The following is a 144179-nucleotide window of genomic DNA, read 5'->3' as shown; positions in this document are numbered from 1 at the left end:
CATGTCCAATTGCAGTTTCTACAGAAAGAGTGTTTCAGAACGGCTCAATCAAAAGTAAGGTTCAACTCTTTTAGTTGAACAAACAGAACAGAAAGAAGTTTCACACAATTCTTCTGTGTAGTTTTTATTTGTAGACATTCTTTTTCCCAATATAGGCCTCTTTGCGCTCAGAATGTCCAATTGCAGTTTCTACAGAAAGAGTGTTTCAGAACGGCTCAATCAAAAGTAAGGTTCAACTCTGTTAGTTGAATGCACAGAACAGAAAGAAGTTTCATACAATGCTTCTGTGTAGTTTATATTTGAACATATTCTTTTTTCCACTATTACCCACTTAGCGCTACGAATGTCCAGTTGCATTTTCTACAGACAGAGTGTTTCAAAACTGCTCAATCAAAAGTATGGTTTAACTCTGTTAGCTGAATGCTCAGATCAGAAAGAAGTTTCACAGAATGCTTCTGTGTAGTTTATATTTGAATATATTCCTTTTTCCACTACTACTCTCTTAGCGCTCCAAATGTCCAGTTGCATTTTCTACAGAAAGAGTGTTCAGATCTGCTCAATCAAAAGTATGGTTTAACTCTGTTAGCTGAATGCACAGATCAGAAAGAAGTTTCACAGAATGATTCTGTGTAGTTTATATTTGGAGACATTCCTTTTTCCACTATTACCCTCTAAGCGCTCCGAATCTCCACTTGCATTTTCTACAGAAAGAGTGTTTCAGAACGGCTCAATCAAAACTAAGGTTCAACTCTTTTAGTTGAACAAACAGAACAGAAAGAAGTTTCACACAATTCTTCTGTGTAGTTTTTATTTGTAGACATTCTTTTTCCCAATATAGGCCTCTTAGCGCTCAGAATGTCCAATTGCAGTTTCTACAGAAAGAGTGTTTCAGAACGGCTCAATCAAAAGTAAGGTTCAACTCTCTTAGTTGAATGCACAGAACAGAAAGAAGTTTCATACAATGCTTCTGTGTAGTTCATATTTGAACATATTCTTTTTTCCACTATTACACACTTAGCGCTACGAATGTCCAGCTGCATTTTCTACAGACAGAGTGTTTCAAAACTGCTCAATCCAAAGTATGGTTTAACTCTGTTAGCTGAATGCTCAGATCAGAAAGAAGTTTCACAGAATGCTTCTGTGTAGTTTATATTTGAATATATTCCTTTTTCCACTACTACGCTCCTAGCGCTCCAAATGTCCAGTTGCATTTTCTACAGAAAGAGTGTTCAGATCTGCTCAATCAAAAGTATGGTTTAACTCTGTTAGCTTAATGCACAGATCAGAAATAAGTTTCACCGAATGATTCTGTGTAGTTTATATTTGAAGACATTACTTTGTCCACTATTACCCTCTTAGCGCTCCGAACCTCCACTTGCATTTTCTACAAAAAGAGTGTTTCATAACTGCTCAATCAAAAATATGTTTTATCTCTGTTAACTGAATTTACAGATCAGAAATAAGTTTCACAGAATGCATCTGTGTAGTTTTTATTTGAAGATATTCTTTTTCCCAATGTAGGCCTGTTAGCGCTTAGCATGTCCAATTGCAGTTTCTACAGAAAGAGTGTTTCAGAACGGCTCAATCAAAAGTAAGGTTCAACTCTGTTAGTTGAATGCACAGAACAGAAAGAATTTTCACAGAATTCTACTGTGTAGTTTATATTTGAATATATTCCTTTTTCCACTATTACCCTCTTAGCGCTCCGAATGTCCACTTGCATTTTCTACAGAAAGAGTGTTCAGAACTGCGCAATCAAAAGTATGGTTTAACTCTGTTAGCTTAATGAACATATCAGAAATAAATTTCACACAATGCTTCTGTGTAGTTTTTATTTGAAGATATTATTTTTCCCAATATAGGCCTCTTAGCGCTCAGAATGTCCAATTGCAGTTTCTACAGAAAGAGTGTTTCAGAAAGGCTCAATCAAAAGTAAGGTTCAACTCTGTGAGTTGAATGCACAGAACAGAAAGAAGTTTCATACAATGCTTCTGTGTAGTTTATATTTGAACATATTCTTTTTTCCACTATTACCCACTTAGCGCTACGAATGTCCAGTTGCATTTTCTACAGACAGAGTGTTTCAAAACTGCTCAATCAAAAGTATGGTTTAACTCTGTTAGCTGAATGCTCAGATCAGAAAGAAGTTTCACAGAATGCTTCTGTGTAGTTTATATCTGAATATATTCCTTTTTCCACTACTACGCTCTTAGCGCTCCAAATGTCCAGTTGCATTTTCTACAGAAAGAGTGTTCAGATCTGCTCAATCAAAAGTATGGTTTAAATCTGTTAGCTGAATGCACAGATCAGAAAGAAGTTTCACAGAATGATTCTGTGTAGTTTATATTTGGAGACATTCCTTTTTCCACTATTACCCTCTTAGCGCTCCGAATCTCCACTTGCATTTTCTACAGAAAGAGTGTTTCAGAACGGCTCAATCAAAACTAAGGTTCAACTCTTTTAGTTGAACAAACAGAACAGAAAGAAGTTTCACACAATTCTTCTGTGTAGTTTTTATTTGTAGACATTCTTTTTCCCAATATAGGCCTCTTAGCGCTCAGAATGTCCAATTGCAGTTTCTACAGAAAGAGTGTTTCAGAACGGCTCAATCAAAAGTAAGGTTCAACTCTGTGAGTTGAATGCACAGAACAGAAAGAAGTTTCATACAATGCTTCTGTGTAGTTTATATTTGAACATATTTTTTTTCCACTATTACCCACTTAGCGCTACGAATGTCCAGTTGCATTTTCTACAGACAGAGTGTTTCAAAACTGCTCAATCCAAAGTATGGTTTAACTCTGTTAGCTGAATGCTCAGATCAGAAAGAAGTTTCACAGAATGCTTCTGTGTAGTTTATATTTGAATATATTCCTTTTTCCACTACTACGCTCTTAGCGCTCCAAATGTCCAGTTGCATTTTCTACAGAAAGAGTGTTCAGATCTGCTCAATCAAAAGTATGGTTTAACTCTGTTAGCTGAATGCACAGATCAGAAAGAAGTTTCACCGAATGATTCTGTGTAGTTTACATTTGAAGACATTCCTTTTTCCACTATTACCCTCTTAGCGCTCCGAATCTCCACTTGCATTTTCTACAAAAAGAGTGTTTCATAACTGCTCAATCAAAAATATGTTTTATCTCTGTTAACTGAATTTACAGATCAGAAATAAGTTTCACAGAATGCATCTGTGTAGTTTTTATTTGAAGATATTCTTTTTCCCAATGTAGGCCTCTTAGCGCTTAGCATGTCCAATTGCAGTTTCTACAGAAAGAGTGTTTCAGAACGGCTCAATCAAAAGTAAGGTTCAACTCTGTTAGTTGAATGCACAGAACAGAAGGAATTTTCACAGAATGCTACTGTGTAGTTTTTATTTGAATATATTCCTTTTTCCACTATTACCCTCTTAGCGCTCCGAATGTCCACTTGCATTTTCTACAGAAAGAGTGTTCAGAACTGCGCAATCAAAAGTATGGTTTAACTCTGTTAGCTTAATGAATATATCAGAAATAAGTTTCACACAATGCTTCTGTGTAGTTTTTATTTGAAGATATTATATTTCCCAATATAGGCCTCTTAGCGCTCAGAATGTCCAATTGCGGTTTCTACAGAAAGAGTGTTTCAGAAAGGCACAATCAAAAGTCAGGTTCAACTCTGTTAGTTGAATGCACAGAACAGAAAGAAGTTTCATACAATGCTTCTGTGTAGTTTATATTTGAACATATTCTTTTTTCCACTATTACCCACTTAGCCCTACGAATGTCCAGTTGCATTTTCTACAGACAGAGTGTTTCAAAACTGCTCAATCAAAAGTATGGTTTAACTCTGTTAGCTGAATGCTCAGATCAGAAAGAAGTTTCACAGAATGCTTCCGTGTAGTTTATATTTGAATATATTCCTTTTTCCACTACTACTCTCTTAGCGCTCCAAATGTCCAGTTGCATTTTCTACAGAAAGAGTGTTCAGATCTGCTCAATCAAAAGTATGGTTTAACTCTGTTAGCTGAATGCACAGATCAGAAAGAAGTTTCACAGAATGATTCTGTGTAGTTTATATTTGGAGACATTCCTTTTTCCACTATTACCCTCTTAGCGCTCCGAATCTCCACTTGCATTTTCTGCAGAAAGAGTGTTTCAGAACGGCTCAATCAAAACTAAGTTTCAACTCTTTTAGTTGAACAAACAGAACAGAAAGAAGTTTCACACAATTCTTCTGTGTAGTTTTTATTTGTAGACATTCTTTTTCCCAATATAGCCCTCTTAGCGCTCAGAATGTCCAATTGCAGTTTCTACAGAAAGAGTGTTTCAGAACGGCTCAATCAAAAGTAAGGTTCAACTCTGTTAGTTGAATGCACAGAACAGAAAGAAGTTTCATACAATGCTTCTGTGTAGTTTATATTTGAACATATTCTTTTTTCCACTATTACCCACTTAGCGCTACGAATGTCCAGTTGCATTTTCTACAGACAGAGTGTTTCAAAACTGCTCAATCCAAAGTAAGGCTTAACTCTGTTAGCTGCATGCTCAGATCAGAAAGAAGTTTCACAGAATGCTTCTGTGTAGTTTATATTTGAATATATTCCTTTTTCCACTACTACGCTCTTAGCGCTCCAAATGTCCAGTTGCATTTTCTACAGAAAGAGTGTTCAGATCTGCTCAATCAAAAGTATGGTTTATCTCTGTTAGCTGAATGCACAGATCAGAAAGAAGTTTCACCGAATGATTCTGTGTAGTTTACATTTGAAGACATTCCTTTTTCCACTATTACCCTCTTAGCGCTCCGAATCTCCACTTGCATTTTCTACAAAAAGAGTGTTTCATAACTGCTCAATCAAAAATATGTTTTATCTCTGTTAACTGAATTTACAGATCAGAAATAAGTTTCACAGAATGCATCTGTGTACTTTTTATTTGAAGATATTCTTTTTCCCAATGTAGGCCTCTTAGCGCTTAGCATGTCCAATTGCAGTTTCTACAGAAAGAGTGTTTCAGAACGGCTCAATCAAAAGTAAGGTTCAACCCTGTTATTTGAATGCACAGAAAAGAAGGAATTTTCACAGAATGCTACTGTGTAGTTTATATTTGAATATATTCCTTTTTCCACTATTACCCACTTAGCGCTCCGAATGTCCACTTGCATTTTCTACAGAAAGAGTGTTCAGAACTGCGCAATCAAAAGTATGGTTTAACTCTGTTAGCTTAATGAACATATCAGAAATAAGTTTCACACAATGCTTCTGTGTAGTTTTTATTTGAAGATATTATTTTTCACAATATAGGCCTCTTAGCGCTCAGAATGTCCAATTGCGGTTTCTACAGAAAGAGTGTTTCAGAAAGGCTCAATCAAAAGTCAGCTTCAACTCTGTTAGTTGAATGCACAGAACAGAAAGAAGTTTCATACAATGCTTCTGTGTAGTTTATATTTGAACATATTCTTTTTTCCACTATTACCCACTTAGCGCTACGAATGTCCAGTTGCATTTTCTACAGACAGAGTGTTTCAAGACTGCTCAATCAAAAGCATGGTTTAACTCTGTTAGCTGAATGCTCAGATCAGAAAGAAGTTTCACAGAATGCTTCTGTGTAGTTTATATTTGAATATATTCCTTTTTCCACTACTACTCTCTTAGCGCTCCAAATGTCCAGTTGCATTTTCTACAGAAAGAGTGTTCAGATCTTCTCAATCAAAAGTATGGTTTAACTCTGTTAGCTGAATGCACAGATCAGAAAGAAGTTTCACAGAATGATTCTGTGTAGTTTATATTTGGAGACATTCCTTTTTCCACTATTACCCTCTTAGCGCTCCGAATCTCCACGTGCATTTTCTACAGAAAGAGTGTTTCAGAACGGCTCAATCAAAACTAAGGTTCAACTCTTTTAGTTGAACAAACAGTACAGAAAGAAGTTTCACACAATTCTTCTGTGTAGTTTTTATTTGTAGACATTCTTTTTCCCAAAATAGGCCTCTTAGCGCTCAGAATGTCCAATTGCAGTTTCTACAGAAAGAGTGTTTCAGAACGGCTCAATCAAAAGTAAGGTTCAACTCTGTTACTTGAATGCACAGAACAGAAAGAAGTTTCATACAATGCTTCTGTGTAGTTTATATTTGAACATATTCTTTTTTCCACTATTACCCACTTAGCTCTACGAATGTCCAGTTGCATTTTCTACAGACAGAGTGTTTCAAAACTGCTCAATCAAAAGTATGGTTTAACTCTGTTAGCTGAATGCTCAGATCAGAAAGAAGTCTCACAGAATGCTTCTGTGTAGTTTATATTTGAATATATTCCTTTTTCCACTACTACGCTCTTAGCGCTCCAAATGTCCAGTTGCATTTTCTACAGAAAGAGTGTTCAGATCTGCTCAATCAAAAGTATGGTTTAACTCTGTTAGCTGAATGCACAGATCAGAAAGAAGTTTCACCAAATGATTCTGTGTAGTTTATATTTGAAGACATTCCTTTTTCCACTATTACCCACTAAGCGCTCCGAATCTACACTTGCATTTTCTACAAAAAGAGTGTTTCATAACTGCTCAATCAAAAATATGTTTTATCTCTGTTAACTGAATTTACAGATCAGAAATAAGTTTCACAGAATGCATCTGTGTAGTTTTTATTTGAAGATATTCTTTTTCCCAATGTAGGCCTCTTAGCGCTTAGCATGTCCAATTGCAGTTTCTACAGAAAGAGTGTTTCAGAACGGCTCAATCAAAAGTAAGGTTCAACTCTGTTAGTTGAATGCACAGAACAGAAAGAATTTTCACAGAATGCTACTGTGTAGTTTATATTTGAATATATTCCTTTTTCCACTATTACCCTCTTAGCGCTCCGAATGTCCACTTGCATTTTCTACAGAAAGAGTGTTCAGAACTGCGCAATCAAAAGTATGGTTTAACTCTGTTAGCTTAATGAACATATCAGAAATAAGTTTCACACAATGCTTCTGTGTAGTTTTTATTTGAAGATATTATTTTTCCCAATATAGGCCTCTTAGCGCTCAGAATGTCCAATTGCAGTTTCTACAGAAAGAGTGTTTCAGAAAGGCTCAATCAAAAGTCAGGTTCAACTCTGTTAGTTGAATGCAAAGAACAGAAAGAAGTTTCATACAATGCTTCTGTGTAGTTTATATTTGAACATATTCTTTTTTCCACTATTACCCACTTAGCGCTACGAATGTCCAGTTGCATTTTCTACAGACAGAGTGTTTCAAAACTGCTCAATCAAAAGTATGGTTTCACTCTGTTAGCTGAATGCTCAGATCAGAAAGAAGTTTCACAGAATGCTTCTGCGTAGTTTATATTTGAATATATTCCTTTTTCCACTACTACTCTCTTAGCGCTCCAAATGTCCAGTTGCATTTTCTACAGAAAGAGTGTTCAGATCTGCTCAATCAAAAGTATGGTTTAACTCTGTTAGCTGAATGCACAGATCAGAAAGAAGTTTCACAGAATGAGTCTGTGTTGTTTATATTTGCAGACATTCCTTTTTCCACTATAACCCTCTTAGCGCTCCGAATCTCCACTTGCATTTTCTACAGAAAGTGTGTTTCAGAACGGCTCAATCAAAAGTAAGGTTCAACTCTTTTAGTTGAACAAACAGAACAGAAAGAAGTTTCACACAATTCTTCTGTGTAGTTTTTATTTGTAGACATTCTTTTTCCCAATATTGGCCTCTTAGCGCTCAGAATGTCCAATTGCAGTTTCTACAGAAAGAGTGTTTCAGAAAGGCTCAATCAAAAGTAAGGTTCAACTCTGTTAGTTGAATGCACAGAACAGAAAGAAGTTTCATACAATGCTTCTGTGTAGTTTATATTTGAACATATTCTTTTTTCCACTATTACCCACTTAGCGCTACGAATGTCCAGTTGCATTTTCTACAGACAGTTTCAAAACTGCTCAATCAAAAGTATGGTTTAACTCTGTTAGCTGAATGCTCAGATCAGAAAGAAGTTTCACAGAATGCTTCTGTGTAGTTTATATTTGAATATATTCCTTTTTCCACTACTACTCTCTTAGCGCTCCAAATGTCCAGTTGCATTTTCTACAGAAAGAGTGTTCAGATCTGCTCAATCAAAAGTATGGTTTAACTCTGTTAGCTGAATGCACAGATCAGAAAGAAGTTTCACAGAATGATTCTGTGTAGTTTATATTTGGAGACATTCCTTTTTCCACTATTACCCTCTTAGCGCTCCGAATCTCCACTTGCATTTTCTACAGAAAGAGTGTTTCAGAACGGCTCAATCAAAACTAAGGTTCAACTCTTTTAGTTCAACAAACAGAACAGAAAGAAGTTTCACACAATTCTTCTGTGTACTTTTTATTTGTAGACATTCTTTTTCCCAATATAGGCCTCTTAGCGCTCAGAATGTCCAATTGCAGTTTCTACAGAAAGAGTGTTTCAGAACGGCTCAATCAAAAGTAAGGTTCAACTCTCTTAGTTGAATGCACAGAACAGAAAGAAGTTTCATACAATGCTTCTGTGTAGTTTATATTTGAACATATTCTTTTTTCCACTATTACCCACTTAGCGCTACGAATGTCCAGTTGCATTTTCTACAGACAGAGTGTTTCAAAACTGCTCAATCAAAAGTATGGTTTAACTCTGTTAGCTGAATGCTCAGATCAGAAAGAAGTTTCACAGAATGCTTCTGTGTAGTTTATATTTGAATATATTCCTTTTTCCACTACTACTCTCTTAGCGCTCCAAATGTCCAGTTGCATTTTCTACAGAAAGAGTGTTCAGATCTGCTCAATCAAAAGTATGGTTTAACTCTGTTAGCTGAATGCACAGATCAGAAAGAAGTTTCACAGAATGATTCTGTGTAGTTTATATTTGGAGACATTCCTTTTTCCACTATTACCCTCTTAGCGCTCCGAATCTCCACGTGCATTTTCTACAGAAAGAGTGTTTCAGAACGGCTCAATCAAAACTAAGGTTCAACTCTTTTAGTTGAACAAACAGTACAGAAAGAAGTTTCACACAATTCTTCTGTGTAGTTTTTATTTGTAGACATTCTTTTTCCCAAAATAGGCCTCTTAGCGCTCAGAATGTCCAATTGCAGTTTCTACAGAAAGAGTGTTTCAGAACGGCTCAATCAAAAGTAAGGTTCAACTCTGTTACTTGAATGCACAGAACAGAAAGAAGTTTCATACAATGCTTCTGTGTAGTTTATATTTGAACATATTCTTTTTTCCACTATTACCCACTTAGCTCTACGAATGTCCAGTTGCATTTTCTACAGACAGAGTGTTTCAAAACTGCTCAATCAAAAGTATGGTTTAACTCTGTTAGCTGAATGCTCAGATCAGAAAGAAGTCTCACAGAATGCTTCTGTGTAGTTTATATTTGAATATATTCCTTTTTCCACTACTACGCTCTTAGCGCTCCAAATGTCCAGTTGCATTTTCTACAGAAAGAGTGTTCAGATCTGCTCAATCAAAAGTATGGTTTAACTCTGTTAGCTGAATGCACAGATCAGAAAGAAGTTTCACCAAATGATTCTGTGTAGTTTATATTTGAAGACATTCCTTTTTCCACTATTACCCACTAAGCGCTCCGAATCTACACTTGCATTTTCTACAAAAAGAGTGTTTCATAACTGCTCAATCAAAAATATGTTTTATCTCTGTTAACTGAATTTACAGATCAGAAATAAGTTTCACAGAATGCATCTGTGTAGTTTTTATTTGAAGATATTCTTTTTCCCAATGTAGGCCTCTTAGCGCTTAGCATGTCCAATTGCAGTTTCTACAGAAAGAGTGTTTCAGAACGGCTCAATCAAAAGTAAGGTTCAACTCTGTTAGTTGAATGCACAGAACAGAAAGAATTTTCACAGAATGCTACTGTGTAGTTTATATTTGAATATATTCCTTTTTCCACTATTACCCTCTTAGCGCTCCGAATGTCCACTTGCATTTTCTACAGAAAGAGTGTTCAGAACTGCGCAATCAAAAGTATGGTTTAACTCTGTTAGCTTAATGAACATATCAGAAATAAGTTTCACACAATGCTTCTGTGTAGTTTTTATTTGAAGATATTATTTTTCCCAATATAGGCCTCTTAGCGCTCAGAATGTCCAATTGCAGTTTCTACAGAAAGAGTGTTTCAGAAAGGCTCAATCAAAAGTCAGGTTCAACTCTGTTAGTTGAATGCAAAGAACAGAAAGAAGTTTCATACAATGCTTCTGTGTAGTTTATATTTGAACATATTCTTTTTTCCACTATTACCCACTTAGCGCTACGAATGTCCAGTTGCATTTTCTACAGACAGAGTGTTTCAAAACTGCTCAATCAAAAGTATGGTTTAACTCTGTTAGCTGAATGCTCAGATCAGAAAGAAGTTTCACAGAATGCTTCTGCGTAGTTTATATTTGAATATATTCCTTTTTCCACTACTACTCTCTTAGCGATCCAAATGTCCAGTTGCATTTTCTACAGAAAGAGTGTTCAGATCTGCTCAATCAAAAGTATGGTTTAACTCTGTTAGCTGAATGCACAGATCAGAAAGAAGTTTCACAGAATGAGTCTGTGTTGTTTATATTTGCAGACATTCCTTTTTCCACTATAACCCTCTTAGCGCTCCGAATCTCCACTTGCATTTTCTACAGAAAGTGTGTTTCAGAACGGCTCAATCAAAAGTAAGGTTCAACTCTTTTAGTTGAACAAACAGAACAGAAAGAAGTTTCACACAATTCTTCTGTGTAGTTTTTATTTGTAGACATTCTTTTTCCCAATATTGGCCTCTTAGCGCTCAGAATGTCCAATTGCAGTTTCTACAGAAAGAGTGTTTCAGAAAGGCTCAATCAAAAGTAAGGTTCAACTCTGTTAGTTGAATGCACAGAACAGAAAGAAGTTTCACAGAATGCTTCTGTGTAGTTTATATTTGAACATATTCTTTTTTCCACTATTACCCACTTAGTGCTACGAATGTCCAGTTGCATTTTCTACAGACAGAGTGTTTCAAAACTGCTCAATCCAAAGTATGGTTTAACTCTGTTAGCTGAATGCTCAGATCAGAAAGAAGTTTCACAGAATGCTTCTGTGTAGTTTATATTTGAATATATTCCTTTTTCCACTACTACGCTCTTAGCGCTCCAAATGTCCAGTTGCATTTTCTACAGAAAGAGTGTTCAGATCTGCTTAATCAAAAGTATGGTTTAACTCTGTTAGCTGAATGCACAGATCAGAAAGAAGTTTCACCGAATGATTCTGTGTAGTTTACATTTGAAGACATTCCTTTTTCCACTATTACCCTCTTAGCGCTCCGAATCTCCACTTGCATTTTCTACAAAAAGAGTGTTTCATAACTGCTCAATCAAAAATATGTTTTATCTCTGTTAACTGAATTTACAGATCAGAAATAAGTTTCACAGAATGCATCTGTGTAGTTTTTATTTGAAGATATTCTTTTTCCCAATGTAGGCCTCTTAGCGCTTAGCATGTCCAATTGCAGTTTCTACAGAAAGAGTGTTTCAGAACGGCTCAATCAAAAGTAAGGTTCAACTCTGTTAGTTGAATGCACAGAACAGAAGGAATTTTCACAGAATGCTACTGTGTAGTTTTTATTTGAATATATTCCTTTTTCCACTATTACCCTCTTAGCGCTCCGAATGTCCACTTGCATTTTCTACAGAAAGAGTGTTCAGAACTGCGCAATCAAAAGTATGGTTTAACTCTGTTAGCTTAATGAATATATCAGAAATAAGTTTCACACAATGCTTCTGTGTAGTTTTTATTTGAAGATATTATATTTCCCAATATAGGCCTCTTAGCGCTCAGAATGTCCAATTGCGGTTTCTACAGAAAGAGTGTTTCAGAAAGGCACAATCAAAAGTCAGGTTCAACTCTGTTAGTTGAATGCACAGAACAGAAAGAAGTTTCATACAATGCTTCTGTGTAGTTTATATTTGAACATATTCTTTTTTCCACTATTACCCACTTAGCCCTACGAATGTCCAGTTGCATTTTCTACAGACAGAGTGTTTCAAAACTGCTCAATCAAAAGTATGGTTTAACTCTGTTAGCTGAATGCTCAGATCAGAAAGAAGTTTCACAGAATGCTTCCGTGTAGTTTATATTTGAATATATTCCTTTTTCCACTACTACTCTCTTAGCGCTCCAAATGTCCAGTTGCATTTTCTACAGAAAGAGTGTTCAGATCTGCTCAATCAAAAGTATGGTTTAACTCTGTTAGCTGAATGCACAGATCAGAAAGAAGTTTCACAGAATGATTCTGTGTAGTTTATATTTGGAGACATTCCTTTTTCCACTATTACCCTCTTAGCGCTCCGAATCTCCACTTGCATTTTCTGCAGAAAGAGTGTTTCAGAACGGCTCAATCAAAACTAAGTTTCAACTCTTTTAGTTGAACAAACAGAACAGAAAGAAGTTTCACACAATTCTTCTGTGTAGTTTTTATTTGTAGACATTCTTTTTCCCAATATAGCCCTCTTAGCGCTCAGAATGTCCAATTGCAGTTTCTACAGAAAGAGTGTTTCAGAACGGCTCAATCAAAAGTAAGGTTCAACTCTGTTAGTTGAATGCACAGAACAGAAAGAAGTTTCATACAATGCTTCTGTGTAGTTTATATTTGAACATATTCTTTTTTCCACTATTACCCACTTAGCGCTACGAATGTCCAGTTGCATTTTCTACAGACAGAGTGTTTCAAAACTGCTCAATCCAAAGTAAGGCTTAACTCTGTTAGCTGCATGCTCAGATCAGAAAGAAGTTTCACAGAATGCTTCTGTGTAGTTTATATTTGAATATATTCCTTTTTCCACTACTACGCTCTTAGCGCTCCAAATGTCCAGTTGCATTTTCTACAGAAAGAGTGTTCAGATCTGCTCAATCAAAAGTATGGTTTATCTCTGTTAGCTGAATGCACAGATCAGAAAGAAGTTTCACCGAATGATTCTGTGTAGTTTACATTTGAAGACATTCCTTTTTCCACTATTACCCTCTTAGCGCTCCGAATCTCCACTTGCATTTTCTACAAAAAGAGTGTTTCATAACTGCTCAATCAAAAATATGTTTTATCTCTGTTAACTGAATTTACAGATCAGAAATAAGTTTCACAGAATGCATCTGTGTACTTTTTATTTGAAGATATTCTTTTTCCCAATGTAGGCCTCTTAGCGCTTAGCATGTCCAATTGCAGTTTCTACAGAAAGAGTGTTTCAGAACGGCTCAATCAAAAGTAAGGTTCAACCCTGTTATTTGAATGCACAGAAAAGAAGGAATTTTCACAGAATGCTACTGTGTAGTTTATATTTGAATATATTCCTTTTTCCACTATTACCCACTTAGCGCTCCGAATGTCCACTTGCATTTTCTACAGAAAGAGTGTTCAGAACTGCGCAATCAAAAGTATGGTTTAACTCTGTTAGCTTAATGAACATATCAGAAATAAGTTTCACACAATGCTTCTGTGTAGTTTTTATTTGAAGATATTATTTTTCACAATATAGGCCTCTTAGCGCTCAGAATGTCCAATTGCGGTTTCTACAGAAAGAGTGTTTCAGAAAGGCTCAATCAAAAGTCAGCTTCAACTCTGTTAGTTGAATGCACAGAACAGAAAGAAGTTTCATACAATGCTTCTGTGTAGTTTATATTTGAACATATTCTTTTTTCCACTATTACCCACTTAGCGCTACGAATGTCCAGTTGCATTTTCTACAGACAGAGTGTTTCAAGACTGCTCAATCAAAAGCATGGTTTAACTCTGTTAGCTGAATGCTCAGATCAGAAAGAAGTTTCACAGAATGCTTCTGTGTAGTTTATATTTGAATATATTCCTTTTTCCACTACTACTCTCTTAGCGCTCCAAATGTCCAGTTGCATTTTCTACAGAAAGAGTGTTCAGATCTTCTCAATCAAAAGTATGGTTTAACTCTGTTAGCTGAATGCACAGATCAGAAAGAAGTTTCACAGAATGATTCTGTGTAGTTTATATTTGGAGACATTCCTTTTTCCACTATTACCCTCTTAGCGCTCCGAATCTCCACGTGCATTTTCTACAGAAAGAGTGTTTCAGAACGGCTCAATCAAAACTAAGGTTCAACTCTTTTAGTTGAACAAACAGTACAGAAAGAAGTTTCACACAATTCTTCTGTGTAGTTTTTATTTGTAGACATTCTTTTTCCCAAAATAGGCCTCTTAGCGCTCAGAATGTCCAATTGCAGTTTCTACAGAAAGAGTGTTTCAGAACGGCTCAATCAAAAGTAAGGTTCAACTCTGTTACTTGAATGCACAGAACAGAAAGAAGTTTCATACAATGCTTCTGTGTAGTTTATATTTGAACATATTCTTTTTTCCACTATTACCCACTTAGCTCTACGAATGTCCAGTTGCATTTTCTACAGACAGAGTGTTTCAAAACTGCTCAATCAAAAGTATGGTTTAACTCTGTTAGCTGAATGCTCAGATCAGAAAGAAGTCTCACAGAATGCTTCTGTGTAGTTTATATTTGAATATATTCCTTTTTCCACTACTACGCTCTTAGCGCTCCAAATGTCCAGTTGCATTTTCTACAGAAAGAGTGTTCAGATCTGCTCAATCAAAAGTATGGTTTAACTCTGTTAGCTGAATGCACAGATCAGAAAGAAGTTTCACCAAATGATTCTGTGTAGTTTATATTTGAAGACATTCCTTTTTCCACTATTACCCACTAAGCGCTCCGAATCTACACTTGCATTTTCTACAAAAAGAGTGTTTCATAACTGCTCAATCAAAAATATGTTTTATCTCTGTTAACTGAATTTACAGATCAGAAATAAGTTTCACAGAATGCATCTGTGTAGTTTTTATTTGAAGATATTCTTTTTCCCAATGTAGGCCTCTTAGCGCTTAGCATGTCCAATTGCAGTTTCTACAGAAAGAGTGTTTCAGAACGGCTCAATCAAAAGTAAGGTTCAACTCTGTTAGTTGAATGCACAGAACAGAAAGAATTTTCACAGAATGCTACTGTGTAGTTTATATTTGAATATATTCCTTTTTCCACTATTACCCTCTTAGCGCTCCGAATGTCCACTTGCATTTTCTACAGAAAGAGTGTTCAGAACTGCGCAATCAAAAGTATGGTTTAACTCTGTTAGCTTAATGAACATATCAGAAATAAGTTTCACACAATGCTTCTGTGTAGTTTTTATTTGAAGATATTATTTTTCCCAATATAGGCCTCTTAGCGCTCAGAATGTCCAATTGCAGTTTCTACAGAAAGAGTGTTTCAGAAAGGCTCAATCAAAAGTCAGGTTCAACTCTGTTAGTTGAATGCAAAGAACAGAAAGAAGTTTCATACAATGCTTCTGTGTAGTTTATATTTGAACATATTCTTTTTTCCACTATTACCCACTTAGCGCTACGAATGTCCAGTTGCATTTTCTACAGACAGAGTGTTTCAAAACTGCTCAATCAAAAGTATGGTTTCACTCTGTTAGCTGAATGCTCAGATCAGAAAGAAGTTTCACAGAATGCTTCTGCGTAGTTTATATTTGAATATATTCCTTTTTCCACTACTACTCTCTTAGCGCTCCAAATGTCCAGTTGCATTTTCTACAGAAAGAGTGTTCAGATCTGCTCAATCAAAAGTATGGTTTAACTCTGTTAGCTGAATGCACAGATCAGAAAGAAGTTTCACAGAATGAGTCTGTGTTGTTTATATTTGCAGACATTCCTTTTTCCACTATAACCCTCTTAGCGCTCCGAATCTCCACTTGCATTTTCTACAGAAAGTGTGTTTCAGAACGGCTCAATCAAAAGTAAGGTTCAACTCTTTTAGTTGAACAAACAGAACAGAAAGAAGTTTCACACAATTCTTCTGTGTAGTTTTTATTTGTAGACATTCTTTTTCCCAATATTGGCCTCTTAGCGCTCAGAATGTCCAATTGCAGTTTCTACAGAAAGAGTGTTTCAGAAAGGCTCAATCAAAAGTAAGGTTCAACTCTGTTAGTTGAATGCACAGAACAGAAAGAAGTTTCATACAATGCTTCTGTGTAGTTTATATTTGAACATATTCTTTTTTCCACTATTACCCACTTAGCGCTACGAATGTCCAGTTGCATTTTCTACAGACAGTTTCAAAACTGCTCAATCAAAAGTATGGTTTAACTCTGTTAGCTGAATGCTCAGATCAGAAAGAAGTTTCACAGAATGCTTCTGTGTAGTTTATATTTGAATATATTCCTTTTTCCACTACTACTCTCTTAGCGCTCCAAATGTCCAGTTGCATTTTCTACAGAAAGAGTGTTCAGATCTGCTCAATCAAAAGTATGGTTTAACTCTGTTAGCTGAATGCACAGATCAGAAAGAAGTTTCACAGAATGATTCTGTGTAGTTTATATTTGGAGACATTCCTTTTTCCACTATTACCCTCTTAGCGCTCCGAATCTCCACTTGCATTTTCTACAGAAAGAGTGTTTCAGAACGGCTCAATCAAAACTAAGGTTCAACTCTTTTAGTTCAACAAACAGAACAGAAAGAAGTTTCACACAATTCTTCTGTGTACTTTTTATTTGTAGACATTCTTTTTCCCAATATAGGCCTCTTAGCGCTCAGAATGTCCAATTGCAGTTTCTACAGAAAGAGTGTTTCAGAACGGCTCAATCAAAAGTAAGGTTCAACTCTCTTAGTTGAATGCACAGAACAGAAAGAAGTTTCATACAATGCTTCTGTGTAGTTTATATTTGAACATATTCTTTTTTCCACTATTACCCACTTAGCGCTACGAATGTCCAGTTGCATTTTCTACAGACAGAGTGTTTCAAAACTGCTCAATCAAAAGTATGGTTTAACTCTGTTAGCTGAATGCTCAGATCAGAAAGAAGTTTCACAGAATGCTTCTGTGTAGTTTATATTTGAATATATTCCTTTTTCCACTACTACTCTCTTAGCGCTCCAAATGTCCAGTTGCATTTTCTACAGAAAGAGTGTTCAGATCTGCTCAATCAAAAGTATGGTTTAACTCTGTTAGCTGAATGCACAGATCAGAAAGAAGTTTCACAGAATGATTCTGTGTAGTTTATATTTGGAGACATTCCTTTTTCCACTATTACCCTCTTAGCGCTCCGAATCTCCACGTGCATTTTCTACAGAAAGAGTGTTTCAGAACGGCTCAATCAAAACTAAGGTTCAACTCTTTTAGTTGAACAAACAGTACAGAAAGAAGTTTCACACAATTCTTCTGTGTAGTTTTTATTTGTAGACATTCTTTTTCCCAAAATAGGCCTCTTAGCGCTCAGAATGTCCAATTGCAGTTTCTACAGAAAGAGTGTTTCAGAACGGCTCAATCAAAAGTAAGGTTCAACTCTGTTACTTGAATGCACAGAACAGAAAGAAGTTTCATACAATGCTTCTGTGTAGTTTATATTTGAACATATTCTTTTTTCCACTATTACCCACTTAGCTCTACGAATGTCCAGTTGCATTTTCTACAGACAGAGTGTTTCAAAACTGCTCAATCAAAAGTATGGTTTAACTCTGTTAGCTGAATGCTCAGATCAGAAAGAAGTCTCACAGAATGCTTCTGTGTAGTTTATATTTGAATATATTCCTTTTTCCACTACTACGCTCTTAGCGCTCCAAATGTCCAGTTGCATTTTCTACAGAAAGAGTGTTCAGATCTGCTCAATCAAAAGTATGGTTTAACTCTGTTAGCTGAATGCACAGATCAGAAAGAAGTTTCACCAAATGATTCTGTGTAGTTTATATTTGAAGACATTCCTTTTTCCACTATTACCCACTAAGCGCTCCGAATCTACACTTGCATTTTCTACAAAAAGAGTGTTTCATAACTGCTCAATCAAAAATATGTTTTATCTCTGTTAACTGAATTTACAGATCAGAAATAAGTTTCACAGAATGCATCTGTGTAGTTTTTATTTGAAGATATTCTTTTTCCCAATGTAGGCCTCTTAGCGCTTAGCATGTCCAATTGCAGTTTCTACAGAAAGAGTGTTTCAGAACGGCTCAATCAAAAGTAAGGTTCAACTCTGTTAGTTGAATGCACAGAACAGAAAGAATTTTCACAGAATGCTACTGTGTAGTTTATATTTGAATATATTCCTTTTTCCACTATTACCCTCTTAGCGCTCCGAATGTCCACTTGCATTTTCTACAGAAAGAGTGTTCAGAACTGCGCAATCAAAAGTATGGTTTAACTCTGTTAGCTTAATGAACATATCAGAAATAAGTTTCACACAATGCTTCTGTGTAGTTTTTATTTGAAGATATTATTTTTCCCAATATAGGCCTCTTAGCGCTCAGAATGTCCAATTGCAGTTTCTACAGAAAGAGTGTTTCAGAAAGGCTCAATCAAAAGTCAGGTTCAACTCTGTTAGTTGAATGCAAAGAACAGAAAGAAGTTTCATACAATGCTTCTGTGTAGTTTATATTTGAACATATTCTTTTTTCCACTATTACCCACTTAGCGCTACGAATGTCCAGTTGCATTTTCTACAGACAGAGTGTTTCAAAACTGCTCAATCAAAAGTATGGTTTAACTCTGTTAGCTGAATGCTCAGATCAGAAAGAAGTTTCACAGAATGCTTCTGCGTAGTTTATATTTGAATATATTCCTTTTTCCACTACTACTCTCTTAGCGATCCAAATGTCCAGTTGCATTTTCTACAGAAAGAGTGTTCAGATCTGCTCAATCAAAAGTATGGTTTAACTCTGTTAGCTGAATGCACAGATCAGAAAGAAGTTTCACAGAATGAGTCTGTGTTGTTTATATTTGCAGACATTCCTTTTTCCACTATAACCCTCTTAGCGCTCCGAATCTCCACTTGCATTTTCTACAGAAAGTGTGTTTCAGAACGGCTCAATCAAAAGTAAGGTTCAACTCTTTTAGTTGAACAAACAGAACAGAAAGAAGTTTCACACAATTCTTCTGTGTAGTTTTTATTTGTAGACATTCTTTTTCCCAATATTGGCCTCTTAGCGCTCAGAATGTCCAATTGCAGTTTCTACAGAAAGAGTGTTTCAGAAAGGCTCAATCAAAAGTAAGGTTCAACTCTGTTAGTTGAATGCACAGAACAGAAAGAAGTTTCACAGAATGCTTCTGTGTAGTTTATATTTGAACATATTCTTTTTTCCACTATTACCCACTTAGTGCTACGAATGTCCAGTTGCATTTTCTACAGACAGAGTGTTTCAAAACTGCTCAATCCAAAGTATGGTTTAACTCTGTTAGCTGAATGCTCAGATCAGAAAGAAGTTTCACAGAATGCTTCTGTGTAGTTTATATTTGAATATATTCCTTTTTCCACTACTACGCTCTTAGCGCTCCAAATGTCCAGTTGCATTTTCTACAGAAAGAGTGTTCAGATCTGCTTAATCAAAAGTATGGTTTAACTCTGTTAGCTGAATGCACAGATCAGAAAGAAGTTTCACCGAATGATTCTGTGTAGTTTACATTTGAAGACATTCCTTTTTCCACTATTACCCTCTTAGCGCTCCGAATCTCCACTTGCATTTTCTACAAAAAGAGTGTTTCATAACTGCTCAATCAAAAATATGTTTTATCTCTGTTAACTGAATTTACAGATCAGAAATAAGTTTCACAGAATGCATCTGTGTAGTTTTTATTTGAAGATATTCTTTTTCCCAATGTAGGCCTCTTAGCGCTTAGCATGTCCAATTGCAGTTTCTACAGAAAGAGTGTTTCAGAACGGCTCAATCAAAAGTAAGGTTCAACTCTGTTAGTTGAATGCACAGAACAGAAGGAATTTTCACAGAATGCTACTGTGTAGTTTTTATTTGAATATATTCCTTTTTCCACTATTACCCTCATAGCGCTCCGAATGTCCACTTGCATTTTCTACAGAAAGAGTGTTCAGAACTGCGCAATCAAAAGTATGGTTTAACTCTGTTAGCTTAATGAATATATCAGAAATAAGTTTCACACAATGCTTCTGTGTAGTTTTTATTTGAAGATATTATATTTCCCAATATAGGCCTCTTAGCGCTCAGAATGTCCAATTGCGGTTTCTACAGAAAGAGTGTTTCAGAAAGGCACAATCAAAAGTCAGGTTCAACTCTGTTAGTTGAATGCACAGAACAGAAAGAAGTTTCATACAATGCTTCTGTGTAGTTTATATTTGAACATATTCTTTTTTCCACTATTACCCACTTAGCCCTACGAATGTCCAGTTGCATTTTCTACAGACAGAGTGTTTCAAAACTGCTCAATCAAAAGTATGGTTTAACTCTGTTAGCTGAATGCTCAGATCAGAAAGAAGTTTCACAGAATGCTTCCGTGTAGTTTATATTTGAATATATTCCTTTTTCCACTACTACTCTCTTAGCGCTCCAAATGTCCAGTTGCATTTTCTACAGAAAGAGTGTTCAGATCTGCTCAATCAAAAGTATGGTTTAACTCTGTTAGCTGAATGCACAGATCAGAAAGAAGTTTCACAGAATGATTCTGTGTAGTTTATATTTGGAGACATTCCTTTTTCCACTATTACCCTCTTAGCGCTCCGAATCTCCACTTGCATTTTCTGCAGAAAGAGTGTTTCAGAACGGCTCAATCAAAACTAAGTTTCAACTCTTTTAGTTGAACAAACAGAACAGAAAGAAGTTTCACACAATTCTTCTGTGTAGTTTTTATTTGTAGACATTCTTTTTCCCAATATAGCCCTCTTAGCGCTCAGAATGTCCAATTGCAGTTTCTACAGAAAGAGTGTTTCAGAACGGCTCAATCAAAAGTAAGGTTCAACTCTGTTAGTTGAATGCACAGAACAGAAAGAAGTTTCATACAATGCTTCTGTGTAGTTTATATTTGAACATATTCTTTTTTCCACTATTACCCACTTAGCGCTACGAATGTCCAGTTGCATTTTCTACAGACAGAGTGTTTCAAAACTGCTCAATCCAAAGTAAGGCTTAACTCTGTTAGCTGCATGCTCAGATCAGAAAGAAGTTTCACAGAATGCTTCTGTGTAGTTTATATTTGAATATATTCCTTTTTCCACTACTACGCTCTTAGCGCTCCAAATGTCCAGTTGCATTTTCTACAGAAAGAGTGTTCAGATCTGCTCAATCAAAAGTATGGTTTATCTCTGTTAGCTGAATGCACAGATCAGAAAGAAGTTTCACCGAATGATTCTGTGTAGTTTACATTTGAAGACATTCCTTTTTCCACTATTACCCTCTTAGCGCTCCGAATCTCCACTTGCATTTTCTACAAAAAGAGTGTTTCATAACTGCTCAATCAAAAATATGTTTTATCTCTGTTAACTGAATTTACAGATCAGAAATAAGTTTCACAGAATGCATCTGTGTACTTTTTATTTGAAGATATTCTTTTTCCCAATGTAGGCCTCTTAGCGCTTAGCATGTCCAATTGCAGTTTCTACAGAAAGAGTGTTTCAGAACGGCTCAATCAAAAGTAAGGTTCAACCCTGTTATTTGAATGCACAGAAAAGAAGGAATTTTCACAGAATGCTACTGTGTAGTTTATATTTGAATATATTCCTTTTTCCACTATTACCCACTTAGCGCTCCGAATGTCCACTTGCATTTTCTACAGAAAGAGTGTTCAGAACTGCGCAATCAAAAGTATGGTTTAACTCTGTTAGCTTAATGAACATATCAGAAATAAGTTTCACACAATGCTTCTGTGTAGTTTTTATTTGAAGATATTATTTTTCACAATATAGGCCTCTTAGCGCTCAGAATGTCCAATTGCGGTTTCTACAGAAAGAGTGTTTCAGAAAGGCTCAATCAAAAGTCAGCTTCAACTCTGTTAGTTGAATGCACAGAACAGAAAGAAGTTTCATACAATGCTTCTGTGTAGTTTATATTTGAACATATTCTTTTTTCCACTATTACCCACTTAGCGCTACGAATGTCCAGTTGCATTTTCTACAGACAGAGTGTTTCAAGACTGCTCAATCAAAAGCATGGTTTAACTCTGTTAGCTGAATGCTCAGATCAGAAAGAAGTTTCACAGAATGCTTCTGTGTAGTTTATATTTGAATATATTCCTTTTTCCACTACTACTCTCTTAGCGCTCCAAATGTCCAGTTGCATTTTCTACAGAAAGAGTGTTCAGATCTTCTCAATCAAAAGTATGGTTTAACTCTGTTAGCTGAATGCACAGATCAGAAAGAAGTTTCACAGAATGATTCTGTGTAGTTTATATTTGGAGACATTCCTTTTTCCACTATTACCCTCTTAGCGCTCCGAATCTCCACGTGCATTTTCTACAGAAAGAGTGTTTCAGAACGGCTCAATCAAAACTAAGGTTCAACTCTTTTAGTTGAACAAACAGTACAGAAAGAAGTTTCACACAATTCTTCTGTGTAGTTTTTATTTGTAGACATTCTTTTTCCCAAAATAGGCCTCTTAGCGCTCAGAATGTCCAATTGCAGTTTCTACAGAAAGAGTGTTTCAGAACGGCTCAATCAAAAGTAAGGTTCAACTCTGTTACTTGAATGCACAGAACAGAAAGAAGTTTCATACAATGCTTCTGTGTAGTTTATATTTGAACATATTCTTTTTTCCACTATTACCCACTTAGCTCTACGAATGTCCAGTTGCATTTTCTACAGACAGAGTGTTTCAAAACTGCTCAATCAAAAGTATGGTTTAACTCTGTTAGCTGAATGCTCAGATCAGAAAGAAGTCTCACAGAATGCTTCTGTGTAGTTTATATTTGAATATATTCCTTTTTCCACTACTACGCTCTTAGCGCTCCAAATGTCCAGTTGCATTTTCTACAGAAAGAGTGTTCAGATCTGCTCAATCAAAAGTATGGTTTAACTCTGTTAGCTGAATGCACAGATCAGAAAGAAGTTTCACCAAATGATTCTGTGTAGTTTATATTTGAAGACATTCCTTTTTCCACTATTACCCACTAAGCGCTCCGAATCTACACTTGCATTTTCTACAAAAAGAGTGTTTCATAACTGCTCAATCAAAAATATGTTTTATCTCTGTTAACTGAATTTACAGATCAGAAATAAGTTTCACAGAATGCATCTGTGTAGTTTTTATTTGAAGATATTCTTTTTCCCAATGTAGGCCTCTTAGCGCTTAGCATGTCCAATTGCAGTTTCTACAGAAAGAGTGTTTCAGAACGGCTCAATCAAAAGTAAGGTTCAACTCTGTTAGTTGAATGCACAGAACAGAAAGAATTTTCACAGAATGCTACTGTGTAGTTTATATTTGAATATATTCCTTTTTCCACTATTACCCTCTTAGCGCTCCGAATGTCCACTTGCATTTTCTACAGAAAGAGTGTTCAGAACTGCGCAATCAAAAGTATGGTTTAACTCTGTTAGCTTAATGAACATATCAGAAATAAGTTTCACACAATGCTTCTGTGTAGTTTTTATTTGAAGATATTATTTTTCCCAATATAGGCCTCTTAGCGCTCAGAATGTCCAATTGCAGTTTCTACAGAAAGAGTGTTTCAGAAAGGCTCAATCAAAAGTCAGGTTCAACTCTGTTAGTTGAATGCAAAGAACAGAAAGAAGTTTCATACAATGCTTCTGTGTAGTTTATATTTGAACATATTCTTTTTTCCACTATTACCCACTTAGCGCTACGAATGTCCAGTTGCATTTTCTACAGACAGAGTGTTTCAAAACTGCTCAATCAAAAGTATGGTTTCACTCTGTTAGCTGAATGCTCAGATCAGAAAGAAGTTTCACAGAATGCTTCTGCGTAGTTTATATTTGAATATATTCCTTTTTCCACTACTACTCTCTTAGCGCTCCAAATGTCCAGTTGCATTTTCTACAGAAAGAGTGTTCAGATCTGCTCAATCAAAAGTATGGTTTAACTCTGTTAGCTGAATGCACAGATCAGAAAGAAGTTTCACAGAATGAGTCTGTGTTGTTTATATTTGCAGACATTCCTTTTTCCACTATAACCCTCTTAGCGCTCCGAATCTCCACTTGCATTTTCTACAGAAAGTGTGTTTCAGAACGGCTCAATCAAAAGTAAGGTTCAACTATTTTAGTTGAACAAACAGAACAGAAAGAAGTTTCACACAATTCTTCTGTGTAGTTTTTATTTGTAGACATTCTTTTTCCCAATATTGGCCTCTTAGCGCTCAGAATGTCCAATTGCAGTTTCTACAGAAAGAGTGTTTCAGAAAGGCTCAATCAAAAGTAAGGTTCAACTCTGTTAGTTGAATGCACAGAACAGAAAGAAGTTTCATACAATGCTTCTGTGTAGTTTATATTTGAACATATTCTTTTTTCCACTATTACCCACTTAGCGCTACGAATGTCCAGTTGCATTTTCTACAGACAGTTTCAAAACTGCTCAATCAAAAGTATGGTTTAACTCTGTTAGCTGAATGCTCAGATCAGAAAGAAGTTTCACAGAATGCTTCTGTGTAGTTTATATTTGAATATATTCCTTTTTCCACTACTAATCTCTTAGCGCTCCAAATGTCCAGTTGCATTTTCTACAGAAAGAGTGTTCAGATCTGCTCAATCAAAAGTATGGTTTAACTCTGTTAGCTGAATGCACAGATCAGAAAGAAGTTTCACAGAATGATTCTGTGTAGTTTATATTTGGAGACATTCCTTTTTCCACTATTACCCTCTTAGCGCTCCGAATCTCCACTTGCATTTTCTACAGAAAGAGTGTTTCAGAACGGCTCAATCAAAACTAAGGTTCAACTCTTTTAGTTCAACAAACAGAACAGAAAGAAGTTTCACACAATTCTTCTGTGTAGTTTTTATTTGTAGACATTCTTTTTCCCAATATAGGCCTCTTAGCGCTCAGAATGTCCAATTGCAGTTTCTACAGAAAGAGTGTTTCAGAACGGCTCAATCAAAAGTAAGGTTCAACTCTCTTAGTTGAATGCACAGAACAGAAAGAAGTTTCATACAATGCTTCTGTGTAGTTTATATTTGAACATATTCTTTTTTCCACTATTACCCACTTAGCGCTACGAATGTCCAGTTGCATTTTCTACAGACAGAGTGTTTCAAAACTGCTCAATCAAAAGTATGGTTTAACTCTGTTAGCTGAATGCTCAGATCAGAAAGAAGTTTCACAGAATGCTTCTGTGTAGTTTATATTTGAATATATTCCTTTTTCCACTACTACTCTCTTAGCGCTCCAAATGTCCAGTTGCATTTTCTACAGAAAGAGTGTTCAGATCTGCTCAATCAAAAGTATGGTTTAACTCTGTTAGCTGAATGCACAGATCAGAAAGAAGTTTCACAGAATGATTCTGTGTAGTTTATATTTGGAGACATTCCTTTTTCCACTATTACCCTCTTAGCGCTCCGAATCTCCACGTGCATTTTCTACAGAAAGAGTGTTTCAGAACGGCTCAATCAAAACTAAGGTTCAACTCTTTTAGTTGAACAAACAGTACAGAAAGAAGTTTCACACAATTCTTCTGTGTAGTTTTTATTTGTAGACATTCTTTTTCCCAAAATAGGCCTCTTAGCGCTCAGAATGTCCAATTGCAGTTTCCACAGAAAGAGTGTTTCAGAACGGCTCAATCAAAAGTAAGGTTCAACTCTGTTACTTGAATGCACAGAACAGAAAGAAGTTTCATACAATGCTTCTGTGTAGTTTATATTTGAACATATTCTTTTTTCCACTATTACCCACTTAGCTCTACGAATGTCCAGTTGCATTTTCTACAGACAGAGTGTTTCAAAACTGCTCAATCAAAAGTATCGTTTAACTCTGTTAGCTGAATGCTCAGATCAGAAAGAAGTCTCACAGAATGCTTCTGTGTAGTTTATATTTGAATATATTCCTTTTTCCACTACTACGCTCTTAGCGCTCCAAATGTCCAGTTGCATTTTCTACAGAAAGAGTGTTCAGATCTGCTCAATCAAAAGTATGGTTTAACTCTGTTAGCTGAATGCACAGATCAGAAAGAAGTTTCACCAAATGATTCTGTGTAGTTTATATTTGAAGACATTCCTTTTTCCACTATTACCCACTAAGCGCTCCGAATCTACACTTGCATTTTCTACAAAAAGAGTGTTTCATAACTGCTCAATCAAAAATATGTTTTATCTCTGTTAACTGAATTTACAGATCAGAAATAAGTTTCACAGAATGCATCTGTGTAGTTTTTATTTGAAGATATTCTTTTTCCCAATGTAGGCCTCTTAGCGCTTAGCATGTCCAATTGCAGTTTCTACAGAAAGAGTGTTTCAGAACGGCTCAATCAAAAGTAAGGTTCAACTCTCTTAGTTGAATGCACAGAACAGAAAGAATTTTCACAGAATGCTACTGTGTAGTTTATATTTGAATATATTCCTTTTTCCACTATTACCCTCTTAGCGCTCCGAATGTCCACTTGCATTTTCTACAGAAAGAGTGTTCAGAACTGCGCAATCAAAAGTATGGTTTAACTCTGTTAGCTTAATGAACATATCAGAAATAAGTTTCACACAATGCTTCTGTGTAGTTTTTATTTGAAGATATTATTTTTCCCAATATAGGCCTCTTAGCGCTCAGAATGTCCAATTGCAGTTTCTACAGAAAGAGTGTTTCAGAAAGGCTCAATCAAAAGTCAGGTTCAACTCTGTTAGTTGAATGCAAAGAACAGAAAGAAGTTTCATACAATGCTTCTGTGTAGTTTATATTTGAACATATTCTTTTTTCCACTATTACCCACTTAGCGCTACGAATGTCCAGTTGCATTTTCTACAGACAGAGTGTTTCAAAACTGCTCAATCAAAAGTATGGTTTAACTCTGTTAGCTGAATGCTCAGATCAGAAAGAAGTTTCACAGAATGCTTCTGCGTAGTTTATATTTGAATATATTCCTTTTTCCACTACTACTCTCTTAGCGCTCCAAATGTCCAGTTGCATTTTCTACAGAAAGAGTGTTCAGATCTGCTCAATCAAAAGTATGGTTTAACTCTGTTAGCTGAATGCACAGATCAGAAAGAAGTTTCACAGAATGAGTCTGTGTTGTTTATATTTGCAGACATTCCTTTTTCCACTATAACCCTCTTAGCGCTCCGAATCTCCACTTGCATTTTCTACAGAAAGTGTGTTTCAGAACGGCTCAATCAAAAGTAAGGTTCAACTCTTTTAGTTGAACAAACAGAACAGAAAGAAGTTTCACACAATTCTTCTGTGTAGTTTTTATTTGTAGACATTCTTTTTCCCAATATTGGCCTCTTAGCGCTCAGAATGTCCAATTGCAGTTTCTACAGAAAGAGTGTTTCAGAAAGGCTCAATCAAAAGTAAGGTTCAACTCTGTTAGTTGAATGCACAGAACAGAAAGAAGTTTCATACAATGCTTCTGTGTAGTTTATATTTGAACATATTCTTTTTTCCACTATTACCCACTTAGCGCTACGAATGTCCAGTTGCATTTTCTACAGACAGTTTCAAAACTGCTCAATCAAAAGTATGGTTTAACTCTGTTAGCTGAATGCTCAGATCAGAAAGAAGTTTCACAGAATGCTTCTGTGTAGTTTATATTTGAATATATTCCTTTTTCCACTACTACTCTCTTAGCGCTCCAAATGTCCAGTTGCATTTTCTACAGAAAGAGTGTTCAGATCTGCTCAATCAAAAGTATGGTTTAACTCTGTTAGCTGAATGCACAGATCAGAAAGAAGTTTCACAGAATGATTCTGTGTAGTTTATATTTGGAGACATTCCTTTTTCCACTATTACCCTCTTAGCGCTCCGAATCTCCACTTGCATTTTCTACAGAAAGAGTGTTTCAGAACGGCTCAATCAAAACTAAGGTTCAACTCTTTTAGTTCAACAAACAGAACAGAAAGAAGTTTCACACAATTCTTCTGTGTAGTTTTTATTTGTAGACATTCTTTTTCCCAATATAGGCCTCTTAGCGCTCAGAATGTCCAATTGCAGTTTCTACAGAAAGAGTGTTTCAGAACGGCTCAATCAAAAGTAAGGTTCAACTCTCTTAGTTGAATGCACAGAACAGAAAGAAGTTTCATACAATGCTTCTGTGTAGTTTATATTTGAACATATTCTTTTTTCCACTATTACCCACTTAGCGCTACGAATGTCCAGTTGCATTTTCTACAGACAGAGTGTTTCAAAACTGCTCAATAAAGAGTATGGTTTAACTCTGTTAGCTGAATGCTCAGATCAGAAAGAAGTTTCACAGAATGCTTCTGCGTAGTTTATATTTGAATATATTCCTTTTTCCACTACTACTCTCTTAGCGCTCCAAATGTCCAGTTGCATTTTCTACAGAAAGAGTGTTCAGATCTGCTCAATCAAAAGTATGGTTTAACTCTGTTAGCTGAATGCACAGATCAGAAAGAAGTTTCACAGAATGATTCTGTGTAGTTTATATTTGGAGACATTCCTTTTTCCACTATAACCCTCTTAGCGCTCCGAATCTCCACTTGCATTTTCTACAGAAAGTGTGTTTCAGAACGGCTCAATCAAAAGTAAGGTTCAACTCTTTTAGTTGAACAAACAGAACAGAAAGAAGTTTCACACAATTCTTCTGTGTAGTTTTTATTTGTAGACATTTTTTTTCCCAATATAGGCCTCTTAGCGCTCAGAATGTCCAATTGCAGTTTCTACAGAAAGAGTGTTTCAGAACGGCTCAATCAAAAGTAAGGTTCAACTCTGTTAGTTGAATGCACAGAACAGAAAGAAGTTTCATACAATGCTTCTGTGTAGTTTATATTTGAACATATTCTTTTTTCCACTATTACCCACTTAGCGCTACGAATGTCCAGTTGCATTTTCTACAGACAGAGTGTTTCAAAACTGCTCAATCAAAAGTATGGTTTAACTCTGTTAGCTGAATGCTCAGATCAGAAAGAAGTTTCACAGAATGCTTCTGTGTAGTTTATATTTGAATATATTCCTTTTTCCACTACTACTCTCTTAGCGCTCCAAATGTCCAGTTGCATTTTCTACAGAAAGAGTGTTCAGATCTGCTCAATCAAAAGTATGGTTTAACTCTGTTAGCTGAATGCACAGATCAGAAAGAAGTTTCACAGAATGATTCTGTGTAGTTTATATTTGGAGACATTCCTTTTTCCACTATTACCCTCTTAGCGCTCCGAATCTCCACTTGCATTTTCTACAGAAACAGTGTTTCAGAACGGCTCAATCAAAACTAAGGTTCAACTCTTTTAGTTGAACAAACAGAACAGAAAGAAGTTTCACACAATTCTTCTGTGTAGTTTTTATTTGTAGACATTCTTTTTCCCAATATAGGCCTCTTAGCGCTCAGAATGTCCAATTGCAGTTTCTACACAAAGAGTGTTTCAGAAAGCTCAATCAAAAGTAAGGTTCAACTCTCTTAGTTGAATGCACAGAACAGAAAGAAGTTTCATACAATGCTTCTGTGTAGTTCATATTTGAACATATTCTTTTTTCCACTATTACCCACTTAGCGCTACGAATGTCCAGTTGCATTTTCTACAGACAGAGTGTTTCAAAACTGCTCAATCCAAAGTATGGTTTAACTCTGTTAGCTGAATGCTCAGATCAGAAAGAAGTTTCACAGAATGCTTCTGTGTAGTTTATATTTGAATATATTCCTTTTTCCACTACTACGCTCCTAGCGCTCCAAATGTCCAGTTGCATTTTCTACAGAAAGAGTGTTCAGATCTGCTCAATCAAAAGTATGGTTTAACTCCGTTAGCTTAATGCACAGATCAGAAAGAAGTTTCACCGAATGATTCTGTGTAGTTTATATTTGAAGACATTACTTTGTCCACTATTACCCTCTTAGCGCTCCGAACCTCCACTTGCATTTTCTACAAAAAGAGTGTTTCATAACTGCTCAATCAAAAATATGTTTTATCTCTGTTAACTGAATTTACAGATCAGAAATAAGTTTCACAGAATGCATCTGTGTAGTTTTTATTTGAAGATATTCTTTTTCCCAATGTAGGCCTCTTAGCGCTTAGCATGTCCAATTGCAGTTTCTACAGAAAGAGTGTTTCAGAACGGCTCAATCAAAAGTAAGGTTCAACTCTGTTAGTTGAATGCACAGAACAGAAAGAATTTTCACAGAATGCTACTGTGTAGTTTATATTTGAATATATTCCTTTTTCCACTATTACCCTCTTAGCGCTCCGAATGTCCACTTGCATTTTCTACAGAAAGAGTGTTCAGAACTGCGCAATCAAAAGTATGGTTTAACTCTGTTAGCTTAATGAACATATCAGAAATAAGTTTCACACAATGCTTCTGTGTAGTTTTTATTTGAAGATATTATTTTTCCCAATATAGGCCTCTTAGCGCTCAGAATGTCCAATTGCGGTTTCTACAGAAAGAGTGTTTCAGAAAGGCTCAATCAAAAGTCAGCTTCAACTCTGTTAGTTGAATGCACAGAACAGAAAGAAGTTTCATACAATGCTTCTGTGTAGTTTATATTTGAACATATTCTTTTTTCCACTATTACCCACTTAGCGCTACGAATGTCCAGTTGCATTTTCTACAGACAGAGTGTTTCAAGACTGCTCAATCAAAAGCATGGTTTAACTCTGTTAGCTGAATGCTCAGATCAGAAAGAAGTTTCACAGAATGCTTCTGGGTAGTTTATATTTGAATATATTCCTTTTATCACTACTAGTCTCTTAGCGCTCCAAATGTCCAGTTGCATTTTCTACAGAAAGAGTGTTCAGATCTGCTCAATCAAAAGTATGGTTTAACTCTGTTAGCTGAATGCACAGATCAGAAAGAAGTTTCACAGAATGATTCTGTGTAGTTTATATTTGGAGACATTCCTTTTTCCACTATTACCCTCTTAGCGCTCCGAATCTCCACTTGCATTTTCTACAGAAAGAGTGTTTCAGAACGGCTCAATCAAAACTAAGGTTCAACTCTTTTAGTTGAACAAACAGTACAGAAAGAAGTTTCACACAATTCTTCTGTGTAGTTTTTATTTGTAGACATTCTTTTTCCCAAAATAGGCCTCTTAGCGCTCAGAATGTCCAATTGCAGTTTCTACAGAAAGAGTGTTTCAGAACGGCTCAATCAGAAGTAAGGTTCAACTCTGTTAGTTGAATGCACAGAACAGAAAAAGTTTCATACAATGCTTCTGTGTAGTTTATATTTGAACATATTCTTTTTTCCACTATTACCCACTTAGCTCTACGAATGTCCAGTTGCATTTTCTACAGACAGAGTGTTTCAAAACTGCTCAATCAAAAGTATGTTTTAACTCTGTTAGCTGAATGCTCAGATCAGAAAGAAGTTTCACAGAATGCTTCGGTGTAGTTTATATTTGAATATATTCCTTTTTCCACTACTACGCTCTTAGCGCTCCAAATGTTCACTTGCATTTTCTACAGAAAGAGTGTTCAGATCTGCTCAATCAAAAGTATGGTTTAACTCTGTTAGCTGAATGCACAGATCAGAAAGAAGTTTCACCAAATGATTCTGTGTAGTTTATATTTGAAGACATTCCTTTTTCCACTATTACCCACTAAGCGCTCCGAATCTACACTTGCATTTTCTACAAAAAGAGTGTTTCATAACTGCTCAATCAAAAATATGTTTTATCTCTGTTAACTGAATTTACAGATCAGAAATAAGTTTCACAGAATGCATCTGTGTAGTTTTTATTTGAAGATATTATTTTTCCCAATGTATGCCTCTTAGCGCTTAGCATGTCCAATTGCAGTTTCTACAGAAAGAGTGTTTCAGAACGGCTCAATCAAAAGTAAGGTTCAACTCTGTTAGTTGAATGCACAGAACAGAAAGAATTTTCACAGAATGCTACTGTGTAGTTTATATTTGAATATATTCCTTTTTCCACTATTACCCTCTTAGCGCTCCGAATGTCCACTTGCATTTTCTACAGAAAGAGTGTTCAGAACTGCGCAATCAAAAGTATGGTTTAACTCTGTTAGCTTAATGAACATATCAGAAATAAGTTTCACACAATGCTTCTGTGTAGTTTTTATTTGAAGATATTATTTTCCCCAATATAGGCCTCTTAGCGCTCAGAATGTCCAATTGCAGTTTCTACAGAAAGAGTGTTTCAGAAAGGCTCAATCAAAAGTCAGGTTCAACTCTGTTAGTTGAATGCAAAGAACAGAAAGAAGTTTCATACAATGCTTCTGTGTAGTTTATATTTGAACATATTCTTTTTTCCACTATTACCCACTTAGCGCTACGAATGTCCAGTTGCATTTTCTACAGACAGAGTGTTTCAAATCTGCTCAATCAAAAGTATGGTTTAACTCTGTTAGCTGAATGCTCAGATCAGAAAGAAGTTTCACAGAATGCTTCTGTGTAGTTTATATCTGAATATATTCCTTTTTCCACTACTACTCTCTTAGCGCTCCAAATGTCCAGTTGCATTTTCTACAGAAAGAGTGTTCAGATCTGCTCAATCAAAAGTATGGTTTAACTCTGTTAGCTGAATGCACAGATCAGAAAGAAGTTTCACAGAATGATTCTGTGTAGTTTATATTTGGAGACATTCCTTTTTCCACTATTACCCTCTTAGCGCTCCGAATCTCCACTTGCATTTTCTACAGAAACAGTGTTTCAGAACGGCTCAATCAAAACTAAGGTTCAACTCTTTTAGTTGAACAAACAGAACAGAAAGAAGTTTCACACAATTCTTCTGTGTAGTTTTTATTTGTAGACATTCTTTTTCCCAATATAGGCCTCTTAGCGCTCAGAATGTCCAATTGCAGTTTCTACACAAAGAGTGTTTCAGAACGGCTCAATCAAAAGTAAGGTTCAACACTCTTAGTTGAATGCACAGAACAGAAAGAAGTTTCATACAATGCTTCTGTGTAGTTTATATTTGAACATATTCTTTTTTCCACTATTACCCACTTAGCGCTACGAATGTCCAGTTGCATTTTCTACAGACAGAGTGTTTCAAAACTGCTCAATCAAAAGTAAGGTTTAACTCTGTTAGCTGAATGCTCAGATCAGAAAGAAGTTTCACAGAATGCTTCTGTGTAGTTTATATTTGAATATATTCCTTTTTCCACTACTACGCTCTTAGCGTTCCAAATGTCCAGTTGCATTTTCTACAGAAAGAGTGTTCAGATCTGCTCAATCAAAAGTATGGTTTAACTCTGTTAGCTGAATGCACAGATCAGAAAGAAGTTTCACCAAATGATTCTGTGTAGTTTATATTTGAAGACATTACTTTTTCCACTATTACCCACTTAGCGCTCCGAATCTACACTTGCATTTTCTACAAAAAGAGTGTTTCATAACTGCTCAATCAAAAATATGTTTTATCTCTGTTAACTGAATTTACAGATCAGAAATAAGTTTCACAGAATGCATCTGTGTAGTTTTTATTTGAAGATATTCTTTTTCCCAATGTATGCCTCTTAGCGCTTAGCATGTCCAATTGCAGTTTCTACAGAAAGAGTGTTTCAGAACGGCTCAATCAAAAGTAAGGTTCAACTCTGTTAGTTGAATGCACAGAACAGAAAGAATTTTCACAGAATGCTACTGTGTAGTTTATATTTGAATATATTCCTTTTTCCCCTATTACCTTCTTAGCGCTCCGAATGTCCACTTGCATTTTCTACAGAAAGAGTGTTCAGAACTGCGCAATCAAAAGTATGGTTTAAATCTGTTAGCTTAAGGAACATATCAGAAATAAGTTTCACACAATGCTTCTGTGTAGTTTTTATTTGAAGATATTATTTTTCCCCATATAGGCCTCTTAGCGCTCAGAATGTCCAATTGCAGTTTCTACAGAAAGAGTGTTTCAGAAAGGCTCAATCAAAAGTAAGGTTCAACTCTGTTAGTTGAATGCACAGAACAGAAAAAGTTTCATACAATGCTTCTGTGTAGTTTATATTTGAACATATTCTTTTTTCCACTATTACCCAATTAGCGCTACGAATGTCCAGTTGCATTTTCTACAGAGTGTTTCAAAACTGCTCAATCAAAAGTATGGTTTAACTCTGTTAGCTGAATGCTCAGATCAGAAAGAAGTTTCACAGAATGCTTCTGTGTAGTTTATATTTGAATATATTCCTTTTTCCACTACTACGCTCTTAGCGCTCCAATTGACCAGTTGCATTTTCTACAGAAAGAGTGTTCAGATCTGCTCAATCAAAAGTATGGTTTAACTCTGTTAGCTGAATGCACAGATCAGAAAGAAGTTTCACCGAATGATTCTGTGTAGTTTATATTTGAAGACATTCCTTTTTCCACTATTACCCTCTTAGCGCTCCGAATCTCCACTTGCATTTTCTACAAAAAGAGTGTTTCATAACTGCTCAATCAAAAATATGTTTTATCTCCGTTAACTGAATTTACAGATCAGAAATAAGTTTCACAGAATGCATCTGTGTAGTTTTTATTTGAAGATATTCTTTTTCCCAATGTAGGCCTCTTAGCGCTTAGCATGTCCAATTGCAGTTTCTACAGAAAGAGTGTTTCAGAACGGCTCAATCAAAAGTAAGGTTCAACTCTGTTAGTTGAATGCACAGAACAGAAAGAATTTTCACAGAATGCTACTGTGTAGTTTATATTTGAATATATTCCTTTTTCCACTATTACCCTCTTAGCGCTCCGAATGTCCACTTGCATTTTCTACAGAAAGAGTGTTCAGAACTGCGCAATCAAAAGTATGGTTTAACTCTGTTAGCTTAATGAACATATCAGAAATAAGTTTCACACAATGCTTCTGTGTAGTTTTTATTTGAAGATATTATTTTTCAAAATAGAGGCCTCTTAGCGCTCAGAATGTCCAATTGCAGTTTCTACATAAAGAGTGTTTCAGAAAGGCTCAATCAAAAGTAAGGTTCGACTCTGTTAGTTGAATGCACAGAACAGAAAGAAGTTTCATACAATGCTTCTGTGTAGTTTATATTTGAACATATTCTTTTTTCCACTATTACCCACTTAGCGCTACGAATGTCCAGTTGCATTTTCTACAGACAGAGTGTTTCAAAACTGCTCAATCAAAAGTAAGGTTTAACTCTGTTAGCTGAATGCTCAGATCAGAAAGAAGTTTCACAGAATGCTTCTGTGTAGTTTATATTTGAATATATTCCTTTTTCCACTACTACGCTCTTAGCGTTCCAAATGTCCAGTTGCATTTTCTACAGAAAGAGTGTTCAGATCTGCTCAATCAAAAGTATGGTTTAACTCTGTTAGCTGAATGCACAGATCAGAAAGAAGTTTCACCAAATGATTCTGTGTAGTTTATATTTGAAGACATTACTTTTTCCACTATTACCCACTTAGCGCTCCGAATCTACACTTGCATTTTCTACAAAAAGAGTGTTTCATAACTGCTCAATCAAAAATATGTTTTATCTCTGTTAACTGAATTTACAGATCAGAAATAAGTTTCACAGAATGCATCTGTGTAGTTTTTATTTGAAGATATTCTTTTTCCCAATGTATGCCTCTTAGCGCTTAGCATGTCCAATTGCAGTTTCTACAGAAAGAGTGTTTCAGAACGGCTCAATCAAAAGTAAGGTTCAACTCTGTTAGTTGAATGCACAGAACAGAAAGAATTTTCACAGAATGCTACTGTGTAGTTTATATTTGAATATATTCCTTTTTCCACTATTACCTTCTTAGCGCTCCGAATGTCCACTTGCATTTTCTACAGAAAGAGTGTTCAGAACTGCGCAATCAAAAGTATGGTTTAAATCTGTTAGCTTAAGGAACATATCAGAAATAAGTTTCACACAATGCTTCTGTGTAGTTTTTATTTGAAGATATTATTTTTCCCCATATAGGCCTCTTAGCGCTCAGAATGTCCAATTGCAGTTTCTACAGAAAGAGTGTTTCAGAAAGGCTCAATCAAAAGTAAGGTTCAACTCTGTTAGTTGAATGCACAGAACAGAAAAAGTTTCATACAATGCTTCTGTGTAGTTTATATTTGAACATATTCTTTTTTCCACTATTACCCAATTAGCGCTACGAATGTCCAGTTGCATTTTCTACAGAGTGTTTCAAAACTGCTCAATCAAAAGTATGGTTTAACTCTGTTAGCTGAATGCTCAGATCAGAAAGAAGTTTCACAGAATGCTTCTGTGTAGTTTATATTTGAATATATTCCTTTTTCCACTACTACGCTCTTAGCGCTCCAATTGACCAGTTGCATTTTCTACAGAAAGAGTGTTCAGATCTGCTCAATCAAAAGTATGGTTTAACTCTGTTAGCTGAATGCACAGATCAGAAAGAAGTTTCACCGAATGATTCTGTGTAGTTTATATTTGAAGACATTCCTTTTTCCACTATTACCCTCTTAGCGCTCCGAATCTCCACTTGCATTTTCTACAAAAAGAGTGTTTCATAACTGCTCAATCAAAAATATGTTTTATCTCTGTTAACTGAATTTACAGATCAGAAAAAAGTTTCACAGAATGCATCTGTGTAGTTTTTATTTGAAGATATTCTTTTTCCCAATGTAGGCCTCTTAGCGCTTAGCATGTCCAATTGCAGTTTCTACAGAAAGAGTGTTTCAGAACGGCTCAATCAAAAGTAAGGTTCAACTCTGTTAGTTGAATGCACAGAACAGAAGGAATTTTCACAGAATGCTACTGTGTAGTTTATATTTGAATATATTCCTTTTTCCACTATTACCCTCTTAGCGCTCCGAATGTCCACTTGCATATTCTACAGAAAGAGTGTTCAGAACTGCGCAATCAAAAGTATGGTTTAACTCTGTTAGCTTAATGAACATATCAGAAATAAGTTTCACACAATGCTTCTGTGTAGTTTTTATTTGAAGATATTATTTTTCCCAATATAGGCCTCTTAGCGCTCAGAATGTCCAATTGCGGTTTCTACAGAAAGAGTGTTCCAGAAAGGCTCAATCAAAAGTCAGGTTAAACTCTGTTAGTTGAATGCACAGAACAGAAGGAAGTTTCATACAATGCTTCTGTGTAGTTTATATTTGAACATATTATTTTTTCCACTATTACCCACCTAGCGCTACGAATGTCCAGTTGCATTTTCTACAGACAGAGTGTTTCAAGACTGCTCAATCAAAAGCATGGTTTAACTCTGTTAGCTGAATGCTCAGATCAGAAAGAAGTTTCACAGAATGCTTCTGTGTAGTTTATATTTGAATATATTCCTTTTTCCACTACTACTCTCTTAGCGCTCCAAATGTCCAGTTGCATTTTCTACAGAAAGAGTGTTCAGATCTGCTCAATCAAAAGTATGGTTTAACTCTGTTAGCTGAATGCACAGATCAGAAAGAAGTTTCACAGAATGATTCTGTGTAGTTTATATTTGGAGACATTCCTTTTTCCACTATTACCCTCTTAGCGCTCCGAATCTCCACTTGCATTTTCTACAGAAAGAGTGTTTCAGAACGGCTCAATCAAAACTAAGGTTCAAATCTTTTAGTTGAACAAACAGAACAGAAAGAAGTTTCACACAATTCTTCTGTGTAGTTTTTATTTGTAGACATTCTTTTTCCCAATATAGGCCTCTTAGCGCTCAGAATGTCCAATTGCAGTTTCTACAGAAAGAGTGTTTCAGAACGGCTCAATCAAAAGTAAGGTTCAACTCTGTTAGTTGAATGCACAGAACAGAAAGAAGTTTCATACAATGCTTCTGTGTAGTTTATATTTGAACATATTCTTTTTTCCACTATTACCCACTTAGCTCTACGAATGTCCAGTTGCATTTTCTACAGACAGAGTGTTTCAAAACTGCTCAATCAAAAGTATGGTTTAACTCTGTTAGCTGAATGCTCAGATCAGAAAGAAGTTTCACAGAATGCTTCTGTGTAGTTTATATTTGAATATATTCCTTTTTCCACTACTACGCTCCTAGCGCTCCAAATGTCCAGTTGCATTTTCTACAGAAAGAGTGTTCAGATCTGCTCAATCAAAAGTATGGTTTAACTCTGTTAGCTGAATGCACAGATCAGAAAGAAGTTTCACCAAATGATTCTGTGTAGTTTATATTTGAAGACATTCCTTTTTCCACTATTACCCACTTAGCGCTCCGAATCTACACTTGCATTTTCTACAAAAAGAGTGTTTCATAACTGCTCAATCAAAAATATGTTTTATCTCTGTTAACTGAATTTACAGATCAGAAATAAGTTTCACAGAATGCATCTGTGTAGTTTTTATTTGAAGATATTCTTTTTCCCAATGTATGCCTCTTAGCGCTTAGCATGTCCAATTGCAGTTTCTACAGAAAGAGTGTTTCAGAACGGCTCAATCAAAAGTAAGGTTCAACTCTGTTAGTTGAATGCACAGAACAGAAAGAATTTTCACAGAATGCTACTGTGTAGTTTATATTTGAATATATTCCTTTTTCCACTATTAACTTCTTAGCGCTCTGAATGTCCACTTGCATTTTCTACAGAAAGAGTGTTCAGAACTGCGCAATCAAAAGTATGGTTTAACTCTGTTAGCTTAATGAACATATCAGAAATAAGTTTCACACAATGCTTCTGTGTAGTTTTTATTTGAAGATATTATTTTTCCCAATATAGGCCTCTTAGCGCTCAGAATGTCCAATTGCAGTTTCTACAGAAAGAGTGTTTCAGAAAGGCTCAATCAAAAGTAAGGTTCAACTCTGTTAGTTGAATGCACAGAACAGAAAAAGTTTCATACAATGCTTCTGTGTAGTTTATATTTGAACATATTCTTTTTTCCACTATTACCCACTTAGCGCTACGAATGTCCAGTTGCATTTTCTACAGACAGAGTGTTTCAAAACTGCTCAATCAAAAGTATGGTTTAACTCTGTTAGCTGAATGCTCAGATCAGAAAGAAGTTTCACAGAATGCTTCTGTGTAGTTTATATTTGAATATATTCCTTTTTCCACTACTACTCTCTTAGCGCTCCAAATGTCCAGTTGCATTTTCTACAGAAAGAGTGTTCAGATCTGCTCAATCAAAAGTATGGTTTAACTCTGTTAGCTGAATGCACAGATCAGAAAGAAGTTTCACAGAATGATTCTGTGTAGTTTATATTTGGAGTCATTCCTTTTTCCACTATTACCCTCTTAGCGCTCCGAATCTCCACTTACATTTTCTACAGAAAGAGTGTTTCAGAACGGCTCAATCAAAACTAAGGTTCAACTCTTTCAGTTGAACAAACAGAACAGAAAGAAGTTTCACACAATTCTTCTGTGTAGTTTTTATTTGTAGACATTCTTTTTCCCAATATAGGCCTCTTAGCGCTCAGAATGTCCAATTGCAGTTTCTACAGAAAGAGTGTTTCAGAACGGCTCAATCAAAACTAAGGTTCAACTCTGTTAGTTGAATGCACAGAATAGAAAGAAGTTTCATACAATGCTTCTGTGTAGTTTATATTTGAACATAATCTTTTTCCCACTATTACCCACTTAGCGCTACGAATGTCCAGTTGCATTTTCTACAGACAGAGTGTTTCAAAACTGCTCAATCAAAAGTATGGTTTAACTCTGTTAGCTGAATGCTCAGATCAGAAAGGAGTTTCACAGAACGCTTCTGTGTAGTTTATATTTGAATATATTCCTTTTTCCACTACTACGCTCTTAGCGCTCCAAATGTCCAGTTGCATTTTCTACAGAAAGGGTGTTCAGATCTGCTCAATCAAAAGTATGGTTTAACTCTGTTAGCTGAATGCACAGATCAGAAAGAAGTTTCACCGAATGATTCTGTGTAGTTTACATTTGAAGACATTCCTTTTTCCACTATTACCCTCTTAGCGCTCCGAATCTCCACTTGCATTTTCTACAAAAAGAGTGTTTCATAACTGCTCAATCAAAAATATGTTTTATCTCTGTTAACTGAATTTACAGATCAGAAATAAGTTTCACAGAATGCATCTGTGTAGTTTTTATTTGAAGATATTCTTTTTCCCAATGTAGGCCTCTTAGCGCTTAGCATGTCCAATTGCAGTTTCTACAGAAAGAGTGTTTCAGAACGGCTCAATCAAAAGTAAGGTTCAACTCTGTTAGTTGAATGCACAGAACAGAAGGAATTTTCACAGAATGCTACTGTGTAGTTTATATTTGAATATATTCCTTTTTCCACTATTACCCTCTTAGCGCTCCGAATGTCCACTTGCATATTCTACAGAAAGAGTGTTCAGAACTGCGCAATCAAAAGTATGGTTTAACTCTGTTAGCTTAATGAACATATCAGAAATAAGTTTCACACAATGCTTCTGTGTAGTTTTTATTTGAAGATATTATTTTTCCCAATATAGGCCTCTTAGCGCTCAGAATGTCCAATTGCGGTTTCTACAGAAAGAGTGTTCCAGAAAGGCTCAATCAAAAGTCAGGTTCAACTCTGTTAGTTGAATGCACAGAACAGAAGGAAGTTTCATACAATGCTTCTGTGTAGTTTATATTTGAACATATTATTTTTTCCACTATTACCCACCTAGCGCTACGAATGTCCAGTTGCATTTTCTACAGACAGAGTGTTTCAAGACTGCTCAATCAAAAGCATGGTTTAACTCTGTTAGCTGAATGCTCAGATCAGAAAGAAGTTTCACAGAATGCTTCTGTGTAGTTTATATTTGTATATATTCCTTTTTCCACTACTACTCTCTTAGCGCTCCAAATGTCCAGTTGCATTTTCTACAGAAAGAGTGTTCAGATCTGCTCAATCAAAAGTATGGTTTAACTCTGTTAGCTGAATGCACAGATCAGAAAGAAGTTTCACAGAATGATTCTGTGTAGTTTATATTTGGAGACATTCCTTTTTCCACTATTACCCTCTTAGCGCTCCGAATCTCCACTTGCATTTTCTACAGAAAGAGTGTTTCAGAACGGCTCAATCAAAACTAAGGTTCAAATCTTTTAGTTGAACAAACAGAACAGAAAGAAGTTTCACACAATTCTTCTGTGTAGTTTTTATTTGTAGACATTCTTTTTCCCAATATAGGCCTCTTAGCGCTCAGAATGTCCAATTGCAGTTTCTACAGAAAGAGTGTTTCAGAACGGCTCAATCAAAAGTAAGGTTCAACTCTGTTAGTTGAATGCACAGAACAGAAAGAAGTTTCATACAATGCTTCTGTGTAGTTTATATTTGAACATATTCTTTTTTCCACTATTACCCACTTAGCTCTACGAATGTCCAGTTGCATTTTCTACAGACAGAGTGTTTCAAAACTGCTCAATCAAAAGTATGGTTTAACTCTGTTAGCTGAATGCTCAGATCAGAAAGAAGTTTCACAGAATGCTTCTGTGTAGTTTATATTTGAATATATTCCTTTTTCCACTACTACGCTCCTAGCGCTCCAAATGTCCAGTTGCATTTTCTACAGAAAGAGTGTTCAGATCTGCTCAATCAATAGTATGGTTTAACTCTGTTAGCTGAATGCACAGATCAGAAAGAAGTTTCACCAAATGATTCTGTGTAGTTTATATTTGAAGACATTCCTTTTTCCACTATTACCCACTTAGCGCTCCGAATCTACACTTGCATTTTCTACAAAAAGAGTGTTTCATAACTGCTCAATCAAAAATATGTTTTATCTCTGTTAACTGAATTTACAGATCAGAAATAAGTTTCACAGAATGCATCTGTGTAGTTTTTATTTGAAGATATTCTTTTTCCCAATGTATGCCTCTTAGCGCTTAGCATGTCCAATTGCAGTTTCTACAGAAAGAGTGTTTCAGAACGGCTCAATCAAAAGTAAGGTTCAACTCTGTTAGTTGAATGCACAGAACAGAAAGAATTTTCACAGAATGCTACTGTGTAGTTTATATTTGAATATATTCCTTTTTCCACTATTAACTTTTTAGCGCTCCGAATGTCCACTTGCATTTTCTACAGAAAGAGTGTTCAGAACTGCGCAATCAAAAGTATGGTTTAACTCTGTTAGCTTAAGGAACATATCAGAAATAAGTTTCACACAATGCTTCTGTGTAGTTTTTATTTGAAGATATTATTTTTCCCAATATAGGCCTCTTAGCGCTCAGAATGTCCAATTGCAGTTTCTACAGAAAGAGTGTTTCAGAAAGGCTCAATCAAAAGTAAGGTTCAACTCTGCTAGTTGAATGCACAGAACAGAAAAAGTTTCATACAATGCTTCTGTGTAGTTTATATTTGAACATATTCTTTTTTCCACTATTACCCACTTAGCGCTACGAATGTCCAGTTGCATTTTCTACAGACAGAGTGTTTCAAAACTGCTCAATCAAAAGTATGGTTTAACTCTGTTAGCTGAATGCTCAGATCAGAAAGTAGTTTCACAGAATGCTTCTGTGTATTTTATATTTGAACATATTCCTTTTTCCACTACTACTCTCTTAGCGCTCCAAATGTCCAGTTGCATTTTCTACAGAAAGAGTGTTCAGATCTGCTCAATCAAAAGTATGGTTTAACTCTGTTAGCTGAATGCACAGATCAGAAAGAAGTTTCACAGAATGATTCTGTGTAGTTTATATTTGGAGACATTCCTTTTTCCACTATTACCCTCTTAGCGCTCCGAATCTCCACTTGCATTTTCTACAGAAAGAGTGTTTCAGAACGGCTCAATCAAAACTAAGGTTCAACTCTTTTAGTTGAACAAACAGAACAGAAAGTAGTTTCACACAATTCTTCTGTGTAGTTTTTATTTGTAGACATTCTTTTTCCCAATATAGGCCTCTTAGCGCTCAGAATGTCCAATTGCAGTTTCTACAGAAAGAGTGTTTCAGAACGGCTCAATCAAAACTAAGTTTCAACTCTGTTAGTTGAATGCACAGAACAGAAAGAAGTTTTATACAATGCTTCTGTGTAGTTTATATTTGACCATATTCTTTTTTCCGCTATTACCCACTTAGCGCTACGAATGTCCAGTTGCATTTTCTACAGACAGAGTGTTTCAAAACTGCTCAATCAAAAGTATGGTTTAACTCTGTTAGCTGAATGCTCAGATCAGAAAGAAGTTTCACAGAATGCTTCTGTGTAGTTTATATTTGAATATATCCCTTTTTCCACCACTACGCTCTTAGCGCTCCAAATGTCCAGTTGCATTTTCTACAGAAAGGGTGTTCAGATCTGCTCAATCAAAAGTATGGTTTAACTCTGTTAGCTGAATGCACAGATCAGAAAGAAGTTTCACCGAATGATTCTGTGTAGTTTACATTTGAAGACATTCCTTTTTCCACTATTACCCCCTTAGCGCTCCGAATCTCCACTTGCATTTTCTACAAAAAGAGTGTTTCATAACTGCTCAATCAAAAATATATTTTATCTCTGTTAACTGAATTTACAGATCAGAAATAAGTTTCACAGAATGCATCTGTGTAGTTTTTATTTGAAGATATTCTTTTTCCCAATGTAGGCCTCTTAGCGCTTAGCATGTCCAATTGCAGTTTCTACAGAAAGAGTGTTTCAGAACGGCTCAATCAAAAGTAAGGTTCAACTCTGTTAGTTGAATGCACAGAACAGAAGGAATTTTCACAGAATGCTACTGTGTAGTTTATATTTGAATATATTCCTTTTTCCACTATTACCCTCTTAGCGCTCCGAATGTCCACTTGCATATTCTACAGAAAGAGTGTTCAGAACTGCGCAATCAAAAGTATGGTTTAACTCTGTTAGCTTAATGAACATATCAGAAATAAGTTTCACACAATGCTTCTGTGTAGTTTTTATTTGAAGATATTATTTTTCCCAATATAGGCCTCTTAGCGCTCAGAATGTCCAATTGCGGTTTCTACAGAAAGAGTGTTCCAGAAAGGCTCAATCAAAAGTCAGGTTCAACTCTGTTAGTTGAATGCACAGAACAGAAGGAAGTTTCATACAATGCTTCTGTGTAGTTTATATTTGAACATATTATTTTTTCCACTATTACCCACCTAGCGCTACGAATGTCCAGTTGCATTTTCTACAGACAGAGTGTTTCAAGACTGCTCAATCAAAAGCATGGTTTAACTCTGTTAGCTGAATGCTCAGATCAGAAAGAAGTTTCACAGAATGCTTCTGTGTAGTTTATATTTGAATATATTCCTTTTTCCACTACTACTCTCTTAGCGCTCCAAATGTCCAGTTGCATTTTCTACAGAAAGAGTGTTCAGATCTGCTCAATCAAAAGTATGGTTTAACTCTGTTAGCTGAATGCACAGATCAGAAAGAAGTTTCACAGAATGATTCTGTGTAGTTTATATTTGGAGACATTCCTTTTTCCACTATTACCCTCTTAGCGCTCCGAATCTCCACTTGCATTTTCTACAGAAAGAGTGTTTCAGAACGGCTCAATCAAAACTAAGGTTCAAATCTTTTAGTTGAACAAACAGAACAGAAAGAAGTTTCACACAATTCTTCTGTGTAGTTTTTATTTGTAGACATTCTTTTTCCCAATATAGGCCTCTTAGCGCTCAGAATGTCCAATTGCAGTTTCTACAGAAAGAGTGTTTCAGAACGGCTCAATCAAAAGTAAGGTTCAACTCTGTTAGTTGAATGCACAGAACAGAAAGAAGTTTCATACAATGCTTCTGTGTAGTTTATATTTGAACATATTCTTTTTTCCACTATTACCCACTTAGCTCTACGAATGTCCAGTTGCATTTTCTACAGACAGAGTGTTTCAAAACTGCTCAATCAAAAGTATGGTTTAACTCTGTTAGCTGAATGCTCAGATCAGAAAGAAGTTTCACAGAATGCTTCTGTGTAGTTTATATTTGAATATATTCCTTTTTCCACTACTACGCTCCTAGCGCTCCAAATGTCCAGTTGCATTTTCTACAGAAAGAGTGTTCAGATCTGCTCAATCAAAAGTATGGTTTAACTCTGTTAGCTGAATGCACAGATCAGAAAGAAGTTTCACCAAATGATTCTGTGTAGTTTATATTTGAAGACATTCCTTTTTCCACTATTACCCACTTAGCGCTCCGAATCTACACTTGCATTTTCTACAAAAAGAGTGTTTCATAACTGCTCAATCAAAAATATGTTTTATCTCTGTTAACTGAATTTACAGATCAGAAATAAGTTTCACAGAATGCATCTGTGTAGTTTTTATTTGAAGATATTCTTTTTCCCAATGTATGCCTCTTAGCGCTTAGCATGTCCAATTGCAGTTTCTACAGAAAGAGTGTTTCAGAACGGCTCAATCAAAAGTAAGGTTCAACTCTGTTAGTTGAATGCACAGAACAGAAAGAATTTTCACAGAATGCTACTGTGTAGTTTATATTTGAATATATTCCTTTTTCCACTATTACCTTCTTAGCGCTCCGAATGTCCACTTGCATTTTCTACAGAAAGAGTGTTCAGAACTGCGCAATCAAAAGTATGGTTTAACTCTGTTAGCTTAAGGAACATATCAGAAATAAGTTTCACACAATGCTTCTGTGTAGTTTTTATTTGAAGATATTATTTTTCCCAATATAGGCCTCTTAGCGCTCAGAATGTCCAATTGCAGTTTCTACAGAAAGAGTGTTTCAGAAAGGCTCAATCAAAAGTAAGGTTCAACTCTGTTAGTTGAATGCACAGAACAGAAAAAGTTTCATACAATGCTTCTGTGTAGTTTATATTTGAACATATTCTTTTTTCCACTATTACCCACTTAGCGCTACGAATGTCCAGTTGCATTTTCTACAGACAGAGTGTTTCAAAACTGCTCAATCAAAAGTATGGTTTAACTCTGTTAGCTGAATGCTCAGATCAGAAAGTAGTTTCACAGAATGCTTCTGTGTATTTTATATTTGAACATATTCCTTTTTCCACTACTACTCTCTTAGCGCTCCAAATGTCCAGTTGCATTTTCTACAGAAAGAGTGTTCAGATCTGCTCAATCAAAAGTATGGTTTAACTCTGTTAGCTGAATGCACAGATCAGAAAGAAGTTTCACAGAATGATTCTGTGTAGTTTATATTTGGAGACATTCCTTTTTCCACTATTACCCTCTTAGCGCTCCGAATCTCCACTTGCATTTTCTACAGAAAGAGTGTTTCAGAACGGCTCAATCAAAACTAAGGTTCAACTCTTTTAGTTGAACAAACAGAACAGAAAGTAGTTTCACACAATTCTTCTGTGTAGTTTTTATTTGTAGACATTCTTTTTCCCAATATAGGCCTCTTAGCGCTCAGAATGTCCAATTGCAGTTTCTACAGAAAAGAGTGTTTCAGAACGGCTCAATCAAAACTAAGTTTCAACTCTGTTAGTTGAATGCACAGAACAGAAAGAAGTTTTATACAATGCTTCTGTGTAGTTTATATTTGACCATATTCTTTTTTCCACTATTACCCACTTAGCGCTACGAATGTCCAGTTGCATTTTCTACAGACAGAGTGTTTCAAAACTGCTCAATCAAAAGTATGGTTTAACTCTGTTAGCTGAATGCTGAGATCAGAAAGAAGTTTCACAGAATGCTTCTGTGTAGTTTATATTTGAATATATCCCTTTTTCCACTACTACGCTCTTAGCGCTCCAAATGTCCAGTTGCATTTTCTACAGAAAGAGTGTTCAGATCTGCTCAATCAAAAGTATGGTTTAACTCTGTTAGCTGAATGCACAGATCAGAAAGAAGTTTCACCGAATGATTCTGTGTAGTTTATATTTGAAGACATTCCTTTTTCCACTATTACCCTCTTAGCGCTCCGAATCTCCACTTGCATTTTCTACAAAAAGAGTGTTTCATAACTGCTCAATCAAAAATATGTTTTATCTCTGTTAACTGAATTTACAGATCAGAAATAAGTTTCACAGAATGCATCTGTGTAGTTTTTATTTGAAGATATTCTTTTTCCCAATGTAAGCCTCTTAGCGCTTAGCATGTCCAATTGCAGTTTCTACAGAAAGAGTGTTTCAGAACGGCTCAATCAAAAGTAAGGTTCAACTCTGTTAGTTGAATGCACAGAACAGAAAGAATTTTCACAGAATGCTACTGTGTAGTTTATATTTGAATATATTCCTTTTTCCACTATTACCCTCTTAGCGATCCGAATGTCCACTTGCATTTTCTACAGAAAGAGTGTTCAGAACTGCGCAATCAAAAGTATGGTTTAACTCTGTTAGCTTAATGAACATATCAGAAATAAGTTTCACACAATGCTTCTGTGTAGTTTTTATTTGAAGATATTATTTTTCCCAATATAGGCCGCTTAGCGCTCAGAATGTCCAATTGCAGTTTCTACAGAAAGAGTGTTTCAGAAAGGCTCAATCAAAAGTAAGGTTCAACTCTGTCAGTTGAATGCACAGAACAGAAAGAAGTTTCATACAATGCTTCTGTGTAGTTTGTATTTCAACATATTCTTTTTTCCACTATTACCCACTTAGCGCTACGAATGTCCAGTTGCATTTTCTACAGACAGAGTGTTTCAAAACTGCTCAATCAAAAGTATGGTTTAACTCTGTTAGCTGAATGCTCAGATCAGAAAGAAGTTTCACAGAATGCTTCTGTGTAGTTTATATTTGAATATATTCCTTTTTCCACTACTACTCTCTTAGCGCTCCAAATGTCCAGTTGCATTTTCTACAGAAAGAGTGTTCAGATCTGCTCAATCAAAAGTATGGTTTAACTCTGTTAGCTGAATGCACAGATCAGAAAGAAGTTTCACAGAATGATTCTGTGTAGTTTATATTTGGAGTCATTCCTTTTTCCACTATTACCCTCTTAGCGCTCCGAATCTCCACTTACATTTTCTACAGAAAGAGTGTTTCAGAACGGCTCAATCAAAACTAAGGTTCAACTCTTTCAGTTGAACAAACAGAACAGAAAGAAGTTTCACACAATTCTTCTGTGTAGTTTTTATTTGTAGACATTCTTTTTCCCAATATAGGCCTCTTAGCGCTCAGAATGTCCAATTGCAGTTTCTACAGAAAGAGTGTTTCAGAACGGCTCAATCAAAAGTAAGGTTCAACTCTGTTAGTTGAATGCACAGAATAGAAAGAAGTTTCATACAATGCTTCTGTGTAGTTTATATTTGAACATAATCTTTTTCCCACTATTACCCACTTAGCGCTACGAATGTCCAGTTGCATTTTCTACAGACAGAGTGTTTCAAAACTGCTCAATCAAAAGTATGGTTTAACTCTGTTAGCTGAATGCTCAGATCAGAAAGGAGTTTCACAGAACGCTTCTGTGTAGTTTATATTTGAATATATTCCTTTTTCCACTACTACGCTCTTAGCGCTCCAAATGTCCAGTTGCATTTTCTACAGAAAGGGTGTTCAGATCTGCTCAATCAAAAGTATGGTTTAACTCTGTTAGCTGAATGCACAGATCAGAAAGAAGTTTCACCGAATGATTCTGTGTAGTTTACATTTGAAGACATTCCTTTTTCCACTATTACCCTCTTAGCGCTCCGAATCTCCACTTGCATTTTCTACAAAAAGAGTGTTTCATAACTGCTCAATCAAAAATATGTTTTATCTCTGTTAACTGAATTTACAGATCTGAAATAAGTTTCACAGAATGCATCTGTGTAGTTTTTATTTGAAGATATTCTTTTTCCCAATGTAGGCCTCTTAGCGCTTAGCATGTCCAATTGCAGTTTCTACAGAAAGAGTGTTTCAGAACGGCTCAATCAAAAGTAAGGTTCAACTCTGTTAGTTGAATGCACAGAACAGAAGGAATTTTCACAGAATGCTACTGTGTAGTTTATATTTGAATATATTCCTTTTTCCACTATTACCCTCTTAGCGCTCCGAATGTCCACTTGCATATTCTACAGAAAGAGTGTTCAGAACTGCGCAATCAAAAGTATGGTTTAACTCTGTTAGCTTAATGAACATATCAGAAATAAGTTTCACACAATGCTTCTGTGTAGTTTTTATTTGAAGATATTATTTTTCCCAATATAGGCCTCTTAGCGCTCAGAATGTCCAATTGCGGTTTCTACAGAAAGAGTGTTCCAGAAAGGCTCAATCAAAAGTCAGGTTCAACTCTGTTAGTTGAATGCACAGAACAGAAGGAAGTTTCATACAATGCTTCTGTGTAGTTTATATTTGAACATATTATTTTTTCCACTATTACCCACCTAGCGCTACGAATGTCCAGTTGCATTTTCTACAGACAGAGTGTTTCAAGACTGCTCAATCAAAAGCATGGTTTAACTCTGTTAGCTGAATGCTCAGATCAGAAAGAAGTTTCACAGAATGCTTCTGTGTAGTTTATATTTGAATATATTCCTTTTTCCACTACTACTCTCTTAGCGCTCCAAATGTCCAGTTGCATTTTCTACAGAAAGAGTGTTCAGATCTGCTCAATCAAAAGTATGGTTTAACTCTGTTAGCTGAATGCACAGATCAGAAAGAAGTTTCACAGAATGATTCTGTGTAGTTTATATTTGGAGACATTCCTTTTTCCACTATTACCCTCTTAGCGCTCCGAATCTCCACTTGCATTTTCTACAGAAAGAGTGTTTCAGAACGGCTCAATCAAAACTAAGGTTCAAATCTTTTAGTTGAACAAACAGAACAGAAAGAAGTTTCACACAATTCTTCTGTGTAGTTTTTATTTGTAGACATTCTTTTTCCCAATATAGGCCTCTTAGCGCTCAGAATGTCCAATTGCAGTTTCTACAGAAAGAGTGTTTCAGAACGGCTCAATCAAAAGTAAGGTTCAACTCTGTTAGTTGAATGCACAGAACAGAAAGAAGTTTCATACAATGCTTCTGTGTAGTTTATATTTGAACATATTCTTTTTTCCACTATTACCCACTTAGCTCTACGAATGTCCAGTTGCATTTTCTACAGACAGAGTGTTTCAAAACTGCTCAATCAAAAGTATGGTTTAACTCTGTTAGCTGAATGCTCAGATCAGAAAGAAGTTTCACAGAATGCTTCTGTGTAGTTTATATTTGAATATATTCCTTTTTCCACTACTACGCTCCTAGCGCTCCAAATGTCCAGTTGCATTTTCTACAGAAAGAGTGTTCAGATCTGCTCAATCAAAAGTATGGTTTAACTCTGTTAGCTGAATGCACAGATCAGAAAGAAGTTTCACCAAATGATTCTGTGTAGTTTATATTTGAAGACATTCCTTTTTCCACTATTACCCACTTAGCGCTCCGAATCTACACTTGCATTTTCTACAAAAAGAGTGTTTCATAACTGCTCAATCAAAAATATGTTTTATCTCTGTTAACTGAATTTACAGATCAGAAATAAGTTTCACAGAATGCATCTGTGTAGTTTTTATTTGAAGATATTCTTTTTCCCAATGTATGCCTCTTAGCGCTTAGCATGTCCAATTGCAGTTTCTACAGAAAGAGTGTTTCAGAACGGCTCAATCAAAAGTAAGGTTCAACTCTGTTAGTTGAATGCACAGAACAGAAAGAATTTTCACAGAATGCTACTGTGTAGTTTATATTTGAATATATTCCTTTTTCCACTATTAACTTCTTAGCGCTCTGAATGTCCACTTGCATTTTCTACAGAAAGAGTGTTCAGAACTGCGCAATCAAAAGTATGGTTTAACTCTGTTAGCTTAAGGAACATATCAGAAATAAGTTTCACACAATGCTTCTGTGTAGTTTTTATTTGAAGATATTATTTTTCCCAATATAGGCCTCTTAGCGCTCAGAATGTCCAATTGCAGTTTCTACAGAAAGAGTGTTTCAGAAAGGCTCAATCAAAAGTAAGGTTCAACTCTGTTAGTTGAATGCACAGAACAGAAAAAGTTTCATACAATGCTTCTGTGTAGTTTATATTTGAACATATTCTTTTTTCCACTATTACCCACTTAGCGCTACGAATGTCCAGTTGCATTTTCTACAGACAGAGTGTTTCAAAACTGCTCAATCAAAAGTATGGTTTAACTCTGTTAGCTGAATGCTCAGATCAGAAAGTAGTTTCACAGAATGCTTCTGTGTATTTTATATTTGAACATATTCCTTTTTCCACTACTACTCTCTTAGCGCTCCAAATGTCCAGTTGCATTTTCTACAGAAAGAGTGTTCAGATCTGCTCAATCAAAAGTATGGTTTAACTCTGTTAGCTGAATGCACAGATCAGAAAGAAGTTTCACAGAATGATTCTGTGTAGTTTATATTTGGAGACATTCCTTTTTCCACTATTACCCTCTTAGCGCTCCGAATCTCCACTTGCATTTTCTACAGAAAGAGTGTTTCAGAACGGCTCAATCAAAACTAAGGTTCAACTCTTTTAGTTGAACAAACAGAACAGAAAGTAGTTTCACACAATTCTTCTGTGTAGTTTTTATTTGTAGACATTCTTTTTCCCAATATAGGGCTCTTAGCGCTCAGAATGTCCAATTGCAGTTTCTACAGAAAGAGTGTTTCAGAACGGCTCAATCAAAACTAAGTTTCAACTCTGTTAGTTGAATGCACAGAACAGAAAGAAGTTTTATACAATGCTTCTGTGTAGTTTATATTTGACCATATTCTTTTTTCCACTATTACCCACTTAGCGCTACGAATGTCCAGTTGCATTTTCTACAGACAGAGTGTTTCAAAACTGCTCAATCAAAAGTATGGTTTAACTCTGTTAGCTGAATGCTCAGATCAGAAAGAAGTTTCACAGAATGCTTCTGTGTAGTTTATATTTGAATATATCCCTTTTTCCACTACTACGCTCTTAGCGCTCCAAATGTCCAGTTGCATTTTCTACAGAAAGGGTGTTCAGATCTGCTCAATCAAAAGTATGGTTTAACTCTGTTAGCTGAATGCACAGATCAGAAAGAAGTTTCACCGAATGATTCTGTGTAGTTTACATTTGAAGACATTCCTTTTTCCACTATTACCCTCTTAGCGCTCCGAATCTCCACTTGCATTTTCTACAAAAAGAGTGTTTCATAACTGCTCAATCAAAAATATATTTTATCTCTGTTAACTGAATTTACAGATCAGAAATAAGTTTCACAGAATGCATCTGTGTAGTTTTTATTTGAAGATATTCTTTTTCCCAATGTAGGCCTCTTAGCGCTTAGCATGTCCAATTGCAGTTTCTACAGAAAGAGTGTTTCAGAACGGCTCAATCAAAAGTAAGGTTCAACTCTGTTAGTTGAATGCACAGAACAGAAGGAATTTTCACAGAATGCTACTGTGTAGTTTATATTTGAATATATTCCTTTTTCCACTATTACCCTCTTAGCGCTCCGAATGTCCACTTGCATATTCTACAGAAAGAGTGTTCAGAACTGCGCAATCAAAAGTATGGTTTAACTCTGTTAGCTTAATGAACATATCAGAAATAAGTTTCACACAATGCTTCTGTGTAGTTTTTATTTGAAGATATTATTTTTCCCAATATAGGCCTCTTAGCGCTCAGAATGTCCAATTGCGGTTTCTACAGAAAGAGTGTTCCAGAAAGGCTCAATCAAAAGTCAGGTTCAACTCTGTTAGTTGAATGCACAGAACAGAAGGAAGTTTCATACAATGCTTCTGTGTAGTTTATATTTGAACATATTATTTTTTCCACTATTACCCACCTAGCGCTACGAATGTCCAGTTGCATTTTCTACAGACAGAGTGTTTCAAGACTGCTCAATCAAAAGCATGGTTTAACTCTGTTAGCTGAATGCTCAGATCAGAAAGAAGTTTCACAGAATGCTTCTGTGTAGTTTATATTTGAATATATTCCTTTTTCCACTACTACTCTCTTAGCGCTCCAAATGTCCAGTTGCATTTTCTACAGAAAGAGTGTTCAGATCTGCTCAATCAAAAGTATGGTTTAACTCTGTTAGCTGAATGCACAGATCAGAAAGAAGTTTCACAGAATGATTCTGTGTAGTTTATATTTGGAGACATTCCTTTTTCCACTATTACCCTCTTAGCGCTCCGAATCTCCACTTGCATTTTCTACAGAAAGAGTGTTTCAGAACGGCTCAATCAAAACTAAGGTTCAAATCTTTTAGTTGAACAAACAGAACAGAAAGAAGTTTCACACAATTCTTCTGTGTAGTTTTTATTTGTAGACATTCTTTTTCCCAATATAGGCCTCTTAGCGCTCAGAATGTCCAATTGCAGTTTCTACAGAAAGAGTGTTTCAGAACGGCTCAATCAAAAGTAAGGTTCAACTCTGTTAGTTGAATGCACAGAACAGAAAGAAGTTTCATACAATGCTTCTGTGTAGTTTATATTTGAACATATTCTTTTTTCCACTATTACCCACTCAGCTCTACGAATGTCCAGTTGCATTTTCTACAGACAGAGTGTTTCAAAACTGCTCAATCAAAAGTATGGTTTAACTCTGTTAGCTGAATGCTCAGATCAGAAAGAAGTTTCACAGAATGCTTCTGTGTAGTTTATATTTGAATATATTCCTTTTTCCACTACTACGCTCCTAGCGCTCCAAATGTCCAGTTGCATTTTCTACAGAAAGAGTGTTCAGATCTGCTCAATCAAAAGTATGGTTTAACTCTGTTAGCTGAATGCACAGATCAGAAAGAAGTTTCACCAAATGATTCTGTGTAGTTTATATTTGAAGACATTCCTTTTTCCACTATTACCCACTTAGCGCTCCGAATCTACACTTGCATTTTCTACAAAAAGAGTGTATCATAACTGCTCAATCAAAAATATGTTTTATCTCTGTTAACTGAATTTACAGATCAGAAATAAGTTTCACAGAATGCATCTGTGTAGTTTTTATTTGAAGATATTCTTTTTCCCAATGTATGCCTCTTAGCGCTTAGCATGTCCAATTGCAGTTTCTACAGAAAGAGTGTTTCAGAACGGCTCAATCAAAAGTAAGGTTCAACTCTGTTAGTTGAATGCACAGAACAGAAAGAATTTTCACAGAATGCTACTGTGTAGTTTATATTTGAATATATTCCTTTTTCCACTATTACCTTCTTAGCGCTCCGAATGTCCACTTGCATTTTCTACAGAAAGAGTGTTCAGAACTGCGCAATCAAAAGTATGGTTTAACTCTGTTAGCTTAAGGAACATATCAGAAATAAGTTTCACACAATGCTTCTGTGTAGTTTTTATTTGAAGATATTATTTTTCCCAATATAGGCCTCTTAGCGCTCAGAATGTCCAATTGCAGTTTCTACAGAAAGAGTGTTTCAGAAAGGCTCAATCAAAAGTAAGGTTCAACTCTGTTAGTTGAATGCACAGAACAGAAAAAGTTTCATACAATGCTTCTGTGTAGTTTATATTTGAACATATTCTTTTTTCCACTATTACCCACTTAGCGCTACGAATGTCCAGTTGCATTTTCTACAGACAGAGTGTTTCAAAACTGCTCAATCAAAAGTATGGTTTAACTCTGTTAGCTGAATGCTCAGATCAGAAAGTAGTTTCACAGAATGCTTCTGTGTATTTTATATTTGAACATATTCCTTTTTCCACTACTACTCTCTTAGCGCTCCAAATGTCCAGTTGCATTTTCTACAGAAAGAGTGTTCAGATCTGCTCAATCAAAAGTATGGTTTAACTCTGTTAGCTGAATGCACAGATCAGAAAGAAGTTTCACAGAATGATTCTGTGTAGTTTATATTTGGAGACATTCCTTTTTCCACTATTACCCTCTTAGCGCTCCGAATCTCCACTTGCATTTTCTACAGAAAGAGTGTTTCAGAACGGCTCAATCAAAACTAAGGTTCAACTCTTTTAGTTGAACAAACAGAACAGAAAGTAGTTTCACACAATTCTTCTGTGTAGTTTTTATTTGTAGACATTCTTTTTCCCAATATAGGCCTCTTAGCGCTCAGAATGTCCAATTGCAGTTTCTACAGAAAGAGTGTTTCAGAACGGCTCAATCAAAACTAAGTTTCAACTCTGTTAGTTGAATGCACAGAACAGAAAGAAGTTTTATACAATGCTTCTGTGTAGTTTATATTTGACCATATTCTTTTTTCCACTATTACCCACTTAGCGCTACGAATGTCCAGTTGCATTTTCTACAGACAGAGTGTTTCAAAACTGCTCAATCAAAAGTATGGTTTAACTCTGTTAGCTGAATGCTCAGATCAGAAAGAAGTTTCACAGAATGCTTCTGTGTAGTTTATATTTGAATATATCCCCTTTTCCACTACTACGCTCTTAGCGCTCCAAATGTCCAGTTGCATTTTCTACAGAAAGAGTGTTCAGATCTGCTCAATCAAAAGTATGGTTTAACTCTGTTAGCTGAATGCACAGATCAGAAAGAAGTTTCACAGAATGATTCTGTGTAGTTTATATTTGGAGACATTACTTTTTCCACTATTACCCTCTTAGCGCTCCGAATCTCCACTTGCATTTTCTACAGAAAGAGTGTTTCAGAACGGCTCAATCAAAACTAAGGTTCAAATCTTTTAGTTGAACAAACAGAACAGAAAGAAGTTTCACACAATTCTTCTGTGTAGTTTTTATTTGTAGACATTCTTTTTCCCAATATAGGCCTCTTAGCGCTCAGAATGTCCAATTGCAGTTTCTACAGAAAGAGTGTTTCAGAACGGCTCAATCAAAAGTAAGGTTCAACTCTGTTAGTTGAATGCACAGAACAGAAAGAAGTTTCATACAATGCTTCTGTGTAGTTTATATTTGAACATATTCTTTTTTCCACTATTACCCACTCAGCTCTACGAATGTCCAGTTGCATTTTCTACAGACAGAGTGTTTCAAAACTGCTCAATCAAAAGTATGGTTTAACTCTGTTAGCTGAATGCTCAGATCAGAAAGAAGTTTCACAGAATGCTTCTGTGTAGTTTATATTTGAATATATTCCTTTTTCCACTACTACGCTCCTAGCGCTCCAAATGTCCAGTTGCATTTTCTACAGAAAGAGTGTTCTGATCTGCTCAATCAAAAGTATGGTTTAACTCTGTTAGCTGAATGCACAGATCAGAAAGAAGTTTCACCAAATGATTCTGTGTAGTTTATATTTGAAGACATTCCTTTTTCCACTATTACCCACTTAGCGCTCCGAATCTACACTTGCATTTTCTACAAAAAGAGTGTATCATAACTGCTCAATCAAAAATATGTTTTATCTCTGTTAACTGAATTTACAGATCAGAAATAAGTTTCACAGAATGCATCTGTGTAGTTTTTATTTGAAGATATTCTTTTTCCCAATGTATGCCTCTTAGCGCTTAGCATGTCCAATTGCAGTTTCTACAGAAAGAGTGTTTCAGAACGGCTCAATCAAAAGTAAGGTTCAACTCTGTTAGTTGAATGCACAGAACAGAAAGAATTTTCACAGAATGCTACTGTGTAGTTTATATTTGAATATATTCCTTTTTCCACTATTACCTTCTTAGCGCTCCGAATGTCCACTTGCATTTTCTACAGAAAGAGTGTTCAGAACTGCGCAATCAAAAGTATGGTTTAACTCTGTTAGCTTAAGGAACATATCAGAAATAAGTTTCACACAATGCTTCTGTGTAGTTTTTATTTGAAGATATTATTTTTCCCAATATAGGCCTCTTAGCGCTCAGAATGTCCAATTGCAGTTTCTACAGAAAGAGTGTTTCAGAAAGGCTCAATCAAAAGTAAGGTTCAACTCTGTTAGTTGAATGCACAGAACAGAAAAAGTTTCATACAATGCTTCTGTGTAGTTTATATTTGAACATATTCTTTTTTCCACTATTACCCACTTAGAGCTACGAATGTCCAGTTGCATTTTCTACAGACAGAGTGTTTCAAAACTGCTCAATCAAAAGTATGGTTTAACTCTGTTAGCTGAATGCTCAGATCAGAAAGTAGTTTCACAGAATGCTTCTGTGTATTTTATATTTGAACATATTCCTTTTTCCACTACTACTCTCTTAGCGCTCCAAATGTCCAGTTGCATTTTCTACAGAAAGAGTGTTCAGATCTGCTCAATCAAAAGTATGGTTTAACTCTGTTAGCTGAATGCACAGATCAGAAAGAAGTTTCACAGAATGATTCTGTGTAGTTTATATTTGGAGACATTCCTTTTTCCACTATTACCCTCTTAGCGCTCCGAATCTCCACTTGCATTTTCTACAGAAAGAGTGTTTCAGAACGGCTCAATCAAAACTAAGGTTCAACTCTTTTAGTTGAACAAACAGAACAGAAAGTAGTTTCACACAATTCTTCTGTGTAGTTTTTATTTGTAGACATTCTTTTTCCCAATATAGGCCTCTTAGCGCTCAGAATGTCCAATTGCAGTTTCTACAGAAAGAGTGTTTCAGCACGGCTCAATCAAAACTAAGTTTCAACTCTGTTAGTTGAATGCACAGAACAGAAAGAAGTTTTATACAATGCTTCTGTGTAGTTTATATTTGACCATATTCTTTTTTCCACTATTACCCACTTAGCGCTACGAATGTCCAGTTGCATTTTCTACAGACAGAGTGTTTCAAAACTGCTCAATCAAAAGTATGGTTTAACTCTGTTAGCTGAATGCTCAGATCAGAAAGAAGTTTCACAGAATGCTTCTGTGTAGTTTATATTTGAATATATCCCTTTTTCCACTACTACGCTCTTAGCGCTCCAAATGTCCAGTTGCATTTTCTACAGAAAGAGTGTTCAGATCTGCTCAATCAAAAGTATGGTTTAACTCTGTTAGCTGAATGCACAGATCAGAAAGAAGTTTCACCGAATGATTCTGTGTAGTTTATATTTGAAGACATTCCTTTTTCCACTATTACCCACTTAAGGCTCCGAATCTCCACTTGCATTTTCTACAAAAAGAGTGTTTCATAACTGCTCAATCAAAATATGTTTTATCTCTGTTAACTGAATTTACAGATCAGAAATAAATTTCACAGAATGCATCTGTGTAGTTTTTATTTGAAGATAATCTTTTTCTCAATGTAGGCCTCTTAGCGCTTAGCATGTCCAATTGCAGTTTCTATAGAAAGAGTGTTTCAGAACGGCTCAATCAAAAGTAAGGTTCAACTCTGTTAGTTGAATGCACAGAACAGAAAGAATTTTCACAGAATGCTACTGTGTAGTTTATATTTGAATATATTCCTTTTTCCACTATTACCCTCTTAGCGCTCCGAATGTCCACTTGCATTTTCTACAGAAAGAGTGTTCAGACCTGCGCAATCAAAAGTATGGTTTAACTCTGTTAGCTTAATGAGCATATCAGAAATAAGTTTCACACAATGCTTCTGTGTAGTTTTTATTTGAAGATATTATTTTTCCCAATATAGGCCTCTTAGCGCTCAGAATGTCCAATTGCAGTTTCTACAGAAAGAGTGTTTCAGAAAGGCTCAATCAAAAGTAAGTTTCAACTCTGTCAGTTGAATGCAAAGAACAGAAAGAAGTTTCATACAATGCTTCTGTGTAGTTTATATTTGAACATATTCTTTTTTCCACTATTACCCACTTAGCGCTACGAATGTCCAGTTGCATTTTCTACAGACAGAGTGTTTCAAAACTGCTCAATCAAAAGTAAGGTTTAACTCTGTTAGCTGAATGCTCAGATCAGAAAGAAGTTTCACAGAATGCTTCTGTGTAGTTTATATTTGAATATATTCCTTTTTCAACTACTACGCTCTTAGCGTTCCAAATGTCCAGTTGCATTTTCTACAGAAAGAGTGTTCAGATCTGCTCAATCAAAAGTATGGTTTAACTCTGTTAGCTGAATGCACAGATCAGAAAGAAGTTTCACCGAATGATTCTGTGTAGTTTATATTTGAAGACATTCCTTTTTCCACTATTACCCTCTTAGCGCTCCGAATCTCCACTTGCATTTTCTACAAAAAGAGTGTTTCATAACTGCTCAATCAAAAATATGTATTATCTCTGTTAACTGAATTTACAGATCAGAAATAAGTTTCACAGAATGCATCTGTGTTGTTTTTATTTGAAGATATTCTTTTTCCCAATGTAAGCCTCTTAGCGCTTAGCATGTCCAATTGCAGTTTCTACAGAAAGAGTGTTTCAGAACGGCTCAATCAAAAGTAAGGTTCAACTCTGTTAGTTGAATGCACAGAACAGAAAGAATTTTCACAGAATGCTACTGTGTAGTTTATATTTGAATATATTCCTTTTTCCACTATTACCCTCTTAGCGATCCGAATGTCCACTTGCATTTTCTACAGAAAGAGTGTTCAGAACTGCGCAATCAAAAGTATGGTTTAACTCTGTTAGCTTAATGAACATATCAGAAATAAGTTTCACACAATGCTTCTGTGTAGTTTTTATTTGAAGATATTATTTTTCCCAATATAGGCCGCTTAGCGCTCAGAATGTCCAATTGCAGTTTCTACAGAAAGAGTGTTTCAGAAAGGCTCAATCAAAAGTAAGGTTCAACTCTGTCAGTTGAATGCACAGAACAGAAAGAAGTTTCATACAATGCTTCTGTGTAGTTTATATTTGAACATATTCTTTTTTCCACTATTACCCACTTAGCGCTACGAATGTCCAGTTGCATTTTCTACAGACAGAGTGTTTCAAAACTGCTCAATCAAAAGTATGGTTTAACTCTGTTAGCTGAATGCTCAGATCAGAAAGAAGTTTCACAGAATGCTTCTGTGTAGTTTATATTTGAATATATTCCTTTTTCCACTACTACTCTCTTAGCGCTCCAAATGTCCAGTTGCATTTTCTACAGAAAGAGTGTTCAGATCTGCTCAATCAAAAGTATGGTTTAACTCTGTTAGCTGAATGCATAGATCAGAAAGAAGTTTCACAGAATGATTCTGTGTAGTTTATATTTGGAGACATTCCTTTTTCCACTATTACCCTCTTAGCGCTCCGAAACTCCACTTGCGTTTTCTACAGAAAGAGTGTTTCAGAACGGCTCAATCAAAACTAAGGTTCAACTCTTTTAGTTGAAAAAACAGAACAGAAAGAAGTTTCACACAATTCTTCTGTGTAGTTTTTATTTGTAGACATTCTTTTTCCCAATATAGGCCTCTTAGCGCTCAGAATGTCCAATTGCAGTTTCTACAGAAAGAGTGTTTCAGAACGGCTCAATCAAAAGTAAGGTTCAACTCTGTTAGTTGAATGCACAGAACAGAAAGAAGTTTCATACAATGCTTCTGTGTAGTTTATATTTGAACATATTCTTTTTTCCACTATTACCCACTTAGCGCTACGAATGTCCAGTTGCATTTTCTACAGACAGAGTGTTTCAAAACTGCTCAATCAAAAGTATGGTTTAACTCTGTTAGCTGAATGCTCAGATCAGAAAGAAGTTTCACAGAATGCTTCTGTGTAGTTTATATTTGAATATATTCCTTTTTCCACTACTACGCTCTTAGCGCTCCAAATGTCCAGTTGCATTTTCTACAGAAAGAGTGTTCAGATCTGCTCAATCAAAAGTATGGTTTAACTCTGTTAGCTGAATGCACAGATCAGAAAAAAGTTTCACAGAATGATTCTGTGTAGTTTATGTTTGAAGACATTCCTTTTTCCACTATTACCCAATTAGCGCTCCGAATCTCCACTTGCATTTTCTACAAAAAGAGTGTTTCATAACTGCTCAATCAAAAATATATTTTATCTCTGTTAACTGAATTTACAGATCAGAAATAAGTTTCACAGAATGCATCTGTGTAGTTTTTATTTGAAGATATTATTTTTCCCAATGTAGGCCTCTTAGCGCTTAGCATGTCCAATTGCAGTTTCTACAGAAAGAGTGTTTCAGAACGGCTCAATCAAAAGTAAGGTTCAACTCTGTTAGTTGAATGCACAGAACAGAAAGAAGTTTCATACAATGCTTCTGTGTAGTTTTTATTTGAACATATTCTTTTTTCCACTATTACCCACTTAGCGCTACGAATGTCCAGTTGCATTTTCTACAGACAGAGTGTTTCAAAACTGCTCAATCAAAAGTATGGTTTAACTCTGTTAGCTGAATGCTCAGATCAGAAAGAAGTTTCACAGAATGCTTCTGTGTAGTTTATATTTGAATATATTACTTTTTCCACTACTACTCTCTTAGCGCTCCAAATGTCCAGTTGCATTTTCTACAGAAAGAGTGTTCAGATCTGCTCAATCATGAGTATGGTTTAACTCTGTTAGCTGAATGCACAGATCAGAAAGAAGTTTCACAGAATGATTCTGTGTAGTTTATATTTGGAGACATTCCTTTTTCCACTATTACCCTCTTAGCGCTCCGAATCTCCACTTGCATTTTCTACAGAAAGAGTGTTTCAGAACGGCTCAATCAAAACTAAGGTTCAACTCTTTTAGTTGAACAAACAGAACAGAAAGAAGTTTCACACAATTCTTATGTGTAGTTTTTATTTGTAGACATTCTTTTTCCCAAAATAGGCCTCCTAGCGCTCAGAATGTCCAATTGCAGTTTCTACAGAAAGAGTGTTTCAGAAAGGCTCAATCAAAAGTAAGGTTCAACTCTGTCAGTTGAATGCACAGAACAGAAAGAAGTTTCATACAATGCTTCTGTGTAGTTTATATTTGAACATATTCTTTTTTCCACTATTACCCACTTAGCGCTACGAATGTCCAGTTGCATTTTCTACAGACAGAGTGTTTCAAAACTGCTCAATCAAAAGTATGGTTTAACTCTGTTAGCTGAATGCTCAGATCAGAAAGAAGTTTCACAGAATGCTTCTGTGTAGTTTATATTTGAATATATTCCTTTTTCCACTACTACTCCCTTAGCGCTCCAAATGTCCAGTTGCATTTTCTACAGAAAGAGTGTTCAGATCTGCTCAATCAAAAGTATGGTTTAACTCTGTTAGCTGAATGCATAGATCAGAAAGAAGTTTCACAGAATGATTCTGTGTAGTTTATATTTGGAGACATTCCTTTTTCCACTATTACCCTCTTAGCGCTCCGAATCTCCACTTGCGTTTTCTACAGAAAGAGTGTTTCAGAACGGCTCAATCAAAACTAATGTTCAACTCTTTTAGTTGAAAAAACAGAACAGAAAGAAGTTTCACACAATTCTTCTGTGTAGTTTTTATTTGTAGACATTCTTTTTCCCAATATAGGCCTCTTAGCGCTCAGAATGTCCAATTGCAGTTTCTACAGAAAGAGTGTTTCAGAACGGCTCAATCAAAAGTAAGGTTCAACTCTGTTAGTTGAATGCACAGAACAGAAAGAAGTTTCATACAATGCTTCTGTGTAGTTTATATTTGAACATATTCTTTTTTCCACTATTACCCACTTAGCGCTACGAATGTCCAGTTGCATTTTCTACAGACAGAGTGTTTCAAAACTGCTCAATCAAAAGTATGGTTTAACTCTGTTAGCTGAATGCTCAGATCAGAAAGAAGTTTCACAGAATGCTTCTGTGTAGTTTATATTTGAATATATTCCTTTTTCCACTACTACGCTCTTAGCGCTCCAAATGTCCAGTTGCATTTTCTACAGAAAGAGTGTTCCGATCTGCTCAATCAAAAGTATGGTTTAACTCTGTTAGCTGAATGCACAGATCAGAAAGAAGTTTCACAGAATGATTCTGTGTAGTTTATGTTTGAAGACATTCCTTTTTCCACTATTACCCAATTAGCGCTCCGAATCTCCACTTGCATTTTCTACAAAAAGAGTGTTTCATAACTGCTCAATCAAAAATATATTTTATCTCTGTTAACTGAATTTACAGATCAGAAATAAGTTTCACAGAATGCATCTGTGTAGTTTTTATTTGAAGATATTATTTTTCCCAATGTAGGCCTCTTAGCGCTTAGCATGTCCAATTGCAGTTTCTACAGAAAGAGTGTTTCAGAACGGCTCAATCAAAAGTAAGGTTCAACTCTGTTAGTTGAATGCACAGAACAGAAAGAAGTTTCATACAATGCTTCTGTGTAGTTTTTATTTGAACATATTCTTTTTTCCACTATTACCCACTTAGCGCTACGAATGTCCAGTTGCATTTTCTACAGACAGAGTGTTTCAAAACTGCTCAATCAAAAGTATGGTTTAACTCTGTTAGCTGAATGCTCAGATCAGAAAGAAGTTTCACAGAATGCTTCTGTGTAGTTTATATTTGAATATATTACTTTTTCCACTACTACTCTCTTAGCGCTCCAAATGTCCAGTTGCATTTTCTACAGAAAGAGTGTTCAGATCTGCTCAATCATAAGTATGGTTTAACTCTGTTAGCTGAATGCACAGATCAGAAAGAAGTTTCACAGAATGATTCTGTGTAGTTTATATTTGGAGACATTCCTTTTTCCACTATTACCCTCTTAGCGCTCCGAATCTCCACTTGCATTTTCTACAGAAAGAGTGTTTCAGAACGGCTCAATCAAAACTAAGGTTCAACTCTTTTAGTTGAACAAACAGAACAGAAAGAAGTTTCACACAATTCTTATGTGTAGTTTTTATTTGTAGACATTCTTTTTCCCAAAATAGGCCTCCTAGCGCTCAGAATGTCCAATTGCAGTTTCTACAGAAAGAGTGTTTCAGAAAGGCTCAATCAAAAGTAAGGTTCAACTCTGTCAGTTGAATGCACAGAACAGAAAGAAGTTTCATACAATGCTTCTGTGTAGTTTATATTTGAACATATTCTTTTTTCCACTATTACCCACTTAGCGCTACGAATGTCAAGTTGCATTTTCTACAGACAGAGTGTTTCAAAACTGCTCAATCAAAAGTATGGTTTAACTCTGTTAGCTGAATGCTCAGATCAGAAAGAAGTTTCACAGAATGCTTCTGTGTAGTTTATATTTGAATATATTCCTTTTTCCACTACTACTCCCTTAGCGCTCCAAATGTCCAGTTGCATTTTCTACAGAAAGAGTGTTCAGATCTGCTCAATCAAAAGTATGGTTTAACTCTGTTAGCTGAATGCATAGATCAGAAAGAAGTTTCACAGAATGATTCTGTGTAGTTTATATTTGGAGACATTCCTTTTTCCACTATTACCCTCTTAGCGCTCCGAATCTCCACTTGCGTTTTCTACAGAAAGAGTGTTTCAGAACGGCTCAATCAAAACTAATGTTCAACGCTTTTAGTTGAAAAAACAGAACAGAAAGAAGTTTCACACAATTCTTCTGTGTAGTTTTTATTTGTAGACATTCTTTTTCCCAATATAGGCCTCTTAGCGCTCAGAATGTCCAATTGCAGTTTCTACAGAAAGAGTGTTTCAGAACGGCTCAATCAAAAGTAAGGTTCAACTCTGTTAGTTGAATGCACAGAACAGAAAGAAGTTTCATACAATGCTTCTGTGTAGTTTATATTTGAACATATTCTTTCTTCCACTATTACCCACTTAGCGCTACGAATGTCCAGTTGCATTTTCTACAGACAGAGTGTTTCAAAACTGCTCAATCAAAAGTATGGTTTAACTCTGTTAGCTGAATGCTCAGATCAGAAAGAAGTTTCACAGAATGCTTCTGTGTAGTTTATATTTGAATATATTCCTTTTTCCACTACTACTCTCTTAGCGCTCCAAATGTCCAGTTGCATTTTCTACAGAAAGAGTGTTCAGATCTGCTCAATCAAAAGTATGGTTTAACTCTGTTAGCTGAATGCATAGATCAGAAAGAAGTTTCACAGAATGATTCTGTGTAGTTTATATTTGGAGACATTCCTTTTTCCACTATTACCCTCTTAGCGCTCCGAATCTCCACTTGCGTTTTCTACAGAAAGAGTGTTTCAGAACGGCTCAATCAAAACTAAGGTTCAACTCTTTTAGTTGAAAAAACAGAACAGAAAGGAGTTTCACACAATTCTTCTGTGTAGTTTTTATTTGTAGACATTCTTTTTCCCAATATAGGCCTCTTAGCGCTCAGAATGTCCAATTGCAGTTTCTACAGAAAGAGTGTTTCAGAACGGCTCAATCAAAAGTAAGGTTCAACTCTGTTAGTTGAATGCACAGAACAGAAAGAAGTTTCATACAATGCTTCTGTGTAGTTTATATTTGAACATATTCTTTTTTCCACTATTACCCACTTAGCGCTACGAATGTCCAGTTGCATTTTCTACAGACAGAGTGTTTCAAAACTGCTCAATCAAAAGTATGGTTTAACTCTGTTAGCTAAATGCTCAGATCAGAAAGAAGTTTCACAGAATGCTTCTGTGTAATTTATATTTGAATATATTCCTTTTTCCACTACTACGCTCTTAGCGCTCCAAATGTCCAGTTGCATTTTCTACAGAAAGAGTGTTCAGATCTGCTCAATCAAAAGTATGGTTTAACTCTGTTAGCTGAATGCACAGATCAGAAAAAAGTTTCACAGAATGATTCTGTGTAGTTTATGTTTGAAGACATTCGTTTTTCCACTATTACCCAATTAGCGCTCCGAATCTCCACTTGCATTTTCTACAAAAAGAGTGTTTCATAACTGCTCAATCAAAAATATATTTTATCTCTGTTAACTGAATTTACAGATCAGAAATAAGTTTCACAGAATGCATCTGTGTAGTTTTTATTTGAAGATATTATTTTTCCCAATGTCGGACTCTTAGCGCTTAGCATGTCCAATTGCAGTTTCTACAGAAAGAGTGTTTCAGAACGGCTCAATCAAAAGTAAGGTTCAACTCTGTTAGTTGAATGCACAGAACAGAAAGAAGTTTCATACAATGCTTCTGTGTAGTTTATATTTGAACATATTCTTTCTTCCACTATTACCCACCTAGCGCTACGAATGTCCAGTTGCATTTTCTACAGACAGAGTGTTTCAAGACTGCTCAATCAAAAGCATGGTTTAACTCTGTTAGCTGAATGCTCAGATCAGAAAGAAGTTTCACAGAATGCTTCTGTGTAGTTTATATTTGAATATATTACTTTTTCCACTACTACTCTCTTAGCGCTCCAAATGTCCAGTTGCATTTTCTACAGAAAGAGTGTTCAGATCTGCTCAATCATAAGTATGGTTTAACTCTGTTAGCTGAATGCACAGATCAGAAAGAAGTTTCACAGAATGATTCTGTGTAGTTTATATTTGGAGACATTCCTTTTTCCACTATTACCCTCTTAGCGCTCCGAATCTCCACTTGCATTTTCTACAGAAAGAGTGTTTCAGAACGGCTCAATCAAAACTAAGGTTCAACTCTTTTAGTTGAACAAACAGAACAGAAAGAAGTTTCACACAATTCTTATGTGTAGTTTTTATTTGTAGACATTCTTTTTCCCAAAATAGGCCTCCTAGCGCTCAGAATGTCCAATTGCAGTTTCTACAGAAAGAGTGTTTCAGAAAGGCTCAATCAAAAGTAAGGTTCAACTCTGTCAGTTGAATGCACAGAACAGAAAGAAGTTTCATACAATGCTTCTGTGTAGTTTATATTTGAACATATTCTTTTTTCCACTATTACCCACTTAGCGCTACGAATGTCCAGTTGCATTTTCTACAGACAGAGTGTTTCAAAACTGCTCAATCAAAAGTATGGTTTAACTCTGTTAGCTGAATGCTCAGATCAGAAAGAAGTTTCACAGAATGCTTCTGTGTAGTTTATATTTGAATATATTCCTTTTTCCACTACTACTCCCTTAGCGCTCCAAATGTCCAGTTGCATTTTCTACAGAAAGAGTGTTCAGATCTGCTCAATCAAAAGTATGGTTTAACTCTGTTAGCTGAATGCATAGATCAGAAAGAAGTTTCACAGAATGATTCTGTGTAGTTTATATTTGGAGACATTCCCTTTTCCACTATTACCCTCTTAGCGCTCCGAATCTCCACTTGCGTTTTCTACAGAAAGAGTGTTTCAGAACGGCTCAATCAAAACTAATGTTCAACTCTTTTAGTTGAAAAAACAGAACAGAAAGAAGTTTCACACAATTCTTCTGTGTAGTTTTTATTTGTAGACATTCTTTTTCCCAATATAGGCCTCTTAGCGCTCAGAATGTCCAATTGCAGTTTCTACAGAAAGAGTGTTTCAGAACGGCTCAATCAAAAGTAAGGTTCAACTCTGTTAGTTGAATGCACAGAACAGAAAGAAGTTTCATACAATGCTTCTGTGTAGTTTATATTTGAACATATTCTTTTTTCCACTATTACCCACTTAGCGCTACGAATGTCCAGTTGCATTTTCTACAGACAGAGTGTTTCAAAACTGCTCAATCAAAAGTATGGTTTAACTCTGTTAGCTGAATGCTCAGATCAGAAAGAAGTTTCACAGAATGCTTCTGTGTAGTTTATATTTGAATATATTCCTTTTTCCACTACTACGCTCTTAGCGCTCCAAATGTCCAGTTGCATTTTCTACAGAAAGAGTGTTCAGATCTGCTCAATCAAAAGTATGGTTTAACTCTGTTAGCTGAATGCACAGATCAGAAAGAAGTTTCACCGAATGATTCTGTGTAGTTTATGTTTGAAGACATTACTTTTTCCATTATTACCCAATTAGCGCTCCAAATCTCCACTTGCATTTTCTACAAAAAGAGTGTTTCATAACTGCTCAATCAAAAATATGTTTTATCTCTGTTAACTGAATTTACAGATCAGAAATAAGTTTCACAGAATGCATCTGTGTAGTTTTTATTTGAAGATATTCTTTTTCCCAATGTAGGCCTCTTAGCGCTTAGCATGTCCAATTGCAGTTTCTACAGAAAGAGTGTTTCAGAACGGCTCAATCAAAAGTAAGGTTCAACTCTGTTAGTTGAATGCACAGAACAGAAAGAAGTTTCATACAATGCTTCTGTGTAGTTTTTATTTGAACATATTCTTTTTTCCACTATTACCCACTTAGCGCTACGAATGTCCAGTTGCATTTTCTACAGACAGAGTGTTTCAAAACTGCTCAATCAAAAGTATGGTTTAACTCTGTTAGCTGAATGCTCAGATCAGAAAGAAGTTTCACAGAATGCTTCTGTGTAGTTTATATTTGAATATATTACTTTTTCCACTACTACTCTCTTAGCGCTCCAAATGTCCAGTTGCATTTTCTACAGAAAGAGTGTTCAGATCTGCTCAATCATGAGTATGGTTTAACTCTGTTAGCTGAATGCACAGATCAGAAAGAAGTTTCACAGAATGATTCTGTGTAGTTTATATTTGGAGACATTCCTTTTTCCACTATTACCCTCTTAGCGCTCCGAATCTCCACTTGCATTTTCTACAGAAAGAGTGTTTCAGAACGGCTCAATCAAAACTAAGGTTCAACTCTTTTAGTTGAACAAACAGAACAGAAAGAAGTTTCACACAATTCTTATGTGTAGTTTTTATTTGTAGACATTCTTTTTCCCAAAATAGGCCTCCTAGCGCTCAGAATGTCCAATTGCAGTTTCTACAGAAAGAGTGTTTCAGAAAGGCTCAATCAAAAGTAAGGTTCAACTCTGTCAGTTGAATGCACAGAACAGAAAGAAGTTTCATACAATGCTTCTGTGTAGTTTATATTTGAACATATTCTTTTTTCCACTATTACCCACTTAGCGCTACGAATGTCCAGTTGCATTTTCTACAGACAGAGTGTTTCAAAACTGCTCAATCAAAAGTATGGTTTAACTCTGTTAGCTGAATGCTCAGATCAGAAAGAAGTTTCACAGAATGCTTCTGTGTAGTTTATATTTGAATATATTCCTTTTTCCACTACTACTCCCTTAGCGCTCCAAATGTCCAGTTGCATTTTCTACAGAAAGAGTGTTCAGATCTGCTCAATCAAAAGTATGGTTTAACTCTGTTAGCTGAATGCATAGATCAGAAAGAAGTTTCACAGAATGATTCTGTGTAGTTTATATTTGGAGACAATCCTTTTTCCACTATTACCCTCTTAGCGCTCCGAATCTCCACTTGCGTTTTCTACAGAAAGAGTGTTTCAGAACGGCTCAATCAAAACTAATGTTCAACTCTTTTAGTTGAAAAAACAGAACAGAAAGAAGTTTCACACAATTCTTCTGTGTAGTTTTTATTTGTAGACATTCTTTTTCCCAATATAGGCCTCTTAGCGCTCAGAATGTCCAATTGCAGTTTCTACAGAAAGAGTGTTTCAGAACGGCTCAATCAAAAGTAAGGTTCAACTCTGTTAGTTGAATGCACAGAACAGAAAGAAGTTTCATACAATGCTTCTGTGTAGTTTATATTTGAACATATTCTTTTTTCCACTATTACCCACTTAGCGCTACGAATGTCCAGTTGCATTTTCTACAGACAGAGTGTTTCAAAACTGCTCAATCAAAAGTATGGTTTAACTCTGTTAGCTGAATGCTCAGATCAGAAAGAAGTTTCACAGAATGCTTCTGTGTAGTTTATATTTGAATATATTCCTTTTTCCACTACTACGCTCTTAGCGCTCCAAATGTCCAGTTGCATTTTCTACAGAAAGAGTGTTCCGATCTGCTCAATCAAAAGTATGGTTTAACTCTGTTAGCTGAATGCACAGATCAGAAAGAAGTTTCACAGAATGATTCTGTGTAGTTTATGTTTGAAGACATTCCTTTTTCCACTATTACCCAATTAGCGCTCCGAATCTCCACTTGCATTTTCTACAAAAAGAGTGTTTCATAACTGCTCAATCAAAAATATATTTTATCTCTGTTAACTGAATTTACAGATCAGAAATAAGTTTCACAGAATGCATCTGTGTAGTTTTTATTTGAAGATATTATTTTTCCCAATGTAGGCCTCTTAGCGCTTAGCATGTCCAATTGCAGTTTCTACAGAAAGAGTGTTTCAGAACGGCTCAATCAAAAGTAAGGTTCAACTCTGTTAGTTGAATGCACAGAACAGAAAGAAGTTTCATACAATGCTTCTGTGTAGTTTTTATTTGAACATATTCTTTTTTCCACTATTACCCACTTAGCGCTACGAATGTCCAGTTGCATTTTCTACAGACAGAGTGTTTCAAAACTGCTCAATCAAAAGTATGGTTTAACTCTGTTAGCTGAATGCTCAGATCAGAAAGAAGTTTCACAGAATGCTTCTGTGTAGTTTATATTTGAATATATTACTTTTTCCACTACTACTCTCTTAGCGCTCCAAATGTCCAGTTGCATTTTCTACAGAAAGAGTGTTCAGATCTGCTCAATCATAAGTATGGTTTAACTCTGTTAGCTGAATGCACAGATCAGAAAGAAGTTTCACAGAATGATTCTGTGTAGTTTATATTTGGAGACATTCCTTTTTCCACTATTACCCTCTTAGCGCTCCGAATCTCCACTTGCATTTTCTACAGAAAGAGTGTTTCAGAACGGCTCAATCAAAACTAAGGTTCAACTCTTTTAGTTGAACAAACAGAACAGAAAGAAGTTTCACACAATTCTTATGTGTAGTTTTTATTTGTAGACATTCTTTTTCCCAAAATAGGCCTCCTAGCGCTCAGAATGTCCAATTGCAGTTTCTACAGAAAGAGTGTTTCAGAAAGGCTCAATCAAAAGTAAGGTTCAACTCTGTCAGTTGAATGCACAGAACAGAAAGAAGTTTCATACAATGCTTCTGTGTAGTTTATATTTGAACATATTCTTTTTTCCACTATTACCCACTTAGCGCTACGAATGTCAAGTTGCATTTTCTACAGACAGAGTGTTTCAAAACTGCTCAATCAAAAGTATGGTTTAACTCTGTTAGCTGAATGCTCAGATCAGAAAGAAGTTTCACAGAATGCTTCTGTGTAGTTTATATTTGAATATATTCCTTTTTCCACTACTACTCCCTTAGCGCTCCAAATGTCCAGTTGCATTTTCTACAGAAAGAGTGTTCAGATCTGCTCAATCAAAAGTATGGTTTAACTCTGTTAGCTGAATGCATAGATCAGAAAGAAGTTTCACAGAATGATTCTGTGTAGATTATATTTGGAGACATTCCTTTTTCCACTATTACCCTCTTAGCGCTCCGAATCTCCACTTGCGTTTTCTACAGAAAGAGTGTTTCAGAACGGCTCAATCAAAACTAATGTTCAACGCTTTTAGTTGAAAAAACAGAACAGAAAGAAGTTTCACACAATTCTTCTGTGTAGTTTTTATTTGTAGACATTCTTTTTCCCAATATAGGCCTCTTAGCGCTCAGAATGTCCAATTGCAGTTTCTACAGAAAGAGTGTTTCAGAACGGCTCAATCAAAAGTAAGGTTCAACTCTGTTAGTTGAATGCACAGAACAGAAAGAAGTTTCATACAATGCTTCTGTGTAGTTTATATTTGAACATATTCTTTCTTCCACTATTACCCACTTAGCGCTACGAATGTCCAGTTGCATTTTCTACAGACAGAGTGTTTCAAAACTGCTCAATCAAAAGTATGGTTTAACTCTGTTAGCTGAATGCTCAGATCAGAAAGAAGTTTCACAGAATGCTTCTGTGTAGTTTATATTTGAATATATTCCTTTTTCCACTACTACTCTCTTAGCGCTCCAAATGTCCAGTTGCATTTTCTACAGAAAGAGTGTTCAGATCTGCTCAATCAAAAGTATGGTTTAACTCTGTTAGCTGAATGCATAGATCAGAAAGAAGTTTCACAGAATGATTCTGTGTAGTTTATATTTGGAGACATTCCTTTTTCCACTATTACCCTCTTAGCGCTCCGAATCTCCACTTGCGTTTTCTACAGAAAGAGTGTTTCAGAACGGCTCAATCAAAACTAAGGTTCAACTCTTTTAGTTGAAAAAACAGAACAGAAAGGAGTTTCACACAATTCTTCTGTGTAGTTTTTATTTGTAGACATTCTTTTTCCCAATATAGGCCTCTTAGCGCTCAGAATGTCCAATTGCAGTTTCTACAGAAAGAGTGTTTCAGAACGGCTCAATCAAAAGTAAGGTTCAACTCTGTTAGTTGAATGCACAGAACAGAAAGAAGTTTCATACAATGCTTCTGTGTAGTTTATATTTGAACATATTCTTTTTTCCACTATTACCCACTTAGCGCTACGAATGTCCAGTTGCATTTTCTACAGACAGAGTGTTTCAAAACTGCTCAATCAAAAGTATGGTTTAACTCTGTTAGCTAAATGCTCAGATCAGAAAGAAGTTTCACAGAATGCTTCTGTGTAATTTATATTTGAATATATTCCTTTTTCCACTACTACGCTCTTAGCGCTCCAAATGTCCAGTTGCATTTTCTACAGAAAGAGTGTTCAGATCTGCTCAATCAAAAGTATGGTTTAACTCTGTTAGCTGAATGAACAGATCAGAAAAAAGTTTCACAGAATGATTCTGTGTAGTTTATGTTTGAAGACATTCGTTTTTCCACTATTACCCAATTAGCGCTCCGAATCTCCACTTGCATTTTCTACAAAAAGAGTGTTTCATAACTGCTCAATCAAAAATATATTTTATCTCTGTTAACTGAATTTACAGATCAGAAATAAGTTTCACAGAATGCATCTGTGTAGTTTTTATTTGAAGATATTATTTTTCCCAATGTCGGACTCTTAGCGCTTAGCATGTCCAATTGCAGTTTCTACAGAAAGAGTGTTTCAGAACGGCTCAATCAAAAGTAAGGTTCAACTCTGTTAGTTGAATGCACAGAACAGAAAGAAGTTTCATACAATGCTTCTGTGTAGTTTATATTTGAACATATTCTTTCTTCCACTATTACCCACCTAGCGCTACGAATGTCCAGTTGCATTTTCTACAGACAGAGTGTTTCAAGACTGCTCAATCAAAAGCATGGTTTAACTCTGTTAGCTGAATGCTCAGATCAGAAAGAAGTTTCACAGAATGCTTCTGTGTAGTTTATATTTGAATATATTACTTTTTCCACTACTACTCTCTTAGCGCTCCAAATGTCCAGTTGCATTTTCTACAGAAAGAGTGTTCAGATCTGCTCAATCATAAGTATGGTTTAACTCTGTTAGCTGAATGCACAGATCAGAAAGAAGTTTCACAGAATGATTCTGTGTAGTTTATATTTGGAGACATTCCTTTTTCCACTATTACCCTCTTAGCGCTCCGAATCTCCACTTGCATTTTCTACAGAAAGAGTGTTTCAGAACGGCTCAATCAAAACTAAGGTTCAACTCTTTTAGTTGAACAAACAGAACAGAAAGAAGTTTCACACAATTCTTATGTGTAGTTTTTATTTGTAGACATTCTTTTTCCCAAAATAGGCCTCCTAGCGCTCAGAATGTCCAATTGCAGTTTCTACAGAAAGAGTGTTTCAGAAAGGCTCAATCAAAAGTAAGGTTCAACTCTGTCAGTTGAATGCACAGAACAGAAAGAAGTTTCATACAATGCTTCTGTGTAGTTTATATTTGAACATATTCTTTTTTCCACTATTACCCACTTAGCGCTACGAATGTCCAGTTGCATTTTCTACAGACAGAGTGTTTCAAAACTGCTCAATCAAAAGTATGGTTTAACTCTGTTAGCTGAATGCTCAGATCAGAAAGAAGTTTCACAGAATGCTTCTGTGTAGTTTATATTTGAATATATTCCTTTTTCCACTACTACTCCCTTAGCGCTCCAAATGTCCAGTTGCATTTTCTACAGAAAGAGTGTTCAGATCTGCTCAATCAAAAGTATGGTTTAACTCTGTTAGCTGAATGCATAGATCAGAAAGAAGTTTCACAGAATGATTCTGTGTAGTTTATATTTGGAGACATTCCCTTTTCCACTATTACCCTCTTAGCGCTCCGAATCTCCACTTGCGTTTTCTACAGAAAGAGTGTTTCAGAACGGCTCAATCAAAACTAATGTTCAACTCTTTTAGTTGAAAAAACAGAACAGAAAGAAGTTTCACACAATTCTTCTGTGTAGTTTTTATTTGTAGACATTCTTTTTCCCAATATAGGCCTCTTAGCGCTCAGAATGTCCAATTGCAGTTTCTACAGAAAGAGTGTTTCAGAACGGCTCAATCAAAAGTAAGGTTCAACTCTGTTAGTTGAATGCACAGAACAGAAAGAAGTTTCATACAATGCTTCTGTGTAGTTTATATTTGAACATATTCTTTTTTCCACTATTACCCACTTAGCGCTACGAATGTCCAGTTGCATTTTCTACAGACAGAGTGTTTCAAAACTGCTCAATCAAAAGTATGGTTTAACTCTGTTAGCTGAATGCTCAGATCAGAAAGAAGTTTCACAGAATGCTTCTGTGTAGTTTATATTTGAATATATTCCTTTTTCCACTACTACGCTCTTAGCGCTCCAAATGTCCAGTTGCATTTTCTACAGAAAGAGTGTTCAGATCTGCTCAATCAAAAGTATGGTTTAACTCTGTTAGCTGAATGCACAGATCAGAAAGAAGTTTCACCGAATGATTCTGTGTAGTTTATGTTTGAAGACATTACTTTTTCCATTATTACCCAATTAGCGCTCCAAATCTCCACTTGCATTTTCTACAAAAAGAGTGTTTCATAACTGCTCAATCAAAAATATGTTTTATCTCTGTTAACTGAATTTACAGATCAGAAATAAGTTTCACAGAATGCATCTGTGTAGTTTTTATTTGAAGATATTCTTTTTCCCAATGTAGGCCTCTTAGCGCTTAGCATGTCCAATTGCAGTTTCTACAGAAAGAGTGTTTCAGAACGGCTCAATCAAAAGTAAGGTTCAACTCTGTTAGTTGAATGCACAGAACAGAAAGAAGTTTCATACAATGCTTCTGTGTAGTTTTTATTTGAACATATTCTTTTTTCCACTATTACCCACTTAGCGCTACGAATGTCCAGTTGCATTTTCTACAGACAGAGTGTTTCAAAACTGCTCAATCAAAAGTATGGTTTAACTCTGTTAGCTGAATGCTCAGATCAGAAAGAAGTTTCACAGAATGCTTCTCTGTAGTTTATATTTGAATATATTACTTTTTCCACTACTACTCTCTTAGCGCTCCAAATGTCCAGTTGCATTTTCTACAGAAAGAGTGTTCAGATCTGCTCAATCATAAGTATGGTTTAACTCTGTTAGCTGAATGCACAGATCAGAAAGAAGTTTCACAGAATGATTCTGTGTAGTTTATATTTGGAGACATTCCTTTTTCCACTATTACCCTCTTAGCGCTCCGAATGTCCACTTGCATTTTCTACAGAAAGAGTGTTTAAGAACGGCTCAATCAAAACTAAGGTTCAACTCTTTTAGTTGAACAAACAGAACAGAAAGAAGTTTCACACAATTCTTATGTGTAGTTTTTATTTGTAGACATTCGTTTTCCCAAAATAGGCCTCCTAGCGCTCAGAATGTCCAATTGCAGTTTCTACAGAAAGAGTGTTTCAGAACGGCTCAATCAAAAGTAAGGTTCAACTCTGTTAGTTGAATGCACAGAACAGAAAGAATTTTCACAGAATGCTACTGTGTAGTTTATATTTGAATATATTCCTTTTTCCACTATTACCCTCGAAGCGCTCCGAATGTCCACTTGCATTTTCTACAGAAAGAGTGTTCAGAACTGCGCAATCAAAAGTATGGTTTTACTCTGTTAGCTTAATGAACATATCAGAAATAAGTTTCACACAATGCTTCTGTGTAGTTTTTATTTGAAGATATTATTTTTCCCAGTATAGGCCTCTTAGCGCTCAGAATGTCCAATTGCAGTTTCTACAGAAAGAGTGTTTCAGAAAGGCTCAATCAAAAGTAAGGTTCAACTCTGTTAGTTGAATGCACAGAACAGAAAGAAGTTTCATACAATGCTTCTGTGTAGTTTATATTTGAACATATTCTTTTTTCCACTATTACCCACTTAGCGCTACGAATGTCCAGTTGCATTTTCTACAGACAGAGTGTTTCAAAACTGCTCAATCAAAAGTATGGTTTAACTCTGTTAGCTGAATGCTCAGATCAGAAAGAAGTTTCACAGAATGCTTCTGTGTAGTTTATATTTGAATATATTCCTTTTTCCACTACTACTCTCTTAGCGCTCCAAATGTCCAGTTGCATTTTCTACAGAAAGAGTGTTCAGATCTGCTCAATCAAAAGTATGGTTTAACTCTGTTAGCTGAATGCACAGATAAGAAAGATGTTTCACAGAATGATTCTGTGTAGTTTATATTTGAAGACATTCCTTTTTCCACTATTACCCTCTTAGCGCTCCGAATCTCCACTTGCATTTTCTACAGAAAGAGTGTTTCAGAACGGCTCAATCAAAACTAAGGTTCAACTCTTTTAGTTGAACAAACAGAACAGAAAGAAGTTTCACACAATTCTTCTGTGTAGTTTTTATTTGAAGATATTATTTTTCCCAATAGAGGCCTCTTAGCGCTCAGAATGTCCAATTGCAGTTTCTACAGAAAGAGTGTTTAAGAAAGGCTCAGTCCAAAGTAAGGTTCAACTCTGTTAGTTGAATGCACAGAACAGAAAGTAGTTTCATACAATGCTTCTGTGTAGTTTATATTTGAACATATTCTTTTTTCCACTATTACCCACTTAGCGCTACGAATGTCCAGTTGCATTTTCTACAGACAGAGTGTTTCAAAACTGCTCAATCAAAAGTATGGTTTAACTCTGTTAGCTGAATGCTCAGATCAGAAAGAAGTTTCACAGAATGCTTCTGTGTAGTTTATATTTGAATATATTCCTTTTTCCACTACTACGCTCTTAGCGCTCCAAATGTCCAGTTGCATTTTCTACAGAAAGAGTGTTCAGATCTGCTCAAACAAAAGTATGGTTTAACTCTGTTAGCAGAATGCAAAGATCAGAAAGAAGTTTCACCGAATGATTCTGTGTAGTTTATATTTGAAGACATTCCTTTTTCCACTATTAACCTCTTAGCGCTCCGAATCTCCACTTGCATTTTCTACAAAAAGAGTGTTTCATAACTGCTCAATCAAAAATATGTTTTATCTCTGTTAACTGAATTTACAGATCAGAAATAAGTTTCACAGAATGCATCTGTGTAGTTTTTATTTGAAGATATTCTTTTTCCCAATGTAGGCCTCTTAGCGCTTAGCATGTCCAATTGCAGTTTCTACAGAAAGAGTGTTTCAGAACGGCTCAATCAAAAGTAAGGTTCAAATCGGTTAGTTGAATGCACAGAACAGAAAGAATTTTCACAGAATGCTACTGTGTAGTTTATATTTGAATATATTCCTTTTTCCACTATTACCCTCTTAGCGATCCGAATGTCCACTTGCATTTTCTACAGAAAGAGTGTTCAGAACTGCGCAATCAAAAGTATGGTTTAACTCTGTTAGCTTAATGAACATATCAGAAATAAGTTTCACACAATGCTTCTGTGTAGTTTTTATTTGAAGATATTATTTTTCCCAATATAGGCCGCTTAGCGCTCAGAATGTCCAATTGCAGTTTCTACAGAAAGAGTGTTTCAGAAAGGCTCAATCAAAAGTAAGGTTCAACTCTGTCAGTTGAATGCACAGAACAGAAAGAAGTTTCATACAATGCTTCTGTGTAGTTTATATTTGAACATATTCTTTTTTCCACTATTACCCACTTAGCGCTACGAATGTCCAGTTGCATTTTCTACAGACAGAGTGTTTCAAAACTGCTCAATCAAAAGTATGGTTTAACTCTGTTAGCTGAATGCTCAGATCAGAAAGAAGTTTCACAGAATGCTTCTGTGTAGTTTATATTTGAATATATTCCTTTTTCCACTACTACTCTCTTAGCGCTCCAAATGTCCAGTTGCATTTTCTACAGAAAGAGTGTTCAGATCTGCTCAATCAAAAGTATGGTTTAACTCTGTTAGCTGAATGCATAGATCAGAAAGAAGTTTCACAGAATGATTCTGTGTAGTTTATATTTGGAGACATTCCTTTTTCCACTATTACCCTCTTAGCGCTCCGAATCTCCACTTGCGTTTTCTACAGAAAGAGTGTTTCAGAACGGCTCAATCAAAACTAAGGTTCAACTCTTTTAGTTGAAAAAACAGAACAGAAAGAAGTTTCACACAATTCTTCTGTGTAGTTTTTATTTGTAGACATTCTTTTTCCCAATATAGGCCTCTTAGCGCTCAGAATGTCCAATTGCAGTTTCTACAGAAAGAGTGTTTCAGAACGGCTCAATCAAAAGTAAGGTTCAACTCTGTTAGTTGAATGCACAGAACAGAAAGAAGTTTCATACAATGCTTCTGTGTAGTTTATATTTGAACATATTCTTTTTTCCACTATTACCCACTTAGCGCTACGAATGTCCAGTTGCATTTTCTACAGACAGAGTGTTTCAAAACTGCTCAATCAAAAGTATGGTTTAACTCTGTTAGCTGAATGCTCAGATCAGAAAGAAGTTTCACAGAATGCTTCTGTGTAGTTTATATTTGAATATATTCCTTTTTCCACTACTACGCTCTTAGCGCTCCAAATGTCCAGTTGCATTTTCTACAGAAAGAGTGTTCAGATCTGCTCAATCAAAAGTATGGTTTAACTCTGTTAGCTGAATGCACAGATCAGAAAAAAGTTTCACAGAATGATTCTGTGTAGTTTATGTTTGAAGACATTCCTTTTTCCACTATTACCCAATTAGCGCTCCGAATCTCCACTTGCATTTTCTACAAAAAGAGTGTTTCATAACTGCTCAATCAAAAATATATTTTATCTCTGTTAACTGAATTTACAGATCAGAAATAAGTTTCACAGAATGCATCTGTGTAGTTTTTATTTGAAGATATTATTTTTCCCAATGTAGGCCTCTTAGCGCTTAGCATGTCCAATTGCAGTTTCTACAGAAAGAGTGTTTCAGAACGGCTCAATCAAAAGTAAGGTTCAACTCTGTTAGTTGAATGCACAGAACAGAAAGAAGTTTCATACAATGCTTCTGTGTAGTTTTTATTTGAACATATTCTTTTTTCCACTATTACCCACTTAGCGCTACGAATGTCCAGTTGCATTTTCTACAGACAGAGTGTTTCAAAACTGCTCAATCAAAAGTATGGTTTAACTCTGTTAGCTGAATGCTCAGATCAGAAAGAAGTTTCACAGAATGCTTCTGTGTAGTTTATATTTGAATATATTACTTTTTCCACTACTACTCTCTTAGCGCTCCAAATGTCCAGTTGCATTTTCTACAGAAAGAGTGTTCAGATCTGCTCAATCATAAGTATGGTTTAACTCTGTTAGCTGAATGCACAGATCAGAAAGAAGTTTCACAGAATGATTCTGTGTAGTTTATATTTGGAGACATTCCTTTTTCCACTATTACCCTCTTAGCGCTCCGAATCTCCACTTGCATTTTCTACAGAAAGAGTGTTTCAGAACGGCTCAATCAAAACTAAGGTTCAACTCTTTTAGTTGAACAAACAGAACAGAAAGAAGTTTCACACAATTCTTATGTGTAGTTTTTATTTGTAGACATTCTTTTTCCCAAAATAGGCCTCCTAGCGCTCAGAATGTCCAATTGCAGTTTCTACAGAAAGAGTGTTTCAGAAAGGCTCAATCAAAAGTAAGGTTCAACTCTGTCAGTTGAATGCACAGAACAGAAAGAAGTTTCATACAATGATTCTGTGTAGTTTATATTTGAACATATTCTTTTTTCCACTATTACCCACTTAGCGCTACGAATGTCCAGTTGCATTTTCTACAGACAGAGTGTTTCAAAACTGCTCAATCAAAAGTATGGTTTAACTCTGTTAGCTGAATGCTCAGATCAGAAAGAAGTTTCACAAAATGCTTCTGTGTAGTTTATATTTGAATATATTCCTTTTTCCACTACTACTCCCTTAGCGCTCCAAATGTCCAGTTGCATTTTCTACAGAAAGAGTGTTCAGATCTGCTCAATCAAAAGTATGGTTTAACTCTGTTAGCTGAATGCACAGATCAGAAAGAAGTTTCACAGAATGATTCTGTGTAGTTTATATTTGGAGACATTCCTTTTTCCACTATTACCCTCTTAGCGCTCCGAATCTCCACTTGCGTTTTCTACAGAAAGAGTGTTTCAGAACGGCTCAATCAAAACTAATGTTCAACTCTTTTAGTTGAAAAAACAGAACAGAAAGAAGTTTCACACAATTCTTCTGTGTAGTTTTTATTTGTAGACATTCTTTTTCCCAATATAGGCCTCTTAGCGCTCAGAATGTCCAATTGCAGTTTCTACAGAAAGAGTGTTTCAGAACGGCTCAATCAAAGTAAGGTTCAACTCTGTTAGTTGAATGCACAGAACAGAAAGAAGTTTCATACAATGCTTCTGTGTAGTTTATATTTGAACATATTCTTTTTTCCACTATTACCCACTTAGCGCTACGAATGTCCAGTTGCATTTTCTACAGACAGAGTGTTTCAAAACTGCTCAATCAAAAGTATGGTTTAACTCTGTTAGCTGAATGCTCAGATCAGAAAGAAGTTTCACAGAATGCTTCTGTGTAGTTTATATTTGAATATATTCCTTTTTCCACTACTACGCTCTTAGCGCTCCAAATGTCCAGTTGCATTTTCTACAGAAAGAGTGTTCAGATCTGCTCAATCAAAAGTATGGTTTAACTCTGTTAGCTGAATGCACAGATCAGAAAGAAGTTTCACAGAATGATTCTGTGTAGTTTATGTTTGAAGACATTCCTTTTTCCACTATTACCCAATTAGCGCTCCGAATCTCCACTTGCATTTTCCACAAAAAGAGTGTTTCATAACTGCTCAATCAAAAATATATTTTATCTCTGTTAACTGAATTTACAGATCAGAAATAAGTTTCACAGAATGCATCTGTGTAGTTTTTATTTGAAGATATTATTTTTCCCAAGGTAGGCCTCTTAGCGCTTAGCATGTCCAATTGCAGTTTCTACAGAAAGAGTGTTTCAGAACGGCTCAATCAAAAGTAAGGTTCAACTCTGTTAGTTGAATGCACAGAACAGAAAGAAGTTTCATACAATGCTTCTGTGTAGTTTTTATTTGAACATATTCTTTTTTCCACTATTACCCACTTAGCGCTACGAATGTCCAGTTGCATTTTCTACAGACAGAGTGTTTCAAAACTGCTCAATCAAAAGTATGGTTTAACTCTGTTAGCTGAATGCTCAGATCAGAAAGAAGTTTCACAGAATGCTTCTGTGTAGTTTATATTTGAATATATTACTTTTTCCACTACTACTCTCTTAGCGCTCCAAATGTCCAGTTGCATTTTCTACAGAAAGAGTGTTCAGATCTGCTCAATCATAAGTATGGTTTAACTCTGTTAGCTGAATGCACAGATCAGAAAGAAGTTTCACAGAATGATTCTGTGTAGTTTATATTTGGAGACATTCCTTTTTCCACTATTACCCTCTTAGCGCTCCGAATCTCCACTTGCATTTTCTACAGAAAGAGTGTTTCAGAACGGCTCAATCAAAACTAAGGTTCAACTCTTTTAGTTGAACAAACAGAACAGAAAGAAGTTTCACACAATTCTTATGTGTAGTTTTTATTTGTAGACATTCTTTTTCCCAAAATAGGCCTCCTAGCGCTCAGAATGTCCAATTGCAGTTTCTACAGAAAGAGTGTTTCAGAAAGGCTCAATCAAAAGTAAGGTTCAACTCTGTCAGTTGAATGCACAGAACAGAAAGAAGTTTCATACAATGCTTCTGTGTAGTTTATATTTGAACATATTCTTTTTTCCACTATTACCCACTTAGCGCTACGAATGTCCAGTTGCATTTTCTACAGACAGAGTGTTTCAAAACTGCTCAATCAAAAGTATGGTTTAACTCTGTTAGCTGAATGCTCAGATCAGAAAGAAGTTTCACAGAATGCTTCTGTGTAGTTTATATTTGAATATATTCCTTTTTCCACTACTACTCCCTTAGCGCTCCAAATGTCCAGTTGCATTTTCTACAGAAAGAGTGTTCAGATCTGCTCAATCAAAAGTATGGTTTAACTCTGTTAGCTGAATGCATAGATCACAAAGAAGTTTCACAGAATGATTCTGTGTAGTTTATATTTGGAGACATTCCTTTTTCCACTATTACCCTCTTAGCGCTCCGAATCTCCACTTGCATTTTCTACAGAAAGAGTGTTTCAGAACGGCTCAATCAAAACTAATGTTCAACTCTTTTAGTTGAAAAAACAGAACAGAAAGAAGTTTCACACAATTCTTCTGTGTAGTTTTTATTTGTAGACATTCTTTTTCCCAATATAGGCCTCTTAGCGCTCAGAATGTCCAATTGCAGTTTCTACAGAAAGAGTGTTTCAGAACGGCTCAATCAAAAGTAAGGTTCAACTCTGTTAGTTGAATGCACAGAACAGAAAGAAGTTTCATACAATGCTTCTGTGTAGTTTATATTTGAACATATTCTTTTTTCCACTATTACCCACTTAGCGCTACGAATGTCCAGTTGCATTTTCTACAGACAGAGTGTTTCAAAACTGCTCAATCAAAAGTATGGTTTAACTCTGTTAGCTGAATGCTCAGATCAGAAAGAAGTTTCACAGAATGCTTCTGTGTAGTTTATATTTGAATATATTCCTTTTTCCACTACTACGCTCTTAGCGCTCCAAATGTCCAGTTGCATTTTCTACAGAAAGAGTGTTCAGATCTGCTCAATCAAAAGTATGGTTTAACTCTGTTAGCTGAATGCACAGATCAGAAAGAAGTTTCACCGAATGATTCTGTGTAGTTTATGTTTGAAGACATTACTTTTTCCACTATTACCCAATTAGCGCTCCAAATCTCCACTTGCATTTTCTACAAAAAGAGTGTTTCATAACTGCACAATCAAAAATATGTTTTATCTCTGTTAACTGAATTTACAGATCAGAAATAAGTTTCACAGAATGCATCTGTGTAGTTTTTATTTGAAGATATTCTTTTTCCCAATGTAGGCCTCTTAGCGCTTAGCATGTCCAATTGCAGTTTCTACAGAAAGAGTGTTTCAGAACGGCTCAATCAAAAGTAAGGTTCAACTCTGTTAGTTGAATGCACAGAACAGAAAGAAGTTTCATACAATGCTTCTGTGTAGTTTTTATTTGAACATATTCTTTTTTCCACTATTACCCACTTAGCGCTACGAATGTCCAGTTGCATTTTCTACAGACAGAGTGTTTCAAAACTGCTCAATCAAAAGTATGGTTTAACTCTGTTAGCTGAATGCTCAGATCAGAAAGAAGTTTCACAGAATGCTTCTGTGTAGTTTATATTTGAATATATTACTTTTTCCACTACTACTCTCTTAGCGCTCCAAATGTCCAGTTGCATTTTCTACAGAAAGAGTGTTCAGATCTGCTCAATCATAAGTATGGTTTAACTCTGTTAGCTGAATGCACAGATCAGAAAGAAGTTTCACAGAATGATTCTGTGTAGTTTATATTTGGAGACATTCCTTTTTCCACTATTACCCTCTTAGCGCTCCGAATCTCCACTTGCATTTTCTACAGAAAGAGTGTTTCAGAACGGCTCAATCAAAACTAAGGTTCAACTCTTTTAGTTGAACAAACAGAACAGAAAGAAGTTTCACACAATTCTTATGTGTAGTTTTTATTTGTAGACATTCGTTTTCCCAAAATAGGCCTCCTAGCGCTCAGAATGTCCAATTGCAGTTTCTACAGAAAGAGTGTTTCAGAACGGCTCAATCAAAAGTAAGGTTCAACTCTGTTAGTTGAATGCACAGAACAGAAAGAATTTTCACAGAATGCTACTGTGTAGTTTATATTTGAATATATTCCTTTTTCCACTATTACCCTCGAAGCGCTCCGAAAGTCCACTTACATTTTCTACAGAAAGAGTGTTCAGAACTGCGCAATCAAAAGTATGGTTTTACTCTGTTAGCTTAATGAACATATCAGAAATAAGTTTCACACAATGCTTCTGTGTAGTTTTTATTTGAAGATATTATTTTTCCCAGTATAGGCCTCTTAGCGCTCAGAATGTCCAATTGCAGTTTCTACAGAAAGAGTGTTTCAGAAAGGCTCAATCAAAAGTAAGGTTCAACTCTGTTAGTTGAATGCACAGAACAGAAAGAAGTTTCATACAATGCTTCTGTGTAGTTTATATTTGAACATATTCTTTTTTCCACTATTACCCACTTAGCGCTACGAATGTCCAGTTGCATTTTCTACAGACAGAGTGTTTCAAAACTGCTCAATCAAAAGTATGGTTTAACTCTGTTAGCTGAATGCTCAGATCAGAAAGAAGTTTCACAGAATGCTTCTGTGTAGTTTATATTTGAATATATTCCTTTTTCCACTACTACTCTCTTAGCGCTCCAAATGTCCAGTTGCATTTTCTACAGAAAGAGTGTTCAGATCTGCTCAATCAAAAGTATGGTTTAACTCTGTTAGCTGAATGCACAGATCAGAAAGATGTTTCACAGAATGATTCTGTGTAGTTTATATTTGAAGACATTCCTTTTTCCACTATTACCCTCTTAGCGCTCCGAATCTCCACTTGCATTTTCTACAGAAAGAGTGTTTCAGAACGGCTCAATCAAAACTAAGGTTCAACTCTTTTAGTTGAACAAACAGAACAGAAAGAAGTTTCACACAATTCTTCTGTGTAGTTTTTATTTGAAGATATTATTTTTCCCAATAGAGGCCTCTTAGCGCTCAGAATGTCCAATTGCAGTTTCTACAGAAAGAGTGTTTAAGAAAGGCTCAGTCCAAAGTAAGGTTCAACTCTGTTAGTTGAATGCACAGAACAGAAAGTAGTTTCATACAATGCTTCTGTGTAGTTTATATTTGAACATATTCTTTTTTCCACTATTACCCACTTAGCGCTACGAATGTCCAGTTGCATTTTCTACAGACAGAGTGTTTCAAAACTGCTCAATCAAAAGTATGGTTTAACTCTGTTAGCTGAATGCTCAGATCAGAAAGAAGTTTCACAGAATGCTTCTGTGTAGTTTATATTTGAATATATTCCTTTTTCCACTACTACGCTCTTAGCGCTCCAAATGTCCAGTTGCATTTTCTACAGAAAGAGTGTTCAGATCTGCTCAATCAAAAGTATGGTTTAACTCTGTTAGCTGAATGCACAGATCAGAAAGAAGTTTCACCGAATGATTCTGTGTAGTTTATATTTGAAGACATTCCTTTTTCCACTATTAACCTCTTAGCGCTCCGAATCTCCACTTGCATTTTCTACAAAAAGAGTGTTTCATAACTGCTCAATCAAAAATATGTTTTATCTCTGTTAACTGAATTTACAGATCAGAAATAAGTTTCACAGAATGCATCTGTGTAGTTTTTATTTGAAGATATTCTTTTTCCCAATGTAGGCCTCTTAGCGCTTAGCATGTCCAATTGCAGTTTCTACAGAAAGAGTGTTTCAGAACGGCTCAATCAAAAGTAAGGTTCAAATCGGTTAGTTGAATGCACAGAACAGAAAGAATTTTCACAGAATGCTACTGTGTAGTTTATATTTGAATATATTCCTTTTTCCACTATTACCCTCTTAGCGCTCCGAATGTCCACTTGCATTTTCTACAGAAAGAGTGTTCAGAACTGCGCAATCAAAAGTATGGTTTAACTCTGTTAGCTTAATGAACATATCAGAAATAAGTTTCACACAATGCTTCTGTGTAGTTTTTATTTGAAGATATTATTTTTCCCAATAGAGGCCTCTTAGCGCTCAGAATGTCCAATTGCATTTTCTACAGAAAGAGTGTTTAAGAAAGGCTCGGTCCAAAGTAAGGTTCAACTCTGTTAGTTGAATGCACAGAACAGAAAGTAGTTTCATACAATGCTTCTGTGTAGTTTATATTTGAACATATTCTTTTTTCCACTATTACCCACTTAGCGCTACGAATGTCCAGTTGCATTTTCTACAGACAGAGTGTTTCAAAACTGCTCAATCAAAAGTATGGTTTAACTCTGTTAGCTGAATGCTCGGATCAGAAAGAAGTTTCACAGAATGCTTCTGTGTAGTTTATATTTGAATATATTCCTTTTTCCACTACTACTCTCTTAGCGCTCCAAATGTCCAGTTGCATTTTCTACAGAAAGAGTGTTCAGATCGGCTCAATCAAAAGTATGGTTTAACTCTGTTAGCTGAATGCACAGATCAGAAAGAAGTTTCACAGAATGATTCTGTGTAGTTTATATTTGGAGACATTCCTTTTTCCACTATTACCCTCTTAGCGCTCCGAATCTCCACTTGCATTTTCTACAGAAAGAGTGTTTCAGAACGGCTCAATCAAAACTAAGGTTCAACTCTTTTAGTTGAACAAACAGAACAGAAAGAAGTTTCACACAATTCTTCTGTGTAGTTTTTATTTGTAGACATTATTTTTCCCAATATAGGCCTCTTAGCGCTCAGAATGTCCAATTGCAGTTTCTACAGAAAGAGTGTTTCAGAACGGCTCAATCAAAAGTAAGGTTCAACTCTGTTAGTTGAATGCACAGAACAGAAAGAAGTTTCATACAATGCTTCTGTGTAGTTTATATTTGAACATATTCTTTTTTCCACTATTACCCACTTAGCGCTACGAATGTCCAGTTGCATTTTCTACAGACAGAGTGTTTCAAAACTGCTCAATCAAAAGTATGGTTTAACTCTGTTAGCTGAGTGCTCAGATCAGAAAGAAGTTTCACAGAATGCTTCTGTGTAGTTTATATTTGAATATATTCCTTTTTCCACTACTACGCTCTTAGCGCTCCAAATGTCCAGTTGCATTTTCTACAGAAAGAGTGTTCAGATCTGCTCAATCAAAAGTATGGTTTAACTCTGTTAGCTGAATGCACAGATCAGAAAGAAGTTTCACCGAATGATTCTGTGTAGTTTATATTTGAAGACATTCCTTTTTCCACTATTACCCTCTTAGCGCTCCGAATCTCCACTTGCATTTTCTACAAAAAGAGTGTTTCATAACTGCTCAATCAAAAATACGTTTTATATCTGTTAACTGAATTTACAGATCAGAAATACGTTTCACAGAATGCATCTGTGTAGTTTTTATTTGAAGATATTCTTTTTCCCAATGTAGGACTCTTAGCGCTTAGCATGTCCAATTTCAGTTTCTACAGAAAGAGTGTTTCAGAACGGCTCAATCAAAAGTAAGGTTCAACTCTGTTAGTTGAATGCACAGAACAGAAAGAATTTTCACAGAATGCTACTGTGTAGTTTATATTTGAATATATTCCTTTTTCCACTATTACCCTCTTAGAGCTCCGAATGTCCACATGCATTTTCTACAGAAAGAGTGTTCAGAACTGCGCAATCAAAAGTATGGTTTAACTCTGTTAGCTTAATGAACATATCAGAAATAAGTTTCACACAATGCTTCTGTGTAGTTTTTATTTGAAGATATTATTTTTCCCAATATAGGCCTCTTAGCGCTCAGAATGTCCAATTGCAGTTTCTACAGAAAGAGTGTTTCAGAAAGGCTCAATCAAAACTAAGGTTCAACTCTTTTAATTGAACAAACAGAACAGAAAGAAGTTTCACACAATTCTTCTGTGTAGTTTTTATTTGTAGACATCCTTTTTCCCAATATAGGCCTCTTAGCGCTCAGAATGTACAATTGCAGTTTCTACAGAAAGAGTGTTTCAGAACGGCTCAATCAAAAGTAAGGTTCAACTCTGTTAGTTGAATGCACAGAACAGAAAGGAGTTTCATACAATGCTTCTGTGTAGTTTATATTTGAACATATTCTTTTTTCCACTATTACCCACATAGCGCTACGAATGTCCAGTTGCATTTTCTACAGACAGAGTGTTTCAAAACTGCTCAATCAAAAGTATGGTTTAACTCTGTTAGCTGAGTGCTCAGATCAGAGAGAAGTTTCACAGAATGCTTCTGTGTAGTTTATATTTGAATATATTCCTTTTTCCACTACTACTCTCTTAGCGCTCCAAATGTCCAGTTGTATTTTCTACAGAAAGAGTGTTCAGATCTGCTCAATCAAAAGTATGGTTTAACTCTGTTAGCTGAATGCACAGATCAGAAAGAAGTTCCACCGAATGATTCTGTGTAGTTTATATTTGAAGACATTCCTTTTTCCACTATTACCCTCTTAGCGCTCCGAATGTCCACTTGCATTTTCTACAAAAAGAGTGTTTCATAACTGCTCAATCAAAGATATGTTTTATCTCTGTTAACTGAATTTACAGATCAGAAATAAGTTTCACAGAATGCATCTGTGTAGTTTTTATTTGAAGATATTCTTTTTCCCAATATAGGCCTCTTAGCGCTTAGCATGTCCAATTGCAGTTTCTACAGAAAGAGTGTTTCAGAACGGCTCAATCAAAAGTAAGGTTCAACTCTGTTAGTTGAATGCACAGAACAGAAAGAATTTTCACAGAATGCTACTGTGTAGTTTATATTTGAATATATTCCTTTTTCCACTATTACCCTCTTAGCGCTCCGAATGTCCACTTGCATTTTCTACAGAAAGAGTGTTCAGAACTGCGCAATCAAAAGTATGGTTTAACTCTGTTAGCTTAATGAACATATCAGTAATAAGTTTCACACAATGCTTCTGTGTAGTTTTTATTTGAAGATATTATTTTTCCCAATATAGGCCTCTTAGCGCTCAGAATGTCCAATTGAAGTTTCTACAGAAAGAGTGTTTCAGAAAGGCTCAATCAAAAGTAAGGTTCAACTCTGTTAGTTGAATGCACAGAGCAGAAAGAACTTTCATACAATGCTTCTGTGTAGTTTATGTTTGAACATATTCTTTTTTCCACTATTACCAACTTAGCGCTACGAATGTCCAGTTGCATTTTCTACAGACAGAGTGTTTCAAAACTGCTCAATCAAAAGTATGGTTTAACTCTGTTAGCTGAATGCTCAGATCAGAAAGAAGTTTCACAGAATGCTTCTGTGTAGTTTATATTTGAATATATTCCTTTTTCCACTACTACTCTCTTAGCGCTCCAAATGTCCAGTTGCATTTTCTACAGAAAGAGTGTTCAGATCTGCTCAATCAAAAGTATGGTTTAACTCTGTTAGCTGAATGCACAGATCAGAAAGAAGTTTCACAGAATGATTCTGTGTAGTTTATATTTGGAGACATTCCTTTTTCCACTATTACCCTCTTAGCGCTCCGAATCTCCACTTGCATTTTCTACAGAAAGAGTGTTTCAGAACGGCTCAATCAAAACTAAGGTTCAACTCTTTTAGTTGAACAAACAGAACAGAAAGAAGTTTCACACAATTCTTCTGTGTAGTTTTTATTTGTAGACATTCTTTTTCCCAATATAGGCCTCTTAGCGCTCAGAATGTCCAATTGCAGTTTCTACAGAAAGAGTGTTTCAGAACGGCTCAATCAAAAGTAAGGTTCAACTCTGTTAATTGAATGCACAGAACAGAAGTTTCATACAATGCTTCTGTGTAGTTTATATTTGAACATATTCTTTTTTCCACTATTACCCACTTAGCGCTACGAATGTCCAGTTGCATTTTCTACAGACAGAGTGCTTCAAAACTGCTAAATCAAAAGTATGGTTTAACTCTGTTAGCTGAGTGCTCAGATCAGAAAGAAGTTTCACAGAATGCTTCTGTGTAGTTTATATTTGAATATATTCCTTTTTCAACTACTACGCTCTTAGCGCTCCAAATGTCCAGTTGCATTTTCTACAGAAAGAGTGTTCAGATCTGCTCAATCAAAAGTATGCTTTAACTCTGTTAGCTGAATGCACAGATCAGAAAGGAGTTTCACCGAATGATTCTGTGTAGTTTATATTCGAAAACATTCCTTTTTCCACTATTACCCTCTTAGCGCTCCGAATCTCCACTTGCATTTTCTACAAAAAGAGTGTTTCATAACTGCTCAATCAAAAATACGTTTTATATCTGTTAACTGAATTTACAGATCAGAAATACGTTTCACAGAATGCATCTGTGTAGTTTTTATTTGAAGATATTCTTTTTCCCAATGTAGGACTCTTAGCGCTTAGCATGTCCAATTGCAGTTTCTACAGAAAGAGTGTTTCAGAACGGCTCAATCAAAAGTAAGGTTCAACTCTGTTAGTTGAATGCACAGAACAGAAAGAATTTTCACAGAATGCTACTGTGTAGTTTATATTTGAATATATTCCTTTTTCCACTATTACCCTCTTAGCGCTCCGAATGTCCACATGCATTTTCTACAGAAAGAGTGTTCAGAACTGCGCAATCAAAAGTATGGTTTAACTCTGTTAGCTTAATGAACATATCAGAAATAAGTTTCACACAATGCTTCTGTGTAGTTTTTATTTGAAGGTATTATTTTTCCCAATATAGGCCTCTTAGCGCTCAGAATGTCCAATTGCAGTTTCTACAGAAAGAGTGTTTCAGAAAGGCTCAATCAAAACTAAGGTTCAACTCTTTTAATTGAACAAACAGAACAGAAAGAAGTTTCACACAATTCTTCTGTGTAGTTTTTATTTGTAGACATCCTTTTTCCCAATATAGGCCTCTTAGCGCTCAGAATGTACAATTGCAGTTTCTACAGAAAGAGTGTTTCAGAACGGCTCAATCAAAAGTAAGGTTCAACTCTGTTAGTTGAATGCACAGAACAGAAAGAAGTTTCATACAATGCTTCTGTGTAGTTTATATTTGAACATATTCTTTTTTCCACTATTACCCACATAGCGCTACGAATGTCCAGTTGCATTTTCTACAGACAGAGTGTTTCAAAACTGCTCAATCAAAAGTATGGTTTAACTCTGTTAGCTGAGTGCTCAGATCAGAAAGAAGTTTCACAGAATGCTTCTGTGTAGTTTATATTTGAATATATTCCTTTTTCCACTACTACGCTCTTAGCGCTCCAAATGTCCAGTTGCATTTTCTACAGAAAGAGTGTTCAGATCTGCTCAATGAAAAGTATGGTTTAACTCTGTTAGCTGAATGCACAGATCAGAAAGAAGTTCCACCGAATGATTCTGTGTAGTTTATATTTGAAGACATTCCTTTTTCCACTATTACCCTCTTAGCGCACCGAATCTCCACTTGCATTTTCTACAAAAAGAGTGTTTCATAACTGCTCAATCAAAAATATGTTTTATCTCTGTTAACTGAATTTACAGATCAGAAATAAGTTTCACAGAATGCATCTGTGTAGTTTTTATTTGAAGATATACTTTTTGCCAATATAGGCCTCTTAGCGCTTAGCATGTCCAATTGCAGTTTCTACAGAAAGAGTGTTTCAGAACGGCTCAATCAAAAGTAAGGTTCAACTCTGTTAGTTGAATGCACAGAACAGAAAGAATTTTCACAGAATGCTACTGTGTAGTTTATATTTGAATATATTCCTTTTTCCACTATTACCCTCTTAGCGCTCCGAATGTCCACTTGCATTTTCTACAGAAAGAGTGTTCAGAACTGCGCAATCAAAAGTATGGTTTAACTCTGTTAGCTTAATGAACATATCAGTAATAAGTTTCACACAATGCTTCTGTGTAGTTTTTATTTGAAGATATTATTTTTCCCAATATAGGCCTCTTAGCGCTCAGAATGTCCAATTGAAGTTTCTACAGAAAGAGTGTTTCAGAAAGGCTCAATCAAAAGTAAGGTTCAACTCTGTTAGTTGAATGCACAGAGCAGAAAGAACTTTCATACAATGCTTCTGTGTAGTTTATATTTGAACATATTCTTTTTTCCACTATTACCCACTTAGCGCTACGAATGTCCAGTTGCATTTTCTACAGACAGAGTGTTTCAAAACTGCTCAATCAAAAGTATGGTTTAACTCTGTTAGCTGAATGCTCAGATCAGAAAGAAGTTTCACAGAATGCTTCTGTGTAGTTTATATTTGAATATATTCCTTTTTCCACTACTACTCTCTTAGCGCTCCAAATGTCCAGTTGCATTTTCTACAGAAAGAGTGTTCAGATCTGCTCAATCAAAGGTATGGTTTAACTCTGTTAGCTCAATGCACAGATCAGAAAGAAGTTTCACAGAATGATTCTGTGTAGTTTATATTTGGAGACATTCCTTTTTCCACTATTACCCTCTTAGCGCTCCGAATCTCCACTTGCATTTTCTACAGAAAGAGTGTTTCAGAACGGCTCAATCAAAACTAAGGTTCAACTCTTTTAGTTGAACAAACAGAACAGAAAGAAGTTTCACACAATTCTTCTGTGTAGTTTTTATTTGTAGACATTCTTTTTCCCAATATAGGCCTCTTAGCGCTCAGAATGTCCAATTGCAGTTTCTACAGAAAGAGTGTTTCAGAACGGCTCAATCAAAAGTAAGGTTCAACTCTGTTAGTTGAATGCACAGAACAGAAAGAAGTTTCATACAATGCTTCTGTGTAGTTTATATTTGAACATATTCTTTTTTCCACTATTACCCACTTAGCGCTACGAATGTCCAGTTGCATTTTCTACAGACAGAGTGTTTCAAAACTGCTCAATCAAAAGTATGGTTTAACTCTGTTAGCTGAATGCTCAGATCAGAAAGAAGTTTCACAGAATGCTTCTGTGTAGTTTATATTTGAATATATTCCTTTTTCCACTACTACGCTCTTAGCGCTCCAAATGTCCAGTTGCATTTTCTACAGAAAGAGTGTTCAGATCTGCTCAATCAAAAGTATGGTTTAACTCTGTTAGCTGAATGCACAGATCAGAGAGAAGTTTCACCGAATGATTCTGTGTAGTTTATATTTGAAGACATTCCTTTTTCCACTATTACCCTCTTAGCGCTCCGAATCTACACTTGCATTTTCTACAAAAAGAATGTTTCATTACTGCTCAATCAAAAATATGTTTTATCTCTGTTAACTGAATTTACAGATCAGAAATAAGTTTCACAGAATACATCTGTGTAGATTTCATTTGAAGATATTCTTTTTCCCAATGTAGGCCTCTTAGCGCTTAGCATGTCCAATTGCAGTTTCTACAGAAAGAGTGTTTCAGAACGGCTCAATCAAAAGTAAGGTTCAACTCTGTTAGTTGAATGCACAGAACAGAAAGAATTTTCACAGAATGCTACTGTGTAGTTTATATTTGAATATATTCCTTTTTCCACTATTACCCTCTTAGCGCTCCGAATGTCCACTTGCATTTTCTACTGAAAGAGTGTTCAGATCTGCTCAATCAAAAGTATGGTTTAACTCTGTTAGCTGAATGCACAGATCAGAAAGAAGTTTCACAGAATGATTCTGTGTAGTTTATATTTGGAGACATTCCTTTTTCCACTGTTACCCTCTTAGGGCTCCGAATCTCCACTTGCATTTTCTACAGAAAGAGTGTTTCAGAACGGCTCACTCAAAACTAAGGTTCAACTTTTTTAGTTGAACAAACAGAACAGAAAGAAGTTTCACACAATTCTTCTGTGTAGTTTTTATTTGTAGACATTCTTTTTCCCAATATAGGCCTCCTAGCGCTCAGAATGTCCAATTGCAGTTTCCACAGAAAGAGTGTTTCAGAACGGCTCAATCAAAAGTAAGGTTCAACTCTGTTAGTTGAATGCACAGAACAGAAAGAATTTTCACAGAATGCTACTGTGTAGTTTATATTTGAATATATTCCTTTTTCCACTATTACCCTCTTAGCGCTCCGAATGTCCAGTTGCATTTTCTACAGAAAGAGTGTTCAGATCTGCTCAATCAAAAGTATGGTTTAACTCTGTTAGCTGAATGCACAGATCAGAAAGATGTTTCACAGAATGATTCTGTGTAGCTTATATTTGAAGACATTCCTTTTTCCACTATTACCCTCTTAGCGCTCCGAATCTCCACTTGCATTTTCTACAGAAAGAGTGTTTCAGAACGGCTCAATCAAAACTAAGGTTCAACTCTTTTAGTTGAACAAACAGAACAGAAAGAAGTTTCACACAATTCTTCTGTGTAGTTTTTATTTGTAGACATTCTTTTTCCCAATATAGGCCTCTTAGCGCTCAGAATGTCCAATTGCAGTTTCTACAGAAAGAGTGTTTCAGAACGGCTCAATCAAAAGTAAGGTTCAACTCTGTTAGTTGAATGCACAGAACAGAAAGAAGTTTCATACAATGCTTCTGTGTAGATTATATTTGAACATATTCTTTTTTCCACTATTACCCCCTTAGCGCTACGAATGTCCAGTTGCATTTACTACAGACAGAGTGTTTCAAAACTGCTCAATCAAAAGTATGGTTTAACTCTGTTAGCTGAATGCTCAGATCAGAAAGAAGTTTCACAGAATGCTTCTGTGTAGTATATATTTGAATATATTCCTTTTTCCACTACTACGCTCTTAGCGCTCCAAATGTCCAGTTGCATTTTCTACAGAAAGAGTGTTCAGATCTGCTCAATCAAAAGTATGGTTTAACTCTGTTAGCTGAATGCACAGATCAGAAAGAAGTTTCACCGAATGATTCTGTGTAGTTTATATTTGAAGACATTCCTTTTTCCACTATTACCCTCTTAGCGCTCCGAATCTCCACTTGCATTTTCTACAAAAAGAGTGTTTCATAACTGCTAAATCAAAAATATGTTTTATCTCTGTTAACTGAATTTACAGATCAGAAATAAGTTTCACAGAATGCATCTGTGTAGTTTTTATTTGAAGATATTCTTTTTCCCAATGTAGGCCTCTTAGCGCTTAGCATGTCCAATTGCAGTTTCCACAGAAAGAGTGTTTCAGAACGGCTCAATCAAAAGTAAGGTTTAACTCTGTTAGTTGAATGCACAGAACAGAAAGAAGTTTCACAGAATGCTACTGTGTAGTTTATATTTGAATATATTCCTTTTTCCACTATTACCCTCTTAGCGCTCCGAATGTCCACTTGCATTTTCTACAGAAAGAGTGTTCAGAACTGCGCAATCAAAAGTATGGTTTAACTCTGTTAGCTTAATGAACATATCAGAAATAAGTTTCACACAATGCTTCTGTGTAGTTTTTATTTGAAGGTATTATTTTTCCCAATATAGGCCTCTTAGCGCTCAGAATGTCCAATTGCAGTTTCTACAGAAAGAGTGTTTCAGAAAGGCTCAATCAAAACTAAGGTTCAACTCTTTTAATTGAACAAACAGAACAGAAAGAAGTTTCACACAATTCTTCTGTGTAGTTTTTATTTGTAGACATCCTTTTTCCCAATATAGGCCTCTTAGCGCTCAGAATGTACAATTGCAGTTTCTACAGAAAGAGTGTTTCAGAACGGCTCAATCAAAAGTAAGGTTCAACTCTGTTAGTTGAATGCACAGAACAGAAAGAAGTTTCATACAATGCTTCTGTGTAGTTTATATTTGAACATATTCTTTTTTCCACTATTACCCACATAGCGCTACGAATGTCCAGTTGCATTTTCTACAGACAGAGTGTTTCAAAACTGCTCAATCAAAAGTATGGTTTAACTCTGTTAGCTGAGTGCTCAGATCAGAAAGAAGTTTCACAGAATGCTTCTGTGTAGTTTATATTTGAATATATTCCTTTTTCCACTACTACGCTCTTAGCGCTCCAAATGTCCAGTTGCATTTTCTACAGAAAGAGTGTTCAGATCTGCTCAATGAAAAGTATGGTTTAACTCTGTTAGCTGAATGCACAGATCAGAAAGAAGTTCCACCGAATTATTCTGTGTAGTTTATATTTGAAGACATTCCTTTTTCCACTATTACCCTCTTAGCGCACCGAATCTCCACTTGCATTTTCTACAAAAAGAGTGTTTCATAACTGCTCAATCAAAAATATGTTTCATCTCTGTTAACTGAATTTACAGATCAGAAATAAGTTTCACAGAATGCATCTGTGTAGTTTTTATTTGAAGATATACTTTTTGCCAATATAGGCCTCTTAGCGCTTAGCATGTCCAATTGCAGTTTCTACAGAAAGAGTGTTTCAGAACGGCTCAATCAAAAGTAAGGTTCAACTCTGTTAGTTGAATGCACAGAACAGAAAGAATTTTCACAGAATGCTACTGTGTAGTTTATATTTGAATATATTCCTTTTTCCACTATTACCCTCTTAGCGCTCCGAATGTCCACTTGCATTTTCTACAGAAAGAGTGTTCAGAACTGCGCAATCAAAAGTATGGTTTAACTCTGTTAGCTTAATGAACATATCAGTAATAAGTTTCACACAATGCTTCTGTGTAGTTTTTATTTGAAGATATTATTTTTCCCAATATAGGCCTCTTAGCGCTCAGAATGTCCAATTGAAGTTTCTACAGAAAGAGTGTTTCAGAAAGGCTCAATCAAAAGTAAGGTTCAACTCTGTTAGTTGAATGCACAGAGCAGAAAGAACTTTCATACAATGCTTCTGTGTAGTTTATATTTGAACATATTCTTTTTTCCACTATTACCCACTTAGCGCTACGAATGTCCAGTTGCATTTTCTACAGACAGAGTGTTTCAAAACTGCTCAATCAAAAGTATGGTTTAACTCTGTTAGCTGAATGCTCAGATCAGAAAGAAGTTTCACAGAATGCTTCTGTGTAGTTTATATTTGAATATATTCCTTTTTCCACTACTACTCTCTTAGCGCTCCAAATGTCCAGTTGCATTTTCTACAGAAAGAGTGTTCAGATCTGCTCAATCAAAGGTATGGTTTAACTCTGTTAGCTCAATGCACAGATCAGAAAGAAGTTTCACAGAATGATTCTGTGTAGTTTATATTTGGAGACATTCCTTTTTCCACTATTACCCTCTTAGCGCTCCGAATCTCCACTTGCATTTTCTACAGAAAGAGTGTTTCAGAACGGCTCAATCAAAACTAAGGTTCAACTCTTTTAGTTGAACAAACAGAACAGAAAGAAGTTTCACACAATTCTTCTGTGTAGTTTTTATTTGTAGACATTCTTTTTCCCAATATAGGCCTCTTAGTGCTCAGAATGTCCAATTGCAGTTTCTACAGAAAGAGTGTTTCAGAACGGCTCAATCAAAAGTAAGGTTCAACTCTGTTAGTTGAATGCACAGAACAGAAAGAAGTTTCATACAATGCTTCTGTGTAGTTTATATTTGAACATATTCTTTTTTCCACTATTACCCACTTAGCTCTACGAATGTCCAGTTGCATTTTCTACAGACAGAGTGTTTCAAAACTGCTCAATCAAAAGTATGGTTTAACTCTGTTAGCTGAATGCTCAGATCAGAAAGAAGTTTCACAGAATGCTTCTGTGTAGTTTATATTTGAATATATTCCTTTTTCCACTACTACGCTCTTAGCGCTCCAAATGTCCAGTTGCATTTTCTACAGAAAGAGTGTTCAGATCTGCTCAATCAAAAGTATGGTTTAACACTGTTAGCTGAATGCACAGATCAGAAAGAAGTTTCACCGAATGATTCTGTGTAGTTTATATTTGAAGACATTCCTTTTTCCACTATTACCCTCTTAGCGCTCCGAATCTACACTTGCATTTTCTACAAAAAGAATGTTTCATTACTGCTCAATCAAAAATATGTTTTATCTCTGTTAACTGAATTTACAGATCAGAAATAAGTTTCACAGAATACATCTGTGTAGATTTCATTTGAAGATATTCTTTTTCCCAATGTAGGCCTCTTAGCGCTTAGCATGTCCAATTGCAGTTTCTACAGAAAGAGTGTTTCAGAACGGCTCAATCAAAAGTAAGGTTCAACTCTGTTAGTTGAATGCACAGAACAGAAAGAATTTTCACAGAATGCTACTGTGTAGTTTATATTTGAATATATTCCTTTTTCCACTATTACCCTCTTAGCGCTCCGAATGTCCACTTGCATTTTCTACTGAAAGAGTGTTCAGATCTGCTCAATCAAAAGTATGGTTTAACTCTGTTAGCTGAATGCACAGATCAGAAAGAAGTTTCACAGAATGATTCTGTGTAGTTTATATTTGGAGACATTCCTTTTTCCACTGTTACCCTCTTAGGGCTCCGAATCTCCACTTGCATTTTCTACAGAAAGAGTGTTTCAGAACGGCTCACTCAAAACTAAGGTTCAACTTTTTTAGTTGAACAAACAGAACAAAAAGAAGTTTCACACAATTCTTCTGTGTAGTTTTTATTTGTAGACATTCTTTTTCCCAATATAGGCCTCCTAGCGCTCAGAATGTCCAATTGCAGTTTCCACAGAAAGAGTGTTTCAGAACGGCTCAATCAAAAGTAAGGTTCAACTCTGTTAGTTGAATGCACAGAACAGAAAGAATTTTCACAGAATGCTACTGTGTAGTTTATATTTGAATATATTCCTTTTTCCACTATTACCCTCTTAGCGCTCCGAATGTCCAGTTGCATTTTCTACAGAAAGAGTGTTCAGATCTGCTCAATCAAAAGTATGGTTTAACTCTGTTAGCTGAATGCACAGATCAGAAAGATGTTTCACAGAATGATTCTGTGTAGCTTATATTTGAAGACATTCCTTTTTCCACTATTACCCTCTTAGCGCTCCGAATCTCCACTTGCATTTTCTACAGAAAGAGTGTTTCAGAACGGCTCAATCAAAACTAAGGTTCAACTCTTTTAGTTGAACAAACAGAACAGAAAGAAGTTTCACACAATTCTTCTGTGTAGTTTTTATTTGTAGACATTCTTTTTCCCAATATAGGCCTCTTAGCGCTCAGAATGTCCAATTGCAGTTTCTACACAAAGAGTGTTTCAGAACGGCTCAATCAAAAGTAAGGTTCAACTCTGTTAGTTGAATGCACAGAACAGAAAGAAGTTTCATACAATGCTTCTGTGTAGTTTATATTTGAACATATTCGTTTTTCCACTATTACCCACTTAGCGCTACGAATGTCCAGTTGCATTTTCTACAGACAGAGTGCTTCAAAACTGCTCAATCAAAAGTATGGTTTAACTCTGTTAGCTGAGTGCTCAGATCAGAAAGAAGTTTCACAGAATGCTTCTGTGTAGTTTATATTTGAATATATTCCTTTTTCAACTACTACGCTCTTAGCGCTCCAAATGTCCAGTTGCATTTTCTACAGAAAGAGTGTTCAGATCTGCTCAATCAAAAGTATGCTTTAACTCTGTTAGCTGAATGCACAGATCAGAAAGGAGTTTCACCGAATGATTCTGTGTAGTTTATATTCGAAGACATTCCTTTTTCCACTATTACCCTCTTAGCGCTCCGAATCTCCACTTGCATTTTCTACAAAAAGAGTGTTTCATAACTGCTCAATCAAAAATACGTTTTATATCTGTTAACTGAATTTACAGATCAGAAATACGTTTCACAGAATGCATCTGTGTAGTTTTTATTTGAAGATATTCTTTTTCCCAATGTAGGACTCTTAGCGCTTAGCATGTCCAATTGCAGTTTCTACAGAAAGAGTGTTTCAGAACGGCTCAATCAAAAGTAAGGTTCAACTCTGTTAGTTGAATGCACAGAACAGAAAGAATTTTCACAGAATGCTACTGTGTAGTTTATATTTGAATATATTCCTTTTTCCACTATTACCCTCTTAGCGCTCCGAATGTCCACATGCATTTTCTACAGAAAGAGTGTTCAGAACTGCGCAATCAAAAGTATGGTTTAACACTGTTAGCTTAATGAACATATCAGAAATAAGTTTCACACAATGCTTCTGTGTAGTTTTTATTTGAAGATATTATTTTTCCCAATATAGGCCTCTTAGCGCTCAGAATGTCCAATTGCAGTTTCTACAGAAAGAGTGTTTCAGAAAGGCTCAATCAAAACTAAGGTTCAACTCTTTTAATTGAACAAACAGAACAGAAAGAAGTTTCACACAATTCTTCTGTGTAGTTTTTATTTGTAGACATCCTTTTTCCCAATATAGGCCTCTTAGCGCTCAGAATGTACAATTGCAGTTTCTACAGAAAGAGTGTTTCAGAACGGCTCAATCAAAAGTAAGGTTCAACTCTGTTAGTTGAATGCACAGAACAGAAAGAAGTTTCATACAATGCTTCTGTGTAGTTTATATTTGAACATATTCTTTTTTCCACTATTACCCACATAGCGCTACGAATGTCCAGTTGCATTTTCTACAGACAGAGTGTTTCAAAACTGCTCAATCAAAAGTATGGTTTAACTCTGTTAGCTGAGTGCTCAGATCAGAAAGAAGTTTCACAGAATGCTTCTGTGTAGTTTATATTTGAATATATTCCTTTTTCCACTACTACGCTCTTAGTGCTCCAAATGTCCAGTTGCATTTTCTACAGAAAGAGTGTTCAGATCTGCTCAATCAAAAGTATGGTTTAACCCTGTTAGCTGAATGCACAGATCAGAAAGAAGTTCCACCGAATTATTCTGTGTAGTTTATATTTGAAGACATTCCTTTTTCCACTATTACCCTCTTAGCGCATCGAATCTCCACTTGCATTTTCTACAAAAAGAGTGTTTCATAACTGCTCAATCAAAAATATGTTTTATCTCTGTTAACTGAATTTACAGATCAGAAATAAGTTTCACAGAATGCATCTGTGTAGTTTTTATTTGAAGATATACTTTTTCCCAATATAGGCCTCTTAGCGCTTAGCATGTCCAATTGCAGTTTCTACAGAAAGAGTGTTTCAGAACGGCTCAATCAAAACTAAGGTTCAACTCTTTTAGTTGAACAAACAGAACAGAAAGAAGTTTCACACAATTCTTCTGTGTAGTTTTTATTTGTAGACATTCTTTTTCCCAATATAGGCCTCTTAGCTCTCAGAATGTCCAATTGCAGTTTCTACAGAAAGAGTGTTTCAGAACGGCTCAATCAAAAGTAAGGTTCAACTCTGTTAGTTGAATGCACAGAACAGAAAGAAGTTTCATACAATGCTTCTGTGTAGTTTATATTTGAACATATTCTTTTTTCCACTATTACCCACTTAGCGCTACGAATGTCCAGTTGCATTTTCTACAGACAGAGTGTTTCAAAACTGCTCAATCAAAAGTATGGTTTAACTCTGTTAGCTGAATGCTCAGATCAGAAAGAAGTTTCACAGAATGCTTCTGTGTAGTTTATATTTGAATATATTCCTTTTTCCACTACTACGCTCTTAGCGCTCCAAATGTCCAGTTGCATTTTCTACAGAAAGAGTGTTCAGATCTGCTCAATCAAAAGTATGGTTTAACTCTGTTAGCTGAATGCACAGATCAGAAAGAAGTTTCACCGAATGATTCTGTGTAGTTTATATTTGAAGACATTTCTTTTTCCACTATTACCCTCTTAGCGCTCCGAATCTACACTTGCATTTTCTACAAAAAGAGTGTTTCATTACTGCTCAATCAAAAATATGTTTTATCTCTGTTAACTGAATTTACAGATCAGAAATAAGTTTCACAGAATACATCTGTGTAGATTTCATTTGAAGATATTCTTTTTCCCAATGTAGGCCTCTTAGCGCTTAGCATGTCCAATTGCAGTTTCTACAGAAAGAGTGTTTCAGAACGGCTCAATCAAAACTAAGGTTCAACTCTTTTAGTTGAACAAACAGAACAGAAAGAAGTTTCACACAATTCTTCTGTGTAGTTTTTATTTGTAGACATTCTTTTTCCCAATATAGGCCTCTTAGCGCTCAGAATGTCCAATTGCAGTTTCTACAGAAAGAGTGTTTCAGAACGGCTCAATCAAAAGTAAGGTTCAACTCTGTTAGTTGAATGCACAGAACAGAAAGAACTTTCATACAATGCTTCTGTGTAGTTTATATTTGAACATATTCTTTTTTCCACTATTACCCACTTAGCGCTACGAATGTCCAGTTGCATTTTCTACAGACAGAGTGCTTCAAAACTGCTCAATCAAAAGTATGGTTTAACTCTGTTAGCTGAGTGCTCAGAGCAGAAAGAAGTTTCACAGAATGCTTCTGTGTAGTTTATATTTGAATATATTCCTTTTTCAACTACTACGCTCTTAGCGCTCCAAATGTCCAGTTGCATTTTCTAGAGAAAGAGTGTTCAGATCTGCTCAATCAAAAGTATGGTTTAACTCTGTTAGCTGAATGCACAGATCAGAAAGGAGTTTCACCGAATGATTCTGTGTAGTTTATATTTGAAGACATTCCTTTTTCCACTATTACCCTCTTAGCGCTCCGAATCTCCACTTGCATTTTCTACAAAAAGAGTGTTTCATAACTGCTCAATCAAAAATACGTTTTATATCTGTTAACTGAATTTACAGATCAGAAATACGTTTCACAGAATGCATCTGTGTAGTTTTTATTTGAAGATATTCTTTTTCCCAATGTAGGACTCTTAGCGCTTAGCATGTCCAATTGCAGTTTCTACAGAAAGAGTGTTTCAGAACGGCTCAATCAAAAGTAAGGTTCAACTCTGTTAGTTGAATTCACAGAACAGAAAGAATTTTCACAGAATGCTACTGTGTAGTTTATATTTGAATATATTCCTTTTTCCACTATTACCCTCTTAGCGCTCCGAATGTCCACATGCATTTTCTACAGAAAGAGTGTTCAGAACTGCGCAATCAAAAGTATGGTTTAACTCTGTTAGCTTAATGAACATATCAGAAATAAGTTTCACACAATGCTTCTGTGTAGTTTTTATTTGAAGATATTATTTTTCCCAATATAGGCCTCTTAGCGCTCAGAATGTCCAATTGCAGTTTCTACAGAAAGAGTGTTTCAGAAAGGCTCAATCAAAACTAAGGTTCAACACTTTTAATTGAACAAACAGAGCAGAAAGAAGTTTCACACAATTCTTCTGTGTAGTTTTTATTTGTAGACATCCTTTTTCCCAATATAGGCCTCTTAGCGCTCAGAATGTACAATTGCAGTTTCTACAGAAAGAGTGTTTCAGAACGGCTCAATCAAAAGTAAGGTTCAACTCTGTTAGTTGAATGCAAGGAACAGAAAGAAGTTTCATACAATGCTTCTGTGTAGTTTATATTTGAACATATTCTTTTTTCCACTATTACCCACATAGCGCTACGAATGTCCAGTTGCATTTTCTACAGACAGAGTGTTTCAAAACTGCTCAATCAAAAGTATGGTTTAACTCTGTTAGCTGAGTGCTCAGATCAGAAAGAAGTTTCACAGAATGCTTCTGTGTAGTTTATATTTGAATATATTCCTTTTTCCACTACTACGCTCTTAGCGCTCCAAATGTCCAGTTGCATTTTCTACAGAAAGAGTGTTCAGATCTGCTCAATCAAAAGTATGGTTTAACTCTGTTAGCTGAATGCACAGATCAGAAAGAAGTTCCACCGAATGATTCTGTGTAGTTTATATTTGAAGACATTCCTTTTTCCACTATTACCCTCTTAGCGCACCGAATCTCCACTTGCATTTTCTACAAAAAGAGTGTTTCATAACTGCTCAATCAAAAATATGTTTTATCTCTGTTAACTGAATTTACAGATCAGAAATAAGTTTCACAGAATGCATCTGTGTAGTTTTTATTTGAAGATATACTTTTTCCCAATATAGGCCTCTTAGCGCTTAGCATGTCCAATTGCAGTTTCTACAGAAAGAGTGTTTCAGAACGGCTCAATCAAAAGTAAGGTTCAACTCTGTTAGTTGAATGCACAGAACAGAAAGAATTTTCACAGAATGCTACTGTGTAGTTTATATTTGAATATATTCCTTTTTCCACTATTACCCTCTTAGCGCTCCGAATGTCCACTTGCATTTTCTACAGAAAGAGTGTTCAGAACTGCGCAATCAAAAGTATGGTTTAACTCTGTTAGCTTAATGAACATATCAGTAATAAGTTTCACACAATGCTTCTGTGTAGTTTTTATTTGAAGATATAATTTTTCCCAATATAGGCCTCTTAGCGCTCAGAATGTCCAATTGAAGTTTCTACAGAAAGAGTGTTTCAGAAAGGCTCAATCAAAAGTAAGGTTCAACTCTGTTAGTTGAATGCACAGAGCAGAAAGAACTTTCATACAATGCTTCTGTGTAGTTTATATTTGAACATATTCTTTTTTCCACTATTACCCACTTAGCGCTACGAATGTCCAGTTGCATTTTCTACAGACAGAGTGTTTCAAAACTGCTCAATCAAAAGTATGGTTTAACTCTGTTAGCTGAATGCTCAGATCAGAAAGAAGTTTCACAGAATGCTTCTGTGTAGTTTATATTTGAATATATTCCTTTTTCCACTACTACTCTCTTAGCGCTCCAAATGTCCAGTTGCATTTTCTACAGAAAGAGTGTTCAGATCTGCTCAATCAAAAGTATGGTTTAACTCTGTTAGCTCAATGCACAGATCAGAAAGAAGTTTCACAGAATGATTCTGTGTAGTTTATATTTGGAGACATTCCTTTTTCCACTGTTACCCTCTTAGCGCTCCGAATCTCCACTTGCATTTTCTACAGAAAGAGTGTTTCAGAACGGCTCAATCAAAACTAAGGTTCAACTCTTTTAGTTGAACAAACAGAACAGAAAGAAGTTTCACACAATTCTTCTGTGTAGTTTTTATTTGTAGACATTCTTTTTCCCAATATAGGCCTCTTAGCGCTCAGAATGTCCAATTGCAGTTTCTACAGAAAGAGTGTTTCAGAACGGCTCAATCAAAAGTAAGGTTCAACTCTGTTAGTTGAATGCACAGAACAGAAAGAAGTTTCATACAATGCTTCTGTGTAGTTTATATTTGAACATATTCTTTTTTCCACTATTACCCACTTAGCGCTACGAATGTCCAGTTGCATTTTCTACAGACAGAGTGCTTCAAAACTGCTCAATCAAAAGTATGGTTTAACTCTGTTAGCTGAGTGCTCAGAGCAGAAAGAAGTTTCACAGAATGCTTCTGTGTAGTTTATATTTGAATATATTCCTTTTTCAACTACTACGCTCTTAGCGCTCCAAATGTCCAGTTGCATTTTCTACAGAAAGAGTGTTCAGATCTGCTCAATCAAAAGTATGGTTTAACTCTGTTAGCTGAATGCACAGATCAGAAAGGAGTTTCACCGAATGATTCTGTGTAGTTTATATTTGAAGACATTCCTTTTTCCACTATTACCCTCTTAGCGCTCCGAATCTCCACTTGCATTTTCTACAAAAAGAGTGTTTCATAACTGCTCAATCAAAAATACGTTTTATATCTGTTAACTGAATTTACAGATCAGAAATACGTTTCACAGAATGCATCTGTGTAGTTTTTATTTGAAGATATTCTTTTTCCCAATGTAGGACTCTTAGCGCTTAGCATGTCCAATTGCAGTTTCTACAGAAAGAGTGTTTCAGAACGGCTCAATCAAAAGTAAGGTTCAACTCTGTTAGTTGAATTCACAGAACAGAAAGAATTTTCACAGAATGCTACTGTGTAGTTTATATTTGAATATATTCCTTTTTCCACTATTACCCTCTTAGCGCTCCGAATGTCCACATGCATTTTCTACAGAAAGAGTGTTCAGAACTGCGCAATCAAAAGTATGGTTTAACTCTGTTAGCTTAATGAACATATCAGAAATAAGTTTCACACAATGCTTCTGTGTAGTTTTTATTTGAAGATATTATTTTTCCCAATATAGGCCTCTTAGCGCTCAGAATGTCCAATTGCAGTTTCTACAGAAAGAGTGTTTCAGAAAGGCTCAATCAAAACTAAGGTTCAACACTTTTAATTGAACAAACAGAGCAAAAAGAAGTTTCACACAATTCTTCTGTGTAGTTTTTATTTGTAGACATCCTTTTTCCCAATATAGGCCTCTTAGCGCTCAGAATGTACAATTGCAGTTTCTACAGAAAGAGTGTTTCAGAACGGCTCAATCAAAAGTAAGGTTCAACTCTGTTAGTTGAATGCACAGAACAGAAAGAAGTTTCATACAATGCTTCTGTGTAGTTTATATTTGAACATATTCTTTTTTCCACTATTACCCACATAGCGCTACGAATGTCCAGTTGCATTTTCTACAGACAGAGTGTTTCAAAACTGCTCAATCAAAAGTATGGTTTAACTCTGTTAGCTGAGTGCTCAGATCAGAAAGCAGTTTCACAGAATGCTTCTGTGTAGTTTATATTTGAATATATTCCTTTTTCCACTACTACGCTCTTAGCGCTCCAAATGTCCAGTTGCATTTTCTACAGAAAGAGTGTTCAGATCTGCTCAATCAAAAGTATGGTTTAACTCTGTTAGCTGAATGCACAGATCAGAAAGAAGTTCCACCGAATGATTCTGTGTAGTTTATATTTGAAGACATTCCTTTTTCCACTATTACCCTCTTAGCGCACCGAATCTCCACTTGCATTTTCTACAAAAAGAGTGTTTCATAACTGCTCAATCAAAAATATGTTTTATCTCTGTTAACTGAATTTACAGATCAGAAATAAGTTTCACAGAATGCATCTCTGTAGTTTTTATTTGAAGATATACTTTTTCCCAATATAGGCCTCTTAGCGCTTAGCATGTCCAATTGCAGTTTCTACAGAAAGAGTGTTTCAGAACGGCTCAATCAAAAGTAAGGTTCAACTCTGTTAGTTGAATGCACAGAACAGAAAGAATTTTCACAGAATGCTACTGTGTAGTTTATATTTGAATATATTCCTTTTTCCACTATTACCCTCTTAGCGCTCCGAATGTCCACTTGCATTTTCTACAGAAAGAGTGTTCAGAACTGCGCAATCAAAAGTATGGTTTAACTCTGTTAGCTTAATGAACATATCAGTAATAAGTTTCACACAATGCTTCTGTGTAGTTTTTATTTGAAGATATAATTTTTCCCAATATAGGCCTCTTAGCGCTCAGAATGTCCAATTGAAGTTTCTACAGAAAGAGTGTTTCAGAAAGGCTCAATCAAAAGTAAGGTTCAACTCTGTTAGTTGAATGCACAGAGCAGAAAGAACTTTCATACAATGCTTCTGTGTAGTTTATATTTGAACATATTCTTTTTTCCACTATTACCCACTTAGCGCTACGAATGTCCAGTTGCATTTTCTACAGACAGAGTGTTTCAAAACTGCTCAATCAAAAGTATGGTTAAACTCTGTTAGCTGAATGCTCAGATCAGAAAGAAGTTTCACAGAATGCTTCTGTGTAGTTTATATTTGAATATATTCCTTTTTCCACTACTACTCTCTTAGCGCTCCAAATGTCCAGTTGCATTTTCTACAGAAAGAGTGTTCAGATCTGCTCAATCAAAGGTATGGTTTAACTCTGTTAGCTCAATGCACAGATCAGAAAGAAGTTTCACAGAATGATTCTGTGTAGTTTATATTTGGAGACATTCCTTTTTCCACTATTACCCTCTTAGCGCTCCGAATCTCCACTTGCATTTTCTACAGAAAGAGTGTTTCAGAACGGCTCACTCAAAACTAAGGTTCAATTTTTTAGTTGAACAAACAGAACAGAAAGAAGTTTCACACAATTCTTCTGTGTAGTTTTTATTTGTAGACATTCTTTTTCCCAATATAGGCCTCCTAGCGCTCAGAATGTCCAATTGCAGTTTCCACAGAAAGAGTGTTTCAGAACGGCTCAATCAAAAGTAAGGTTCAACTCTGTTAATTGAATGCACAGAACAGAAAGAATTTTCACAGAATGCTACTGTGTAGTTTATATTTGAATATATTCCTTTTTCCACTATTACCCTCTTAGCGCTCCGAATGTCCAGTTGCATTTTCTACAGAAAGAGTGTTCAGATCTGCTCAATCAAAAGTATGGTTTAACTCTGTTAGCTGAATGCACAGATCAGAAAGATGTTTCACAGAATGATTCTGTGTAGCTTATATTTGAAGACATTCCTTTTTCCACTATTACCCTCTTAGCGCTCCGAATCTCCACTTGCATTTTCTACAGAAACAGTGTTTCAGAACGGCTCAATCAAAACTAAGGTTCAACTCTTTTAGTTGAACAAACAGAACAGAAAGAAGTTTCACACAATTCTTCTGTGTAGTTTTTATTTGTAGACATTCTTTTTCCCAATATAGGCCTCTTAGCGCTCAGAATGTCCAATTGCAGTTTCTACAGAAAGAGTGTTTCAGAACGGCTCAATCAAAAGTAAGGTTCAACTCTGTTAGTTGAATGCACAGAACAGAAAGAAGTTTCATACAATGCTTCTGTGTAGTTTATATTTGAACATATTCTTTTTTCCACTATTACCCACTTAGCGCTACGAATGTCCAGTTGCATTTTCTACAGACAGAGTGTTTCAAAACTGCTCAATCCAAAGTATGGTTTAACTCTGTTAGCTGAATGCTCAGATCAGAAAGAAGTTTCACAGAATGCTTCTGTGTAGTTTATATTTGAATATATTCCTTTTTCCACTACTACGCTCTTAGCGCTCCAAATGTCCAGTTGCATTTTCTACAGAAAGAGTGTTCAGATCTGCTCAATCAAAAGTATGGTTTAACTCTGTTAGCTGAATGCACAGATCAGAAAGAAGTTTCACCGAATGATTCTGTGTAGTTTATATTTGAAGACATTCCTTTTTCCACTATTACCCTCTTAGCGCTCCGAATCTCCACTTGCATTTTCTGCAAAAAGAGTGTTTCATAACTGCTCAATCAAAAATATGTTTTATCTCTGTTAACTGAATTTGCAGATCAGAAATAAGTTTCACAGAATGCATCTGTGTAGTTTTTATTTGAAGATATTCTTTTTCCCAATGTAGGCCTCTTAGCGCTTAGCATGTCCAATTGCAGTTTCCACAGAAAGAGTGTTTCAGAACGGCTCAATCAAAAGTAAGGTTCAACTCTGTTAGTTGAATGCACAGAACAGAAAAAAGTTTCATACAATGCTTCTGTGTAGTTTATATTTGAACATATTCTTTTTTCCACTATTACCCACTTAGCGCTACGAATGTCCAGTTGCATTTTCTACAGACAGAGTGTTTCAAAACTGCTCAATCAAAAGTATGGTTTAACACTGTTAGCTGAATGCTCAGATCAGAAAGAAGTTTCACAGAATGCTTCTGTGTAGTTTATATTTGAATATATTCCTTTTTCCACTACTACTCTCTTAGCGCTCCAAATGTCCAGTTGTATTTTCTACAGAAAGAGTGTTCAGATCTGCTCAATCAAAAGTATGGTTTAACTCTGTTAGGTGAATGCACAGATCAGAAAGATGTTTCACAGAATGATTCTGTGTAGTTTATATTTGAAGACATTCCTTTTTCCACTATTACCCTCTTAGCGCTCCGAATCTCCACTTGCATTTTCTACAGAAAGAGTGTTTCAGAACGGCTCAATCAAAACTAAGGTTCAACTCTTTTAGTTGAACAAACAGAACAGAAAGAAGTTTCACACAATTCTTCTGTGTAGTTTTTATTTGTAGACATTCTTTTTCCCAATATAGGCCTCTTAGCGCTCAGAATGTCCAATTGCAGTTTCTACAGAAAGAGTGTTTCAGAACGGCTCAATAAAAAGTAAGGTTCAACTCTGTTAGTTGAATGCACAGAACAGAAAGAAGTTTCATACAATGATTCTGTGTAGTTTATATTTGAACCTATTCTTTTTTCCACTATTACCCACTTAGCGCTACGAATGTCCAGTTGCATATTCTACAGACAGTGTGTTTCAAAACTGCTCAATCAAAAGTATGGTTAAACTCTGTTAGCTGAATGCTCAGATCAGAAAGAAGTTTCACAGAATGCTTCTGTTTAGTTTATATTTGAATATATTCCTTTTTCCACTACTACGCTCTTAGCGCTCCAAATGTCCAGTTGCATTTTCTACAGAAAGAGTGTTCAGATCTGCTCAATCAAAAGTATGGTTTAACTCTGTTAGCTGAATGCACAGATCAGAAAGAAGTTTCACCGAATGATTCTGTGTAGTTTATATTTGAAGACATTCCTTTTTCCACTATTACCCTCTTAGCGCTCCGAATCTCCACTTGCATTTTCTACAAAAAGAGTTTTTCATAACTGCTCAATCAAAAATATGTTTTATCTCTGTTAACTGAATTTACAGATCAGAAATAAGTTTCACAGAATGCATCTGTGTAGTTTTTATTTGAAGATATTCTTTTTCCCAATGTAGGCCTCTTAGCGCTTAGCATGTCCAATTGCAGTTTCTACAGAAAGAGTGTTTCAGAACGGCTCAATCCAAAGTAAGGTTCAAATCGGTTAGTTGAATGCACAGAACAGAAGGAATTTTCACAGAATGCTACTGCGTAGTTTATATTTGAATATATTCCTTTTTCCACTATTACCCTCTTAGCGCTCCGAATGTCCACTTGCATTTTCTACAGAAAGAGTGTTCAGAACTGCGCAATCAAAAGTATGGTTTAACTCTGTTAGCTTAATGAACATATCAGAAATAAGTTTCACACAATGCTTCTGTGTAGTTTTTATTTGAAGTTATTATTTTTCCCAATATAGGCCTCTTAGCGCTCAGAATGTCCAATTGAAGTTTCTACAGAAAGAGTGTTTCAGAAAGGCTCAATCAAAAGTAAGGTTCAACTCTGTTAGTTGAATGCACAGAGCAGAAAGAACTTTCATACAATGCTTCTGTGTAGTTTATATTTGAACATATTCTTTTTTCCACTATTACCCACTTAGCGCCACGAATGTCCAGTTGCATTTTCTACAGACAGAGTGTTTCAAAACTGCTCAATCAAAAGTATGGTTTAACTCTGTTAGCTGAATGCTCAGATCAGAAAGAAGTTTCACAGAATGCTTCTGTGTAGTTTATATTTGAATATATTCCTTTTTCCACTACTTCTCTCTTAGCGCTCCAAATGTCCAGTTGCATTTTCTACAGAAAGAGTGTTCAGATCTGCTCAATCAAAAGTATGGTTTAACTCTGTTAGCTGAATGCACAGATCAGAAAGAAGTTTCACAGAATGATTCTGTGTAGTTTATATTTGGAGACATTCCTTTTTCCACTATTACCCTCTTAGCGCTCCGAATCTCCACTTGCATTTTCTACAGAAAGAGTGTTTCAGAACGGCTCAATCAAAACTAAGGTTCAACTCTTTTAGTTGAACAAACAGAACAGAAAGAAGTTTCACACAATTCTTCTGTGTAGTTTTTATTTGTAGACATTCTTTTTCCCAATATAGGCTTCTTAGCGCTCAGAATGTCCAATTGCAGTTTCTACAGAAAGAGTGTTTCAGAACGGCTCAATCAAAAGTAAGGTTCAACTCTGTTAGTTGAATGCACAGAACAGAAAGAAGTTTCATACAATGCTTCTGTGTAGTTTATATTTGAACATATTCTTTTTTCCAGTATTACCCACTTAGCGCTACGAATGTCCAGTTGCATTTTCTACAGACAGAGTGTTTCAAAACTGCTCAATCAAATGTATGGTTTAACTCTCTTAGCTGAATGCTCAGATCAGAAAGAAATTTCACAGAATGCTTCTGTGTAGTTTATATTTGAATATATTCCTTTTTCCACTACTACGCTCTTAGCGCTCCAAATGTCCAGTTGCATTTTCTACAGAAAGAGTGTTCAGATCTGCTCAATCAAAAGTATGGTTTAACTCTGTTAGCTGAATGCACAGATCAGAAAGAAGTTTCACCGAATGATTCTGTGTAGTTTATATTTGAAGACATTCCTTTTTCCACTATTACCCTCTTAGCGCTCCGAATCTCCACTTGCATTTTCTACAAAAAGAGTGTTTCATTACTGCTCAATCAAAAATATGTTTTATCTCTGTTAACTGAATTTACAGATCAGAAATAAGTTTTACAGAATACATCTGTGTAGATTTCATTTGAAGATATTCTTTTTCCCAATGTAGGCCTCTTAGCGCTTAGCATGTCCAATTGCAGTTTCTACAGAAAGAGTGTTTCAGAACGGCTCAATCAAAAGTAAGGTTTAACTCTGTTAGCTTAATGAACATATCAGAAATAAGTTTCACACAATGCTTCTGTGTAGTTTTTATTTGAAGATATTATTTTTCCCAATAGAGGCCTCTTAGCGCTCAGAATGTCCAATTGCAGTTTCTACAGAAAGAGTGTTTCAGAAAGGCTCAATCAAAAGTAAGGTTCAACTCTGTTAGTTGAATGCACAGAACAGAAAGAAGTTTCATACAATGCTTCTGTGTAGTTTATATTTGAACATATTCTTTTTTCCACTATTACCCACTTAGCGCTACGAATGTCCAGTTGCATTTTCTACAGACAGAGTGTTTCAAAACTGCTCAATCAAAAGTATGGTTTAACTGTTAGCTGAATGCTCAGATCAGAAAGAAGCTTCACAGAATGCTTCTGTGTAGTTTATATTTGAATATATTCCTTTTTCCACTACTACTCTCTTAGCGCTCCAAATGTCCAGTTGCATTTTCTACAGAAAGAGTGTTCAGATCTGCTCAATCAAAAGTATGGTTTAACTCTGTTAGCTGAATGCACAGATCAGAAAGATGTTTCACAGAATGATTCTGTGTAGTTTATATTTGGAGACATTCCTTTTTCCACTCTTACCCTCTTAGGGCTCCGAATCTCCACTTGCATTTTCTACAGAAAGAGTGTTTCAGAACGGCTCATTCAAAACTAAGGTTCAACTCTTTTAGTTGAACAAACAGAACAAAAAGAAGTTTCACACAATTCTTCTGTGTAGTTTTTATTTGTAGACATTCTTTTTCCCAATATAGGCCTCCTAGCGCTCAGAATGTCCAATTGCAGTTTCCACAGAAAGAGTGTTTTAGAACGGCTCAATCAAAAGTAAGGTTCAACTCTGTTAGTTGAATGCACAGAACAGAAAGAAGTTTCATACAATGCTTCTGTGTAGTTTATATTTGAACATATTCTTTTTTCCACTATTACCCACTTAGCGCTACGAATGTCCAGTTGCATTTTCTACAGACAGAGTGTTTCAAAACTGCTCAATCAAAAGTATGGTTTAACTCTGTTAGCTGAATGCTCAGATCAGAAAGGAGTTTCACAGAATGCTTCTGTGTAGTTTATATTTGAATATATTCCTTTTTCCACTACTACGCTCTTAGCGCTCCAAATGTCCAGTTGCATTTTCTACAGAAAGAGTGTTCAGATCTGCTCAATCAAAAGTATGGTTTAACTCTGTTAGCTGAATGCACAGATCAGAAAGGAGTTTCACCGAATGATTCTGTGTAGTTTATATTTGAAGACATTCCTTTTTCCACTATTACCCACTTAGCGCTCCGAATCTCCACTTGCATTTTCTACAAAAAGAGTGTTTCATAACTGCTCAATCAAAAATACGTTTTATATCTGTTAATTGAATTTACAGATCAGAAATACGTTTCACAGAATGCATCTGTGTAGTTTTTATTTGAAGATATTCTTTTTCCCAATGTAGGACTCTTAGCGCTTAGCATGTCCAATTGCAGTTTCTACAGAAAGAGTGTTTCAGAACGGCTCAATCAAAAGTAAGGTTCAACTCTGTTAGTTGAATGCACAGAACAGAAAGAATTTTCACAGAATGCTACTGTGTAGTTTATATTTGAATATATTCCTTTTTCCACTATTACCCTCTTAGCGCTCCGAATGTCCACATGCATTTTCTACAGAAAGAGTGTTCAGAACTGCGCAATCAAAAGTATGGTTTAACTCTGTTAGCTTAATGAACATATCAGAAATAAGTTTCACACAATGCTTCTGTGTAGTTTTTATTTGAAGATATTATTTTTCCCAATATAGGCCTCTTAGCGCTCAGAATGTCCAATTGCAGTTTCTACAGAAAGAGTATTTCAGAAAGGCTCAATCAAAATTAAGGTTCAACTCTTTTAATTGAACAAACAGAACAGAAAGAAGTTTCACACAATTCTTCTGTGTAGTTTTTATTTGTAGACATCCTTTTTCCCAATATAGGCCTCTTAGCGCTCAGAATGTACAATTGCAGTTTCTACAGAAAGCGTGTTTCAGAACGGCTCAATCAAAAGTAAGGTTCAACTCTGTTAGTTGAATGCACAGAACAGAAAGAAGTTTCATACAATGCTTCTGTGTAGTTTATATTTGAACATATTCTTTTTTCCACTATTACCCACATAGCGCTACGAATGTCCAGTTGCATTTTCTACAGACAGAGTGTTTCAAAACTGCTCAATCAAAAGTATGGTTTAACTCTGTTAGCTGAGTGCTCAGATCAGAAAGAAGTTTCACAGAATGCTTCTGTGTAGTTTATATTTGAATATATTCCTTTTTCCACTACTACGCTCTTAGCGCTCCAAATGTCCAGTTGCATTTTCTACAGAAAGAGTGTTCAGATCTGCTCAATCAAAAGTATGGTTTAACTCTGTTAGCTGAATGCACAGATCAGAAAGAAGTTCCACCGAATGATTCTGTGTAGTTTATATTTGAAGACATTCCTTTTTCCACTATTACCCTCTTAGCGCTCCGAATCTCCACTTGCATTTTCTACAAAAAGAGTGTTTCATAACTGCTCAATCAAAAATATGTTTTATCTCTGTTAACTGAATTTACAGATCAGAAATAAGTTTCACAGAATGCATCTGTGTAGTTTTTATTTGAAGATATTCTTTTTCCCAATATAGGCCTCTTAGCGCTTAGCATGTCCAATTGCAGTTTCTACAGAAAGAGTGTTTCAGAACGGCTCAATCAAAAGTAAGGTTCAACTCTGTTAGTTGAATGCACAGAACAGAAAGAATTTTCACAGAATGCTACTGTGTAGTTTATATTTGAATATATTCCTTTTTCCACTATTACCCTCTTAGCGCTCCGAATGTACACTTGCATTTTCTACAGAAAGAGTGTTCAGAACTGCGCAATCAAAAGTATGGTTTAATTCTGTTAGCTTAATGAACATATCAGTAATAAGTTTCACACAATGCTTCTGTGTAGTTTTTATTTGAAGATATTATTTTTCCCAATATAGGCCTCTTAGCGCTCAGAATGTCCAATTGAAGTTTCTACAGAAAGAGTGTTTCAGAAAGGCTCAATCAAAAGTAAGGTTCAACTCTGTTAGTTGAATGCACAGAGCAGAAAGAACTTTCATACAATGCTTCTGTGTAGTTTATATTTGAACATATTCTTTTTTCCACTATTACCCACTTAGCGCCACGAATGTCCAGTTGCATTTTCTACAGACAGAGTGTTTCAAAACTGCTCAATCAAAAGTATGGTTTAACTCTGTTAGCTGAATGCTCAGATCAGAAAGAAGTTTCACAGAATGCTTCTGTGTTGTTTATATTTGAATATATTCCTTTTTCCACTACTACTCTCTTAGCGCTCCAAATGTCCAGTTGCATTTTCTACAGAAAGAGTGTTCAGATCTGCTCAATCAAAAGTATGGTTTAACTCTGTTAGCTGAATGCACAGATCAGAAAGAAGTTTCACAGAATGATTCTGTGTAGTTTATATTTGGAGACATTCCTTTTTCCACTATTACCCTCTTAGCGCTCCGAATCTCCACTTGCATTTTCTACAGAAAGAGTGTTTCAGAACGGCTCAATCAAAACTAAGGTTCAACTCTTTTAGTTGAACAAACAGAACAGAAAGAAGTTTCACACAATTCTTCTGTGTAGTTTTTATTTGTAGACATTCTTTTTCCCAATATAGGCCTCTTAGCGCTCAGAATGTCCAATTGCAGTTTCTACAGAAAGAGTGTTTCAGAACGGCTCAATCAAAAGTAAGGTTCAACTCTGTTAGTTGAATGCACAGAACAGAAAGAAGTTTCATACAATGCTTCTGTGTAGTTTATATTTGAACATATTCTTTTTTCCAGTATTACCCACTTAGCGCTACGAATGTCCAGTTGCATTTTCTACAGACAGAGTGTTTCAAAACTGCTCAATAAAATGTATGGTTTAACTCTCTTAGCTGAATGCTCAGATCAGAAAGAAGTTTCACAGAATGCTTCTGTGTAGTTTATATTTGAATATATTCCTTTTTCCACTACTACGCTCTTAGCGCTCCAAATGTCCAGTTGCATTTTCTACAGAAAGAGTGTTCAGATCTGCTCAATCAAAAGTATGGTTTAACTCTGTTAGCTGAATGCACAGATCAGAAAGAAGTTTCACCGAATGATTCTGTGTAGTTTATATTTGAAGACATTCCTTTTTCCACTATTACCCTCTTAGCGCTCCGAATCTCCACTTGCATTTTCTACAAAAAGAGTGTTTCATTACTGCTCAATCAAAAATATGTTTTATCTCTGTTAACTGAATTTACAGATCAGAAATATGTTTCACAGAATACATCTGTGTAGATTTCATTTGAAGATATTCTTTTTCCCAATGTAGGCCTCTTAGCGCTTAGCATGTCCAATTGCAGTTTCTACAGAAAGAGTGTTTCAGAACGGCTCAATCAAAAGTAAGGTTTAACTCTGTTAGCTTAATGAACATATCAGAAATAAGTTTCACACAATGCTTCTGTGTAGTTTTTATTTGAAGATATTATTTTTCCCAATAGAGGCCTCTTAGCGCTCAGAATGTCCAATTGCAGTTTCTACAGAAAGAGTGTTTCAGAAAGGCTCAATCAAAAGTAAGGTTCAACTCTGTTAGTTGAATGCACAGAACAGAAAGAAGTTTCATACAATGCTTCTGTGTAGTTTATATTTGAACATATTCTTTTTTCCACTATTACCCACTTAGCGCTACGAATGTCCAGTTGCATTTTCTACAGACAGAGTGTTTCAAAACTGCTCAATCAAAAGTATGGTTTAACTGTTAGCTGAATGCTCAGATCAGAAAGAAGTTTCACAGAATGCTTCTGTGTAGTTTATATTTGAATATATTCCTTTTTCCACTACTACTCTCTTAGCGCTCCAAATGTCCAGTTGCATTTTCTACAGAAAGAGTGTTCAGATCTGCTCAATCAAAAGTATGGTTTAACTCTGTTAGCTGAATGCACAGATCAGAAAGATGTTTCACAGAATGATTCTGTGTAGTTTATATTTGGAGACATTCCTTTTTCCACTCTTACCCTCTTAGGGCTCCGAATCTCCACTTGCATTTTCTACAGAAAGAGTGTTTCAGAACGGCTCATTCAAAACTAAGGTTCAACTCTTTTAGTTGAACAAACAGAACAAAAAGAAGTTTCACACAATTCTTCTGTGTAGTTTTTATTTGTAGACATTCTTTTTCCCAATATAGGCCTCCTAGCGCTCAGAATGTCCAATTGCAGTTTCCACAGAAAGAGTGTTTTAGAACGGCTCAATCAAAAGAAAGGTTCAACTCTGTTAGTTGAATGCACAGAACAGAAAGAAGTTTCATACAATGCTTCTGTGTAGTTTATATTTGAACATATTCTTTTTTCCACTATTACCCACTTAGCGCTACGAATGTCCAGTTGCATTTTCTACAGACAGAGTGTTTCAAAACTGCTCAATCAAAAGTATGGTTTAACTCTGTTAGCTGAATGCTCAGATCAGAAAGAAGTTTCACAGAATGCTTCTGTGTAGTTTATATTTGAATATATTCCTTTTTCCACTACTACTCTCTTAGCGCTCCAAATGTCCAGTTGCATTTTCTACAGAAAGAGTGATCAGATCTGCTCAATCAAAATTATGGTTTAACTCTGTTAGCTGAATGCACAGATCAGAAAGAAGTTTCACAGAATGATTCTGTGTAGTTTATATTTGGAGACATTCCTTTTTCCACTATTACCCTCTTAGCGCTCCGAATCTCCACTTGCATTTTCTACAGAAAGAGTGTTTCAGAACGGCTCAATCAAAACTAAGGTTCAACTCTTTTAGTTGAACAAACAGAACAGAAAGAAGTTTCACACAATTCTTCTGTGTAGTTTTTATTTGTAGACATTCTTTTTCCCAATATAGGCCTCTTAGCGCTCAGAATGTCCAATTGCAGTTTCTACAGAAAGAGTGTTTCAGAACGGCTCAATCAAAAGTAAGGTTCAACTCTGTTAGTTGAATGCACAGAACAGAAAGAAGTTTCATACAATGCTTCTGTGTAGTTTATATTTGAACATATTCTTTTTTCCACTATTACCCACTTAGCGCTACGAATGTCCAGTTGCATTTTCTACAGACAGAGTGTTTCAAAACTGCTCAATCAAAAGTATGGTTTAACTCGGTTAGCTGAATGCTCAGATCAGAAAGAAGTTTCACAGAATGCTTCTGTGTAGTTTATATTTGAATATATTCCTTTTTCCACTACTACACTCTTAGCGCTCCAAACGTCCAGTTGCATTTTCTACAGAAAGAGGGTTCAGATCTGCTCAATCAATAGTATAGTTTAACTCTTTTAGCTGAATGCACAGATCAGAAAGAAGTTTCACCGAATGATTCTGTGTAGTTTATATTTGAAGACATTCCTTTTTCCACTATTACCCTCTTAGCGCTCCGAATCTCCACTTGCATTTTCTACAAAAAGAGTGTTTCATTACTGCTCAATCAAAATTATGTTTTATCTCTGTTAACTGAATTTACAGATCAGAAATAAGTTTCACAGAATACATCTGTGTAGATTTTATTTGAAGATATTCTTTCTCCCAATGTAGGCCTCTTAGCGCTTAGCATGTCGAATTGCAGTTTCTACAGAAAGAGTGTTTCAGAACGGCTCAATCAAAAGTAAGGTTCAACTCTGTTAGTTGAATGCACAGAACAGAAAGAATTTTCACAGAATGCTACTGTGTAGTTCATATTTGAATATATTCCTTTTTCCACTATTACCCTCTTAGCGCTCCGAATGTCCACTTGCATTTTCTACAGAAAGAGTGTTCAGAACTGCGCAATCAAAAGTATGGTTTAACTCTGTTAGCTTAATGAACATATCAGAAATAAGTTTCACACAATGCTTCTGTGTAGTTTTTATTTGAAGATATTATTTTTCCCAATAGAGGCCTCTTAGCGCTCAGAATGTCCAATTGCAGTTTCTACAGAAAGAGTGTTTCAGAAAGGCTCAATCAAAAGTAAGGTTCAACTCTGTTAGTTGAATGCACAGAACAGAAAGAAGTTTCATACAATGCTTCTGTGTAGCTTATATTTGAACATATTCTTTTTTACACTATTACCCACTTAGCGCTACGAATGTCCAGTTGCATTTTCTACAGACAGAGTGTTTCAAAACTGCTCAATCAAAAGTATGGTTTAACTCTGTTAGCTGAATGCTCAGATCTGAAAAAGTTTCACAGGATGCTTCTGTGTAGTTTATATTTGAATATATTCCTTTTTCCACTACTACTCTCTTAGCGCTCCAAATGTCCAGTTGCATTTTCTACAGAAAGAGTGTTCAGATCTGCTCAATCCAAAGTATGGTTTAACTCTGTTAGCTGAATGCACAGATCAGAAAGAAGTTTCACAGAATGATTCTGTGTAGTTTATATTTGGAGACATTCCTTTTTCCACTATTACCCTCTTAGCGCTCCGAATCTCCACTTGCATTTTCTACAAAAAGTGTGTTTCATAACTGCTCAATCAAAAATATGTTTTATCTCTGTTAACTGAATTTACAGATCAGAAATAAGTTTCACAGAATGCATCTGTGTAGTTTTTATTTGAAGATATTCTTTTTCCCAATGTAGGCCTCTTAGCGCTTAGCATGTCCAATTGCAGATTCTACAGAAAGAGTGTTTCAGAACGGCTCAATCAAAAGTAAGGTTCAACTCTGTTAGTTGAATGCACAGAACAGAAAGAAGTTTCATACAATGCTTCTGTGTAGTTTCTATTTGAACATATTCTTTTTTCCACTATTACCCACTTAGCGCTACGAATGTCCAGTTGCATTTTCTACAGACAGAGTGTTTCGAAACTGCTCAATCAAAAGTATGGTTTAACTCTGTTAGCTGAATGCTCAGATCAGAAAGAAGTTTCACAGAATGCTTCTGTGTAGTTTATATTTGAATATATTCCTATTTCCACTACTACGCTCTTAGCGCTCCAAATGTCCAGTTGCATTTTCTACAGAAAGAGTGTTCAGATCTGCTCAATCAAAAGTATGGTTTAACTCTGTTAGCTGAAAGCACAGATCAGAAAGAAGTTTCACCGAATGATTCTGTGTAGTTTATATTTGAAGACATTCCTTTTTCCACTATTACCCTCTTAGCGCTCCGAATCTCCACTTGCATTTTCTACAAAAAGAGTGTTTCATAACTGCTCAATCAAAAATATGTTTTATCTCTGTTAACTGAATTTACAGATCAGAAATAAGTTTCACAGAATACATCTGTGTAGTTTTTCTTTGAAGATATTCTTTTTCCCAATGTAGGCCTCTTAGCGCTTAGCATGTCCAATTGCAGTTTCTACAGAAAGAGTGTTTCAGAACGGCTCAATCAAAAGTAAGGTTCAACTCTGTTAGTTGAATGCACAGAACAGAAAGAAGTTTCATACAATGCTTCTGTGTAGCTTATATTTGAACATATTCTTTTTTACACTATTACCCACTTAGCGCTACGAATGTCCAGTTGCATTTTCTACAGACAGAGTGTTTCAAAACTGCTCAATCAAAAGTATGGTTTAACTCTGTTAGCTGAATGCTCAGATCTGAAAAAGTTTCACAGGATGCTTCTGTGTAGTTTATATTTGAATATATTCCTTTTTCCACTACTACTCTCTTAGCGCTCCAAATGTCCAGTTGCATTTTCTACAGAAAGAGTGTTCAGATCTGCTCAATCCAAAGTATGGTTTAACTCTGTTAGCTGAATGCACAGATCAGAAAGAAGTTTCACAGAATGATTCTGTGTAGTTTATATTTGGAGACATTCCTTTTTCCACTATTACCCTCTTAGCGCTCCGAATCTCCACTTGCATTTTCTACAAAAAGAGTGTTTCATAACTGCTCAATCAAAAATATGTTTTATCTCTGTTAACTGAATTTACAGATCAGAAATAAGTTTCACAGAATGCATCTGTGTAGTTTTTATTTGAAGATATTCTTTTTCCCAATGTAGGCCTCTTAGCGCTTAGCATGTCCAATTGCAGATTCTACAGAAAGAGTGTTTCAGAACGGCTCAATCAAAAGTAAGGTTCAACTCTGTTAGTTGAATGCACAGAACAGAAAGAAGTTTCATACAATGCTTCTGTGTAGTTTCTATTTGAACATATTCTTTTTTCCACTATTACCCACTTAGCGCTACGAATGTCCAGTTGCATTTTCTACAGACAGAGTGTTTCGAAACTGCTCAATCAAAAGTATGGTTTAACTCTGTTAGCTGAATGCTCAGATCAGAAAGAAGTTTCACAGAATGCTTCTGTGTAGTTTATATTTGAATATATTCCTTTTTCCACTACTACGCTCTTAGCGCTCCAAATGTCCAGTTGCATTTTCTACAGAAAGAGTGTTCAGATCTGCTCAATCAAAAGTATGGTTTAACTCTGTTAGCTGAAAGCACAGATCAGAAAGAAGTTTCACCGAATGATTCTGTGTAGTTTATATTTGAAGACATTCCTTTTTCCACTATTACCCTCTTAGCGCTCCGAATCTCCACTTGCATTTTCTACAAAAAGAGTGTTTCATAACTGCTCAATCAAAAATATGTTTTATCTCTGTTAACTGAATTTACAGATCAGAAATAAGTTTCACAGAATACATCTGTGTAGTTTTTCTTTGAAGATATTCTTTTTCCCAATGTAGGCCTCTTAGCGCTTAGCATGTCCAATTGCAGTTTCTACAGAAAGAGTGTTTCAGAACGGCTCAATCAAAAGTAAGGTTCAACTCTGTTAGTTGAGTGCACAGAACAGAAAGAAGTTTCATACAATGCTTCTGTGTAGTTTATATTTGAACATATTCTTTTTTCCACTATTACCCACATAGCGCTACGAATGTCCAGTTGCATTTTCTACAGACAGAGTGTTTCAAAACTGCTCAATCAAAAGTATGGTTTAACTCTGTTAGCTGAATGCTCAGATCAGAAAGAAGTTTCACAGAATGTTTCTGTGTAGTTTATATTTGAATATATTCCTTTTTCCACTACTACGCTCTTAGCGCTCCAAATATCCAGTTGCATTTTCTACAGAAAGAGTGTTCAGATCTGCTCAATCAAAAGTATGGTTTAACTCTGTTAGCTGAATGCACAGATCAGAAAGAAGTTTCACCGAATGATTCTGTGTAGTTTATATTTGAAGACATTCCTTTTTCCACTATTACCCTCTTAGCGCTCCGAATCTCCTCTTGCATTTTCTACAAAAAGAGTGTTTCATAACTGCTCAATCAAAAATATGTTTTATCTCTGTTAACTGAATTTACAGATCAGAAATAAGTTTCACAGAATGCATCTGTGTAGTTTTTATTTGAAGATATTCTTTTTCCCAATGTAGGCCTCTAAGCGCTTAGCATGTCCAATTGCAGTTTCTACAGAAAGAGTGTTTCAGAACGGCTCAATCAAAAGTAAGGTTCAACTCTGTTAGTTGAATGCACAGAACAGAAAGAATTTTCACAGAATGCTACTGTGTAGTTTATATTTGAATATATTCCTTTTTCCACTATTACCCTCTTAGCGCTCCGAATGTCCACTTGCATTTTCGACAGAAAGAGTGTTCAGAACTGCGCAATCAAAAGTATGGTTTAACTCTGTTAACTTAATGAACATATCAGAAATAAGTTTCACACAATGCTTCTGTGTAGTTTTTATTTGAAGATATTATTTTTCCCAATATAGGCCTCTTAGCGGTCAGAATGTCCAATTGCAGTTTCTACAGAAAGAGTGTTTCAGAAAGGCTCAATCAAAAGTAAGGTTCAACTCTGTTAGTTGAATGCACAGAACAGAAAGAAGTTTCATACAATGCTTCTGTGTAGTTTATATTTGAACATATTCTTTTTTCCACTATTACCCACTTAGCGCTACGAATGTCCAGTTGCATTTTCTACAGACAGAGTGTTTCAAAACTGCTCAATCAAAAGTATGGTTTAACTCTGTTAGCTGAATGCTCAGATCAGAAAGAAGTTTCACAGAATGCTTCTGTGTAGTTTATATTTGAATATATTCTTTTTTCCACTACTAATCTCTTAGCGCTCCAAATGTCCAGTTGCATTTTCTACAGAAAGAGTGTTCAGATCTGCTCAATCCAAAGTATGGTTTAACTCTGTTAGCTGAATGCACAGATCAGAAAGAAGTTTCACAGAATGATTCTGTGTAGTTTATATTTGGAGACATTCCTTTTTCCACTATTACCCTCTTAGCGCTCCGAATCTCCACTTGCATTTTCTACAGAAAGAGTGTTTCAGAACGGCTCAATCAAAACTAAGGTTCAACTCTTTTAGTTGAACAAACAGAACAGAAAGAAGTTTCACACAATTCTTCTGTGTAGTTTTTATTTGTAGACATTCTTTTTCCCAATATAGGCCTCTTAGCGCTCAGAATGTCCAATTGCAGTTTCTACAGAAAGAGTGTCTCAGAACGGCTCAATCAAAACTAAGGTTCAACTCTTTTAGTTGAACAAACAGAACAGAAAGAAGTTTCACACAATTCTTCTGTGTAGTTTTTATTTGTAGACATTCTTTTTCCCAATATAGGCCTCCTAGCGCTCAGAATGTCCAATTGCAGTTTCTACAGAAAGAGTGTTTCAGAACGGCTCAATCAAAAGTAAGGTTCAACTCTGTTAGTTGAATGCACAGAACAGAAAGAAGTTTCATACAATGCTTCTGTGTAGTTTATATTTGAACATATTCTTTTTTCCACTATTACCCACTTAGCGCTACGAATGTCCAGTTGCATTTTCTACAGACAGAGTGTTTCAAAACTGCTCAATCAAAAGTATGGTTTAACTCTGTTAGCTGAATGCTCAGATCAGAAAGAAGTTTCACAGAATGCTTCTGTGTAGTTTATATTTGAATATATTCCTTTTTCCACTACTACGCTCTTAGCACTCCAAATGTCCAGTTGCATTTTCTACAGAAAGAGTGTTCAGATCTGCTCAATCAAAAGTATGGTTTAACTCTGTTAGCTGAATGCACAGATCAGAAAGAAGTTTCACCGAATGATTCTCTGTAGTTTATATTTGAAGACATTCCTTTTTCCACTATTACCCCCTTAGCGCTCCGAATCTCCACTTGCATTTTCTACAAAAAGAGTGTTTCCTAACTGCTCAATCAAAAATATGTTTTATCTCTGTTAACTGAATTTACAGATCAGAAATAAGTTTCACAGAATGCATCTGTGTAGTTGTTATTTGAAGATATTCTTTTTCCCAATGTAGGCTTCTTAGCGCTTAGCATGTCCAATTGCAGATTCTACAGAAAGAGTGTTTCAGAACGGCTCAATCAAAAGTAAGGTTCAACTCTGTTAGTTGAATGCACAGAACAGAAAGAAGTTTCATACAATGCTTCTGTGTAGTTTCTATTTGAACATATTCTTTTTTCCACTATTACCCACTTAGCGCTACGAATGTCCAGTTGCATTTTCTACAGACAGAGTGTTTCAAAACTGCTCAATCAAAAGTATGGTTTAACTCTGTTAGCTGAATGCTCAGATCAGAAAGAAGTTTCACAGAATGCTTCTGTGTAGTTTATATTTGAATATATTCCTTTTTCCACTACTACGCTCTTAGCGCTCCAAATGTCCAGTTGCATTTTCTACAGAAAGAGTGTTCAGATCTGCTCAATCAAAAGTATGGTTTAACTCTGTTAGCTGAAAGCACAGATCAGAAAGAAGTTTCACCGAATGATTCTGTGTAGTTTATATTTGAAGACATTCCTTTTTCCACTATTACCCTCTTAGCGCTCCGAATCTCCACTTGCATTTTCTACAAAAAGTGTGTTTCATAACTGCTCAATCAAAAATATGTTTTATCTCTGTTAACTGAATTTACAGATCAGAAATAAGTTTCACAGAATGCATCTGTGTAGTTTTTCTTTGAAGATATTCTTTTTCCCAATGTAGGCCTCTTAGCGCTTAGCATGTCCAATTGCAGTTTCTACAGAAAGAGTGTTTCAGAACGGCTCAATCAAAAGTAAGGTTCAACTCTGTTAGTTGAATGCACAGAACAGAAAGAAGTTTCATACAATGCTTCTGTGTAGTTTCTATTTGAACATATTCTTTTTTCCACTATTACCCACTTAGCGCTACGAATGTCCAGTTGCATTTTCTACAGACAGAGTGTTTCAAAAATGCTCAATCAAAAGTATGGTTTAACTCTGTTAGCTGAATGCTCAGATCAGAAAGAAGTTTCACAGAATGCTTCTGTGTAGTTTATATTTGAATATATTCCTTTTTCCACTACTACGCTCTTAGCGCTCCAAATGTCCAGTTGCATTTTCTACAGAAAGAGTGTTCAGATCTGCTCAATCAAAAGTATGTTTTAACTCTGCTAGCTGAAAGCACAGATCAGAAAGAAGTTTCACCGAATGATTCTGTGTAGTTTATATTTGAAGACATTCCTTTTTCCACTATTACCCTCTTAGCGCTCCGAATCTCCACTTGCATTTTCTACAAAAAGAGTGTTTCATAACTGCTCAATCAAAAATATGTTTTATCTCTGTTAACTGAATTTACAGATCAGAAATAAGTTTCACAGAATGCATCTGTGTAGTTTTTCTTTGAAGATATTCTTTTTCCCAATGTAGGCCTCTTAGCGCTTAGCATGTCCAATTGCAGTTTCTACAGAAAGAGTGTTTCAGAACGGCTCAATCAAAAGTAAGGTTCAACTCTGTTAGTTGAATGCACAGAACAGAAAGAATTTTCACAGAATGCTACTGTGTAGTTTATATTTGAATATATTCCTTTTTCCACTATTACCCTCTTAGCGCTCCGAATGTCCACTTGCATTTTCTACAGAAAGAGTGTTCAGAACTGCGCAATCAAAAGTATGGTTTAACTCTGTTAGCTTAATGAACATATCAGAAATAAGTTTCACACAATGCTTCTGTGTAGTTTTTATTTGAAGATATTATTTTTCCCAATAGAGGCCTCTTAGCACTCAGAATGTCCAATTGCAGTTTCTACAGAAGGAGTGTTTCAGAAAGGCTCAATCAAAAGTAAGGTTCAACTCTGTTAGTTGAATGCACAGAACAGAAAGAAGTTTCATACAATGCTTCTGTGTAGTTTATATTTGAACTTATTCTTTTTTCCACTATTACCCACTTAGCGCTACGAATGTCCAGTTGCATTTTCTACAGACAGAGTGTTTCAAAACTGCTCAATCAAAAGTATGGTTTAACTCTGTTAGCTGAATGCTCAGATCAGAAAGAAGTTTCACAGAATGCTTCTGTGTAGTTTATATTTGAATATATTCCTTTTTCCACTACTACTCTCTTAGCGCTCCAAATGTACAGTTGCATTTTCTACAGAAAGAGTGTTCAGATCTGCTCAATCAAAAGTATGGTTTAACTCTGTTAGCTGAATGCACAGATCAGAAAGAAGTTTCACAGAATGATTCTGTGTAGTTTATATTTGGAGACATTCCTTTTTCCACTATTAAACTCTTAGCGCTCCGAATCTCCACTTGCATTTTCTACAGAAAGAGTGTTTCAGAACGGCTCAATCAAAACTAAGGTTCAACTCTTTTAGTTGAACAAACAGAACAGAAAGAAGTTTCACACAATTCTTCTGTGTAGTTTTTATTTGTAGACATTCTTTTTCCCAATATAGGCCTCCTAGCGCTCAGAATGTCCAATTGCAGTTTCTACAGAAAGAGTGTTTCAGAACGGCTCAATCAAAAGTAAGGTTCAACTCTGTTAGTTGAATGCACAGAACAGAAAGAAGTTTCATACAATGCTTCTGTGTAGTTTATATTTGAACATATTCTTTTTTCCACTATTACCCACATAGCGCTACGAATGTCCAGTTGCATTTTCTACAGACAGAGTGTTTCAAAACTGCTCAATCAAAAGAATGGTTTAACTCTGTTAGCTGAATGCTCAGATCAGAAAGAAGTTTCACAGAATGCTTCTGTGTAGTTTATATTTGAATATATTCCTTTTTCCACTACTACGCTCTTAGCGCTCCAAATATCCAGTTGCATTTTCTACAGAAAGAGTGTTCAGATCTGCTCAATCAAAAGTATGGTTTAACTCTGTTAGCTGAATGCACAGATCAGAAAGAAGTTTCACCGAATGATTCTGTGTAGTTTATATTTGAAGACATTCCTTTTTCCACTATTACCCTCTTAGCGCTCCGAATCTCCTCTTGCATTTTCTACAAAAAGAGTGTTTCATAACTGCTCAATCAAAAATATGTTTTATCTCTGTTAACTGAATTTACAGATCAGAAATAAGTTTCACAGAATGCATCTGTGTAGTTTTTATTTGAAGATATTCTTTTTCCCAATGTAGGCCTCTAAGCGCTTAGCATGTCCAATTGCAGTTTCTACAGAAAGAGTGTTTCAGAACGGCTCAATCAAAAGTAAGGTTCAACTCTGTTAGTTGAATGCACAGAACAGAAAGAATTTTCACAGAATGCTACTGTGTAGTTTATATTTGAATATATTCCTTTTTCCACTATTACCCTCTTAGCGCTCCGAATGTCCACTTGCATTTTCGACAGAAAGAGTGTTCAGAACTGCGCAATCAAAAGTATGGTTTAACTCTGTTAACTTAATGAACATATCAGAAATAAGTTTCACACAATGCTTCTGTGTAGTTTTTATTTGAAGATATTATTTTTCCCAATATAGGCCTCTTAGCGCTCAGAATGTCCAATTGCAGTTTCTACAGAAAGAGTGTTTCAGAAAGGCTCAATCAAAAGTAAGGTTCAACTCTGTTAGTTGAATGCACAGAACAGAAAGAAGTTTCATACAATGCTTCTGTGTAGTTTATATTTGAACATATTCTTTTTTCCACTATTACCCACTTAGCGCTACGAATGTCCAGTTGCATTTTCTACAGACAGAGTGTTTCAAAACTGCTCAATCAAAAGTATGGTTTAACTCTGTTAGCTGAATGCTCAGATCAGAAAGAAGTTTCACAGAATGCTTCTGTGTAGTTTATATTTGAATATATTCTTTTTTCCACTACTACTCTCTTAGCGCTCCAAATGTCCAGTTGCATTTTCTACAGAAAGAGTGTTCAGATCTGCTCAATCAAAAGTATGGTTTAACTCCGTTAGCTGAATGCACAGATCAGAAAGAAGTTTCACATAATGATTCTGTGTAGTTTATATTTGGAGACATTCCTTTTTCCACTATTACCCTCTTAGCGCTCCGAATCTCCACTTGCATTTTCTACAGAAAGAGTGTTTCAGAACGGCTCAATCAAAACTAAGGTTCAACTCTTTTAGTTGAACAAACAGAACAGAAAGAAGTTTCACACAATTCTTCTGTGTAGTTTTTATTTGTAGACATTCTTTTTCCCAATATAGGCCTCTTAGCGCTCAGAATGTCCAATTGCAGTTTCTACAGAAAGAGTGTTTCAGAACGGCTCAATCAAAACTAAGGTTCAACTCTTTTAGTTGAACAAACAGAACAGAAAGAAGTTTCACACAATTCTTCTGTGTAGTTTTTATTTGTAGACATTCTTTTTCCCAATATAGGCCTCCTAGCGCTCAGAATGTCCAATTGCAGTTTCTACAGAAAGAGTGTTTCAGAACGGCTCAATCAAAAGTAAGGTTCAACTCTGTTAGTTGAATGCACAGAACAGAAAGAAGTTTCATACAATGCTTCTGTGTAGTTTATATTTGAACATATTCTTTTTTCCACTATTACCCACTTAGCGCTACGAATGTCCAGTTGCATTTTCTACAGACAGAGTGATTCAAAACTGCTCAATCAAAAGTATGGTTTAACTCTGTTAGCTGAATGCTCAGATCAGAAAGAAGTTTCACAGAATGCTTCTGTGTAGTTTATATTTGAATATATTCCTTTTTCCACTACTACGCTCTTAGCGCTCCAAATGTCCAGTTGCATTTTCTACAGAAAGAGTGTTCAGATCTGCTCAATCAAAAGTATGGTTTAACTCTGTTAGCTGAATGCACAGATCAGAAAGAAGTTTCACCGAATGATTCTCTGTAGTTTATATTTGAAGACATTCCTTTTTCCACTATTACCCTCTTAGCGCTCGGAAACTCCACTTGCATTTTCTACAAAAAGAGTGTTTCATAACTGCTCAATCAAAAATATGTTTTATCTCTGTTAACTGAATTTACAGATCAGAAATAAGTTTCACAGAATGCATCTGTGTAGTTTTTATTTGAAGATATTCTTTTTCCCAATGTAGGCCTCTTAGCGCTTAGCATGTCCAATTGCAGATTCTACAGAAAGAGTGTTTCAGAACGGCTCAATCAAAAGTAAGGTTCAACTCTGTTAGTTGAATGCACAGAACAGAAAGAAGTTTCATACAATGCTTCTGTGTAGTTTATATTTGAACATATTCTTTTTTCCACTATTACCCACTTAGCGCTACGAATGTCCAGTTGCATTTTCTACAGACAGAGTGTTTCAAAACTGCTCAATCAAAAGTATGGTTTAACTCTGTTAGCTGAATGCTCAGATCAGAAAGAAGTTTCACAGAATGCTTCTGTGTAGTTTATATTTGAATATATTCCTTTTTCCACTGCTACGCTCTTAGCGCTCCAAATGTCCAGTTGCATTTTCTACAGAAAGAGTGTTCAGATCTGCTCAATCAAAAGTATGGTTTAACTCTGTTAGCTGAATGCACAGATCAGAAAGAAGTTTCACCGAATGATTCTGTGTAGTTTATATTTGAAGACATTCCTTTTTCCACTATTACCCTCTTAGCGCTCCGAATCTCCACTTGCATTTTCTACAAAAAGAGTGTTTCATAACTGCTCAATCAAAAATATGTTTTATCTCTGTTAACTGAATTTACAGATCAGAAATAAGTTTCACAGAATGCATCTGTGTAGTTTTTATTTGAAGATATTCTTTTTCCCAATGTAGGACTCTTAGCGCTTAGCATGTCCAATTGCAGTTTCTACAGAAAGAGTGTTTCAGAACGGCTCAATCAAAAGTAAGGTTCAACTCTGTTAGTTGGATGCACAGAACAGAAAGAATTTTCACAGAATGCTACTGTGTAGTTTATATTAGAATATATTCCTTTTTCCACTATTACCCTCTTAGCGCTCCGAATGTCCACTTGCATTTTCTACAGAAAGAGTGTTCAGAACTGCGCAATCAAAAGTATGGTTTAACTCTGTTAGCTTAATGAACATATCAGAAATAAGTTTCACACAATGCTTCTGTGTAGTTTTTATTTGAAGATATTATTTTTCCCAATATAGGCCTCTTAGCGCTCAGAATGTCCAATTGCAGTTTCTACCGAAAGAGTGTTTCAGAAAGGCTCAATCAAAAGTAAGGTTCAACTCTGTTAGTTGAATGCACAGAACAGAAAGAAGTTTCATACAATGCTTCTGTGTAGTTTATATTTGAACATATTCTTTTTTCCACTATTACCCACTTAGCGCTACGAATATCCAGTTGCATTTTCTACAGACAGAGTGTTTCAAAACAGCTCAATCAAAAGTATGGTTTAACTCTGTTAGCTGAATGCTCAGATCAGAAAGAAGTTTCACAGAATGCTTCTGTGTAGTTTATATTTGAATATATTCTTTTTTCCACTACTACTCTCTTAGCGCTCCAAATGTCCAGTTGCATTTTCTACAGAAAGAGTGTTCAGATCTGCTCAATCAAAAGTATGGTTTAACTCTGTTAGCTGAATGCAGAGATCAGAAAGAAGTTTCACATAATGATTCTGTGTAGTTTATATATGGAGACATTCCTTTTTCCACTATTACCCTCTTAGCGCTCCGAATCTCCACTTGCATTTTCTACAGAAAGAGTGTTTCAGAACGGCTCAATCAAAACTAAGGTTCAACTCTTTTAGTTGAACAAACAGAACAGAAAGAAGTTTCACACAATTCTTCTGTGTAGTTTTTATTTGTAGACCTTCTTTTTCCCAATATAGGCCTCCTAGCGCTCAGAATGTCCAATTGCAGTTTCTACAGAAAGAGTGTTTCAGAACGGCTCAATCAAAAGTAAGGTTCAACTCTGTTAGTTGAATGCACAGAACAGAAAGAAGTTTCATACAATGCTTCTGTGTAGTTTATATTTGAACATATTCTTTTTTCCACTATTACCCACTTAGCGCTACGAATGTCCAGTTGCATTTTCTACAGACAGAGTGTTTCAAAACTGCTCAATCAAAAGTATGGTTTAACTCTGTTAACTGAATGCTCAGATCAGAAAGAAGTTTCACAGAATGCCTCTGTGTAGTTTATATTTGAGTATATTCCTTTTTCCACTACTACGCTCTTAGCGCTCCAAATGTCCAGTTGCATTTTCTACAGAAAGAGTGTTCAGATCTGCTCAATCAAAAGTATGGTTTAACTCTGTTAGCTGAATGCACAGATCAGAAAGAAGTTTCACCGAATGATTCTGTGTAGTTTATATTTGAAGACATTCCTTTTTCCACTATTACCCTCTTAGCGCTCCGAATCTCCATTTGCATTTTCTACAAAAAGAGTGTTTCATAACTGCTCAATCAAAAATATGTTTTATCTCTGTTAACTGAATTTACAGATCAGAAATAAGTTTCACAGAATGCATCTGTGTAGTTTTTATTTGAAGATATTCTTTTTCCCAATGTAGGCCTCTTAGCGCTTAGCATGTCCAATTGCAGTTTCTACAGAAAGAGTGTTTCAGAACGGCTCAATCAAAAGTAAGGTTCAACTCTGTTAGTTGAATGCACAGAACAGAAAGAAGTTTCATACAATGCTTCTGTGTAGTTTCTATTTGAACATATTCTTTTTTCCACTATTACCCACTTAGCGCTACGAATGTCCAGTTGCATTTTCTACAGACAGAGTGTTTCAAAACTGCTCAATCAAAAGTATGGTTTAACTCTGTTAGCTGAATGCTCAGATCAGAAAGAAGTTTCACAGAATGCTTCTGTGTAGTTTATATTTGAATATATTCCTTTTTCCACTAATACGCTCTTAGCGCTCCAAATGTCCAGTTGCATTTTCTACAGAAAGAGTGTTCAGATCTGCTCAATCAAAAGTATGGTTTAACTCTGTTAGCTGAATGCACAGATCAGAAAGAAGTTTCACCGAATGATTCTGTGTAGTTTATATTTGAAGACATTCCTTTTTCCACTATTACCCTCTTAGCGCTCCGAATCTCCACTTGCATTTTCTACAAAAAGAGTGTTTCATAACTGCACAATCAAAAATATGTTTTATCTCTGTTAACTGAATTTACAGATCAGAAATAAGTTTCACAGAATGCATCTGTGTAGTTTTTATTTGAAGATATTCTTTTTCCCAATGTAGGCCTCTTAGCGCTTAGCATGTCCAATTGCAGTTTCTACAGAAAGAGTGTTTCAGAAAGGCTCAATCAAAAGTAAGGTTCAACTCTGTTAGTTGAATGCACAGAACAGAAAGAAGGTTCATATAATGCTTCTGTGTAGTTTATATTTGAACATATTCTTTTTTCCACTATTACCCACTTAGCGCTACGAATGTCCAGTTGCATTTTCTACAGACAGAGTGTTTCAAAACTGCTCAATCAAAAGTATGGTTTAACTCTGTTAGCTGAATGCTCAGATCAGAAAGAAGTTTCACAGAATGCTTCTCTGTAGTTTAAATTTGAATATATTCCTTTTTCCACTACTACCCTCTTAGCACTCCAAATGTCCAGTTGCATTTTCTACAGAAAGAGTGTTCAGATCTGCTCAATCAAAAGTATGGTTTAACTCTGTTATCTGAATGCACAGATCAGAAAGAAGTTTCACAGAATGATTCTGTGTAGTTTATATTTGGAGACATTCCTTTTTCCACTATTACCCTCTTAGCGCTCCGAATCTCCACTTGCATTTTCTACAGAAAGAGTGTTTCAGAACGGCTCAATCAAAACTAAGGTTCAACTCTTTTAGTTGAACAAACAGAACAGAAAGAAGTTTCACACAATTCTTCTGTGTAGTTTTTATTTGTAGACATTCTTTTTCCCAATATAGGCCTCCTAGCACTCAGAATGTCCAATTGCAGTTTCTACAGAAAGAGTGTTTCAGAACGGCTCAATCAAAAGTAAGGTTCAACTCTGTTAGTTGAATGCACAGAACAGAAACAAGTTTCATACAATGCTTCTGTGTAGTTTATATTTGAACATATTCTTTTTTCCACTATTACCCACATAGCGCTACGAATGTCCAGTTGCATTTTCTACAGACAGAGTGTTTCAAAACTGCTCAATCAAAAGAATGGTTTAACTCTGTTAGCTGAATGCTCAGATCAGAAAGAAGTTTCACAGAATGCTTCTGTGTAGTTTATATTTGAATATATTCCTTTTTCCACTACTACGCTCTTAGCGCTCCAAATATCCAGTTGCATTTTCTACAGAAAGAGTGTTCAGATCTGCTCAATCAAAAGTATGGTTTAACTCTGTTAGCTGAATGCACAGATCAGAAAGAAGTTTCACCGAATGATTCTGTGTAGTTTATATTTGAAGACATTCCTTTTTCCACTATTACCCTCTTAGCGCTCCGAATCTCCTCTTGCATTTTCTACAAAAAGAGTGTTTCATAACTGCTCAATCAAAAATATGTTTTATCTCTGTTAACTGAATTTACAGATCAGAAATAAGTTTCACAGAATGCATCTGTGTAGTTTTTATTTGAAGATATTCTTTTTCCCAATGTAGGCCTCTAAGCGCTTAGCATGTCCAATTGCAGTTTCTACAGAAAGAGTGTTTCAGAACGGCTCAATCAAAAGTAAGGTTCAACTCTGTTAGTTGAATGCACAGAACAGAAAGAATTTTCACAGAATGCTACTGTGTAGTTTATATTTGAATATATTCCTTTTTCCACTATTACCCTCTTAGCGCTCCGAATGTCCACTTGCATTTTCGACAGAAAGAGTGTTCAGAACTGCGCAATCAAAAGTATGGTTTAACTCTGTTAACTTAATGAACATATCAGAAATAAGTTTCACACAATGCTTCTGTGTAGTTTTTATTTGAAGATATTATTTTTCCCAATATAGGCCTCTTAGCGCTCAGAATGTCCAATTGCAGTTTCTACAGAAAGAGTGTTTCAGAAAGGCTCAATCAAAAGTAAGGTTCAACTCTGTTAGTTGAATGCACAGAACAGAAAGAAGTTTCATACAATGCTTCTGTGTAGTTTATATTTGAACATATTCTTTTTTCCACTATTACCCACTTAGCGCTACGAATGTCCAGTTGCATTTTCTACAGACAGAGTGTTTCAAAACTGCTCAATCAAAAGTATGGTTTAACTCTGTTAGCTGAATGCTCAGATCAGAAAGAAGTTTCACAGAATGCTTCTGTGTAGTTTATATTTGAATATATTCTTTTTTCCACTACTACTCTCTTAGCGCTCCAAATGTCCAGTTGCATTTTCTACAGAAAGAGTGTTCAGATCTGCTCAATCAAAAGTATGGTTTAACTCCGTTAGCTGAATGCACAGATCAGAAAGAAGTTTCACATAATGATTCTGTGTAGTTTATATTTGGAGACATTCCTTTTTCCACTATTACCCTCTTAGCGCTCCGAATCTCCACTTGCATTTTCTACAGAAAGAGTGTTTCAGAACGGCTCAATCAAAACTAAGGTTCAACTCTTTTAGTTGAACAAACAGAACAGAAAGAAGTTTCACACAATTCTTCTGTGTAGTTTTTATTTGTAGACATTCTTTTTCCCAATATAGGCCTCTTAGCGCTCAGAATGTCCAATTGCAGTTTCTACAGAAAGAGTGTTTCAGAACGGCTCAATCAAAACTAAGGTTCAACTCTTTTAGTTGAACAAACAGAACAGAAAGAAGTTTCACACAATTCTTCTGTGTAGTTTTTATTTGTAGACATTCTTTTTCCCAATATAGGCCTCCTAGCGCTCAGAATGTCCAATTGCAGTTTCTACAGAAAGAGTGTTTCAGAACGGCTCAATCAAAAGTAAGGTTCAACTCTGTTAGTTGAATGCACAGAACAGAAAGAAGTTTCATACAATGCTTCTGTGTAGTTTATATTTGAACATATTCTTTTTTCCACTATTACCCACTTAGCGCTACGAATGTCCAGTTGCATTTTCTACAGACAGAGTGATTCAAAACTGCTCAATCAAAAGTATGGTTTAACTCTGTTAGCTGAATGCTCAGATCAGAAAGAAGTTTCACAGAATGCTTCTGTGTAGTTTATATTTGAATATATTCCTTTTTCCACTACTACGCTCTTAGCGCTCCAAATGTCCAGTTGCATTTTCTACAGAAAGAGTGTTCAGATCTGCTCAATCAAAAGTATGGTTTAACTCTGTTAGCTGAATGCACAGATCAGAAAGAAGTTTCACCGAATGATTCTCTGTAGTTTATATTTGAAGACATTCCTTTTTCCACTATTACCCTCTTAGCGCTCGGAAACTCCACTTGCATTTTCTACAAAAAGAGTGTTTCATAACTGCTCAATCAAAAATATGTTTTATCTCTGTTAACTGAATTTACAGATCAGAAATAAGTTTCACAGAATGCATCTGTGTAGTTTTTATTTGAAGATATTCTTTTTCCCAATGTAGGCCTCTTAGCGCTTAGCATGTCCAATTGCAGATTCTACAGAAAGAGTGTTTCAGAACGGCTCAATCAAAAGTAAGGTTCAACTCTGTTAGTTGAATGCACAGAACAGAAAGAAGTTTCATACAATGCTTCTGTGTAGTTTATATTTGAACATATTCTTTTTTCCACTATTACCCACTTAGCGCTACGAATGTCCAGTTGCATTTTCTACAGACAGAGTGTTTCAAAACTGCTCAATCAAAAGTATGGTTTAACTCTGTTAGCTGAATGCTCAGATCAGAAAGAAGTTTCACAGAATGCTTCTGTGTAGTTTATATTTGAATATATTCCTTTTTCCACTGCTACGCTCTTAGCGCTCCAAATGTCCAGTTGCATTTTCTACAGAAAGAGTGTTCAGATCTGCTCAATCAAAAGTATGGTTTAACTCTGTTAGCTGAATGCACAGATCAGAAAGAAGTTTCACCGAATGATTCTGTGTAGTTTATATTTGAAGACATTCCTTTTTCCACTATTACCCTCTTAGCGCTCCGAATCTCCACTTGCATTTTCTACAAAAAGAGTGTTTCATAACTGCTCAATCAAAAATATGTTTTATCTCTGTTAACTGAATTTACAGATCAGAAATAAGTTTCACAGAATGCATCTGTGTAGTTTTTATTTGAAGATATTCTTTTTCCCAATGTAGGACTCTTAGCGCTTAGCATGTCCAATTGCAGTTTCTACAGAAAGAGTGTTTCAGAACGGCTCAATCAAAAGTAAGGTTCAACTCTGTTAGTTGGATGCACAGAACAGAAAGAATTTTCACAGAATGCTACTGTGTAGTTTATATTAGAATATATTCCTTTTTCCACTATTACCCTCTTAGCGCTCCGAATGTCCACTTGCATTTTCTACAGAAAGAGTGTTCAGAACTGCGCAATCAAAAGTATGGTTTAACTCTGTTAGCTTAATGAACATATCAGAAATAAGTTTCACACAATGCTTCTGTGTAGTTTTTATTTGAAGATATTATTTTTCCCAATATAGGCCTCTTAGCGCTCAGAATGTCCAATTGCAGTTTCTACCGAAAGAGTGTTTCAGAAAGGCTCAATCAAAAGTAAGGTTCAACTCTGTTAGTTGAATGCACAGAACAGAAAGAAGTTTCATACAATGCTTCTGTGTAGTTTATATTTGAACATATTCTTTTTTCCACTATTACCCACTTAGCGCTACGAATATCCAGTTGCATTTTCTACAGACAGAGTGTTTCAAAACAGCTCAATCAAAAGTATGGTTTAACTCTGTTAGCTGAATGCTCAGATCAGAAAGAAGTTTCACAGAATGCTTCTGTGTAGTTTATATTTGAATATATTCTTTTTTCCACTACTACTCTCTTAGCGCTCCAAATGTCCAGTTGCATTTTCTACAGAAAGAGTGTTCAGATCTGCTCAATCAAAAGTATGGTTTAACTCTGTTAGCTGAATGCAGAGATCAGAAAGAAGTTTCACATAATGATTCTGTGTAGTTTATATATGGAGACATTCCTTTTTCCACTATTACCCTCTTAGCGCTCCGAATCTCCACTTGCATTTTCTACAGAAAGAGTGTTTCAGAACGGCTCAATCAAAACTAAGGTTCAACTCTTTTAGTTGAACAAACAGAACAGAAAGAAGTTTCACACAATTCTTCTGTGTAGTTTTTATTTGTAGACCTTCTTTTTCCCAATATAGGCCTCCTAGCGCTCAGAATGTCCAATTGCAGTTTCTACAGAAAGAGTGTTTCAGAACGGCTCAATCAAAAGTAAGGTTCAACTCTGTTAGTTGAATGCACAGAACAGAAAGAAGTTTCATACAATGCTTCTGTGTAGTTTATATTTGAACATATTCTTTTTTCCACTATTACCCACTTAGCGCTACGAATGTCCAGTTGCATTTTCTACAGACAGAGTGTTTCAAAACTGCTCAATCAAAAGTATGGTTTAACTCTGTTAACTGAATGCTCAGATCAGAAAGAAGTTTCACAGAATGCCTCTGTGTAGTTTATATTTGAGTATATTCCTTTTTCCACTACTACGCTCTTAGCGCTCCAAATGTCCAGTTGCATTTTCTACAGAAAGAGTGTTCAGATCTGCTCAATCAAAAGTATGGTTTAACTCTGTTAGCTGAATGCACAGATCAGAAAGAAGTTTCACCGAATGATTCTGTGTAGTTTATATTTGAAGACATTCCTTTTTCCACTATTACCCTCTTAGCGCTCCGAATCTCCATTTGCATTTTCTACAAAAAGAGTGTTTCATAACTGCTCAATCAAAAATATGTTTTATCTCTGTTAACTGAATTTACAGATCAGAAATAAGTTTCACAGAATGCATCTGTGTAGTTTTTATTTGAAGATATTCTTTTTCCCAATGTAGGCCTCTTAGCGCTTAGCATGTCCAATTGCAGTTTCTACAGAAAGAGTGTTTCAGAACGGCTCAATCAAAAGTAAGGTTCAACTCTGTTAGTTGAATGCACAGAACAGAAAGAAGTTTCATACAATGCTTCTGTGTAGTTTCTATTTGAACATATTCTTTTTTCCACTATTACCCACTTAGCGCTACGAATGTCCAGTTGCATTTTCTACAGACAGAGTGTTTCAAAACTGCTCAATCAAAAGTATGGTTTAACTCTGTTAGCTGAATGCTCAGATCAGAAAGAAGTTTCACAGAATGCTTCTGTGTAGTTTATATTTGAATATATTCCTTTTTCCACTAATACGCTCTTAGCGCTCCAAATGTCCAGTTGCATTTTCTACAGAAAGAGTGTTCAGATCTGCTCAATCAAAAGTATGGTTTAACTCTGTTAGCTGAATGCACAGATCAGAAAGAAGTTTCACCGAATGATTCTGTGTAGTTTATATTTGAAGACATTCCTTTTTCCACTATTACCCTCTTAGCGCTCCGAATCTCCACTTGCATTTTCTACAAAAAGAGTGTTTCATAACTGCACAATCAAAAATATGTTTTATCTCTGTTAACTGAATTTACAGATCAGAAATAAGTTTCACAGAATGCATCTGTGTAGTTTTTATTTGAAGATATTCTTTTTCCCAATGTAGGCCTCTTAGCGCTTAGCATGTCCAATTGCAGTTTCTACAGAAAGAGTGTTTCAGAAAGGCTCAATCAAAAGTAAGGTTCAACTCTGTTAGTTGAATGCACAGAACAGAAAGAAGGTTCATATAATGCTTCTGTGTAGTTTATATTTGAACATATTCTTTTTTCCACTATTACCCACTTAGCGCTACGAATGTCCAGTTGCATTTTCTACAGACAGAGTGTTTCAAAACTGCTCAATCAAAAGTATGGTTTAACTCTGTTAGCTGAATGCTCAGATCAGAAAGAAGTTTCACAGAATGCTTCTCTGTAGTTTAAATTTGAATATATTCCTTTTTCCACTACTACCCTCTTAGCACTCCAAATGTCCAGTTGCATTTTCTACAGAAAGAGTGTTCAGATCTGCTCAATCAAAAGTATGGTTTAACTCTGTTATCTGAATGCACAGATCAGAAAGAAGTTTCACAGAATGATTCTGTGTAGTTTATATTTGGAGACATTCCTTTTTCCACTATTACCCTCTTAGCGCTCCGAATCTCCACTTGCATTTTCTACAGAAAGAGTGTTTCAGAACGGCTCAATCAAAACTAAGGTTCAACTCTTTTAGTTGAACAAACAGAACAGAAAGAAGTTTCACACAATTCTTCTGTGTAGTTTTTATTTGTAGACATTCTTTTTCCCAATATAGGCCTCCTAGCACTCAGAATGTCCAATTGCAGTTTCTACAGAAAGAGTGTTTCAGAACGGCTCAATCAAAAGTAAGGTTCAACTCTGTTAGTTGAATGCACAGAACAGAAACAAGTTTCATACAATGCTTCTGTGTAGTTTATATTTGAACATATTCTTTTTTCCACTATTACCCACATAGCGCTACGAATGTCCAGTTGCATTTTCTACAGACAGAGTGTTTCAAAACTGCTCAATCAAAAGAATGGTTTAACTCTGTTAGCTGAATGCTCAGATCAGAAAGAAGTTTCACAGAATGCTTCTGTGTAGTTTATATTTGAATATATTCCTTTTTCCACTACTACGCTCTTAGCGCTCCAAATATCCAGTTGCATTTTCTACAGAAAGAGTGTTCAGATCTGCTCAATCAAAAGTATGGTTTAACTCTGTTAGCTGAATGCACAGATCAGAAAGAAGTTTCACCGAATGATTCTGTGTAGTTTATATTTGAAGACATTCCTTTTTCCACTATTACCCTCTTAGCGCTCCGAATCTCCTCTTGCATTTTCTACAAAAAGAGTGTTTCATAACTGCTCAATCAAAAATATGTTTTATCTCTGTTAACTGAATTTACAGATCAGAAATAAGTTTCACAGAATGCATCTGTGTAGTTTTTATTTGAAGATATTCTTTTTCCCAATGTAGGCCTCTAAGCGCTTAGCATGTCCAATTGCAGTTTCTACAGAAAGAGTGTTTCAGAACGGCTCAATCAAAAGTAAGGTTCAACTCTGTTAGTTGAATGCACAGAACAGAAAGAATTTTCACAGAATGCTACTGTGTAGTTTATATTTGAATATATTCCTTTTTCCACTATTACCCTCTTAGCGCTCCGAATGTCCACTTGCATTTTCGACAGAAAGAGTGTTCAGAACTGCGCAATCAAAAGTATGGTTTAACTCTGTTAACTTAATGAACATATCAGAAATAAGTTTCACACAATGCTTCTGTGTAGTTTTTATTTGAAGATATTATTTTTCCCAATATAGGCCTCTTAGCGCTCAGAATGTCCAATTGCAGTTTCTACAGAAAGAGTGTTTCAGAAAGGCTCAATCAAAAGTAAGGTTCAACTCTGTTAGTTGAATGCACAGAACAGAAAGAAGTTTCATACAATGCTTCTGTGTAGTTTATATTTGAACATATTCTTTTTTCCACTATTACCCACTTAGCGCTACGAATGTCCAGTTGCATTTTCTACAGACAGAGTGTTTCAAAACTGCTCAATCAAAAGTATGGTTTAACTCTGTTAGCTGAATGCTCAGATCAGAAAGAAGTTTCACAGAATGCTTCTGTGTAGTTTATATTTGAATATATTCTTTTTTCCACTACTACTCTCTTAGCGCTCCAAATGTCCAGTTGCATTTTCTACAGAAAGAGTGTTCAGATCTGCTCAATCAAAAGTATGGTTTAACTCCGTTAGCTGAATGCACAGATCAGAAAGAAGTTTCACATAATGATTCTGTGTAGTTTATATTTGGAGACATTCCTTTTTCCACTATTACCCTCTTAGCGCTCCGAATCTCCACTTACATTTTCTACAGAAAGAGTGTTTCAGAACGGCTCAATCAAAACTAAGGTTCAACTCTTTTAGTTGAACAAACAGAACAGAAAGAAGTTTCACACAATTCTTCTGTGTAGTTTTTATTTGTAGACCTTCTTTTTCCCAATATAGGCCTCCTAGCGCTCAGAATGTCCAATTGCAGTTTCTACAGAAAGAGTGTTTCAGAACGGCTCAATCAAAAGTAAGGTTCAACTCTGTTAGTTGAATGCACAGAACAGAAAGAAGTTTCATACAATGCTTCTGTGTAGTTTATATTTGAACATATTCTTTTTTCCACTATTACCCACTTAGCGCTACGAATGTCCAGTTGCATTTTCTACAGACAGAGTGTTTCAAAACTGCTCAATCAAAAGTATGGTTTAACTCTGTTAACTGAATGCTCAGATCAGAAAGAAGTTTCACAGAATGCCTCTGTGTAGTTTATATTTGAGTATATTCCTTTTTCCACTACTACGCTCTTAGCGCTCCAAATGTCCAGTTGCATTTTCTACAGAAAGAGTGTTCAGATCTGCTCAATCAAAAGTATGGTTTAACTCTGTTAGCTGAATGCACAGATCAGAAAGAAGTTTCACCGAATGATTCTGTGTAGTTTATATTTGAAGACATTCCTTTTTCCACTATTACCCTCTTAGCGCTCCGAATCTCCATTTGCATTTTCTACAAAAAGAGTGTTTCATAACTGCTCAATCAAAAATATGTTTTATCTCTGTTAACTGAATTTACAGATCAGAAATAAGTTTCACAGAATGCATCTGTGTAGTTTTTATTTGAAGATATTCTTTTTCCCAATGTAGGCCTCTTAGCGCTTAGCATGTCCAATTGCAGTTTCTACAGAAAGAGTGTTTCAGAACGGCTCAATCAAAAGTAAGGTTCAACTCTGTTAGTTGAATGCACAGAACAGAAAGAAGTTTCATACAATGCTTCTGTGTAGTTTCTATTTGAACATATTCTTTTTTCCACTATTACCCACTTAGCGCTACGAATGTCCAGTTGCATTTTCTACAGACAGAGTGTTTCAAAACTGCTCAATCAAAAGTATGGTTTAACTCTGTTAGCTGAATGCTCAGATCAGAAAGAAGTTTCACAGAATGCTTCTGTGTAGTTTATATTTGAATATATTCCTTTTTCCACTACTACGCTCTTAGCGCTCCAAATGTCCAGTTGCATTTTCTACAGAAAGTGTGTTCAGATCTGCTCAATCAAAAGTATGGTTTAACTCTGTTAGCTGAATGCACAGATCAGAAAGAAGTTTCACCGAATGATTCTGTGTAGTTTATATTTGAAGACATTCCTTTTTCCACTATTACCCTCTTAGCGCTCCGAATCTCCACTTGCATTTTCTACAAAAAGAGTGTTTCATAACTGCACAATCAAAAATATGTTTTATCTCTGTTAACTGAATTTACAGATCAGAAATAAGTTTCACAGAATGCATCTGTGTAGTTTTTATTTGAAGATATTCTTTTTCCCAATGTAGGCCTCTTAGCGCTTAGCATGTCCAATTGCAGTTTCTACAGAAAGAGTGTTTCAGAAAGGCTCAATCAAAAGTAAGGTTCAACTCTGTTAGTTGAATGCACAGAACAGAAAGAAGGTTCATATAATGCTTCTGTGTAGTTTATATTTGAACATATTCTTTTTTCCACTATTACCCACTTAGCGCTACGAATGTCGAGTTGCATTTTCTACAGACAGAGTGTTTCAAAACTGCTCAATCAAAAGTATGGTTTTACTCTGTTAGCTGAATGCTCAGATCAGAAAGAAGTTTCACAGAATGCTTCTCTGTAGTTTAAATTTGAATATATTCCTTTTTCCACTACTACCCTCTTAGCACTCCAAATGTCCAGTTGCATTTTCTACAGAAAGAGTGTTCAGATCTGCTCAATCAAAAGTATGGTTTAACTCTGTTATCTGAATGCACAGATCAGAAAGAAGTTTCACAGAATGATTCTGTGTAGTTTCTATTTGGAGACATTCCTTTTTCCACTATTACCCTCTTAGCGCTCCGAATCTCCACTTGCATTTTCTACAGAAAGAGTGTTTCAGAACGGCTCAATCAAAACTAAGGTTCAACTCTTTTAGTTGAACAAACAGAACAGAAAGAAGTTTCACACAATTCTTCTGTGTAGTTTTTATTTGTAGACATTCTTTTTCCCAATATAGGCCTCTTAGCGCTCAGAATGTCCAATTGCAGTTTCTACAGAAAGAGTGTTTCAGAACGGCTCAATCAAAACTAAGGTTCAAATCTTTTAGTTGAACAAACAGAACAGAAAGAAGTTTCACACAATTCTTCTGTGTAGTTTTTATTTGTAGACCTTCTTTTTCCCAATATAGGCCTCCTAGCGCTCAGAATGTCCAATTGCAGTTTCTACAGAAAGAGTGTTTCAGAACGGCTCAATCAAAAGTAAGGTTCAACTCTGTTAGTTGAATGCACAGAACAGAAAGAAGTTTCATACAATGCTTCTGTGTAGTTTATATTTGAACATATTCTTTTTTCCACTATTACCCACTTAGCGCTACGAATGTCCAGTTGCATTTTCTACAGACAGAGTGTTTCAAAACTGCTCAATCAAAAGTATGGTTTAACTCTGTTAGCTGAATGCTCAGATCAGAAAGAAGTTTCACAGAATGCCTCTGTGTAGTTTATATTTGAGTATATTCCTTTTTCCACTACTGCGCTCTTAGCGCTCCAAATGTCCAGTTGCATTTTCTACAGAAAGAGTGTTCAGATCTGCTCAATCAAAAGTATGGTTTAACTCTGTTAGCTGAATGCACAGATCAGAAAGAAGTTTCACCGAATGATTCTGTGTAGTTTATATTTGAAGACATTCCTTTTTCCACTATTACCCTCTTAGCGCTCCGAATCTCCATTTGCATTTTCTACAAAAAGAGTGTTTCATAACTGCTCAATCAAAAATATGTTTTATCTCTGTTAACTGAATTTACAGATCAGAAATAAGTTTCACAGAATGCATCTGTGTAGTTTTTATTTGAAGATATTCTTTTTCCCAATGTAGGCCTCTTAGCGCTTAGCATGTCCAATTGCAGTTTCTACAGAAAGAGTGTTTCAGAACGGCTCAATCAAAAGTAAGGTTCAACTCTGTTAGTTGAATGCACAGAACAGAAAGAAGTTTCATACAATGCTTCTGTGTACTTTCTATTTGAACATATTCTTTTTTCCACTATTACCCACTTAGCGCTACGAATGTCCAGTTGCATTTTCTACAGACAGAGTGTTTCAAAACTGCTCAATCAAAAGTATGGTTTAACTCTGTTAGCTGAATGCTCAGATCAGAAAGAAGTTTCACAGAATGCTTCTGTGTAGTTTATATTTGAATATATTCCTTTTTCCACTACTACGCTCTTAGCGCTCCAAATGTCCAGTTGCATTTTCTACAGAAAGAGTGTTCAGATCTGCTCAATCAAAAGTATGGTTTAACTCTGTTAGCTGAATGCACAGATCAGAAAGAAGTTTCACCGAATGATTCTGTGTTGTTTATATTTGAAGACATTCCTTTTTCCACTATTACCCTCTTAGCGCTCCGAATCTCCACTTGCATTTTCTACAAAAAGAGTGTTTCATAACTGCACAATCAAAAATATGTTTTATCTCTGTTAACTGAATTTACAGATCAGAAATAAGTTTCACAGAATGCATCTGTGTAGTTTTTATTTGAAGATATTCTTTTTCCCAATGTAGGCCTCTTAGCGCTTAGCATGTCCAATTGCAGTTTCTACAGAAAGAGTGTTTCAGAAAGGCTCAATCAAAAGTAAGGTTCAACTCTGTTAGTTGAATGCACAGAACAGAAAGAAGGTTCATATAATGCTTCTGTGTAGTTTATATTTGAACATATTCTTTTTTCCACTATTACCCACTTAGCGCTACGAATGTCGAGTTGCATTTTCTACAGACAGAGTGTTTCAAAACTGCTCAATCAAAAGTATGGTTTAACTCTGTTAGCTGAATGCTCAGATCAGAAAGAATTTTCACAGAATGCTTCTCTGTAGTTTAAATTTGAATATATTCCTTTTTCCACTACTACCCTCTTAGCACTCCAAATGTCCAGTTGCATTTTCTACAGAAAGAGTGTTCAGATCTGCTCAATCAAAAGTATGGTTTAACTCTGTTATCTGAATGCACAGATCAGAAAGAAGTTTCACAGAATGATTCTGTGTAGTTTATATTTGGAGACATTCCTTTTTCCACTATTACCCTCTTAGCGCTCCGAATCTCCACTTGCATTTTCTACAGAAAGAGTGTTTCAGAACGGCTCAATCAAAACTAAGGTTCAACTCTTTTAGTTGAACAAACAGAACAGAAAGAAGTTTCACACAATTCTTCTGTGTAGTTTTTATTTGTAGACATTCTTTTTCCCAATATAGGCCTCCTAGCGCTCAGAATGTCCAATTGCAGTTTCTACAGAAAGAGTGTTTCAGAACGGCTCAATCAAAAGTAAGGTTCAACTCTGTTATTTGAATGCAGAGAACAGAAAGAAGTTTCATACAATGCTTCTGTGTAGTTTATATTTGAACATATTCTTTTTTCCACTGTTACCCACTTAGCGCTACGAAAGTCCAGTTGCATTTTCTACAGACAGAGTGTTTCAAAACTGCTCAATCCAAAGTATGGTTTAACTCTGTTAGCTGAATGCTCAGATCAGAAAGAAGTTTCACAGAATGCTTCTGTGTAGTTTATATTTGAATATATT

This window comes from Symphalangus syndactylus, chromosome 4 (assembly GCF_028878055.3).
Source record: "Symphalangus syndactylus isolate Jambi chromosome 4, NHGRI_mSymSyn1-v2.1_pri, whole genome shotgun sequence".
Lineage (NCBI taxonomy): Eukaryota > Metazoa > Chordata > Mammalia > Primates > Hylobatidae > Symphalangus > Symphalangus syndactylus.
The sequence above is the reverse complement of the archived record's forward strand: the minus strand, read 5'-3'. Positions refer to the sequence as shown.